Here is a 144,179-nt window from a genome sequence, read left to right on the forward strand (position 1 = left end):
AAAATGTGCAAAACATAGGAACCAACACATCACTAAAGAAGATATACAGATAGCAAATAGACCTCTGAAAAGCTGCTCATCATGGGACATGCTGGGTTCAAACAGAGCAACAGCATGCTACGTCCATTCTGACGGCTGAAATCTAAGACACTGACAATGCCAGGCACTGGGACCAGGCAGGGCGACAAGTGACCTGCACTGCTGGTTAGAATGCAAAGTGGCCCAGCTACTACAGAGGGCCATCGGGAAGATTCCCACAGAGCTGAACACAGTCTTCCCGTGTGATCCAGCCGCACCATGCTCCCACATGTTACACAGGCTGATTTGAACAGAGGCTCCCACCCAACGCCTGCCTATACCTGAATATTCGTAGCAGCTTTATTTACAATAACAACACACTGGAAGCAACCGACATGTCCTTCAGTAGGTGACTGAGACAAAGCAGAGGTAGATCCTTATGCTGAATTTATCCAGCAGTGAAAACTACGATCTCATCAAGCAGCAGTGAAGACCAGGGCCGACCCCAAGTCCTCCAGGGCACACTGCTGACCGGGGCTCATCTGAAGAGGAGGCACGGGGGCTGGTTCCAGTTCTGTGGTATTCTGGGAAAAGCAGAACCCAGAAATGGCCAGAACCGCCACAGAACAACAGGGTTCCCGGGGCAGGCAGGGGGTCCAATAGGGAAACAGGGGACTTTTCCTGAAGTTAAACTCCTCTGTAGGATCCAAGATACCCTGCTTTGGTCAAAGTGCATGGAATTTCATACCACAAAGTGCAAATCTTAATGGATGCAAATATAATAACTCATTTATGAGGTTGGGGGTCTCCAGATGGAACGCAGAGTGCGACAAAACAGATTAACTCTTGTTCCAAATTTCATCAAACAAGTTCACTGACGGGAGTGAGGGGTAAAGGTGTTGGCTCGGGTAACTTGGGGAATGATCTATGACGTGAAACCAAGACAAAAGGAACTGTGCGTGAGAACCCTAGCCTGGACACGATGCTCAGGTTTGTTTTTTGTTGTTGTTGTTGTTGTTGTTGTTTTTTGAGGGAGTGATACATGACAACTACTCTGGTACCACCAAAACTGATACTGGAATTAAACAATTCAGTAAATAGATGACAGAAGGTGGGGCCTGGTTTCTCACTATTGGAAAGGAAATTTACTGGTGAACAGGAGAGACAGGCTAAAATAACCCACATGTAACTGTCTTGTTCACAGCCTAGTTGGGCTAGGGCAGTGGTGTAGGTTACAGACAGGTCAAATAAAGTACCCGGAGACAGCATAGGAGACATGTGGTTTATTGGGGAAACTTACAGGACAGCAGAGGCTGCTCCAAGAAGAGTTCAGAGGCAACGGGATTCCAAGGAGCAACAGTCCTGGTGAACCTGCCAGAAAGTCGCTTCCTACAGATAACACTGACTCGCCCTAGGTCCTGTGTGTGTAAGAGTGTCGTCCACGATCATCTGTGTCTGGACTTTCCAGCCCAGGCTTGTTCCCACTGTGAGGTTTTAAGGGAACAGAAAAGGGGACATTTAAGGACAAGGTACCTTACTCTTCCGGTTTGGTTTAGGGACAATACAAGAATGAATTAAAGTTGGAGACATAGGTGTGAACTCATTTTCACTTACTAGAGATGCAGATGGTTACAGATGGAAATATTTTTATACATGCATGGTGCTGTGTGTGTGTGTGTTGTGTGCATGTACGCTTGTGTGCACTCCTAGTCTGTCAGCTGAGATGGCAACAAACAATATGGCAGCGGCAGCAGGCACACACAGAACCCAGACCTTGGTTGCTCGTATCACTCACCAAAGAATCCAGTTTCTGGGCTGGGCTTGTGGCTAAGTGGTAATGTGTGGGGCCCTGGGTTCAATCCTCAGCACCATATATGAATAGATAAAATAGAGACATTCTGTCTAACTACAACTAAAAAAATAATCAATGTTAATAAAAAAAAAAAGAAACCAGCTTCTTAGAAGAATGTTGGATTCTAGCACTGGGGTAAAAATGTGATAAATGAGCCTGGGACCTAGTGATCGTGCCAGAAAGAGCTGTGGCTTCAGTGTGTCCTGTCTGAACCTCAGGTGTGACCAACACCGTGGCCCTGAGAGGCGGGGCCTCAGAGGCTCCTCCCCAGGGCCGGGCCCAGGCTCTCGCAGGCTCAGTCCCTCAGTGCTTGCTTCAGCTGCTACACGCCTGTTCTCGCTTTATTACTGAGGAGGTGGGTACCTTTCTGAAGCCTCATTTTGGAACTGTCTTCTAAAGAGGTGAGAACAAGCGAGAATTTAATGGCATCCAGTAAGTGTCTCTATCAGCCATCCTCGTCAGCTCCTCCCAGATCACTGGACACTGCTGTCTGTGTCTCCAGTCCTTCTCCTGACGCCCTTGGTCACAGCTGCCTGTGGGAGAAGCACATGGAACGTCAGGTGCTGGCCTGGGGCCCAGGACACTGTGTGGAGGGCACTGCTGCCTGCCCCCTGTCAGGGGCTCCACTCGGCCACCCAGCCACGTGGTGATGGTGCAGAAGTGCCACTCCAGCTGCCGGTGTCCGCTCGCCTTGCCCCTCACAGTGGGCCCTTGTGCATGGAAGTGAATTGGATTTGGGTCCCGAGTGACACTTTGTCCAAATACCACCATTTTTCCTTGAAACTCCATGGGAACGTTCTTGCATGGTGTGGTCGCACACATTCTGCTTGCTCAATTTATTGGGGCTTAGGATATTTGAGGGTGCTACTGCCCTGAATTTATTGAATTGGGCAGCTCACTTCCCCTAGATGGTTCTCCATGTCTCGATTAGTGAAGTCCACATGTCTTTGCTTCCAGGGGCTCTTTAATTGTCCCTAGCAAACATGGTTGGATCTCTCTTCCTCCCTCCCTCCCTCCCCTCCTTCCATCTTTCCTTCCTCCCTCCTTCCCTTCCCTTCTTTCAGTACTGAGGTTGAACCCAGAGTTACTTTACCACTGAACTATGCCACCAGCTTTATTTATTTATTTTGACACAGGGTATTGCGAATTTGCTGAAGCTGGCCTTAAACTTGTGATCCTCCTGCCTCAGCCTCCTGAGTCCCTGGATTGCAGGTGTGTGCCACAGCACTCAGCTTAGATTTCTTTGTTTGGAGACATGGGGGCGGGGGCAACACTGGTTGGGTAACACTTAGGTAAAGACTACCCTTAGGACCACAACCCAGTGTTCTGTCTATGGGTTCACAAAGTTCTAAGAGTGTAGACAAGAGTTTTGGCATCAAAGATCTAGTGAAAACTGTGTATTTACAGTCATCTCCAAGCCAAGGAAGACGACTTGGTAATCAGTTTCCCCCCTCCCTCCTTCCATCCTTCCTTCCTCTCTCTTCTTCCCTCCCTCTTCCCTCCTTTCATCATAATCTAGTTTCTCAAAAGATCTTATTCATGTTTCACTGTCTATTCCTTTCAACTTTAAAAACATCAACAAAATGCCTCATATAATCTCATAATTCCAGACCCTCTTTCCACATTCCAAGTCAATGCGTGGAAATTCCCCTGGCCGTCACTTCAGATAGGCCTTCGAGAAATTTCAGAAGGGCAGTTGGGAAAAAAACACGGAATCTCGTCTTGCCATACATTTGGCCTAAATCTATTTTTCACGGCTTCGTGATTGTTATATTTTCCATAAAATTGACCCCAATGCAGTTTTATGGTGATTTCACAACAGCTAATACAATCGCCCAAATGGAGACGTTTGTCTGTCCACCTCAGTGGGAGCACGTGTGATCCGAGCAAGTGAGCAGCTCTGGGGACCACTCCAGATTTCAGTCTGATGAGGGAGTTTGGAGCTGGCACGTGCTGGAGGCGAGAATTACCTTGAGTATTCTTAATTAACAGTTGTGTTTGGTCAAGGGTCTGTAAGTTAGCAGCTGGGAGAAAGTGAGAATTGAACTCAGAGCAGACACTGCAACCGTGGAGCTTGCGGCCCTCGCCGAGAGGGGCCTGGGAAACCCAGAGCGAGCGAGGTGGGTCGCAGGCACCGGCTTGGGCTTCTCTTTCCACAGAAAGAAACCACACATTGAGCAGTGCGTCACTCCTCCTGGAATGCTTGCCGGGTCTGACCGCCTGCTGGAGATCCGATTTCTGTCTTAAATTTAGCAAGTATCTATCCTTCTCCTCCATCAGAGGCTCAAATCTGTCCATTTTTTACCTCAAACTCAACTGGACACCCTGCTCTTGCATTTGCTGGATCTGGCGAGGCTGCCCGGAGGCCCGGCCTGTTTGACTGCAGGGCTGGTGCAATGTGCTTGTTCCTCTGGGGACACCAGGCGCAGGGCCTGGGGGGCCAGGATCCCACCTGCCTGAAGGTGCACACGCCCCCTCTGTCCCCTGTGGTGCTTCTACGACTCCTACTTTTCGGGCTTGGCTCTAAGGATCTTCCACAGGAATCCCACCTTATAACCGCCCTCTCCTTGGCTTCTGGACATCTTCTCTACTCCTCACTCTCCCTGGTGACCTCTGGGTCCCTGGCAGGTGTGGCTCCCAGGCTCCTCCCCGTCTCCAGCATTGGGTTTGTTTTGGATAGCTGCCCTCTCCAGCTTCTTCCTCCTCTAGGCACTATAGATGTCTGCCCGTCTCTTCTCAAAAGTACATTTATGACCCCAGGACGCTTGGACCCCCCACTCAGAATCTCAGTTAGGTTTCCAAACTTCCAATCTGTGGGATTCGAGTTTGTTATTTCCTAAACTATTCTAGCCCACTACAATTTTGTCCTCATTAGCTCTGTTTTATAAATGATATTTGTTCAACTTTATGGGGCACATTATGGTAATTCAATACATGTGTATAATGTGTAATAATCAAATCAGGGTGATAAACATGAATCATCATTTTAAGTGTTCAAAATGTCTTCACATCTTCCCTGGGCGTTTTTAAGTATATCCCAGACTGTGTCGGCCCCTGGTTGCCCTACTGTGCTGTGGCAGAATCAGTCCTTCCCCCACTCGCAGGGTTCTGGTGCTCCTTAGTAAACTTCTTTCCGTCTGTCTCCGGCTGTCTTTCCCAGTCTCAGTGACCCAAATTCCACTCCATTCTTCTATGAAATTGACTGATTAATTTCAACAAACGAGTGGGAGCTTGAGCCCACTACTATTAACCATTCCTTGCAACGTCTAGAGCACTAAAATGCCATCCCAGATAATATGGTCTTTACTCCCATTACATATGTTTCTGTTGTTGGTTTGACTAAGCTGTAAGAACCTGCTGCACCCTGCACAGGACTTGGTGCCATATGAGAGGAACACCACTAACAGGTCCACCCCACACAGGAGAAGTTGGTGAGCAGCACCTGTCTAAGGCCACGAAACAGCAGGTGGTAGAAGTGAGGCGGCTGACTGTACGCACGGCAGGCAAAGCACATGTCCCTCACCTGGCAGGGACCCAGTACTCAGGAAGTAGTTCCTGGTTCAAAGTTAAAACTCACATCAAGAGTCTTGATAGTCATGTTCAGAAGTGCTTTATTGGGTGGATTCTACTTATTATCTGAGCTAGATTCTAAGACTCAGAGTCCGCAGTTTACTGCAGCCACTGTGGCCTGCTGGTAGAATTCTTGTCTGTCACACGTATGTGGGAGGTACAGTGCTTTACTCAGGGCCAGCATTTCATTACAGCTAACGAGCATGGCTGTCCTGCACGCTGGACCCAAGCTGACCCTCAATAATGATTGGCCTAATCAGTGGCTTGTGCTTATAAGCATCAATTTATGTTTGTTAATTTTAGGCATAAATACCACCTCATGCAAAATGGATTGTAAGAATCTCTTAAAGTCTTCAAGATTACTCACTTTGATTTACCTTAGCTATCCATTCACGTGCAGAGTTGATTATTAGTCTTAGTGGTCATCAGGTAGGTAGGTAGGTCGCTCTCTGGCCTCTGCTGTATCCTCAGATGGTGTGGAAGAGAGTGGAAGAGAGGTGAGGTGTCTTGGTGGGATAATTATTATTTCTGGACTACTTGAGCATTCTGTCCACGGTGGAGATTTGTAATGCATCTGGAGAAAGAGTAGAGGGCAGCCGGAGCAGGTATAGACACATTAAAGTTAGAAATTTACTTCTGAGCTATTTTCAAACTATTCTTAAGAATTGCATACAGCTCTTCTTCAGCATGGAGAGTTGTTGGGTTGAACCCAACCTGAACCCAGTTTCCATAGGGAGAGTCTTAAGACTTCCCATTCAACAAGTGCCTCTGTGATTCAGGCCAGTCTGGCACATGGAAGCATCATCCTGACCTGCCTTTATTTAAGGAAAACTAAGTGGAGTGGTGGCTCCTAGCGCTGACTGTATACCCGAATCACCAGGAGGGTTTAGAAGTTCTGTTGCTCAGCAGCCCCAGGGATTCAGATGTGGTCTGTCTGGGGTGGGGAACACTGGGCACCTGCAGATCCGAAGAATGTCAGGTGTCTCTGCGACACAACGGGGCTGCTATCTTCCTGAGAAGGGGTGACAGCAGAACTAGACAATTCAGAAGGTAAGCAGGCACAGTAACCTGGCACCTGCGCCTTATGTGTTGGCAAGTTCAGCCTTCTCCACAAGCCATGTGCTCCTGGGCACAGGTGTGCCTGCCTCCCTTCCTGTCCCAGAAGACTGCATGTGGTGACCCACCAGAAATGCTGAGAGAGTGAATGTCCTACCTGGTGTCCCCTCAATCACATGGCAACCACTTGTTGACTAGTGCGCAGTCTTGTCCTGAGGAGCACATCTGCGTTTCTGGGTGCATCTGAGGATACTGACTTCGCCCAAAGCAAGGCCTCCCCTACTGTGGCGGGAAGGTGGGGATGCATTTCTTAGTAAGCATTTCATTTCATGCTATGTTTTATTTTTTAAATCACATTAAATTTCAACTTCCCAGATGAAAAGTATGGGGCAAGGCTTTAGAATAATTATCTTAGAAAGAGAAAGATCATAGATCGTGTTTACATGTTTAAAAGTAGTTAGAGACAAAGCTAGATAAGGTAATAAGGTAAAAATGTGGCACTTTGTGGCTTTTTTTGTGGGGGGGGGTACCGGGGATTGAACTCAGGGGCACTCGACCACTGAGCCACATCCCATCCCCATTTTTATGTTTTATTTAGAGACAGGGCCTCACTGAGCTGCATAACACCTTGATTTTGCTAAGGCTGGCTTCGGACTCATGGTTCTCCTGCCTCAGTCTCCTGAGCCACTAGGATTGCAGGCATGTGCCATCGAGCCCAGTCTGGTAGTTTGCTTTTAGACACAAAAATTATTCAACAATTATAAAAACTAATCTATTTCAAAATCATATTTTCGCTCTCTACATACAACTTGTTTGGAGTGTGAGCTCAGCTAGTATTCAGGGTACTCTGGCACCTATGGTTTCTGTGGTAATGATAAGCATCTCGTTCCTCCCTCTCATCCACTTAAGAAAGAAACCACCCCTCTGTTCTCCGTGCACCTCTCCCATGTCTTAACCTCTTCTTGTTCTCTTGAATTTCTCAATGACAATTAAGTGAATCTAATGAGAGAGAGAAGGGCTTCTTGCTTTCTGCAATTTGTTCTGCTTTGGTTACTTTTCAATGAGCAATCTACTTGTCCCCTGTCCTGGGAAGGGAGGATTTCCAGGACTGGAGAGGAAGGGACTCATCCCACTTCCCAGCTTATCCACCAGGGCTTGGTGGCAGGCTAGCTGGCCACGATGACTGGGCTCCTTCTGTCCCGCAGGTCTGCCCAAGGCCTGCCTTAACCTGGGTGGCGTGCCTGTGGCTGTCCACCTGTGGGGCTTCTGCCCCAACAGGACAAAAGACCATATGTGGAGACACTTTGGGTGACAACATTTGGGGGTGGGGTGGGAAGCTGCCGTTGGCATCTAATAGGAAGGGCAGAGATAAGGAAAACCACCCAGGGACACCAGGGCAGCCCGAAGCAGCTGTCCGTCCGTCCACTCCAAGGCCAGCAGTGCACAGGACTGAGGAGCCAGGCCACATGCTGGGTCCTAGAGGACAGAGGCAGTGTGTCACCCAGTACATCCAGTGCTCCTTAGACAGGTCCGCACTCAGGGATTTCTGAAATTAAACCAGAGCTCTCAGCACTTTGTTCTGAGCACCTTCCTCAGGGGACCCACCATGACATTTAAGTCATTTCTTTTGCACAGCAGCTTGGAGGCCCCTGCAAAAGTGGAGATGATATTGGGAGGTAGAGCTGGGTGCCTCAAGTCGTCCTGTTGTCCGATAGTACTTTCCGCAAACCCCTGAGGTTCCCAAGGACACTGAGACGTGTCTGTGAACATCTGGGTACTGGACAGATGACCAGCCCAGCAGTGTGAGCATTCCCAGGTGGCAGCTGGGCCATCGGAGAGGACCTCCTGGGAGCCGGATCCTGCCATGCCCAGATCAGGCGGCAGCAGCAGCAGCAGCAGCAGGGCCTTCTGGACCCTGAAGGCACAGCGTGTTGGGGACTGTCAGCTCTTCATTCTGGGAAGACACACATTTCCACAAAACACGTGAGGGGCACTGGAGTGGGGGAGAAAGGCCCCTCCACACAGCTGGACCCAGCCACCCTGGTGCCGCCCCCTTCCCTGGGGCTTGGCTTCACAGGGGGTGGGTCTCACCCCATGCCTTCGTCTGACTATCAGGGAAGAAAGCGGCTGCGTGGGGGGACGGCCTGGGGGGAGTCACGCTTTCCCTGCCCTGGCTGTGTGGCTGTCCTGAAGGGACTTAATTCTTTCCATGGGGTCACCAACTCTGCCCTGGGTGCCACGAGGAAGCTGTGGCTGATGGAGTGACAGGGAAACCCAGTGACCTGAGCCCGGTCTTCTGCAGGAGCAGGCCACTTGAGGGGCAGAATGAACAAGCACGTGCTTCCGAGGCCACTGGGAGTGTGAAGAGGAGCCTTACAGAGACGAGGTGCAGGTGGTCTGTCCTGTGCTCCTTTGTGGCCTGATGGACAGTTCCAGGCCCAGCCTCAGGGTCCTGGTTCTCCCCCTGCTTCCTGTCCCCTCTCCTTCTGCCCAGGCCACCGTGAGGACCTGTGAGCTCGTGAGGGAAGCGCTCTCAGAGCCCTGCCTCCTGCACTCCACCCCGGCGCAGCCACACTGCTGTTGTCCTAGGGCACCCAGCAGGGGAAGGACGGCTCCCCATGGGTAAAGAAGAGCAGGAGTCTGCCTTTCCCGGAGGGTGATCTCATCCCCTGCTCCCAAGGGGAAACCGGGCTCTGTATGGAGGGTTTCATTCATTTATTTTCCTGGTTGTCAGTATCGGTGGATTCTACTGGCGGCTAGCGGGGGAGGCCAGGGTGGTTCTAAGCATGAAGCAATGCAGAGGTCACCCGACCACAGAACATCCTCCAGGCCCAGCATCAGCAGGGATCTGGACCGGTGGGGTGGTGTGCGACCCTCAGGTGGTGACAGTGCTGCTCTGCTGTCCTCGACTGGAACTCGGGTGGCACTTCTGACTGCGTCCACACCTGGAGCACACTCACCCCATGCCTTCGTCTGACTATCGGGGAAGAAAGCAATGCAGTCACTTTGGGGCCATAGACTGCCTTCCAGGAAAGATGCTGCCTCTTGGGAGTCTGCACCCTGCCTCTCCCTCCTCCTGTTGAGCCTGAGCCATGGGGAAAGTTCAGCCTCCTGAGAGCCACTGGGCCCCAGGAACAGCCTCCTTGGCGCCAGTCGTCAGCAGGCCAGGTCCCTGGAGTCAGCCAAGGGCCTGTGACCCATGGCAGGTCTGTTATCCAGGAAATCCTAGGCTTGCCCAGGACGCTGTCCTCTACCTGCAGAGGGTACAAAGGTTTGCCTTGAGGGTGAAGCAAAAGAAAATAAATAAACAAAAGCCAATCCCTATCTGGCATCATGGGAAGAGTCCTGTGCATCTTCCAAACCACCTCCCCCAGGAGGATACACTGCCAAGGGGAGCATGGGGCAGGAGCTGGCTGATGTTCCAGGTGTCAACACCTCTTTACGGGTGTCATTCCTCAGAAGGACTAGGAGGTGACATCCCGCTTTGAGGGCTGATAACATTAGCAGCAGTATCAAGAGCCAATGCCCACCGTGTGCCAGGATGCTGTCTAGGAGCACGTGAAGCAGTTCTCCAGGCCTGCAGCTGACGGAGGGGGACACGGAGCACCTGGTGACCTCTCAGCACTAGCTGGCCATGCGGGGCTATGCGTGAACAGCCCGGGGCAGCAGCACATTGGCAGTGAGTGTGGCCACCCCAGGGCAGCACAGCTGGGTTCAGGCCCACAGGGCACCTCTTAAAGTCCATCTGAAAAACAGTGTCCCAAAAGGAAACCTGGGTCCAGATTTTCATTGCCATCAGTTTACAAGCCGCCTGCTCTGAATGCTGACTTCGCATATTTGGGAAGTCAAATATATATAATGAGAACTTAGTGAAGAGAAGGCTAGAAAATGTGAGGAGTGCCCTGATCCTCCCAAGCGTTTAGAGCTGGAAGTCTGTGGCTCTGCTGGGCAGACTCTGATGAGGTGAAGACACTTTGTACCCAGCCCAGTGAGGGAAGCTCCGATATCCAGCGTAGATGGACGGCTGTCTTATGAAGAAGGCAAGCAACACCCTCCTCACCTGCTTTGAGACGCCAGATTCCTCATTCATGCAACATGAGCTGGTAACAGAAAACTCAAGTGAGGTCCTCAAAGCCACCATCCCTCCCTTCCAGACCACTTGCCCATCTGCAGAGCCTTCAGCCAGGGCTGCTCTTCCTTGTCCAGAGCAAAGCAACTCCCAGCACAGGGCCAGAGCACCTCAGACCAAGAGGGAAGAGACGTTCTGTGGGAGCAATTTCAGAAATTGGGACCAGGAATAGATTCCTAATGGTTGTCTCTTAAGCTGACCTCTGCTCTTGAGGGAACACTTATGGTCGAGAATAGTTCTCTATAGCCAGGAATCCATAAAATAAGAACAATGATGTCTCTCATCTGCCTTTCAGTAAAAAACATTACTTGAATTCGCAAAAATGATTTCTTTAAATTACTAAAACCCCTTAATTATGTTTTTTATTAAAAAAATCACATCAAGGTTGAGTAATAATGGTATATAAAGCATATATGTATGTTTAGTTAATACGCACCTATTTGCAAATCTGTACATGCTCAGAAAGCTGGTTGATAGCATTTTATATCTAAGAAAAATCTGTCATAATTATGTAATAAAAAGATATATAATAGAAAAGATTAAAATCATGCATCAACACAAAATTGATGTGATTACTTTATAGTTTAAATAAAATATAAATATAAAATACAAAATGCATTTATTTAATAATTTCAAATTTTCACAAAGGAAAACAAGTAAATACACAGAAACACATGAGAAGTGAGACGGGAACTTGCATTTTTGTGACTTTTCCAGGTTATCATGCACTTTCCTGAGCCTTAACTTGCTGGTGGCCTTTCAGCCTACGGGGTCGACCCCCACGTGCTGGGGTCCAGGTCGGAACATGCGACATCAGCTTCCAGGGCTCAGGGAGACTGACTCATGCAAAATCAGAGCAAGGAAGTGGTGACCTGCAGTGGCCCTGGAATCCAGCGTCACCTTCCTGCCACTGTCCGGCAGCCACAGAGGAAGGGCAAGAGTCAGTGAGGAAGACCCAGGTTTCAGGATCGATGGCATTAAAAAGGGAAAGAAAAGGAACAAGTGAATGTAAAAGTCGGAGGTCAATGGCAACTAGTAACCAGTGAGAGAGGTGGAAGTGGTCTCAGAGTGTTCAACACCTCCACTTGGTGAAGAGGAAACGAGACCGGGCCAGCCACCTTACCCTCCGTCAGGAGCTGCTGTTGCTGAACCAAGGGCGGTGGGCAGGCGCCCTCCTGCAGCTCCAAGAGCAGGAACTCAGCACACAGCACGCAGGAAGACCCTTTCCAACCAGAATGTGCCCTCAGAGAAACAGAGGGGAATATTAGTGCTAAATAGTGAAAGAGCAGTGCAAAATATTGGAATGCCCCAAATTTTAATCATCTTTGAATCTGATAATTTTTTTTTAAAAATAAGCAGCTTTCCTAAGAATAAAAAGCTAATTTTTTATAAATCTAAATTAAATGATTGTTTGAGAGCGGGGCACTGTGGTACATGCTTGTAATCTCAGCAGCTGGGGAGGCTGAGGCAAGAGGACTGCAAGTTCAAAACCAGCCTCAGCAATGTAGTGAGACCCTCAGCAACTTAGCAAAATCCTGACTCAAAATAAAACAAATACAAACACTGGAGCCATGGCCCAGGGGTTAAGTGCCCCTGGGTTCAATCCCTGATACCAATACATACACATATACATCAATCAATAAATACATATTTTTAAAATGATCATCTGAATATTTATCTAATGTGAATTTGATAAATAGTTTACAATTAAGGGCCAGATCTAGTAGTTTCTGATTTAGAGGAGAAAAACATGACTTAGTTTATGAGACAATGGATTGTCTCTCTTTAGGTCTCAGAACACTAGATGATGCACAGAGACATGCATGTATGTCATACACACAGTAATACGCAGTGGAGGGGTATGAGTACTGCCAGCAGACATGAATGAATAATAAAGCAAATCACATTCTAATTTTGCTAAATACTGGAGGCTATTATCAAGTTTGTTGGTATAAAATAATTCACATTTATATTAGAAATTTAAATAAGAGTAAAAAACAACTTAAAAATTAACTTATTTTCTCTATCTGTATATGATCATTTTAAATGGAAGCTGGGATCACAATGACTTTTGGGTTCAAGTTTCCGTTCTGTTCTTTACGTCATTAGCTGTTCCACACCTACTTCAATACCTGTCCCCCTGACCTCCCACACCACCTTCCTTCCACCCAAGATCACCCAGAGCTTGTCTCTCTCTAAGTGCTCTGCTTTCTATAAAGAGACACTGGTAATAACTCTACTAACCAACAGTAGAGTATGACATGTAGACTTTTGCAACATAAATCATTAAAATCAGGTCTTCACAAGAATATCTAAAGCAATTATTGTCTGAATGTCTAGCTCTATTCTCACTGTTTTTACATAAACCCTTCTATTGTCTATCCTTGACAATTTACCTCTGACCCTCAATCTGTTCCCTCATCCGCATGATTAAATTAATACTCATTCTTTCTTTTTTATTCAGAGATTGCCTATACAACTACATACTATAGCTAGCCTATATAGAGCACTCAATTAAAGTATCTCCAACTACAGTAAGTATAGCATTTTGCCTGCTTTGCTGTACAAATGAACTGGTAACCAGTGATACTGGTAGTTGCTACTGGTAATGGTTTTAGTTAGGTAAAGTGCACGCTTTGACTACTCCACAAAGTCTTACTTTAATCCGTCTTAAATCGGAGCACCGTGCTTCATTATCTACTTGGTCTGTTTCTGAGGAAGGATGTGCGCCTGGTAATTGTCCCTTCGTGGAGTTTGTGCTCAAGTAGCTATCCCTGGTCAGTGAATGTCCTCACTGAGTGTCTTCTCGAGAGCCTTGCACTGTGGCCTTTGGACAGGATGCTGCTCAGATTTCTTACTGAAGTCAGCAAGTGAAGCAGGCAGGATTGTTCTAAGCTCTTGGACAGGCAGGAGAGAGGCAAGGACATTACTAGTCACTTTTGGAGGACTCAGTGGTCTTGCTTCAAACCAGTTCTAATTTGCCTGAGGGTGTGCTGGAGACAGTGCCACACAGTAATCCCATGTGAAATGTGCTGCTAATCAAATCCCTCTGATGATTACATCATGTGTTAGCAGGCTCAGCCCCCTCCATCACTCATGATACTTTCTTGGACAAAACAGAATGGGTGCACAGGGACCAGGGGTGCAGCAGATGCTCCTAGGGAGGAAGGCTGCCAAGTTCTGTTTGCGTAATGTGATCCGACTACAGCCTCAGCGAGGACTCCCTGGCCCTCCCCAGTGAGCATCAGGTTCACTGAGATAATGACGCCCAGCCTTGCCACCTCCTGGCAGGGTGTCCTTGCTAGTCCAGAGTGCCCAGCAAGGGTCAGAGGGCTGGCTGCAGAGGGTGCTGACTTACTCCAGGGAGATTCTGTGATTTTGTTGTTCCTGAGCAGCAGCCACCAGGTCTCCATATAGATGATCTCAATATCATTCTAAATGGGAAAAGGCAAATGATTGCATCATCACAACCTTAATTTAAACCTCTTCTATCTCCAGAATATGGTTTTGGGTTCTTAGGGTTTTGTTGTTGCTGTTGTTGTTTTATGCGTACATGCACACCCACACCCACACCCACTTCTTGAAGTTTTAAATGTCTGTACATTTAACACAAGAAATTAAGACTTTTACTCAAAATTTCTGTAGATAACATGAGTAACAAAATTCAGTATTTACCAGATATATCCTAAAAGAATAAAAATAAAATTATAGTCATTCAAATTACCAAATTGTCAATTAAACTGGATGTCCTTCTTACAGTAGGCTTTTGGAATAAGGAAGAAAATAACATGACACAATTATCAGTTATTCACATAAAAGTCAGGAAAAGGAAGACACTTTTAAAATCCAATTCATCCTGGGGTTTTAACCTTTTAGTATGACCTACACATCCAGTATGTCCACTCTTATTCTTAGAGGAATATCCGAGTCAGGACTTCTGCTGGTCCTTAATATGTAGCCATATATTCTCACCTGGTCTAGCCAGCTGTCACACACTTTGAACATCAGCCTGGGCTCTTTCTGGTCAGCTGGTGAGTCTGCCTCACTGATTCTAAATATTTTGATGATCATTTCTGCTTCTAAGATAAAATATGCAAAAATTGTTCATAATCTATTGGCTCAGCAAGGAATAAGAATTAGTAATTTAAGTGTTATTTCTAAGAAAAACAAAAAACACTGAGGACCCAAGTCCATGTTGGAAGGCACAGAGTGGGGGAGGGAGGGTTGGGACAGCTCCTTCCCAGTGGGCCGTGTGCACAACTGCACCAGAAGCCATCTGCCCATCTGCAGATCCGCTCCCTTGGGAGATCTCCAGTGGAGACCCAGCTGCCACCCTCTGAGCAAAGCCAGGAGCACAGAATGAGCATGCACTTGTCTTTGAGGTGAGGCTGACCTGCTTTCATCTCCTGGCCCACAGTTCTCTACCTGTGTGAACTAGGAGAAGTTATTCACCCCTCTGCATCTCAGCTTCCTCTATTTGTATTACTTGGGATTAGACAGGGTCTGGTGCTATAAGAAACAGGCCTCAGAATCCTGGAAATAAGACCCAGCTCTTCTCCTTGCAATGGCTGAAATCAGCCCAATGGTTATGAGGGAACTTAAGAGAAGCCAGTCATTAGTTCAGGAAATACAGAGAATGGGATCTGGACAGTGCTAGTGACCTCACAAAGTCTCACCAGGTAAAGGCTAATGAACCGTGTTTTCAAAGCTGACGGCATAAGCCATGGCACCTAGGGTGTGTGCAAGAAGCAGTGGTCGTGATTCTGATGCAGCATTTTATTTCTATGGTTATGTCTTGAATGCAGAGGAGACTCAGCCCCCATGTACGGTGCCTACCATGACTCCACTGCCTTCCCTGGACCGTGGTGGACAGCCAGAGCCATGAGAGATTAGCACGATGCTCCCAACTGCGTCCCACTGAAGGGTCTGTGCATTAACAGACCACCTGCCCTTGGGGCTGACCAGCAAAGCCGGGAGGTGAAGCAGGCACCTCTCCTGGACCCTCTTCACTGGAACCTCTGGCTCTGACAGCTCTTCCTCTGGTGTCTTTGGGTCCTAAACTTCCCAGGGCCACCTGCTCCTCCTGACCACCTGCTGACATGCCTGTACCTAACTCCACAAGATAAGTCCAATGTACCTCCCAGTGTGACTTTCCACAAGGCCCGAAGCCACTGTGCTCACAGGAATTTAAAAGAGGAGGCGAAACAGAAGACATTGCCTACAGCAGGATGAGGTACCCGGAGGGAGAGCAATGTCAGTCAGCTCTCTAGAGGCGAGCAGGCCAGACCAGGCCTGGTCACCCACAGACCCCACAGGGCTGACACCTGACATGGAGCTGCAACAGCTGTTGCTGTTTGAGTCCTGCAGATGTGGCCCAGCTTTATCTTCCATGAGAACAGGTGTGACGCCCAGAGCCCACAGGGGACACCTGTTCACCTGCTCCCTGGCTTCCCATCACTGAGAGCCCCGCCCCCACCGCCTCCAGGAGGAGGTCAGAGGCCTCAGGCCTGCAAGTTGTCACATCAGGGCAGCAAGCCTGAACCTCCAGGCCCGTCCCCTGCTCACTCCCACTGCATGGGCACTGTGACAGGCAAAGGCAACTGCCGTGGGACATGGATCTTCACACACTCAAGACCTCAGCGAAGCCTCCACTGTTTACTGGCAAACTGTCCACACTCCTCCAAACAGTTCGGACACCAGACTCCCTGGGACTCTGCTCCCAGCACCAGGCTGTCTCTGTTCCCTCCAGTGGCGTCCCTGAGTGTTGCGTTGTCGTCTTCTCCACACGACAGTGACCAGCTCTGCTGTCCCTGTCCTTGCTCCTGCTTAGCCTGTGGGGTCCACAAGCTGTTCTGTTTATTTATTTTTATTAATCAATTTATTTATTTTGATTAGGTATAAATGACACAGCATCAATGACTAAGTTAGAGTTGGGTTCGAGGTTGACCAGTAGGCCTCCGTGAGGGCTGGCAGGAGGCGGGAGCAGGGAACCTGGCAGATCTGATGCTGTGCTCGCTGCAATTGCCAGGTGGTGGCACCCCTCGGGCTCACTGGTCCCTGCAAGCACACCCTTTGATCTTGATCCTATTGGAAGGGTAATAGAGGCGTCTTTATGGGGTAAGGATGCACAAGATGACAGTGTTTTCTAGTGTTGACGCACCTCAGCTCCAAGGCTTTGCTAATCTTCTGACTCAAGAGGAAAACACTCCCTTCCAGGCCAGCCTTCCTCCTTCTCTCAGGACAAAGCAGGGTCCACGCTTGGGGCACTCACCCCCTTCTGTCCCAGAAAGACACTCCTTTGCAACAGCTCAGAGAGGTTGAAGGCCACTCTCATCCCATGTGAGAACTCTGGCTATCTCTGCTGTCCTGGAAACCCATATGGAGGGGACCTGGAGCACCTCCCCCACACCTGTGTCCCTAGTTCAGCCCCAAAGCCAGCTCCTCAAGCACAAAGACAGTCACAATCCTACCAGGGATGAGCGTGCATCCGCCTTGGGGACAGCTGAGCACCTGGGGGAGGTGCCTCGTCCTTACAGAGGACAAAACACACACCCTAGACCAGAGCTTCGAGGAAGGAATGGGAGTTGGAAGGAACTGCACCAGGCAGGTCCAGAGGGAGCCACTCCTGCCTGACCACCCTGTGGACCCTGGAGCTCACGGGGCTGTGGCTCCTGAGCAGGTCAGAGTGGGCGTAAACAGCACTGGACCTGGGACGAGAACTGCCCCTGTCTCCAGCTGGCGCTGGCTGGTGGGAGCACGTTTTCCTTCATCCGTTCTCTAGCACCAGCTCTGTGTGTGAATTGATGGGGGAGACGGATGGACAGAGGCAGGACGGCCAGTACTGTCAATATGAGGAGAAGGCGTGTGGGTGAGGACACAGTGGGTACTCCTAGCCATCCCTGTGCTCCTTCAGACCGGAAAAAAGCCAACACAAAACCCACTCCAGCAACTCAGAGCCTGTGTATACAAAGTAACATTTCAAGTCAAGGAAAAGCTACTAGAGTGGCAAGTTTAAGTTATTTGGCGTATTTGGAAAAAGGAGAACTCTGTGCAATGCTGTTTTCAGGAATTCACTCCATTTTCTGTGTTTTGAGAAGCCATTGTGCCACCCACCAACAACATGGGTGTGTACTCTTCCCTGGGGCCAAAGCACCATCTGCTCCCTCCCAGGCTGCGGTACCTGCACACTGGGCAATCCCCAAGATTCTCAGATGCCGGAGATCTCAGGTGAAATGTTAGTTCTGATAATTAGATATCACAAATCCTAAGACTGACTACAAGACTAGTTAGATACCTGTGTTTGCCTTATAAAAATGTCCCACCCTCTGATTGAATGGATTGTCTTGTACCTGGTTTTGCTAGGTAATGGGATCCCTGCGAGTGCGAGCCTCAGACTACTCTGTAGAACCTGCTGTGGTCCAGATGTTGGAAACGCTCACACACTGTAAACTGCTCCCCAGTGTGATGGATTCCAAGGTGGGCCTTTGGGTGGTGAGCAGGTCAGGAGCGCTCTGCCTCACAGGTGGGATCAGTGACCTTGTAAGAAAGGCCTGCAGAAGCCCATTTACCCCATGCCTCCTGTGAGGACACAGAGAAGGTGCCCTCTCTGGAGAATAGGCTCTCACCAGACACCAACTCTGCACTTGGCCTTGGAATCCCAGCCTCCAGTACTAGGAGCAGCAGATTCCTGTTGTTTAGTTGACCTTAAGGTATTTTATGGGAGCAGCTGACAAGTTCTAGGGAAGCCTTTCATTCTTACTGGTTAGCCAAGGGCCATGGGGGATGTCTGGAATGTTGCACAGGCAGGCTCTTGATCACATCTAAGAACCAACTCACTCTCGTGTGTCCAAGCCCACCCTCTCATTCTAATGCATGTCCCATAGAAAGCCAGCCATGGTCCATCTAAAACAGAAAATATAGTAACATTGCTGAAGATAAAACTTCTGGTCATGTATTAAAATATCACAAAATGTCCCAAAACTTAATGTCCCAAATCAGAAACAAAACCCTTTTTTTGCACATGATCTGCTGTTTGGGAGGGCTTGCTTTAGAATATCTAGGATCCACTACCAAACATATGTCCTAATTCTGTGCATGCAAATGGACAACATTCTACAGTTCTTCAGGTATATAGTCCATGTCCTCCTGAGAAACACTTTGGCCCTGTTTCTCTGGGAACCATTGGTGCTGGTTTAGGTTAGCTCTAGTTTTCACACTGTGACAGAGGTGCTCTGGGGCACCTCGCTAAGGGAAGCATGCCTTCAGCTGGTCTGACGCCCTGGGGACCACTTGCTTGATGTCTATCACTTCTAGCATTAGATCATGCTGCAGTCTCTCTGGTGATGTCATACTGTTGTAAATTGAGCATTTGAGAAGTTGCCAGGATGAAAATCTGGGGTGTCCATTCTTGATTTCTAGGTTTGAGAAGTTGTGGCATGCACATCAGGTGCATGTGTACCCCAGTAAGTAATTGTGGTTACTTAAGAATGAAGTGAACCTATTTTTCCTTTCAGGTTATGTATGCTTTTAAAAAATGATGTGTGAAATTGGGATCAAGATACAAAATGAATAGCAAAAAAGCATTGAGGGCTAACCTCTTTCATGAATGCCACTGCTGGACACTTCTTCTGGCCTCAGGAAACTGTGGAACATTGTTGAGATGCTAAGGTAGCCAGAAATTGAGAAAACTTGAAAATTTGTGAACTAGAAACAATAAAATTTGATGAGGCTTGGGGATGACCTCCAGTGTCTCTTCCACAAGAGCATCCTCAGGTGGGAGAGAAGTCTGCTCCTCTGAGCCGAGGCAGCCCTAGAGCATTTAGGAGTTCAAGGTCCTCTTCCAGGGAGGAATTTGCTCTTATGTCCCCATCTTCAGCTTCATTTAATTCGAACTGATTAATCAATTTTTGTGGTTATTTACTCCCCCACGAACAAGACATGGTGTTTAGTTTTTCAGAAATTTCATGTCTGTGGCTGGAGGAGGTGATCGGATTTTGTAAGGAAATGATAAACTTGTTGTCCAATTTGGACTACATTGAGAATGCAAATCCAAGAGCTCATTTTCCTCCAATATCTCCAGCTTGCTTACATGCAACCAGCTAATTCCACCCACTTACTTTCACTAATGTTTGCTGTGATGGATTTGCCTTCCATAGCTACGTGTCAACAGGTGCCAACAGGTGTCACCTGACATGCCATCAGTGTCCCCTTTCAAACAGTCACTAATGGCCTATACCTAATCAATAGGCAGATAACCATTTCCAGTGTCTCATTGCTAAAATGTTGTTGCTCTAGAAACACTTTTAGTGTCAATAATGGTGTGAATGGAAACAGAGTAGAATGGTAAAATATTGTAGGTAAAATTCTTGGATCTTGTAAAAGTTTGGAAGGAACTGCAAAGTCAAGTCTGGAAGAAAAGGTGGCATTTAACAAGTCAAGGGCACCAGGCAACCCTGGAGGACAGGAGCTGCGGTCAGGTGAGAGCTGGAAGGAGGAAGGTGGACCGTCAAGGAGCCGGAGCAGGACCTGAGGGAGGAAGGTGTGAAAGTCCTCAGCACGGCACGTTGGTTCAGGATGACACTGTCTGCACCTGTGAGTTTGCAGCCAGGCAGGAGAGCTGGGCTGGCTGCTGCTCAACAGCTCCTTGCCATGACAGAGAACGGGGCATAAATGTGTGGGATCCAAGTGGCTCTGCAGGCTCCCCCGCTGCCTCTGCTGCATCTGCAGGGCAGTGAGTCCTGGGCTCACTCCCATGTCCCAGCCCACGAGGACAACTGTGAGCCAGAAACCCAGATGGAAGGAGGTGGAAGGGGTGTCCAGGAACCCCACCCCAGCATCCCAGCTAGACCGCAGGTCCTTCCACGCACATGTCACCCTTTATTGTCTGGCACCTGCCGCCTCTCTAGTTGGCGTCCTTCACCGTTTCTCCTTGTTACTCAGCTCTTCAGTTTTCAAAGGGAAACCAGTCTCTCTGCGTCCCCCGGGCCCTGTGTCCCACCCCCAGGTGCTGAACATGCTTTAGCACGATCTTGTTCTAGAACTCACAGCCACCACTAGGTGGTTATCATTACCAGCCACCACCCCAAAACACCCCCCCCCAGCTTTCCAAGTCAAGGTCAAGCCTTCTCCTCTGTGGCTGGTAGCTCTGTTACTCTTTCTGTCACACTATTTTCCTCACTATATTATACGTGTCTGTTTCTTTGTTTCCCTGGTTAAATGCAAACTCTTTTAGACGGGAGACTCTATGTAGAGTGGCTCTTGGCACAGCCAACTCTATGCCAAGGGAGGAAGGAGAGAGGGGAAAAGAAGGGAAGAATGAAAGAATAAAAGGAAGAGGGAGGAAAGGAGGGAGGAAAGGAGGGAGAGAGGGAGGGAGGGAGGAGGGAGAGAGGGAGGGAGGGAGGGAGGAGGAAGAGAGGGAGGGAGGGAGGGAGGAGGAAGAGAGGGAGGGAGGAATGGAGTCCAGGGCGGGGGACTGGTTGATGCAGTGAGCTCTTTTCCGTATTCCTCTTCAGCTGCTGCTCCTTCGGGCTCTCTTGGTCCTTGCTGCCCTAAGACACGCTGCTGGCCTCCTTTTTGCTGTACTACTTGTGTCACTGCAGAGAATTCTCTTTACAGCTGGATCCGATCTTTGACCCCATGATTATAAGAAAACAAATAAGTAAAGTTCAGTACTTCAAGATCCCAATCATCTCTTATGATGTAAAAACTCCTGAATGTCACTTAGCCTCACACAGTAGATTCTGTGTGTCAGCTTGGAGACAATGGCAGAACTGCAGGAAGGACAAAGGGCCCTGCATAAGAGGAGCCTCGGATCCAGCTGCACCTCTTCTGGGTTCTGTGATCCAGAGCAAGTCCGGAGCTCTGGGCTTCCATTTGTTGCGTCTGATGGCAGCAATGACTGCTTACTGACGGCTTCTGCCTGTCAGAGTGCATCATCTCACCTGTCTTCTCGGCATCAGGTGAGGTAGGCATCACTATACCCTTTGCACAGTCTCCACTGTGCTAACCAGGAGCACAGATCAAGCTGGGTGCAGCTCATGATTTCCCAAGTCCATCTGGTCCTGAGCTCCTGCTGGTGAGTGTCATACAAAGCAATTAGCTATTCAGAGGGAGCCACAGCTCTGCTCTGCTTCAGATGCAGGATCACATCAACTAACACAAGTGTGTGCTGTGTGTAAGCACTGGCTCTGAGCTTTAGGTTCTAGAACGCAATTTTCACTGCGGTGCAGGGCTGCCTTCTCAGGTTCGGGCTGGCCGGAATGTCTGCTGTGTCCCAAGCTTGTCAGATTCTTGATGTTGATTTGGTTTTAATATTTTTATCTTTCATTGTCAGATTGTCAGCTATATTTACTTTTTGTTCTCAGTCTTTCTATTTCTAGATGCCCTTGTTAAAACTTGCTGAACTTAATCTTCTGTGGGTGGAAAACAAGATAGTCAAAAGAAGCACTGAGTAGATTTCTTAAATATAGAAAATGAATTATGAAATATGTCTTGTTGGATTTCAATAATTATTGTGACTATAAAGAATCTTACAGTCTTACTTTTAAAAAACTTTATGTGCAGTGTCCCACTGGTTCTCTCAATAGCTGAGGTCAAGTACTTGAACTAACTACTTTGGGAGAAGTAAGATTTAATTATATGGTAAAATGCATGCCCTATCATGGCCTGGCATACTCAGGTAGATTTTATTTAAAAGTACTTTAAGTTCTGGGGAGCAGCTCAGTGATCAGGGACTTGCCCAGCCCACCCAAGTCCCTGAGTTCCATCCTCAGCACCCATGCAAATACTTTTACCTACAACATAAAAACAATCAGGACTCACCTGCACTAAAACCAGTACTTTGGATTCCCTCCTGAAAACCAAAGACAATATAAAAATTGTGGGAAGGGCTCATTTTCTCCCACTGGCAATTTATGTTTATGACAAAATGAAAAAAGAAACATGTATTATAAAGGTTAAAAAGCAGATGATTTCATGTAAGCATTTTAAAAGAAAAAGAAAACCCACACTTCAGTTTCTGTTACTCCAGTTTTATGCCCACCTTTAATTGAGGAAATCCACCACACATAGGGAGAGTTAGACTATCATTTATTGACTGTGGCTGTGATCTCCTTCACTTTGGAGAGCACAGTTGGCTTGTTTCGTCCACAATCAGTTTAGGGTCCAGCTGCCGAATCGATGAATTACAAACATAAAATGCAACTGAGAGAAGACTGTGGGCAATGCGTTCCGAAGGCCAGCTGACACAATGGTTGGGTACGGATGACCAAGAAACTCGTTTGAAAGATGGAGCTGGCTCTGGATATCGACAGAGATGAGTATTATTGAAATTGCATTTGAACACAGAATGTAGGGAAGACAGTGCCAAAAAAAAAGTGCAATTAAGAGATTTAAATGTAGATTTTCAAATGAGCCATGTTTTGAGATTTTTAAGCAGTAGAGGAGGATCGGTGGAGGAATCCAGCAAGACAGATGTAAAAAACTGTACTTGAAGTGTTTCTGTGAATGCATCCCTGGGGGACTGAGCATGCTGGAGCAGGAGCATGCTGACGTGTGGACCAGCAGCTGGAGGGCACCTCTGCCGGCTTTCAGCACCTTCAGCTGTGAACTGCAGTCTGTCAGAGAGACTTTCCCAGCAGAGGGGAGATCTGTCCCATGCAGCAGATCGGAGGAGACACCGCTGTCTGAGAAAGTCCAGAGGACTGGAGGCTTTCCACTCAGATGTGGTTGGTTGTCCCTTTGCAGTGTCTCTGGAGTTTCTGCTTGGGCTGGGTAGAAATAAGTGGAACAGAGATGACAAACAACCCACAATGTTCCATGTTCCGAGAAGGAGGGCTGGATTCGGGACTGCATACTGGAACCACTTTAGAGAAGATAAGGGCAGGGTACGTGGCACCGGCTGAGCCATGATCTCGTAGCATCAGGCGAGGTGCAAATTGCATTTTATTGGGTAGCAGCAGTTTAAGCTTGTTCTACTTTGAGACCTGTAGAGCAAAAAAAAAAAAACAGAAAAATTGCTGTTGGCCATGACCCATACCTTTCTCTCTGGGAACAGTTTTCTCTTCCTGGTGCAGATGACCCACACACACATGGTGCCCAGAAGTAAACCATGAAAGGGGTCTGTTGCTTCTCGGGGAGCAGAGTGGTGAGTCACATTCTGACCCACGTGCACAGCGAAGGGCTCATCAGTGAAGGTCACACACGAGGATGGCATCCCTGTCTCCCTCTGTCACTGTGTGCAGAGCGTGTCCATCCTTCCATCTCAACCCAACATTCAGAGCTCACTCCAGTTCACCCTCTTTCCATACTTCAGTTCATGTCTCCAGCTGTGAGAGAACCAACTCCCCTTCCTGTTCTGGAGTGGTCACCCTTATGTGGCCAGCACCCAAGACCCAGCTCGCATTGCCCTCCCGAGCAGCCTCCTCAGCCTGCACCTGGCACATGAAGTAAAGTCCTAGAGGCATCTACCTGAGGGAAAAATCAAGGCCCAGGAGAGTGCTGACCGCCAGTGGGGCAGGCTATGCTGGAGGCCAGGTCACCTGCTTCTGTCCTGAACTGCCTGGTCTCCAAAGTGGCACCTAAGCCACGCCCTCTGCACTTCCATCTGGGGTCTCACCTCCTCCTGTGCCCCCACCCCCTATTTCTGCTTTCTGGTTCTGCTGCCTCCCTGGCTGGTTTTGGAGCACGACAGGCTGGGTCCCACCTTTGGTTTGTGTGTGGCTTTTTAGGACGCCACCTCCAGGCTGCTGGCGGGGGGCACTCCTGCATTTTCCAGGTGTCCCATGGCTGTTTGAGAGGCCCCCAGGCTCTTTACTTTGCTCCATTTTCCACCTAAACCTTGTCACTGCTCAATAAATCATTATTCATTTCATCTCACTGTCGGCTTCCGTGAGGCTAGCCTACCTGATGACTCCGTTTCATTATATCTTATTTTTTTAACTATTCCATCAACCATTCTTGTACCATTGTCAAACACATAATTGATACTCAATAAATAGTGAATGACTGGGAGGTAGAACACATGGGAAGCCCGCACTCCATCCCAGGAAAGTGATCACGTCTGGGCCAGGGCCAGAAGCTGGGGGCTTAGGAGTATCTATCAGACTGTTTGCTTAAAAAGGAACAATTAGAAGCATAAAATGCAAAAGGGTTAATAGCATTTTAATATCAGCTTTGCATAAATAGATTTCTATTAAATTATTTTCTTCATTTCCTGTATCTCTGAAATGTTTTAAAATGTTTTAGCATAGGCAGAAAAAAACATTTTGGTTATGGGGTATGCTATGTTTTTGTGATATAGGTAGAGAGATTGCTATAACATAGTATTATTTCCTTTAAACTCAGTATTTTCCAACATACTTGACCATGGGATGCATTTTTTTCAATGTATCAACCATTAATAATTTCTGCAGATGAGTTCAGGGAATCCAGCTGCATGATCAGAAAACTGTTAATGTGGAACATACTTATTCTATGCACTTCCACGATTTTTTTTCTTTTTTGGAACTAGGGCTGGAACCCAAGGGCACTTTGCCACCGAGCATCATTCCCAGTCATTATTTTTATTTATTTATTTATTTTTATTTTGAGATAGGGTTTTGCTAATGTACCCAGGTTGACCCCAAAGATGTGATCCTCCTGCCTCAGCCTTGGAGTCACTGAGTCACTGGGTTTGCAGGCCTGCACCGCAGCACCCCGTATCTTCCGTGACCCTATAACGTAATTCACTGTTTCAGTTATATTTGAAGTGCTGAGATTTTTCAGAAAGAGAAGCCTAGAAAAATCACTCAGTTCCTCTCTTGCTAGCTGCAGTGATGAGAACCACTTCCGTAAATGTCTGAGTGTCACAGTTGTATTGGGGAGCTCTGGTCCTAGGGATGTTTGCAAATGTTCAGAGATACACAGGACCCAAGGGGAGGGGATGATGAGGTCCCAGCCGATCTTGCCCACCAAGCCTCAGAAGCTGGCTACTGCTTCTGCCATGGGAATGATGCAGAAGGAATCCTTCACTCTCCCTCCTGGCATCTGCCCCAGGAGAGAACATTACTTCAGAGGTGGAGGTCCAGGATCCCTGGAGTGAAGTCTCGTACTCAGCAAGGAGTTTATAGCTGACTGTGCTTTCCTTCCACGTTGGCCTGCTGGGGGCTCACAGCCAATTCTTTTTTTTTTCCAAATGATGACCTTGCATTTGTCAAGAAAATATTTTTTGATGATTTTTAAAATGTCTGTAAGATTTGTGAAAAAGCTGCAATACTTTTATTTAGTGGTTATAATATTAAAGAGTCATTCATAGTGGTAAATTTTTACTTATCTAGGAAATTCACATGCACAAAATAGTTTATTTCTACATGACATTTAAAATGTGATTTTGTCCTCTGTAATATACATATTTTAATATAGATGTAATATGAATTTCAATGCAGTTATGTAATACATAAATGTTTTACAATAAATCTAATAAGTTTTAAAAAAAGAAATTACATAGAATCTCATGACTAACTAAGGTGAGAAAAGTGGTCAAGATGAAAACAGAGAAAGCAAACAAGTCTTTTGAGGAAGAAAAGTGGCTAAAGTTTAGCCAGAACAATAAAACCTTTGGTTCTCCCTCTCCCAGTATTTGAGGAACGTGTCAAGTTTCTGTTTGATTCAAGAAAGCAAAACTAAAACTCATATCTGAAAGCTAGATCTCAATATAGGAAAGAATTTCTAATTATTAAAGGTATCCAAGATGGACTGAAATGTCTAGATGAAGTCCATATGAACATGCTTGGTGGACATGAGATGGTGACATTTTGAAGTTACTTTTCCACTCTGTGATATAAATCTGTGAATGCTGTACCTATTAGAATCCTCTTTCTAATCTGCAACTTGAGAGCTCATGCCCCCCAGAGGACCATTGCTTCATTCTCATTTAGTTTATCTCTAAAGGCTTTGACATCTATTTGCAAAAGTTTTTAGTGTTACAGAGCTCATGCCACAGTGTGCACACACACATAAATAAGTGTGCAGGCCTCGACACAGCTTGTTGAAAGCCACTGATGCGTGCTTTCTAAGGTTGTATGGCGCTCTGGGCAGGGCCACTGCGGGTCAGCCTGGAGGGCTAGGCCTGCACATCATAAATCCTCCAGAAGGCTTCCCACTGTCATGGGCAATTTTGTTTTTATTGTTACAGTTTCGTTTAACAGAACATGATAAATTGGTTCTGTCTATTGTACTTTTCTCAAATACCACTTCCTGGTTCATTACCATGATTATATGACATGTGAAAAGAAGAGGCAGGCAGAATTAACAGGAGCCAGAGAGACTGCTAACACAGTCACGGGATCTGTATTGTGACAATCATCAGGGCAGAACATCAGGACACACCAGATGTCTCTGAGCCGGGAACAAATCAAGGCAGCTTTGTTGACGCCCACATCTACCCTCACCCACAGATTCATGCATAAGACAAAAGTGTGGTCAGTTTAGTGTAAAATGTAATGAAAATAAAAGATAAAGGTACTTAATTTTCTCCTTATGAATCACCCAGTTGCTTTCCCAATAGCTTTCTCTGGCTTCCCTGTAGCCCTTTGTAATAAAGATGGTGTATGGTAAAAAACCAATTAATAACTTCACATATTAATTACAAGTGCTTCTCGAATGAACTTACCAAACATTAAATGAACTTCATTTCAAAGCACAATGGTGAATTTCAATTTCTAGTCAATTGTCTTTTTTAATCTCAGAATATGTTCAATTATATAACATAGTTTTATGTTTGATATTTAGAGAAAAACATTTGGTCATTGCAATTTCATGACTATAATTCACTAAGGAGCATTCAGAAGTGATTTCACTATGACTTAGCAGCAACAGCAGAACAGCAAAAAATAAATAAAGAAGCAAACCTTTGCTATCCATAACTATCTGTTGGGGCCCATGTGTCTTACAGCACAGTGACTGAAACCAGCAGCTGCAGACTTAGTGTGCTGTGTGCCTTCCGTGTCCTGCTGAGCACGCTGACAGGGAGCCGGGCTCTCCTGTTTTCCAGGTGACAAATTGGGAAAGGTGAAGTGGTTTGCCTGGAAGATATAACTAGGAGGCCTCAGGCTAGAATTCTGGCTTCAGAAATTGTTTTCTTTTCCTGTGACCACGCGGTCTCTGCTCCCCCAGAGCCGGCTTCTTGCCCACCCTTTGCCCCTGTGCTGGAGGCTCTAACAGAGCCGCCACTCACTCCTCACATTTTCTCATTGCTGCTTCTGTCTTAAGAAACTGCATAAGAGTCCCGAATCTGGAATCAGCTCCTCACACACCATGCTATTTAACAACTTTGCTCACCTGCTTCCCAGTGACCATCCAGTTAGGTCCAGAGGTTTGGGAGAGCATGCCAAGCATTCCCTACTGTATCTGCGTTCGTTGGCTTTTCTTCTGGAACCCAAAGACCTCACAGGAGCAACAGAGAGGAGGAAACATTTATCAGAGGCTCGGCCCATGGTCAGCCAAGTGCATTGCTCTAACCCTGAGTGAGCAGAGCATCATGGTGGAAGGGTGTGGGGGAGGAATGCGCTCAGGACGGGGCCATCGGGAAGCAGAAAGGGAACCCCCAAATCCCATCCCCAGTGACCTACCTCCTCCAGTCAGACCCTACGGGATCACAGCTACCACCCAGTTAACCCACGCTAGCCCACTGATTGGCTAAGGCTCTCATACACAATCCTCTCACCTCTGAGTTTCTCGCACTGTCTCACATGGGAGCTTTTGGGGCCCCTCCTATCTAAGCCCATCAAGGAGCCCACACAGTCCTACTGCGCTGCTTTAGAGACACTAAGTTGCCTTATGGCATGGATGTCACCCTGCTCCTTCCCTGCTGGACTCCCCAGCCTTTCCCTGTAGTTTATCAGGCACTGATACATACTGCACTGGGAGTGAAATAGTGGTCATTTCTAAAGAACAAAGTGTCTCCTGCATTTCTTAGGTATAATGTTTTATAACAAATGTAACCTCTTCTGGTATTTCATTTCCTGAATTGCAGCCCAAACTGGAAAAGCAGAATAGATGGTATTATTTATTTATTTATTTATTTTCAAACTGGGGATGAACCCAGGGGTACTTTACCCCAGCCCTTTTTTATTTTATTTTATTATATTTCAGGATAGGGTCTTGCTAAGTTGCTCAGACTGAACTTGACCTTGGATCCTCCTGCCTCAGTCTCTAGAGTCACTGAGATTACAGGTGTATGTACCTAATGTTTATCTTTTAGTTTACTTTTTAATGTTTAGAATAATGAGTGAATGTCCTAGAAACCTCCATAGTTGGTAAAAAAAAAAGTTTATTACTTTAAAAGGTCATTCCTATGAAATAATGATTATGTACATATATGTATATATGCATATATATTTGCACACATGTATGTATACATATATGTATGTACACATGTATATGATTTTTATGAATCCATTGAAGGTGTTTTCCTCTGAGCTGCTCAAATTTTCTCACTATACACCACTGGGAATCCAGTTTTCACATTGCCTCCTGTATAGAGAGCTTTGATTTAGTCTATGATAATTTCTTTGCTTCCAACATGTCCCAAGCTCATTCCACATTAGGTGAAATGTTTGAAATAGCCAGTATTCAACTTACAAAGAGGCAATTTCATTTAGTTCAAACTAATACTCTAATTCAGTCTTGGACTTGGCTTCTCTCTGAGTAGCCTGGTTTCTTACAACAGGGAGGGGTACTTAGATTGTACCATGAGTAGTTGACTGGTACTGGCTTGTAATCACTTCAACAGATATTTCATAGAAGAGGAAAATTGTGAGTTCATAATAAATTTGTAATTTATGTCAATATTGTGAAACTTGATTTTTATTTAATTTTTCTGATTTTAATTTTGCATGTCTTTTCTCTGTAATGAAAATCTTTGTTGCTAATTGAATCAACAGAAAATATATTTTATCCTATTTAAACTTCATTAGTAGATGCAATAGACTCAAAATATCAGGCGAACAATGTCAATATTGTTGATAGAATAAATATACAACCAAAGCATTTAATGTAACATGTGCACTGTAAGATTCATTTGCATTTTTATTTTGTTTTTTTGCCCTTAGATGTTTCTGGGTTCTAAAATAACTTATTAATAGTCTAAATTTGCTACCTTCTTAATATATTTTAGTTAATTTATTTGCATTTGTTTTCTATTATTAGAGATGATGTTCTTTTTTATTCCAGAAGGAATTATGTAACATTGTCGTGATTCTGTGGTAGTCATGACACCCTCTCTAACAGTTCAGTCTTTGCAGTCAGTGGGTGCACAGTGTTTGGCAATTGCATGTCTAAGCCAACTCACCCCAAGGGATCAGGAATTAGGGGAGGTCCTGATCAGGGTCTGTATACAACCAAGAACTTGGCACACAGCAAGTGGTCTAAACTAAGCATGAATCCTATGTGTGTGTGAATATCCTGTGCATGTTAATGAAATCATTATATGTAGGAAACATAGTATCTATTCCTTTAATACACGATGGCTGTGTTGATTTCAGAAAAGGTAGAAATGATCGTGTTGGTGATACCCGTGGAGGCTCTGGGTACTCTATGGTGGGGTGACAAACGTGCTGGGCCAGGCCAAGCAAGTGCCCCTCACTAGAGCGGAGATGGAAAGGTGTGTCGACAGGGTTTTGTAAGTAGGGCTGTGGTGGACAAGGCCCGTGACTCTGGAGTTAGAGCTGGAGGTAAATTCTAGCCTTCATTGAATTCTGAATAAACAAGTTATTTTTAGCAAGTTACCTACATTTTCTAAATCCAAGTTCTCTCATCTGTGAAATGGGAATAAAAACGCCTATCCTTAAAGTTTCTATAAGAAATCAACAATAGAGTAAATATAAAGATCTTACCAAGGGCTAGAACACGGGAATTAAATCACCAGCAAACCAGCTGTGACTGTCACTCTCGTCATAGCCACCTGCTCCCAGTCCCAGTTACCACTCTGATTTTTCAGATCCAAATGTACTAACTCGGGAGCTAGCTCCTCTTCACGTACAGCCAGGTGGAGTCCAACGGTGCCCCCAGGCAGTGGCTCCCCTCCTCAAGTTCCTTGAAGCCTGGTGAGGCACGCTGGGAACACTGGTACCCGGTGGCCACCCATAGGATTTTGATGCCATTGCTCTGTGAGTGGCTGAGTGCAGGGTTCTGAAGCTCCCGGGAGTCTAGCACACTGCCAGCGTTGAGGACACTCCTAAGGCCTTTGCGTTTGCAGAGATCTGGTGACACGCCGGGCATCCACATCTGACCTGTTGATTCTGTACACAGCTGTGCTGGGCAGCAGGTAAAAGGCCAGTCGGGCACCAGGTCGGATTCAGAGAGCCCTCTTTCCCACCATCCTCCATCTGCTAGGGACACACAGAGGCTGTGATTGTCAGCAAAGACTCACTTGTGGTTTGAGTTAAATCACAAGCAAATTCCACTCATGTCCTGCAAGGTAGAGAGCCTCAGTCAGTTCTCTGGCGCAGCAGCGCACAAGGTCAGAGGAGACCTTCTCTTTAGGAAAGAGATATGAGACTCGTTATCTCCTCTTGGCTGCTGTATGTCTCTCCACACTCGAGACTCATTCGGGATGAATATTTAAGAAGAAAGAGGCCCCTGCACAACATGGAGCTCAGGCTTGCGCTGAATCATCAGGTAGCGCTGTGCCTCCTGCCTCCTCTTGATGAATGTAACTCGCTGCTGCCAGACTGCAAATAAATAAAGGCCTTTGCAAACAACCCAGGCATTGTAAAGTTCCCTGTAATTACAACAGCAACATAATCACAGACAAATTCCAAGAGCATACAGTAGGGCAGTGGAAGCGTTACCATAGGGCCTCAGCTTTAAAATCGGATCCTGGCGGGTTCCGAGCTTGGATGGCTCATTAACTTCACTCGTGGTTTTCACATAACCACAGGTTTAAGTGCAGAACAGGTGCACAATGCTGCCAGCGTGGATCCAGGAGCTGTGACCACACTCACCACTGTTTACCCCCATGCCCAGCACAGGACAGCGGCGAAGGGGCGGGGCTGAAAAGGAACTCTTGAACTCTTATTCTTGAGCTCTTTTTGAAAAGCATTTAAAGTGTGTCACTTGGAAGGAAGTTTTCAGAGAGTCTGATTCCTCCCCGGGTCACTGTGTTCCCATGTCTGCTTTTTAACTGTTAGTGCATTTAGAAGCCTAACTTTTATACGGGCTTTTACAGATTCAAGGACAAGGGTAGGTCATGGCTTAGAATGGTCTGATAAAAACTGTGACTGGAATTTTACTCCCCTCCACAGACAGGATGCAGGTATAGATGCTTTTCCCCTGGAGCTCTGAAACTGTATCCAGACTCTGTGTTAAGAAAGAACTGAGTTAACCCAGCATTCAGGGAAGGCTGATTTGCTGTGGGAGCCAGCATCTGAGCAGACAGCCCAGGTGGAGCAGGAACTCGGGACTGGGTGGATTAGTGGTAGTGGGCTGTCCCCAGAAGGCCACTGACTCAGCAAGGGCAGCTGGACCCACGATATACATGGCAGAGTCAAAGGCTGGAAAGCAATGGTCATCATCCTCGGGGTTCCTGCTTCATGGCTCAGGCGGTACAGTTCTCACCGGGGCTGTGGAATTCTTGAGAAGCACACCATCACCTGAGGATAGGGACCTCCGTGGACACTGGCATGAGGCTTGATTCAGGTTTTCCTTCTCCACGGCTGCTCCCAGGACTTTAAATGGAAACTCCAGACCCCGGAGGACCCCCCTTAATGTGGGTGCACCACCCTTAAGTTCACCTTTTGCATAAGCGTTGTTGAGCTGAGGGAATCAAGCAGCAGGAGACGTGAGACAACACTCGGCCCTTCCTCTAGTCACCTAAGGTAGGATGCAGACTTGCAAGAACAGAAGCTGTTTAACCCGCCTTCCACCAGGGAGGGAAATGTTACCAGGGAAGACAGCCTGGGGCGTCTGCGTGAGCCAGCTTCTCCAGCTAGCGCCTGTCTGCCTGTGCCCCTCCGGTTTCCACTCCCACCATCTCATGCCCTTCCCTCTGCGTCTCCCTGAAGACGCTGTACAAGCTGATACCCAAAAGCCCTTCCTTGAGGATCACTCCTTCCCTCCGCACGCCCCATGTCTACATGAGGCTTACCTGCAAATACACCTCATTTGCTTTCGTTAGTCTGATCTTTGTGACAACAAAAACTCACGGACGTTGAGTTATTTTTCTTCCCCTTCTGGATGAAAATGGTTCAGTAGAGAAAGGGGAAGGAAATGGGAGCAAAGAAAAGCAGGAATCTCTCCTCGTCCCGTTTCTAGCAGACCAAGGCTTGGAAGCTCAGCACTGAATGTCACTTTGCTGGAAAATCTAATTGCACATGGAGCCACCAGCCTTCAAAGCCCCCTCATGGCTGGGGCTGGCCCCTCCATTCCCCTTATCTCTCAGATCTTTGCTTCCCCTGGTTCCTTCCCACTTTCCGGAGCTTTCCTCCAGGGCTCTTTTGGTTGGTAAGTCTCAATTCAAGTTACCTCCTGCAAGAGACATTCCCAAATCCTCCCTGTGCTCCGGGTGACACCTGGATCTTCTGGGTCTCTGACCTCTCTGCACACAGTAACATTTCTGCTCTGTGGCTCTCTCCCTCTGGAGTTTGGGCTTCTTTTTTCTTGGAATGTCCCAATGCCAAGCAAAAGGGCTGTGGGACATGTTGTATCAAAATGTGCTGAACTGAACCATGTCACAGTAGCTTTGTCACCTGCTGCCCTGTGTGGGTTACAACAGATGGTGCCAATCCCAATCACCCTTACTTTTCATGGAAGCTCAACACTGCCACCCAGATATGGCCAGGTTGGTCCTCAATGCTTACCTGAGGCTTCATGAGTCACCTTCCTGTCTGCGCTTCACTGAAGGAAAGAGGATGGAGACTGCGCGAGCACAGGACGCATCTAGCTGAGTCAGCAGCCGGAGTGTGATTTCATCTCTCAAAGCTCCTTCAATTCTCTCTCCTGCTGAATGCCATTTGCAATATGACTTCCGTTCACTGTGGTCATTTTCAAACCAAGATTGTCACCTGCCAAGACGTCCTCTAATATGCTGACTACTGCCTTCTTGCAAATGGTGACTGACAGCTTGAAGGTGCACATCACGTCTTTATCTAGACTGTTCCACAGATTCCCAGTATGCAGTGTTGGGTGTTATCTCTGAAGCCCAGAACTCTCATTTTGCACCCAGTTGGCTCTGCGAACTGAAACTCCCAGGGACCTGCGTTCTCAGGAAGGCAGGGAGACACCATCACTCTTGCCCTTAGCTCACCAGAACCCCCGGAGAAACCAGGTGAGTTTCAGTAGTCGGGCACTGTTTCTGCACGTCTTAACTGGGCAGAGGGGTAGGGAACGAATTCTTACTGTGTAAGTGTGAAAACTCACTGGTTTCTCTGTACAGTCCCCACACGTGAAATACTATTTAAAATCAAGAGGCTGCGACCATGTGGAGCGAAATCGTCTTCCTTTTCGTTTCTTTCCACAGCATCATCTCCTTCTCCACCAGCAAACTCCTCCCCTCCAGAGATGAGGCACCAAGCCTGGGCAGGAGAAAGCAAAGCGTTTCCTCCAACATCAGTGGATGTTCTTCTTGGCCAGAATCGCCCGGAACCGCAGAGCATGAGCCACTTGCTTGGGCCTCAGTCCCTCTCCATATCTGAGAAAGTAGGAACTTACGATTCTGAAGTGCAGAGTCTGTGACCCAACAGCTGATCGGTGGACCAGGGCCTCAAATGCCACCTCACTCCTCAAAGATTGGCAGAGAGACTGCTGAACTGCATCCACACTGGGACTTATCATAAAGAAAACTAGATGATAATGAGAGAATAACTTTAGGGAGAGGAGCCCCCAGTATTGAATTTGAGTGTAAAATTAGGATTCACAATAATTTAGCATGTGTTCATAGACAAGGGCATATGGGTCCTTCTGGAAATACTGCTTCATGTATATTCTAACTTCTATCCCCTGGTCGGCGGCTGGAGCATATCCATGGTCAAGCATACTAGGTAAGTGCTCAGGCTTTGGCTCTCCAGAGCCATATATAAAGACTAGCTCCATTAGAAAGTATGTATCTAAGTCAATCATTCTGAGTGGATTTTTTGTTTAACAATAAAATGTCCTTGATAACTTTCTCTCTCCTATGATCATTGAGGATAAATAAAATAATGAGCATTCAGAATGACTTAAAATGGCAACCACCACTTTTGGATAATCATATAATGAACACCCTTTCTAAGATGAATGTAAGTTGTTATTCTCATTTTGTTTTTCCCTATCCACCTGTTCGTCTGCCATATGTTTCAGTAATTGCACACATCGCATTTATCCAGAAAATTGAGAAGGTATGTTCATGTAAATACCTGGACATAAACATTCAGTTTTATTCATGATAGCCCAAAATAGGAAATAACCTAGAAGTCCTTAAAAAGGCAAATATTCCAACAAACTGCAGTACAGCTATACAATGGAATACTATTCACCAATAAAAAGATATACCCAACCACTTGGATGCATCCCTCAGGGATTGTGCTGAGCCAATATAGCCACTCCCTAAAGCATTGTAAATAATATCTGAAATGTTTGCAGAACATTATAAGTGACAAAATTTCAGAAAGAACTGCTATGGTTTAGGTGTGAACTATCTTGCACAAACTCTTGTGTGGGATGATGCAAGAAAGTTCAAAGTTGACATGATTGGGTTGTGAGAGCCATGATCTTGTTAGTGCATCGGTCCATTGGACAGATTAGTTGGGTGATAACTAAGCAGGTGGGATGTGGCTGAAGGGGTGGGTCATTGAGGGGCGTGCCTTTGGGGTTTACATTTTGCCCTTGTTGGGGAAAGAGTTCTCTCTCTCTCTCTCTCTCTCTCTCTCTCTCTCTCTCTCTCTCTCTCTCCTTCCTAGAGTGATGTCTGAGCTGATTTTCTCTTCCACACCCTTCTGCAATGATGTTCAACCCTGAGCAAAGAAGCCAGGCGTCTATGAACAGACCCCTGAAACTGGGGCCCCTAAATTAACTTCTCCTCCTTAAGAGGACCCTGTTGCTCTAAGGCTGGGCTCAGCTGCTCGCAGGTTCGCATGGTCAGTTGCAAAATGAGAGGCTTGGCTGGGCTCTCTCTTACATGTGGATTTCTGTTATCATGTGGACATATCTCCAGTCTTTCTAGCAGACTCTGGAGGAAGGGAGCAAGTAGGGAAAAATTCATGAAGAACACAGGAAGCCAACACAGGAGAAGGGGAAGATGAGCCTTGCTTGATTCTGAATTTATGGCAAGGAAGCTCTAGCTCCCTGGTCCAGAGCTGGAGGTAAGGAGGCCTAGCTTAGAGGAGTCCTGCTCCTTTCTAACCTCCCCATCCAGCAGGTGCCCAGTCCAGCCCGTTCCTGCTCCGGCACTACAGGAGCACTGTGCTGCTTGTGGCCTCTGAGGGAACCAGTGCCCAGACTCACTTGGAGAGAAGAGCCCAGGAGCTGTGTGCAGGTTCACCTTGGGGAGGCTGGCCTCAGCCCCTTCTCCACCAGGCTCAGCCACCCCAGGTTCCCAGCTCCCGCCTCACAACCCTCTGCTCTGTGGCAGTTTCTTCCTCTCATCATTTCTGATCAGGACGTTGACAGCAGGTGGATGGACGGCATCTGTTGCTCAAAAGCCCTCACAGAGGCAGGCACACACTCAAGCACACTGGGGAATATTTATTTCTAAAGACCTTATTCAGCCAGAAGGGCTCTGCCGAAAACTCAGTCGACCCATCAGGTGAGGATGCAAACACAGGAGAGTCGGAGGCAGTGCATAGCCTTCTCCCACTGGGGGGGACAGGAGCCAGCTGCTGGGTCCGCAGTAAATACACGGGGCGGGGGACAGGGCAGGTGGCTGGCTGGAGGTCTGTGGGGGCCTCACTGTGCACTCGCCATCCTCACCCCAAGGTGCTGGCATGAGGACCCGGGGCCTCAGGAGCTGCTAGGCGTGGGGACGGAGCCCTCACACAGGAAAGCCTGCCCTCTCCTCTCTGCCATGTGAGGACCCAGAAGACAGCTGTGATGACAGAGTAGCCGTTACTGGACACAGTCTGCAGGTGCCTTGGTCTTGGCCTCTGAGACTCCAGGACATTAGGAGTAAGAGTTTGCTGTTTAGACCCCTGGTCTGTGGCACGTGAACAGCTCAGTCTAACTCACACGGACATAGATGACCAGAGTAAGGCGAAGCCCAGGCTGGGACTGTGGACAAGGCTCCTCCTCCTCCCTGGCCAGGCTGCGTCCACTTCAGGGTCTTCCTGAACATCTCCAGTTCTGTCTGGTTTAAACTCTACTAAACAAGAAGTGAATGAAATCACTTGAATCTTAATTTCTCTAAATAGGATAAAAATGGATAGGTTAAAGTGATGGTAAATTATTTATGAATTATTCACACTCTGCACAGTTATTTGCTTTGTATGCATGGCAAAATCACATTTTGCATGCATAGTTACAGGTTTATAAGTGTCTTTAAGAGCTTTAAGATTCTCCTCTGAAATGTGGTTTTGTTGTTCATTATCTCTGAATTAAGAGTAAGTTTTCCACTCCCTTGTCTCATTGTTCTTCCTCTAGTAATAATGATAATAAAATAAATGGAGATTTTTTCCCCATCAAGATACTCCTCTCAGGGCAGGAAGGTTAAACACTGAGGCTCACAAATGGCTTGTGAAAAGCCTTTATGTGACAATAGTGTTTACCCTTGAGGGAAGCCACTAGTTTGGTTCCCCCCACTGTGGCTCATGCAGAGATGACAGTGTAATGACAAATGGGTGGAAAGTTAGCAAGCTGAGAACTAGGGAAGAAGTGGAAGCCTCCAGCCATGCTTCCGTTATCCCAAGCTTTGACCTCCAGCTGCCAGGGTCCCCGAGAGCTGACTGCTTTATAGATGTCCTCAGAACCGTAAGTGACTTTACGGATAAAACAAAATAGTCCTCTTCCTGCTGAGGACCAAAAGCCCTTGATAACTAGGGTACCTCGGTCCACAGCCCTCTTGTGCTTCTGCAGTGCCCGTTGGCACCTGCTGACCACCCTCCTGCGCACTCAGACCCAAGACTCTCCTCTCCACTTGTCCAGCACACTCCTCCTCTGCGTGGATCACTGGGTTCCCTCAGGGTCCACCCGCACTGCATCTCCTCTTGCAAAGGCAGCTCAGATTGTCCTTCCATCCCCGACTCCTGACTGTCACCACCACAAGACCCTGTAAGACACTGATTTTTGTGGGTTCCCTTTCTGATCTCTGCAGATTCCGTGAAAAGTCTCAGAAACAGAAGCAGCTTCTGTTCTTATTTCCCAGGCCCAAATGTCTAATGGCTGGGCAGTTACTGCACGTTGAATTTCATTTATAAGAAGCAGAATCTGAGCTTCATCCATCAGCACAGTGGAACACTCCACCCTGTGCCCTGAGTTTCTATTGGCCTTAGCCGACCTTTTCCTGCCTCCTGACTTGAATGCCTTTGGACGTAAGAAACGAACCTCTGCATCTCTAGACATTGCCCGATGCTGAGGAGTCAGGAAAGCACGGGAGAGCATTTATCTGTTTAGCCCCATGAAAACCATGAATACCAATTGGCCGCCTGAGTCCTGGGCTTGGTGTTCTTATCTAACCTATGGGTCCAGCTGGGCGACCTAATCATCCCTGAGTCTAGCTTATCTTCTAAGTCAGTCGACTCCCCCAGCACCATCAATTCACAGTGTTCAAATGATCTAGCAGGAAAGAAAATACTCCACAAACCGTTCTTTGTCGAATTCAGAAAGGGTCAGATAGGCTCTGTGAGGGAGAAGCAGGCAGATAACAGGAGGTCAGTTTCTGCCCTGTGATTAATGGGATTTTTGTTGGTGTTTTGTTGTTGACACACAAATCAGGAGGGATTTGAGTCTAGAGGATGATAAATGCAGGGGCAAACTTTCTCTGCATTTCTATCATATTATCTTATACATTCTTTTCATAAATACAAGAGGGTTTAGTCTTGAAAGGAGCCTGTGGATACAACCATTTATGTATCTTGGAGGATATTCCCAGGGGTTGTTTTTAAATGTGTTGCTCTCATTTCAAAAAGCCTTAGAAAACATATTAGAGTGTCATGAAGGAGCTTTGACCTAAGCTTAATCTCCATAAATTCCCTAAAAATGATGGAACACGTTAAATACAATTGATTATAATATAAAATTCCTTCCTTTAAAAATGGAGCAGAAAATGATATAGAAATGTCTGGGTGCAATTTCCCTAATGTGAAAAATTGCCAGTGTGTAATTTGCATTATAGTATGGTTACATGTTACACATTTAGCTGCTTCCTGTGAAGTTATTTTAAAGATAAAATAAAAGCAAACAAAACCATTGAATATGGTAAATGATTTTTTGCATTGATCGAATTTTAATTTGATAGTTACAGCAAATTACAAGGATACCTCCATTAAGCATATCTTTAATGGACAAGTTGAAAAAGAAGGATTAGAAAATAAATCATATTGATCAACTAATGAGTTAGACTAGGAGATAGGTGCTTTTACACACAGTACCTGTTGTGTATAAAGGATTCTCATTAATACAAAGGAATGTGGGTTTCTTTCTATGACTTTTTACTTATATTTTATATTTCCAATTAAGTGATGAAACTGATGTTTTCCAAACTCAATCTGCTTAATATGGAAAATAATTTCAGCTTTTAAATATTTTGCTTTAAATATTTTTACAATTATGTAAACTACCTGCAGTTCACTTTGCCTTATGCCATTTAATACTTGAGGAAATGAGAAAAAGAAGAGGATTCTAAAGAAAAGAATATTTTCCTCTTTTATAAGATATTACTCTTTAGTAATTAATTGGCAATAAAAATATATGCCAATTAATTATGCATTCTTTGCATTCACAAAATAATTTTGCATATAAAATATCTAGTACCTGATGCACTTGGACTTAGTTTCAGTAATGAGATATATGTGCATAAAACAGAAATGAATAAAAAACACAAACCTACAGAGAGAATGTCAGTCCTGTGTCCTTCTGAACTTACAGACATCCTCAGACCCTATGAACTGGTGAAATTCACTGCTGCATGATGCACAGAACTCTATTCTCTAATGTCCTTCCATCCAATAGATACTTTCTGAACATTTCCACATGCCACTATTTTTGTTCATTGCTAAAAATACAATTCCAAGACAAATATAAACACTGTTCTTTGAAAATGTATAGCATGGTCAAAGAAAGACTTCAGAATTTGGACAAGATGTACCTGAAACAGTTGTTATAAAGGAGGTGGGTCCGTATTCAGGATGGCACACAGGGAAGGCTCACTGAGAACGTAGTACTTGAACTGAGACTTAGTGAGGACTGACACCGTCGCCATTGACCACGAACACAGTCCTCAGTCTTCATTCCCATTAGGAAGCCTTCCGCAGCCTGGGCAGAAAGTATGAAGAAAACAGGGACCGGGTCCATGTAGGGGCCTCTGCTGGGCAGGCCTGGATTCCCTGCCTTTTCCTCTTCCTTCTGACCTGTTAGTCCTTCTGTACGTCAGGGTGGCCTCTGCCAGAGCTCCCACTGACCTGTGTCTCTATAGAGCCCAGATCGTTCTAGTCATTTAAACGTTGCTTCTCACTGGGGCCAGGTGTCACACCATGACAGGACCCTGAGTCAACTCTCCCCAGCATTTCCTGGGCAAGGAGGTGGTCCATCTCATCTCAGGGGCCCATGCATCAACCACTTCTTTCGTTAGACCGTTTAGCCTGGCAGCTTGAGGCCCTCCACAGTCATAGCCTAGCTCTACAATGAAGTCAACAACCCTCAGACTCAACTCCCCCTCAAGAAATAGAGTTGTGCTCACTAATGTTAAAGTAAATCAGAATGGGGACCAGGGCTGAAGAATCCCTAAACAGAGAAAACCACAGAGGATGCACAAGTAACCTTTGCAAACATTAGACAGACTTAACTTGAGCTAGTTCTTGTGAACATCTGTAAGATAAAATGGAATTTAATCTCAAACAATCAGAAGCAGCCAATGCATTTATAGTTACAACCTAGGGACTTTCCAAAGAGCCATTCCACATGGAGTAGTTGCATGAGTGTAACCAGTGACACGTTTTCCTTGACTTCTCTGTCTTTCCTGTGGAAGGCTCCCCCTGTGGGTTTCCTCCATTCTGATTTGAAGCTGCCTAATTCCTGAATTGTTGTTTGCTCAAATAGACTTTTCAAGTTTCATCACCCCTCAGTTTACTCTCTAACATAGCACACATCCTGTGGATAGTAAAGCACTAGAAAGAGAGGCCCTTCCCCTTGACCATGGAAGTTTTAGAGAAGGATATCCCTAGAATCAGACACTGTCAGTTGGTGGAGGTATTTGAAACTTCTAAAGCCAAGAAGTGAGTAAGGCAGAGCCTGACTTCTTAATGGACCTAAAGGTATGTTCCTGGTAGAGCTCTAAAAAAAGGTAGTTACTCACCTCCAAATCATGAGGTATCCTGAAGAAGATAACAGCCCTTCTGTAAGGCAGACTGTGTGGAAATAAAAACAGTGCCTGACAGACCAGGTGGCCCTGGATTCCTGGACCATGAGGCCAGACCAGGGCTCGCACCTCCTCCTCACTATGCAAGGACACTGTTCCCTATAATCCAGACACCAGAAGGACATGCTAACTTCCTCTAGCCTTACCACATTGTGCTGGCCACAGTCATTTGGAAATGTGAAATATTTTAAAAAATGATATTTGGCCTGTGCCATTTCCCATTCTCATCAGGCAGAACACTTCACCTTGAAGGTGCATTTATTTGGGATCCTTGATTCTGCCTTCTCCAGGCTCTGCCTCACTGCCTTGTTCCACAGTGACATAGGTCCCTGGTCACCCCATTTTTCCACCTTTAAGATCCCAGACTTCCCCACTCTCTTGACTCCCTCTTCAGAGGCACCAGCTACAGTGTTCTAGAGCATCTGCTGCAGTGACCCCATGTCCCTGATCCCGCGGAGCATGTGCACCCTGCAGTACCATCCCACCTTTTAACTTCTCTTCTTGCCATCACTTTATTAACAGATTTCGGAATCAGCTGGACATATCATCCATGAGTATCATCTGTCAGAAAGACGTGCTGGAGAGGCAGCTGGCTGTGTGCTGGACAAACACATCATGGTGCAGGTTTGAAAGCCCCACTCTACTACCCAGGAGCCAGTCCTGCCTGGCAGAACCTTGACGTTTATTGCCCAAAGCAAACTCACTTGGCTATCCAAACACACCTGTAACTCACAATTCCAAAAGGTAACTGCTTGTCAGAATAGCTTCTTTACCAACTCATTAATGGTTTCACCACCTACCCACTTAGCCAAATAAGAAACCTCACCCATCTTGACTCTTCCTAACAGTCCCTCCTTACCCAATCTACCACTGAACTGAACTCTTCCACCAAAGTAAGTCCTGGACATTGTCCTACCACCCAGCCTCCGTCTTCATGTCAGGTCTCCACTTTTATCTCAATCTGATCAGCTGTCAGCCAACTACATTCCCGGCTTTTAATCGTTCTCTCCCCAGTGGAGCTATATTAACAATATGAAATCAAACACACGCATGTTTTCTAAAAAAAATAAAAAATTTTAAAAGAGGTGGTTGATTCTTAGCACTGGCAGCACAAAGTCAAACCCCTAGACAGATCACAGACACTCAGTACACGACACTCAGTGGACCCGTCTCCAGCGTCCACCTGCAGCCCGGGCACTTATTTTCTTCAGCCGTCCACACTGAGCATCTCATTTTCCAGGAAAAGGGATAGCATTTACCAGGGACCACAGAGAAAGAGGTGGTCGGAGTTCCGGACAAAGAAACCCTCACTCCGCGCTCCTTAAGGTAAATGGTTCTTCACCACACCAGCTGGATTCGACCTCTCCCAAGGTCACACTCATTATCTGCACCCCTCTCAGTGCTGACCCTTAGGATGGGAATGAGAAAGGGGCTTTCTGTGCATCCTTAAGAACAGGTGGCCATTGATTCCAGGGACAGGCTCTTCATGCTTCTGGGAATGCTGTTGCCTGAGACAGCAGGACAAGCCAGGAAAGAGACCATGAGACCACCTTCCCCCAAAGGCCAGGAACCTCAGGTGCCAGGCCCAGCCAGTGAGGCCCACATGGGTCCCTGGACTCAGTCATAGTCAGCAGCTTGTTGGACCCACTGTGCTCTGGAGCACCCGGGCTGACTGGGGCCACCACTGCAGTCCCGGGGACCTGCTCACTACCCCTCCTCATCCTGAGTCTCACTGGGAGTCTGCCAGTGATGCCCAGCACAGGCCCCACCCTGGCCATCATGCCGTAGATGCCAGAAGATGACACTGTCAGGTTCTTCCCAGGAAATGTGAGCATTACTTTTTAAGGACAAACAATTGATAACAAAAACTATTTTAATTATTTGAGCAATTTTAAAATTATAAAATGGAAGGCAGATTCAGTGACATTTATCTAATAATGTTTCTACCTAATCTTGTACAAATAATTTATCTCATGTGACTCAAGATTAATCACAAGGTTTTACAAACTGAGCGATAATTCAGAATTTTTGAAGACTTAGTTTATTCTTTTAATCAATGAAAAATGAGATTCAGAGTTATAAAAATCTAGAAAAAGTTCTAAATATCAACCTTACGACTTAAAAATATTTTGTAAAATAGTTACACATCTCTTTTTCATCAGTGAATGATTAAAGACCAAACTGTGTCAGTATATAAAACAGGTATATTTTAGTGAGGAAAGAGGTTTATACTTAATGGTTTGCAACATACAAAAATTAAGTCAAATCAAATCGAATATAAAGTAATCAATAACAACCTATTCACTTAAATGATATGATAGAGAGGGAGAAATTTTTAAATTTCTAAAAATTTAATAGAAGGATGAACTTTATACTGTTATTTTCTAATACCTGTATACCTTTTAGATGAGGGATTATATATTTTCTAAAATTATATGTCTGGTCTGGTATTCTCTTTTGTTAAATTAGCAAGTAGTTTAAGTCGTGTTATCGTGCAAAATTATGTCTGTCCAGTTAACTGAAAATTCCTTCTACTAAAACAGAAGAAGAAAATTTAATAATACCTTTGATTTTGCATTCTCTAAGCACGATTTTCAAAAGCAGAAATCCTGTTGTTCTCACTGCTCTGAAAGCCTGTCCCCACACAGGGCCTGGGACCACCTGCTGGGTCTCTGAGATAGGCCCATGCTTTTGCTGCATGTCACCTGCTCAAAAAATGGAACCAGGATCAAGGCAGCAGGGACATGGAGATGAAACCTCTACTGATGCCGAGCATGGTGCCAGCTTAGCCTCTCCAGAGACTGACATTTTGCATGGATTCCCTCTCCTGTGCCGAACCTTGCTCAGAAGTGAAGGGGTATTGGTGTCCAAGATGGAGCGGCAGCTTCACAATCAGATCAACAATCTAATTTGCACCCAGCAGGAGCCTTTTTAGAGGTGCCCATAAAAGCAAAGTCTTTGCAAAATGGAGAACAAAATAAATCCAATTTTAGAAGAGACTGACCATGGTTGAAAAATTAATCCCTTGTCCTTTTTCCAAAAGAGAGAGAGGGAGTTCAATCAAAACACAACTCGGTCTCCACTACACTCTCTCTTCTTCTTCCCTAGTTCTGCCTGTTTCGTGGGTTGGCCGTGGACAGTCCTTGCACAGAGCCAGCTGTGAGTGTCCACACTGATTCCCAGGCCTCTAGGCTGTTCTTCACGTGGCCAGGTTGTGGGCAGAGCCATCCTGTACGGCTATTCCTGGGGTTGCATGCCACGTTGTTCTGCCTGGTGACGATGCTCACCTGCGTAAAACTCAAGCTCAGGAACCCAGTCAGACAGGGCATTTTTCCTCTGGGAATCCAGAAGCAGTAAATCCAGGACACCAAGAGTCAATCAAAAATTACACAGGGCTAGTGGGGGTGCTGCCCTACCAAAACGTCCGTGGTCAGTGACACACAAGTAAAGAAGGAGCAGGAGAATGAACAGCTGGAATGAAATGCAGTGAAGGAGCCCCGTGCTGTTTCTGTGGGTGTGGCAAGGTCACCTGGACGGGTCTGGCCAGTGAGTGGCACAAGGATGAGGCCACCGGCCACTACCGCCTATTGCTGAGTGGGTATGAGGCGCTCTCCCTGGAGCTCTGCGCAGAGGCCCGCGGCCTGTGCCTGTGTTGGCAGTGGTCCCTGTGCCTGGGAGAGAAGCTGGCGTGAAGACGGCAAGACCCAGGCTTGGAGCTGGGCGGTTGGGGTACAGGGCCCACTCTGCCATTTAGAGTCTCAGCGAAGTTGCTTCAACCCTCATCCCTCTGTCTCTTCACCCACAGTTTGAGTAACTAATCTTTGTTTCAAAGGCTCATCACAAGCATTGATTTGCTCCAAACAGGGTATTTACTACGTAAGGGCTCGAGAAGCGCCTCGTTCCAGTGGGGGCTGTCGTGATGAGATTATTCTATGCTTTTTTCCACCTTTAGATGGAAGTTCGAGTTCCAAACGTCCTTCCCAGTGGGGACGCCTTCTAGGCTGATAGTTTTGCATGGGTGCATTAGGAGGGGATGCATATCTTCAGCCCAAGCTCCCCGGCTCTTTAAGGCAGAAATGTGTGAATGCTAATTTGCCATGGTGAACAATTTCACAGGCTGAATTTCAACCAACACCATCTCATTTAGATAGGTAGAAATATACTGAATGGCACAATCAGTGTTATTTGAGTAAAATTCAACACAGTAGTTTCAGAAAATTGCTCATGAATCTGATTCCTTAATTCAGCATACTTTAGATATGTGGCCCTTGACCCTTTTAAATTCCGGGCTCTCTTTTTCGATTCTTAAATGAAAACAATAACATAATTTGCTTCCTAAAGTTATGGGGTTTAAAAAAATAATACATGAAGAATGTCTAATACATGTGTCACCTATTTTTATCACACCCATTTTAAAGAATCTGATGCTAAGCCAGCTTACCTAACTTGCCCCAAATTGCACACCACTGATCGGAAGCAACACTAGGGAGCTGTGGTTGTTAACAGCCACAAACTCACCAAAATGGTTATTTTCAAATTACTTGGGAAAACTCAATTTAGGTGTCTGCATTTAGAAGACAAGTTGAACAGTAAAAGTATTTCTAGTGTCAGTGTCTGAAAATGGAAGGCCACACACCCAGAAGCTGCCAAGCCCAGACTTGTCTGGAGGCCTCAGAGCTGGGCCATGCAGGAGACACTGGGTCCCTGGGATACATTCCAGAACCAAGTTAGGGATCTGGAAAACAAACTGAATCCGGATCTGGAGGTGAGAGGAGACCAGCTCAGCTTCCAGCTGCATTTCCCCTGGGTGATCTGCAGACCGAGGACCTTCCTGCTCACCTGATGGCCTCTGCATCCCTGCAGGCCTCAGCACACTCTTCTCAAGAACAAGGGATTCAGGAAGCTGTGCAGACCTGGAGGAGCCCACGAGGGGAGACTCCACATGGGTACGTACTGCAGCCGGCCAGCCGGGGCACAGGGGCAGGCAGTGAGGAGCAGCAGGGCATCTGGGGAGGCCTGAGCTCAGCCAGGAGTCAGACGTGCGGTGGCTACAGTTCAGGGTCCAAGGTGAGTGGGGAGCATCACCCACAGGTGTGCAGCTGTGAGCCAGTGAGGGCCAGGCCAGCGTGGGCATTGTGCAGCGGCTAGGCTTGGAAATCTGGGAGTTCCTGATAAAACTTACACAGGTCCTTTGAATAGCCGGTCTGCAAGGATAAACATGATCCGTGTGCTGTCGTTAGTACACAAATGTGATGTTACGAATCTACCAGTGGAACCAACTGTGCACTTTGGTGACACAGAAAGGGGAATGATACCGTGGAGGGAAGACAATGGGGAAGCTTGACAGGGAGAGTTTGTCATTAGAGTACTAACTGGTGCTTAGTGTTTCCTAAATCACACACACACACACTAAGGGATTGAGTGCACTTTAGACCTAGTGTGGGGAAAGAAATCAAGGCATGTGTCTGAGGACACAGCAGCAGGGCGGCCCAGGGGGCATTCCCACTGGAACTGTCCACTAAGATTTGGCTCCAGGAGGCCCAATAGCATCAATCAGGTTAGTGTTTCTTTGGAGCTTTATTGAAGGATAGTTAACCAATTAAAAACTGCATATATTTAAGGTGTGTGGTGTGGTGTTTTGATGTAAGGATTCTCTGTGTTTGTTCTCAGGATCAAACTAATCAGCACACCCGTGGCCTCACGCGTGTACTGAGAACACGTAAGACGCACTGTCTCAGCAAGTTTCAGGTACACGGTACTTGACAACTAGCTATAACGGCTGCGTCAACAGCATTTATTTAACAAACTTGCTATGGGTCACCTCCTGCCTGCCAGGCACTGTTCTGCACTTTAGGGAGGCACCTGTGAACAAGCAGGCAGAACTGGGGTGGCATGGGGGGCGAAGGACTGATATCGTCATCCAGCAAAGGGGTACTGCCGAGCCCTCAAGTATGGAAGCCAGATCCGAAGGGCAACTCCTGCTCTAGGCACAGAGCCTGGTCGTCTGGATCACCACGGGACGGAGGCTGGCTGGACACTCAGGTTACGCTGAGGAAGAGCCCTACCTGGTTAATCCCAGCAAGGAACCCTAAAGCACAGGAAAGGTCCAGTGAGTGTCCAGCCACTGGCAGATGAAACGACATAAAATCTCATCCTTGCATGACTTTCCCTGTGAGAGTAGGACTCGTAACTTTAGCACTAGAAAAAGGAAAACTTGATGGTTGACTAGCAGTAGATTTTAGTAAAGATAACAGGGTCCTATTGGAAAACTGAGAGCTTTCTGGAGAGTTTCCTTCAAAAGCAAAAAAACAAACAAAAAAAAATCATCAGCATTTAAATTGGAGTGTGGGACTGAACCAAGGTCTGTGTGAACGCAGTCTCTCCTGGAGGTAAGTGCCAGGCCTGGCATCTCAGGGGAACCTGCTCTTGATGACTGCATTCCAGATCTAATGACTCAGTGTTCGCCGTTAGGAATTCCGAACCCCTGTGCAGCAGACAGGGAGAAAAGGAAGAAAAAATTAAAATGTAAATGAGCTTATTTTACCCACAGCCCAAACTCTTTGATGTTAGGTCATTACAAGATCTATGGTAATCAGCACTTGCCAGGTCATCATCTGGAGGTCCCTGTCGGTGGATGCTGACCGCTTTTCACGTGTGCTCATGTGGAAAGGGCATCTTCACCCGTGAGCCGGCTGATTGACAGGAGTGACTTTTCTCATACATGTTCTGAGGATTTTATTAGGATTAGGAAAATGGCACTTTCCAAACAGATGACAGTGGGTCGGGACTCTGTCTCTTGGCTCACCTGTAATTACCTGTGATGGGAAAGGGTCCCAGAACTGGCTGTGTATGCACTCCAGCAAGGGCCCTGAGGTGAACCGATGCATCTCTGGGCATGAGGGTCTGATGGCTGATTCCATGTTACACCAGGAAATGACTGTCCTTCCCCTGGGTCAGAGCACGCGCTTTGCTGAAGGAAATGGCCATGTTCAAGCTTTGTGTGACAGAGATCATAGAAAAGACCCCCCCCCACACACACATGCTGCTGATCACAAAGGTCTGGGATGAATAACTTAATCTTTTGCAAAACTCCTTGCATCTGTGACCTGATGGATGTCCAAAGAGCACTGATGTTTCAAAGCAAATTTAAGTTAATCACAGAAAAAATCAGGAGCTGCCACCATTGGAGCAGAGATATGAAGACGGGGTCTCCCTGACAAAGACGATGCCTACCAACAGGGCTGGGCTTCCCGCTGCAGACCAGACCAACGTGGGCCTTAAGGTGGAAGACATTGAGGGGTCCAAGCACCCTGGCACGGGCCTCCCAAGGAAGCCTGGCTCAGCCCCGTGGTGCTTAACCGCTCCTGATCCTTGCAGAACTGTTCTCTCTGATGTGTTTTTATGTAAATTTTTGCACTTAACTAAAATGATGCTTCCTGTTTATTTGTTTAGTATTTCCACTGACAGACATGAACTGACACACAGCCCACACATCTGTGTTCCTCTCCCAACTCCAACACAGGGAAACTGAGGTGCAAGGTCTTGCCCAGGGAGACAACGATCCATGCCAGAGCTGGGCCTGGAGCCCAGGCCTTCTGGATTCACGGCCTGCTCTATGAGCCAGCTCCACTGCTCATGTGGAGGCCTCTGGGGGGTGAGACTGTGCCTCCCTGTGTCTCCTGTTTCCCAAAGCCTAGCACTCCTGGATGGCCATAGGCACCAAATTATTTCTGTGATAAGTAGGACCTCCTGCCCACCCTGCCTTTCCCCAGAACTGTGAGCAAAGTGTGCCAGCCTGGGTCCATTTGCTGAAGGCTCAGTCCTCAGTCTGATGCTGTTGAGGTGGTGGCTTTAGGAGGTGGGACTAAGCAGGGTGAGTAGGCCATGGGAGATGCAGCCCTTGGAAGGGGTGAGTGATGCTGTTCTCCCTGAGTGAACTCCCATGAAAGTGGCTATAAATGAGCCACCCATGCCCTTGGCCCTTCCACACTCTGCTGATTCTCTTTCCCTTTTCCACCACATTGTTCTACAGTCAAGGGCCAATGTCATGCTGTCCGGACCCTCCCGCCACCAGGAGCATGAGGCAAACATCTTTTTCTCTATAAAGTACCCAACCTCGTGTATTCTGTGACGGCAACAGAAAATGAGCTAACACACTGCCTGTGTTCCTGGTTTAGGTGTTCTCCCCACTCTCAACCTATTTTTGTCAATTTGCTTTCAGATGCTGTCTTGGGATTCTGCCAATTATTTTTCTCACTGCCAACAGGCTCTCAGTTTGGTTTTGCCAAACGTTGGTCCAAAAGTGAGGCAGGCTCAATCAGGTAAGTGCTTACCTTTCCTGCCTTTCTCCTGTCTGGTTCCTGTTCCAGTGAGTGTCCAGGGGCTGTCTTCTGCTGCCCCTGTCTGCAGCTGCGGCTGAGTGCCGTGTGTGAGCAGGGGGCCAGGCCCTTGGGCTTCACACAGATCCCCAGGGGAGCCTCCCCTCAGGTCTGGGCCAGCTCCGTGGGCTCCTCCCTCAGCCTCTGGGTCCCACTTCTTGGAGTCTCTTTCTATTCCTGCCAGTTCTGGGGAGGCAGGGAAAACTATTTCTTTCTGTTGCTGCCTTCCCATGTTGCTGTGATCTTTTAAATTAGCTACGTAATTCTTTAGGGGGGAAAAAAAAAACCTGCTTAGTTTCTCTCTATTGAAATTATAGCCTTTCTATTATATTGCATCATTTTTACTAAAATAACTGATTTGGTTTTAGTTTCCTGACTGGACCATGACTAATACCTGCTTTCTATATAGAATCTAATTTAATTTGCCCAATAACCCACGTAAAGAGGCATTATCCTTATTTTATAGGTGAGGCTTCAGACTTGCAGAAGGTGTTACTGGCTCAGAAACTCAGAACTAGTTAATGAGAAAACTGGCCCCAAACCTGGGTGACAGACTCCAGAAATCTTGCCCCTAATCACCATGATGGGGTGTCATCTGATATGGAGCTCCTGGGATTTCTGACTTACCCTGGACACGATTATTTGCTTCCCTGCCAGAACTTTCTGGAATCAATTATAGTTCTGTCATTCTGCCATGAACTCCACTGTGTGTTGGCTTCATGTAACAGTCTGAAATCTCGATTCACATTTTCTCAACCTTAGCACACGGGATGCTGAAAGTTAAGTATGAATCCTTAACCTTGAGTGCGGCTTTTTAAAATTCAGTAATGCAAGAGTCTTGACTTCTCCCTAACCCTTGTCTTTTGCAAGGTGATGAGACACTTCTCTGTGCATGTGTGGTGGTGGGAACCTCATGCGTGGATGCACAGGTGCCTTCCTTGGTGGCTGCCCTCAGGTGCACCACTATGTCCTCCTCTCCAGTGATGGCAGCTTCAGCTAACATGCCAGTTTGCTGCAACACGACCACCATCAATTTCAAACATTTTTATCAACTTAAAAGGAAACTCTGTATTTTACCTCCACTCTTCTCTGCTCGCCTCTCTCTCCACTCCTGGCCCTAAGCAATCCTGGATCCCATTTCTGTCTCTACTGACTGGCTTATTGGTGACATTTCACATAGAGGGAGGGTGTCCTGTGGTAGGTTTGTGTCACTTCATATAATCCTGTCACAGTCCACCTGTGCCACGGTGTGTGTCCACGCCTCACTCCGTCCTGTGGCTGCGTTGTGGGTCACTGCCCTTCTCTCAGTACACACATTTGGGTTGCTTCTCCCTCGTGGCTGTTGGGAACAGTGTGGGTACACTGGAGTGCAGGCTTTGGGGTGGCCTGAGTTTCACCCCACATGGGCACGTGCCAGGAGTGGAAGGGCTGGGTCTCGTGGGGATTCTCTGCTGATCACTGGAGAAGTGTCGAGTTCCTTTCCAAAGTGGCTGCCCCTTTCCCATTCGAGCCAGCAAAGCCCCAGAGGCACGGCCTCCTGTGTCCTCCCCGATACTTTTTGTTGTGTGACTTTGGTCCTGGATGCCGAGGACATGAACTGTCTTTCCTGTGGTTTTATTGTGCATTTCCCATTGGCAATTTGTATGCTGTACACTAAATGTCTATTTAGTCCTTTGTTTGTTTTTTAAATGGGTTATGTCTTTTTTTATTGTGTTGTAAGAATTCCTCATACTTTCTGAATACAAGTCTTTTGTAAGTAGATGGTTTGAAAATATTCTCTTTCATTTTTTCAGTCTGTCTTTTTACTTTCTTAATAATGTCTTTGAAATGCCAAATTTTAAATTTTGATGAAGTTAAATTTATTTATTTATTTAATGTTTTTGGTAATGTATCAAGGACTCCCTTGTTCAAGTAATGGCATGGTGACTAACCTGGATGTTTTCTTCTAGGAATTTTACATATTTTGCTATTGTATTTGGGTCTTTGATAAATTTGGGGACAATTTTTGTGTGTGGTGTTAGATAAGAATCCACTTCCAGCCACTCTCACATGGTACCCAGTCATGCCAGGGCTGTTTTCTAAAAAGACTGTGCCTTCTCCCTGGGGTGGCTTTGGCAGTCAAGACCTCTGGTGTGTGGATTAACTTCTAGACCCTCAGTTGTACTCCACTATTTTACATAATGCCCTTTATACCCTACCCTTGCCAGTTTGTTGCAATTTTGCAATCACAAAATGCACATTGGTTTTTCTTTTTAGAGACGGTTTGACCACTGGGTCCCCTGAGCTGCAACTTTAGGAATCTCTTGTGGGCTTCTGCGAAGAGCCCCGCTGGGGCCTCCTGAGAACACAGTAGGCTGGTCTGGGTGGGGTTGCCGTTGTGGCAATGGGAATGATGCCTGTGACCCACAAGTACAGAAAGATTTCCCAGTTTTATAATTTGTTTTTAATTTATTTAAACTGAGTTTGGACCAAATGTCCAGAGACATAATCCTCAACCTCACGATCCCGAATGTTGAAATCCTAAAAGAGCAAAACTCCCAAAGTACCTTTGTGAGAGAGAAAAAAAGTTTCTTTAAAAGTCATTTATTTACATGTGAAAAGGAAGTTTATTTGGACACATGTGAAAACATGACAGAACCCACAATAAAACTGTCACGACTGACATCTGTGCTTTTGCAAGCATGGCCAGTGGCCTTGCCCTGGCCTAACCTGGTTCCTGAAGAGCTGGGTGGGAGGGAACGGTGAGGGTGTACCACCTTGGATGGTCACCCTGTGCACCCGGCTTTACAGCTCATGGTCTGAAGTGCTGCAAGGGACCACCTGAGAGGAGGCAAGAGGCGTCGGAAACCGCAGTGGGTCACCATCCCAGGGGCAGTCACTAGAAGAGCCGAGATCCCCAGAAATCCACCTTCCAGAATGTGGATGTACAACAAGGACACCTTTCTACTTACTGAGGAAGTTTCAACATCTTTACACACAAGGACATATGCACTGCTTACAAACAAAGCACATTTTGATAATGTACTTTTGTGGAGTTAAATTTGCCAAAAAGAAAAAAAAAATAACTCTCTAAAAGACTTTGCACAATTTATACTTCCTGATTTTAAAAATAGTGCACAGATGAAAACAAGCATCCAGATTATTGAAGGCATTCTGACCGTGGAAATGTACAGGGAAGATTGCCCTGGTGAGCAAACTCCGAGGGTGGCGGGCATCCTGTTTCCCACCCTTAGCATGCCCTGCAATCTCTCTTCAGATGCAGTAATACAGCTAATATGTGTGCAGTGTCTAGCTGGTATGGCAATGCCCCGAGAAGCCTCTGTGTTAGAGCCTCATCAAGCCTCAACCTTGATTGCAGGCATATAGCTCCTGGGAACTTGCTTGCCTGATAACTGCGATGTTTCACCAAGCTCTAGTGCTCCTGGATCTGCCTGCCTAGCAGTAACTTCAAAAATGCACTTTCTTGAGAGCTGCACAAAGCTCCTTACTTTACATATTGTAACTATGCAACGTAACGCAGAGTAAGCAACCTTACTGATACTCTAAACAGTACTGTAGTTCTGGTACCAATGCTCGAATGTAAACTGTTATACAAATAAAGCACGGCAGCTTGGCCTCTGAGCCACTCGGCCACCTCCCTGCCTCTGCACCTTGTCTCTGTGTCTCCCCTCTATGTCATTACTCCTTACAGATTATAACAATAGATATAAAATCCTATTGCTTAAAATAGTGAGGGAAAATACAACAACAACAAAAGGGAAAAAGAAAATTCAACATATAAAAAAGTACTTCACAGGGAGGGATTGTGGACAGCTGCAGGATGCTGCCCCACATGTGGTGGCCGTGTTCTCTACCGTCACCCTGTTTGGAAGATGTATACCACCATTTCTATCAGGGCCTGTTCTCCTTAGAGACTGCTTCCCGTGTGCTTCCTGCTCGGTGCTTCTCTGTTGATAACTCCTCCGTGACGGGAAGCTCACCAGCAGGAGTGTTCCCTGTGTGATACCCCATCTTCCACTACAGGCTTCAGTTGTGTTTTGCACACAAGAAAGTTTGTTCAAGGCACACTTCATCTGTTGACCACGAGTTCTACGGGAGCAATGCTGCTTCCTGAATAGCAGCCATGGTGCACGGCGTCTTCTCCAGCACAGAACTGTTTCCAGCCAGTCAGAAACTTCACCGGCTCTGCAGGCAAATGTGGCTTGAGTATCACCTAGAAATTTACTTTGAGAAGCCTTGGTTGCACTAAAATTCAACCTGTCCTTACAGTTTGGGAAACCAGTTGGACCAGTTTCTTCTGCAAAGCCACCAAATTCTCAAATACAACTCAGGAACTTTGTTACTGTTTCCCAGTCATTAATAACTAAAGGAATTCTAGAATTTTTCACATGTGTGAGAATCTTCAGATCCATCAGGTACATGGATTGTATGTATTTGACTTCAGACAAACTAACAAACAAAAACAATAACAATAAAGAGTGGGGACAGTTCTAAAAGTATTGTCCACAAGCCAAAGTGAAGGATGCAATCGTTTTTTGTTTTGTTTTGTGTTAATTTAGACTCAGTGGTTAACATAGGAAGTCCACCTCCTTTGACAGCCAACAGTAGTGCACCTTTCAATGTGCTGGGTAGCCCTGGGGGAATTTCCACACACAGGTCAGGTTCAGAAGGTCTTGAGCTTGCCCAGTTCCTTTTATTTTCTGATGAAGGATTTTTTTTTTCCTTCTTTGTTTCATTTTGCTTTGTTTTGAGCAAGCATGGCCCTTGGAAAAGTAGCAGAAGAGGTATATGATGGAAATATCTGACAAATTGTCCATATACAACCAGAAACACACCAATCCCTTTGCCTAGTATTTGATTTTCTACCCCTCTATGTGAGCTTTATATTTTTCAATGGGAATTACAATTTAGGGGGATTTCTACATTTGGGATTTTAATCTTTCAGGATGGTGATTTTTTGAAATTTTAGTCTTTTGGGACTTTAGAGATTTGCTCTTCTGAGATTTTGACTTTTGGGATTCTGGCAGTCAATATTGTCTTCTGGGACTATCACCATCATACCTTCAATCACATTTCATAGTTTTAAGAGTATATATTTTTCATTTCTTTTGTTAAGTTACTTCTAAGTATTTTATTCCTTTTGAGCCTATTACAAGTGAAGTTGCTTTCTTAACTTTGATTCTAAATCTCTTATTGCAATTTTACAAAAATACATTCTAATTGTATACTGAGCTTGTATCCAGCATCCTTTTTGAACTCATTAATTACTTATAGCTTTTTGGTGGCCTCCATAAGATTTTCTATAAACAAACTCTGCAAACAAATAGTTTTTTGTCTTTCTTTCCCATCTAAATATCTTTTATTTCTTTACCTTGATTAATTGTCTTGGCTAGAATATCCAGTTGCATATTGAACAGAAATACCAGGAGTGTATATTCTTTTCCTATCCTAGATCTTAGGTGGAAATCACCCATCTTTAATCATCAAGTATGACATTAGCTCTGAACTTTATGGGAAATTCCCTTCTGTCATGGCTAATTTTAGGTGTTACCTTGACTAGATCAAGGAATAAACAGATAGTGGGAAGAGCACTATTTGCAGGTATGTCTGTGAGGGGGTTTAAGGCGGAGATTAGCATCTGATTCAGTGAGCCCTGCAGGGAAGATCTGCGGCCCCCAGTATGAGTGAGCACCACTCAGCTGACTGGGAATTGGGATAGAACAAACAGGCAAAGAAAAGAAAAATTCCTCTTTCTTTCTTCTTCTCTCCCTTTTCCTCTCCCTCTCTCCCTCTCTTTCTTTTTTTTTTTTTTTCCCCTTTTATAATGTTTTGAGCTGGGTTCTTCTCCTGCCCTTAACCACAGGGAATCTACATTCTCTGGCCCTTGCACTCCAGGACATGGGTAATGATCCCTGGGTTCTTACACTTTCAGCCTGGAACTGGGGATTCACGTTGGCTTCTGAATTTTGGAGAATTGGATGAGACATGTTACCAATTTTCCTGGGTCTCCAGCTTTCTGACAGCCTGTAGAGGACCTTTTCAGCCTCCCAAACTGTGAGAGCCAGTTGCCCTAGTAAGTCTCACACTGTATTTATTTCTATGTATATTCTATTGGGTCTCCCTGGAGAACCTTGACTAAGGCACTTTCCTAGTTTATTGAGTGATTTTTATTTTCATGACAGTATGTTAGATTTTTGTCAAGGACTTTTGCTGTGTCTGATAAATGTTCATGCAATTTTTGTTCTTTTGAAATGCTGTGATCTGTTGATTAAGATTAGTTAACAGAAACTAAAATTGAGAGTAAACTTTGCATTGCTGAGATAAATTCCACTTGGCCAAAAATGTAAAGTGCATACATTTGTGCATGTTGTTGGATTGAGTTCAGTACTTCTTTGTCAAGGACTTCTTTTATCTTCTCCTAAGAAATATTGGTCCATAATTTTTTCTGTGATATCTTTGTATGGTTTGGGTATGATGGCAATTTTGGTTTCATAAGATGAATGTTTGCTCTTTCTCCATCTTTTAGAAGCGTGAAAATCTTGCATTACTTCTCCTGTAAGTGTAGGATACAGTTCGGCAAGTTCTGGTCCTGAACTTTTCTCTGTGGCTACTTTTTGTTTGGTTTTGCTTTGATTATTGATCTAACCTGACACAGGTGAATTCACTTTGTTTATTTCTTCTTAATCTTTTTCCTATCAGTTTTGATTTCATCTGTTACCCAATGCAGAAGCTTACAATTTTTCATATTTATTTATGTTCCCTTTTCTTTCTGTAGAGTCAGTAGTGACCTTCCTCGCCCTACTCATTCTAATAGCTCGAGGGTGTGTGTTTTCTTGGCCATTGTAGCTACATGTTTCTCAATATTGTTGATCTTTTCTAAGAGCTGGATCGGTCTCCTTGCTTTTCTCTAGTATCGCTGTGCTTTCTATCCCATTACTTTCATCTCTGTTTCTTATTATCTCTTCTTTCTATTTACTTTAACTTTAGCCTGCTCTGCTCTGTCTGGGGTTCTAATGTGGAGTTGAGGCTGCTGATTTCAGAGCTGTCCTCCTGCCTACCAGACACCCGCCCCAGAGCATCTTCCTGAGTTCCTCATCAGCTGTGCCCACAGTTGGCGCCATGCTTTAGCTTCACTTCCAAGTGGGTTCTTATTTCCCTTCTGAGTTCTTCTTTCACTCCCTCAGTTACGTTGTAGCATGTTTTACATTTTTCAGATATGTACTACTTTCTCACATGTTTCTTGCTCTTTGCTTTTAATTGCATTCCATTTTGTTTAGATGAGCTCAGCCGTTAAACTCCACCAAGAAGTTGCCCTACTGTTTTCTATATTATCCTAGAACATACATTTCTCTTCAAATGAATCTCATCCAATTACGTCTCCTTTAATGGATTCCTTGGGAAGTCAGTGTTTGATCTGTGTTCTGAGGCCAGGAGGGGCCAACTGCTGTCGTATTCTCCTATACTCTCAAAACTAAGTTGCCTGTAGTCTTGGCTCTCACTTCATCAAATTCACAAATTCATCAAATTCACAAATTCCCTTATGATTGATCATCACCAGAACCTCTCCTGTTCTTAAGACCACCCTTAGGTTGAGCTCCTCCATGCTATGTGCAAAAATAGTCACTCCTTTTGGGAAGCACTCATGGGCTACCTGCTCTATGACCAGCTTCCCCTTCCTCCTAAGTTAAATTCTGAGTTGGGGCTCAGGGTTAATGTAAATTTCTGTCTGTACTACGCATGCTTCAAGAGCTGAGAATCTGGAGAAGAGTCAGGGGCAGTATACTAGTCCTTTTAGCTTGCCTTTCCTGGCATGGACTATCCATTCGTAGAGAAAGAAAGGTTTTGGGGGACTTCGGTATCTACTGAGATAGAGCACTACTGAATGAGAGTGGAGGCTGAGGGAGAGAAGAAAGTCCCTGTCACTCAACTGCATCTGCTCAATACTCAGCCAAGCACAAGGCAGCTGGGACCCTATTGACAGGCTGTCACATCCTACTCCTCAAGGATGCACGCCCTACCCCAATCCCTGTGTTCTTGTCCACAACAGGCCTGAGTGATCCTGCCATGTTCTGCTGGCACGGGAGGGAGGGGAAGCCTTGGATGGAGTGCTGCACGCTCTTGCTGCCTTATCAAGTTTTCGTAGATTTTCTTGAACAGATATTTCATCATTTGCCCTCTGCCCTTAAGACATTTCCAAGGCCTTGGATGGTGGGTTTCATAAAAGATAGTTTTGTCAGTTTTCCTGGGGACCAGGTTAGGGGAGCTGCTGACTCTGTTCTGCTGGAGGTTGATGTCCTGGTAAGTGTTCCTTGGAGGACCCAATGACACATGGCTCCGCCATTGTTCTTCTCCTGTGGGCTTGAGAAAGCAGCATGTGCACACATTTGCATGCAAGAGGACACACTTCAGTACTAGCTACTGTCAGTGCACCTGACTACTTGGGGTGCTTCTTAAGCAGCTGTCTGCCTTCAGAGAGAGGAGCAGCATTCATGCAGTGGCTGTTTCTCAGAGCTCTTGACAGCCCCAGGGCTCAGCCACTCTGTTTTAATACTGCTCTGAAGATAATGATCTTCATTTTGGCAGAACCTCAAAATGACCTTGATGTTTACAACAGCAGGGGAAAACAGTGAACTGGCTGACAGCATAAAAACAGCCAATTAATGGCTGTGAAAAAGGAGCTTCCTCCTTGACTAATGCACACATATTCTTTAGTAAAAGTAAAAATCCATAATCTCATGCTTAAAAAAATGTGTGCAACTTTCAGCTTCCTAACTAATTACATTTTACAGCACTGGAGAGAGTGTTTTCAGTTTGTTTTAAACATATGAATGATATTCATACTTTTGAAAACTGATGTTGAAAAATAAGGGAACATAAAAAGCATACTCTAGAAACACCGTATGGCGTGCAGAGTGCTCAGAGAGGGCACTTATGTCATGACTTCAACGTGGGGCTTTTTGTAAACCTCTTAAAGTGACATTTAAATATTAAAAAAATACTTTTTGACATTACTTTAGATTTTCTATTTACCTCTTTTATTTTACTTTTTATCTGATAAATGAGAATGCTAACACTCCCCATAGATTACCCTCTACAGGCAAAGCCACCATAAACCATGCAAATCCAGTGAGGGTTAAATCACAGTTTGCTATTTAGAGCAATCATTTGCTGTGCAATATCCAAACTTGGGCTAACATGCACTTTGACTTTTTCTGTGACATAATTTATAGAAATGTGGCCTTTTATGACTTCCATAGCTTTTATTCTTTATTTCCTATTGATTACAAGTCAGTCCATTTTGCCTTGGGACATCCAGTTACTGGTGATTCAGAGTCAAGTCGCTTGCAAATATATTTAGCTAATGTTAAAAAAAAATAGAATAGATGAGTCTTCAGAACTACTAGAAAAGCAATGGCTATCCCTAGCTAATTGTGCTTGTTTATGACATAAATGGCCTTGGTAATGATAGAAGCCATTAGCCAATGCCCACTCATCTGTGATCTCTGCATATAAGAATGTATCTCAAAGAATCTGTCACTCTTCCCATGCAGGTCATGTCCCCCAAATTTAAATTCTCCTTTAAAAACAAAATCATGGGCTGGGATATAGCTCAGTTGGTAGAGTGCTTGCCTCACATGCACAAAGTCCTGGGTTTAATCCCCAGCACAATTAAAAACAAAAATCACTTTTGTAGAAACAAAGCAACATTGGCTATGTGTCTACTTATTTATAAAATTATGAACTATCTACATTAGATTCATATAATGAATTTTTAATTCATCTAGCTCTGTAGTGTCAAAAGAGCTTGAATAATTAAAACTAACATTGGTTAGGAAACATTAAGACAGGTAAAGATGCAGAACAAATATTTAACTATATTGACATCTATGGAAAAACTTGGGGTATCAACTGCCATAAGTCTTACTGTTCTGAAGTTCAGGAGGCAGGCGAAGATTGACATCTCCTCTGACCTTTCCTTTCATGTGAATAACTATTAATTATACACTCAAATAAATACATAATAAACTCAAAATGAAAACAGTGTCTTTTATATTGCAGCCTGTAGCTTTTTGAGTGTCTTGGGTTGCTGTTGCAGGATACCACAGCTGGGTGGCTTACAGATAGACGTTGGAATGTGTTGGAAAGGGCTCTGGAGGGAGAGGTCCAGGAGGAAAGCATGGAGAGCTCTGAGGTGGTTGGATGCTGCTTCCATGTCCACAGACACTGCTTGCCTGTTGGGTCCTCAGGAGAGGGAGGCCTTGACTGAGCACCCTAGCACCTGTTTCATGAGGGCTTTGCTCTTACGACCTCATCACCAACCAAAGGCTCCATCTCTTCATGCCATCCTGTGTGGGTTAGGATCCAACATGGGAATCTAGAGGGGTCACAGACATTCAGCCACAGCATTGAGATGTCCTCATTTTAAATATTATTTTTAAAAATAGCAATAGATAAATAAACCTAAAAGAATATGTGTCCCCTTTTGATAGTTTTACTTATAAGCTATTATTCTAAAGAACAAATATAAATATATAAAATGGCATGCAAAATGCATATTTCACCTTTTTATACAGTAATGAATATTGGAAATGACCTGTGGTCATAAATGCATGAAGATAATTAAATATATCTTGATGTTTATATTCAAAGGAGTAAGGTGTGTTTTAAATTATTTATAAAGAGTTATGGTTGCAGGGTATATTTATATGGAGAATGTGTGGAAAACTGTAGGACATTCTTTAGGTAGAGTTATAACATGTGAGCTGTAAAAAGAACAAGATCAATGGCAGCAAAATGCTAGAGAAATGGTGTGAGTGGCGACCCATGGGTGACCACTGTTGTCTTGCTTTACTTTTCTACGTTTATGAAATTTAAAATGAGTATATTCCTTTTATAGTAGGGCCTTTGTAAGACATTTGTCATTTTGGTTGTAGCATAACAAAGCATTCATTCTGATCTAGAGACCTGCTTAAGGCAAGAGAAACCACGGCCACATGGTAGAGCTCTCTTCCATTCACCAGCTGTTCCTCAAGACCAGGGCAGGTGCACACAGGGGCCGTGCCCTGTGGGAACAGTAGGTGTGGCCCAAGTACATGGGAGCTGCTGCCACCTCACAGCACTGTTTAGGAGGAGGCTCCGATTAGGCAGCATTTCGGCAGATGGTGATCTCTGCAAACATGTAGTAGCAGAGAAGTTCAGCAAGAGCACAGGTTCAAATGCCTGACTTCAGAGGAAATGGGATATCTGAACACAGGGACTCCAATGAAGGAAAGGCTAAGTCTAGTTTGGGAAGAAATGAGAGTAGGTCAATTTGTACAGAAGATCAGGTTTCTGAGTAGATTTCTTTAAAATGGGACAATTTGCATAGCACAAAAATAAGAGCGGGGAAGGTTGCCCAAGCAGAGCTGGCAGCAGAGTGGCAGCCGGGAGCACGGGGCAGCCGGGAGCACAGGGCAGCCGGGAGCACGGGGCAGCTGGACACATGTGCAGCTCTGGAGTGTGGCTGGGCCCAGGGTCCAGGTAGCATGCAGAAGAAAAACGCCAGCGTCTGGGTTTTCCCAGGAACCGTAGCTCTTTCCCTGCAGGTGATGAAAAAGTACTCTAGGTCCCTGGGCCCACAGAAGGCTTTCCTGGAAAGACCACAGCGTGGACTATGCTGGAGGTCGGCTTCTGGTGGCCTGGAGAGAGCTCCTGGTCCCTCCTACAGGAACCAGCGACAGCTGTGTCACCCCGGGAGCAGGAGGAGGGTCTGACAGCCTTCATGGACACAGAACCTCCAGCTCTGGGCTGCAAACTGTAGCATGAAGGTGCGCGGGTGCAGGTGGGGGTGCTCAGGTCTGCTCTCGTTGTCTGGTCTGTATACTGGGTGGTCAGAGGATGAGGAAAGTCGATGGCTTTGCCTCTGGGCACCACCTAGGAGAGGTGGGCATCCATGCTGATGGGCAGACTGCCATGGCACGGGCAATCCTGGGCTCATGGAAGGTGCTCCTAAGCAGTATGTGTGTGGAATGTCAACACATGAATGTTAGTGCACGCACAGGAACACCTGAGGGCAGTGCACGTGGTGGTGGTGACCTCGATTCAGGGGACACATGTACATAACCAGGAGATGGCGTGCACCCAGTCAGCTCATAACACACTCAGAGCACTGCAATGGACGAGCTGGTGGAGAAAAGAACAGGCACATGGTGCAGGACTAACAGGGAAAAATAGCAAATAAATGGATGACCAAGTGAGCAAGCAACTGTACCACGGTGACTATTATTCCCTGAAGTCGGTGATCATCGACTTCATGTGCCTGGTGTCCCAAAACAAGGAAGCTGAGAGGAGGTAAGATCAACTAGAAAACATGCAGATAAGGAGATAAATCTCATCTGGGAATAAAGATTGGGCAATTATGATAAATGTTAATGAATGGAGCAATTGGAAAAATAATGCAATCATCCAAACATAAGAAGAAAAATCATTTCACGGAATTTAATTTTATTTAAAAAAAATATGCAGAAAATTCAAAATAGGAATTTTTCCTTTAACTGAACAAGTGTTCACATAGCAGCACCTACTGAAATACAGGTTCTACTTCTGCCTACAATGGCCTTTACCGAGAGTATTAAACAAGGAAAAAAGAAGTGTAAAGATTTAAGAAGAGCCACACTTGTCATTATTTGTAGTTATGTGATCATTTACCTAGAGATCTCTTAGTGTTAAAAATCCTAACCCATAACAGATTTCAGCAAAATGTTGGATACAAGGTTAACTTAAAAATAAAAAGTCAAGTTTACAAAAAATGTCAAAAAGAAAATGTTTTTCAAAACCATGATATCATCCAAAAGAGCAATAAATCCATAATTACCAAATTTTACCCTAACAGAAAACACAGAAGTCCTGAATGGTAATGAGCACTGAAGCTCCAGGTAAAAAACAAATGCTTGAATTCAAGAAGTGGAGGCTTCAACTATTTTTCAGACATTTTTTTCCTAAATTATTGTGGGTTTAATAAAATTCCAATCTGTCTCATTGGCAACAGCAGGAGCTGATGATGGGCATGGGTATTAGTTAATCGAGGAAGGGGCCTGCCCTCTGTGGATGGGTAGACCTAACCTTGATTGTCGGGCTACACAACCTCGTGATGTCAAATATGTAGCACTTGTGGGGTGCTGTGGCACAGGCCTGAAATCCCAAGCTCCAGGGGGCTGAGGCTGTAGGAGTGCAAGTTCAAGACCAGCCTCAGCCATTTAGGTAGACCCTCTCTCTAAATGAAAAATTTTAAACATAAAAAGGGCTGGGTCTACGGCTCCATGGTAGAATATCATTTTATATTTTTTATTTATATTTTCTTAGCTTTGGTTGGGTTCAGTCCCAGTACCAAAGCTAAGAAAATATAAAGTCCCAAAACTAAGAATTCTGTATCTCAAAGTCATAAACAGTGGAACACTATAGACAGTGTAGAGATAAATCCCCACTAGAAGGGAATTTGAGAAAGCTCTTTGGTAAGTATTGCAGGTCATGTATTAGCAATGCTGGGGACCAGAAGGGTCAGATTTGGACACTTTCAGATTTTGGAATATTGGAAGGCCAAACCCTCCCTGAGAAGGAAGGTCAGGAACAAACCCCCTCCAGCCACAGCACCAGAATGGGACCAAAATGGAAGTGGAATGTCATACCTACACGTTTTCCATAGAAATACAGAAACTCAAAAGAAAGAAGGAATCAGGGAAGAGTGAGACATGAAAGTCAAATCTATCTATAGAAAGAGCCGCAGTCATATTGATAATTACAAAACAAAACAAAAATCAGTGGCAGAAGCCAGACTGCAGGGGGACATCAGTGGACCTTGGGAAAACACCTCTAAACCTCCAATTCAATGACCTATTTTAACCCTAGGACAAAAATTACATGCCTTTCCAGACAGACAAAAAATTGGGAGAATTTTCCACCAGCTCATCTTCTGTGTGAGGAATGTTACACACTGTATTTCGAGTGGATGAATGTAATCCCAGGAGAAAGTCTGAGAAAGGAAAAGGGCCCAGAGAATGGTAACGGAGCAGAAGCACGTTAACAGGTTCAACGTAATGCAGATAAAATACCCAAATGCTACATAAAACCAGGGGAGGGGCAGGAGACACTCAAATATCCCAAGTCTTTCTGTCTCTGGAAGGAGGATGAACTTATTCACCAGTTTTAGACTCTGACAGACCAAGAAGTGTATGTACAGCCCCCGCTCTGAAGAACAGACACAGAGGGTCTTGCTCTCAAATTCAAATGAGGAAAAAGGTGATAAAATTGTCAATCCAAGAAAGGCAAGAAAAACGCAAAAAAGAAACACAGGACAGGTGTGCCAGGTTTGTATGAATTACGGTGGCAGGTGTAAATTCAATTCTTCATACTAAAAATAGTGGACCAAATGCAGGCTTCAAAAGATGGATTCTGATTTAGTTCTTTAAAAATGTCTAAATAATTTGAGCAAGAGAGACCTCTAAAAAGTAAAGGAAAAAAAAATTCAGCAAATTCCTCCGTCAAGGAAGGTGCATCAATTTTAGTGTTAAACAAATTACACTTCATGGAAAATAATAGTGATTTTAAAATATGCCTCCTAATTGATGCAGGGTTAAAATCAATGAAATGATGTAACAATATCAATTGTAATAGTGTCAAATGCTACACATTAAGAATGCAGTATGTGACTATCCACCTACCTGTCAATCATCTGTAGTCCGAAGAATGGCAATGAATCTAGGCATGGTTGACAACTCTACACGCAGAGACCTGTCATCGCTAAGGCCTTGCAGCTGGCTGATGTTCATAGGGCAGTACTGCGCGTGGAAAGATGGGCCAAGGAGCGCCGGGGCTCAGAGGACTTCCACACTTAAGGGGAAGGTTGTTGAGAGCCTCAGTCGGGATGGCACCTGGCGTTTTGCCAGGGGGAGTGGTTGAGAGGTGGCGCCAGCAAGTCATTAGGATGGTTAAGTTCTCGCAGAGTTCCCGTTGAGTTCCGGTGGGGGAGCTCTCGCGGAGTTCCTAGAGAATTCGCGTGGGGGGCGTTCCCCGTGGGTTAGGAAATAAAGTTTGTTCCTGCTTGAATCTACAAGTGGCTCGTGACCTCCCGGTTATTTGTGCCCAGCCAGACTGCTGCAGAAGGTGGTGAATATTTTTGTTGTTGTTGTTTGTTTGATTGATTTTTAAGTAAAATAAAATAAAAAAGACCTGGAAAAAAGAGACATCCATGAGATCAAAGGAAACCACCCCTGGGGCTCTGGAGGGGTGTCAGGAAGACACCTCAGTGCTCCGCCTTCCCAGGGCTGATTTCCATCCGGAGCCCCAGGTGCCCGTGCCTGGGCACCCGGGGCTCCCTCCCACTCCTGGTGTCTCCAGCCACACACTGGCACTGCTCCTTCTCTTGTGATGGGCTCCTGTTTGGGTTGGCTGCTCCCCGTCTTGCTCCCTCAGCCCCTGCAGAGTCGCTTGCCCCAGGACAGAGTCCTTAGCCCAGAGGTGCCGCGACCTCACAGGTAGAGAGCTCTGCAGCTGTGGCTCCAGAGCGCGAGAGTGTTTCCTAGCTCCAGGCCTGCAGGCCTTCCTGCCTGGGCCTTCGGGCTCTCGAGAGACCGGGTGCACAGGTGCGGCCCAGGGCCTTAAAGCCTGTGTGACAGGGCACTCCGCTGTGCACTCTGCCTTCCAGTCTGGGGTCCCAGTTGAGCAGCTCTGGAATCCCAGCCACAGGGGTTTCCGAGAAGCAAATAGGGTGTTGGCTGGTTTGCACTCAGAGGCCTGCACAGCTCTCCTTCCAAGGGCCCGAGATTTGTCACTGGGTTGGAACAGGTGCATTTATGAACCTTCCCTTCAGCAGCTCAGAGCCACGGGTCCCAGCCACCATCCGCCTGCTAAGCAGGTGGCTTTCTCCTCCACGGTTTTTGAATGAGAGGTTTTGAGCATGATCTCCTGCATTCTTCATTTATAAATTCAGATTCATGTTATTATACACATTTATACATAAAGATTAATTTTGAAGTGAAGTGGACTTTTTCCTGGGAAAGTTATTGACTTTCCTCAGAAGAAGGGAGGATGTCTGGATCCCACAGGGCATGGACAGTCTTCTCTGCTGCTGGACACAGTTTCCTCCTGTGCTGGAGTGTGTCCACCTCTGGGTGTAACTCTGCAGATGTTTCTCAGTTGCAAGACAGTTACACTTTCCCCCCGTAAAGAACAGTCAGGCATAGAATAGGTCCTCTCCCAGGGCCCCTGGACTGGGTAGCAACATCCTGGACCACTGGCCTCTGGCTTAGGGGCTGCCTTGGGCACAAGGAAGGGCTGGAACCTGGTCACAACCACCCAGAGCCAGTGACAAGTCCCACCAGTGTCTCCTGCCCCAGACAGTTACTGCCTTTCATAAAACAGTAACAAAAGGAAATGAGGCAAGCTGTACCTTTAAAAAAATTAAAATAAATGGCCAAGGAAGTCTTCAGGATTCGCACTTATCTTAAGAGCTGGGGGAGGGAAAGTTTGCATTTTTTTCACACTGAGGTGTCCCCATGGTAACATGAAGGATCCTTTCCACTCTGCACACCAGATTTGTGCTATCAAGACCCTCCAGGAGATGTTTGCCTGCTGCAATCTGAGGTTAAAGAAAAATAGACACATGCATACAATGCTTTGGAATGTTTACTTCTGAGAGCTTTTGCTCTAGCAAAATCAACTCTGTTATCTCTTACCCTGCAATCTCTCTCCAGGATAGATAGTGGAGCTGCTGCTCTCCAGCTCGGAGCAGGGTGATTATCAGCTGGAAGGCACAGTGTGCACGGCGCTGCAGGAGGGCTGCCACGGGGTGTGCAGCAACTGTGGATGCTCAGTGGTAGAGGCCCTTTACCCATCAAGGCCCCTGGTGTGGAGAAGGAAGGCTCCGGCTTTGGTGACACATAGAAACGACCACTGGAGCAGTGTGTGGTTGGAACTATGGGGAGGATCACTCAAAGAGATATTTGAGAAAGGCCTTATTTTATTTATTCAATGTCAACAATTCTGGCAGCCCAGGCTCATTATTTAAAAGTCCTACCAACCAGGTTGTCCCCAAATAGGTGCACATTATAAACTAACATAGTCAACACAGAAGGGCAATATAAACACTGCTTTTTGCTTATTTAATACTACAGAAACAATTCTTTATTTTCATAAACTCTATAAACCAGTAAACCCAAAATATGTTTTTTACAAACTAGATTTTGAGGAGTCTTTAAATAGGTAGTAGCACCCCTGACGACTCCGTCTTCCCAATATCTATTGGGACTGCGTGCTAAATAAGCAATAGCACAGGTTATAAAAGGAAGAGGGCAGGTGGGCCTCGGGCCCATGCTCTCTCCAGGACTCCTGGGAATAATGAGTTGAGCTTCCTCTGTGACCCTCTCGGCCTCATTTCACATTTCTGCTGTGGAGTTGTTTTGTGCACCGAGATTATGGCCACCGTGAAGACAAAGACTGTTCCTTCTGGATCTCCCCGCAGCCAGTCAGGAAAGTCATGGTGTTCCGTAGTCACAGCAGCAGCAAACACAGCAAATGCACACAGTCCCTTCCAGCAGCTTCCACGACAGGAGGGCACAGAAGGGGGAAGAAATTAGATGTGCCTGCAGCAAGGGCTCTGCAGGCGTGAGTACATGTAACCTCCAGAAGGACCCTGTGCACAAGAATCATTCCCCTTTCTATCCTGAGGGAACTGAGCTCAGAGTCTTCAGGTGACAGAGGTCCCACGAGTGGTGAGTGTGATAAAGCACAGCCTATGGGGTGAGAGAGATGGAGAACATTCCTGAATGTGCTTGTGGACAGAAGAGGAAAGCATCCTGGTTTGCAACCAGGTGAGTTTGCATCATGGCCCTTCACTAATGAATCAGTATTTCTAAAAGCTGCCCAGCTTCCATGTTCCCTAAGCTCCCCATTAAAACAGAAAGTGATATTTACCTCAAAGCATGTTTCACATACGAGATAGAAAGTATCTACTTTGTATATTGCCTCAGGCAAAAGAAGCCCTTAATCAATGTGAGGTCTAGTCATCTGCTACAAGTCATCCTTACCGTGGGAGGGTAGGGTGTCCTTTAGTCTGTAAGTTAACCAACCTATGGTGCATCCTAGCCCAGTGGCTGCCTGTACCTAATTCCTTCCTGAGAAAAGTACTGTGTGCAGTACTGTGGCTACATATTCTTTTTAATATACACCATAAAATGTATCAACATTCTAAATATAACAAAGCCTTTGCAAATCAACTTTTATCAAAGAACCTCTAGAGAGAAAATCAAATAAATGGTGTTTCTCCCTGTTTCCTAGTATGAGTGCACATTTATCAAGAGTCTGTATATTTCTGCAGGGACGTTTTACTGCCAGGGATCTTAGGAAGCATAGCAAGTAGCACTGGAGAGCCCAGTACCTGCCCAATGACCTCAAAGAATGGTTTTCTACATTACAGGGCTTGCTGTTTTGTGTCTCTGCTGGGCTTACGTCGTCGTCCTTTGCCACCCAGGTCAACTACAGTCTCCAATAATTCAACAATGATGTGGAGATAAAACCTTGCAGTTTGGGGTATGCCTGTAAGAATCTAAATTCTTCACTAATAACTAGAATAGCAGAAGGTGTTCCCAGCACCAATGTGCTCAGTGAAGTTATGGATAACACAGAACAGGGCTGGAAGGGAAGCTATCGAGTCTGTTGTAGAAAATAAGGTAACTCGGTGAGCTTAAAGGTACTGGATGAGTTCCTGCAGGAGCTGATTTCCTGGAGGACAGCTACACCCCGTATCCAAGGAGACATTCAGAAGAGGATGTTGGAGCTAGGGCACCCTCCCTCAAAGTCTGAGCAGCCCGACTGCGGGAGCTGACCACCATTGCTCGGACTCAGGCAGAGCAGGCTGAAGGCTGGTGCTTGCCCTCGCACACCTCCCTGCAGGGCTGTCCTTCCAAGTTCTCTGAAGGCCCCACCTCGGTTCTTCACTACCACTTTCACCTTTCAAAACTCAGCTTCAGTTACATCTTCAGGTGCAAGAATGTCTGGACCCTCTGGAAAAAAAGGATCACACCACCTGCATTATTTCAGTGCCCATAAACACTGTTTGGGCTGCATTTGTCACCTTATATTAACATTCATTTGTTTAGAAGTCTGTGTTGAGTACAGAGTAGACACTCGGTAATTTTTTTTTTTTTTTAACTCAGATTACAGATGTTTGTGCAATGAGAAACTTTTTGTAGAGGAATGCGTGGACATTGAGACTCAAAGATGCCTTTGAATTGTGAATATTTCTGTATTCATTAATTCAATTATCTAATTAAAAGATTGAGTTCACATCGAAATCCCTGCAGATAAAAGAATAAACAAGCTTTTCTAGTCTACTTAGAAGTTCAGTGTAGAAAAATATTCCTTTGTTATTTTTTGAGAAAGCATCAATATAAAATGTTTTTAATCAAAAACTAATTTTTATAATGTAGATTGACTGATATTTTTTAATAAATCATCCTTCAAAAGGTTGTAAATAGTTATTATTTATTTATTTTTAGTAAAACACTTCAAGGGCTCATTCATTTAAAAACATACAAAGCATATCAGGCATTTTAAAAATTAGCCTGAGGACAGAATTGGATTCCCCCTTGGTTAGCTCTGGCCTGGCCAGCTGCTGTGGCCGAGAGCCTACATTCAGGATGAGCATGTAACAGCTGCTCTTCGTGGAGGGTCCCCGGATGGAGGGCATTGTTTTCCAGCATGCACTGAACAAAAACGAGAATTTCCCTCTACTCTCTGTGGTGCTCTGGAGCTTAATAAAACCCGGCTGAGTACAAGGGGCCTTTCTGAACTTTAGTCTTCTCGTCACCAAAGCACATGGGTTGGGGGAGTTAGTTACAAGTTAGAGCCCAAGAGGGTCTTTAATCTGTGTCGTATCTACACAGGGCAGACATCAGCTTGGACGATGGAGGGGCAGTGGAGGACCGAGGGAGAACGAGAGAGGGTGCAAGTCAGGTCCCCCCCAGGCCCAGCCACTTCCACGGTGGCAGAGGGTGCAGTGCTCTTCTCCACAGAGCTGGCAGTCTTCTCTCCCTGACAGTCTGTGTTTCTCTGTGTCTAATGTCTCTATCTGCACCTCTGTGGACCCGTCCAGCAGGACGTGTTCAAACCCAACCCTGAAAGACAAGTGGTAAGAGAAGTGCCCACAGGAACAGCCTGGGCTCCGCCTCTGGCTGCTGGTACCCCCAGTCCCACAGCTGTGTGGCATGGAGGTGATTGGGGTAACCATACGGTGCCATATCAGGTGTTTGACTCTTGATTCTCAAACTTGAAAGCAAACCAAATCACCAGAGGGCTTGCCCAAACACAGCCCAAGATGTTCCGACCAGTCTCGGGCAAGCCCAAGATTTCTATCTTTCACAGATACCAGGCAGTGCTATACTTACAGTCCAGAGACCACACTCTGAGAGCCAAGGTGGGGACAGACTGGGTAAAGAATCCTGATTCTTTCCCCCTTGGTGAAAATGGACCAGGGAGACCAAATTTCCCCAGCAAATTTTTCCATGTTTTCTTTTACAACCACTGTGTGCACTTGTAGAGCACAAGCATTTGGAGGGAACATTCATCATCTCCTGTCTTACCTGCTCTTGGCTGAAGGAGGTGAGCACAGGACAGCAGAGGAACTGTGAAGACACAGATATCATAAGTACTTCCTCGTGGGTGAGCACTGCTGCCATCTGGCTTGGTGGGCACACTGTGAGTGTGCGTGGCTGTGCACCCTGAGGTCCAAAGACTTCCTCTGGAGCTTCACCATTGGTGTCTGGCTTTCACCTCATGAAGCTTGGCCGGCTTTGCTTTTAGAATTTATAGAAATCCACAAGGGTGGGGGCTGGGATTGTGGCTCATCAGCAGAGCACTCGCCTAGCACATGCGAGGCCCTGGATTTGATCCTCCGCACCACATAAAATAAATACATAAAATAAAGATATTGTTTCCATCTACAACTAAAAAATAAATATATATATAAAAAAAAGAAATCCAGAAGGGTTTCACCCTATCTCGCTAACAACGTTATAGCAGAGAGAAAATCTCAGGAACACAAATTTTCAAGTTTCTCATCCGTCTGCTTCTCTTTTTTACCTTCCTCCAACACTGTCTGGGGGGCTGTCCTCTGCAGTGCTCTTACCAATTTCTTCCCTTGTGAAAACACTGGCCACACTCTTGGAAGCTCTTCTCAGAGCTCTGGAGTTGTTTTCTTAGACTAACTTGCCAATGACATTTAAAAATGGTTATTTTAATAAAATAATATTGGTAATAGATTATTTGTTTCTTGCTCAATTATAATTACTGGAGAGTTCAAAGGTCATTCATGTTTGATTCAGTGAGAACCTGGGAGATTTGAAGTCTGGATGAAAACTGGTGGTTATGGGTAGAGGCTGAATCAGACTCTTCATGTTCCTCATCTCATGGAGGGAACAGGGCTAATTGTGCCTGGCACCTGACACTTCTGGCTCTATTTTGTGGAGGAGGAAACCGAGGCATAGAGAGGAGAAGTAGCTTAACCAGCATCACAAGACCAGAGACGACAGCTCAGAGATGCAATCTGGCAGTGTGGGTTCCTACAGCTGTACATGTGACATTCCAGAGCTATGCAGAGAAGGAGTATGCAAGGTACACAGATTTCTCTATTTTGACTTACCCAAGCTCCTACATCTCTCCTATCTAAATTTGGAGATGCTTCTATCGGGAAGTGAAAAGATGCATGACAAAGAACAGCAACACTGGCCAGTGCTGCCCAGTGTTCCTGGATGAGAATCAGGAATCCCGGCTCAGGGAGCTGCTCAGCACTGAGACTGTAATTCCACCCCTTTCCTTGTTTTGGTCGCATGATGCCCCATCACTTGTCAAGCCTGGCTATCTCCTCTGTCATAGACACACTGGAAGATTTAGACCAGGAAGATTTAGACCATTCCCTCTTTTGTTTGCATTTGATAAGAACCTTCATTGTATATCATTCTCAGTTCGGTGCTAACATGATGCAAAAGATGAGCAGTAGCATATTTCTGGTGTGCAGCAGCCTCCAGGTTACAGGAGGGTATAAAGGATTGCCTGTGATTGGCAATGATCACGTACCAGGTGTCACTGCAGACAATGGAACAGACAACACATGTAAGAGACGCAGAAGACCAGGAGGCATTAGAAGTGGAGGTTGTGGCTGGCAGGATCAGGAGCAGCTTAATGGAAGGAGATAGCATTTAAACTGCACTTTAGTGGTTTGATTTTAAATTCATGTGCACCTTTTTTCAAGATGCATAAGGTGACTTACTTTGCTCAGAAGAAAAATAATAAATTTGCAATTCTTATGATTTTTGTCTAAAATTTTAAAACAATACATTAATATTTGATTTGCCATCAGCGATGATATTTTCATCCACAAACAAGTTACAAATATGACACTTGTACCCAGAGAGGAGGTTCCATGAAACTAGGGTGGATACCTTGTCTCCACAGTTCATTTCTTGTAGTATCCACTGCAGAGGGCCTGACTATCGTGTTCATTATGCTGGAGAAATGCATGAGTGGGTGGGAAACGGTCACCTACAAGCCCTGGATTAAAGACTCACAGTTCTTATCAGTCTCATCAGTGGGAGCTTGAAGATCACATCTCTCTGTACCTTCATGAGTTCAGCTACAATCACACTGTAGAAAATGACACCCTCAAGACCAAATGCCCAGTAAGACTCTTAACGGTAGCTTTATAGCCACAACGTTTATTTATATACACCATTCTAAATAAATGTTTTGCCCTTGTGTATTAACTTAAAAATAAATATGCAAACAAAGATGCATTGGTGAATAGGTCTGAAACCTTGAAATTATGTTTTTCTGTAGAATTCAAGTGAAACAAAGACTAAGTATTAAGTGACTTAAATGCATAAAACATTTGCAAAGGGAGATATGCATTTTGAATTTTTATACATTCATCAAAGTGCATATTTGGAAATGTCAAGCCTTATGCATTTAAATTGAATTAAAAATATTAGCTCATAATAAGAATGTATATTTACCTTAAAATTAATCACACACCTACTACATAGTATGAACCAAACATATTTTTTGGCAAACAAGTCAACATGATTTAATGCTTGAGCATTACTGCCTAAAGAGATGGACAGGATTCTGCATTCTACTGATCATAGTTATGTTGCAAAAACCATTTGAAAATGGTGTGAGTCACTCCAAAAACTCCCTAAGCTTAGCATCCTCAACATTTTGTGTCACATTTAGTAAAAGAGCAATTTAGAAATTAATTGTTGAATAAATGTTAAATTAAAATACAAACCATTACATGATAAATAAGTTTATAATTTCCTTTTCAAAGAAAGGCTTCAGGAGAACAAAATCACATTTCTAGGTTGTCAGTGAAACAAAAAATGAATGACTTGTCCAAAAGGAAACAAATATTAAAGTCTTCCAGAGCATATGTATATATTTATATAAACAGCATAAAATATTGTCATTTGTTTCAACAGTTGAAATTACATGGAGCATATTTTTATCTTCTCTTTCCTTTTTTCTCATGGTGAGTATTTAACATCAGAATCATAATGTTTAAGTAATTACTTATTCTAATTACTTTAGGCAATGAAAGATATTTATACCTTTTTAACAGCAAAACCTTAATTAGCATATTAATCAAAAGATGAATAATTTACAAGTTCAGTAACATATGAATTATTCTAAATGAGACCTGGTTCATGGAGCTCAGAAAGTTTCTCAACTTTTTGAAATGTTCATGGATTTCTAGCCCAAAGTGTCATTTCCTATCTAATCAACTAGGCAGTAAGACTCTCAATGGACCAATGGTACTTCAAAAGCACCAAATGCGTTTTCTGTCCTGAGGTGCTGATCTCTCCTTCAGTTCTCTGAAAGGCCACGCAAAACCACAGATGGCCCTTGACACAGGCCCCAGCCAGACCCGTGTGACAGGCAGGCTTCTGCTCACCCTGAGGAGAGGCGACAGGGAGGAGCTGGCCTCATGTGGAGTGCTGATTGGTACTGAGCAAGGTGCCCCCAGGTGCTTGAGGACAGATGATGTGGTCGGGATTTAAACTGGGATGCTTTCCACCTGTGATTTTATGACATCAGCCTGGTTTCCCATCCCAGGATGTGCATCTCTGTGCTTAACACAGGACAGTCCAGAGGATCTACAAGTTCAGGGCCGAGGTGAATAGGCCATCGTTCTGGGAAGTAAAAAGCCAACTGCATCTTCTCCTGCTTTGACCAATCTATTTAAATTCCTGATCTGTCCCATTCTGTCCTTGCTACTAATAATTCATAATACCTGCTGTCCAGAGAGCCTGGGTTTTACAAGGCCCTGGTTACAAGCAAAAGGTTGAGACTTGTTCATCAGTATGACGCAAGGGACATGAGGTGGCACCTCCTGTGAGGGCAGCAACCCAGAAGGGCAGCAATGCGGCCCTGAGCTCTACCCTGCTGTCAGCTCACCAGCAGGCTGGCCTGGAGGTTGTGAACCTCAGCAGAGAGTTGCCAGGTCTTGAGCTTCCTCAGCCCTGGCAATGGTTCCAGAGCTGGAGTGGGGCCATCAGAGAACCAGGGAGCCATGGGGAGAAAGCTGAGAGGACCAGAGACCGGAGCCAGGTATCCGCTCCCCTTCCCAATACTTCCTTATGTCCTCTGAGTTTGGATCCCTGAATTTAAGTACTAGTCTGAATAAACAAATTCCGGCATCAGAAAGATTTCCCATGCAAAACAGTTTAACTTCTAGTAAATGTGTTTTAAAGACTTCAAGGTGATGTTAAATAAAGCGCCATGAGTATGTGTTCCAAGAAGTGATTTTTCACTATATATTTTGATGATATTTAAAATTTATTTAACCAAAAACGTTTCCCAAAGTAATGTGGAATAGCTAATGTGGAGCTGGACAAAGGGTCTGTCCTTGTTCTGACTTAGTGTGCCCAAGGCCCAGCCATGGTGCTGACGCTAGGTCCCCAGGGAGGCAGGGAGCTGCTCACCCACATCCAGCCCAGTCCCACTCAGGTTGTTCAGGTTCTCAGAATTAGACCCAGCCTGCTTCCGTGATGACTGTTAGTACAGACGTCGCCGAGAACCAGCAATCCCACTTAGCAGAAACCTTTGTGCTAAAAACATGAAGAATTCCTCTATGGCCTGTCCTGAAGTTTGTGGCACCCTGAAATCCCCAGGTGGCAGCCCTAGTCCCAAGGTGAAAGCAGCTTCAGGAGGTGCTGCTCCTGGGGAGGTGCTCCCACCATGAGCTGGAGTCCTCCCATGTGTAAGGTGCCCCTTGAAAAAGAGTCCCTGAGGGCTGCGTTGTCCCTTCCCCACTTAAGGACACAGCAAGAAGGTGCCATCTATGAATCAGAAAAACCTCACCAGATACAAAATAGGTGCCTTGATCTTGATCATCTTGGACTTCCCAGCCTCCCAAACTGTGAGAAATAGTTCTGCTGTTTATAAGCTACCTGGTCTGTGGGGTTTTTTGTTTGTTTGTTTTTATCAGCCTGTAGAGACTGAGATGGACGACCTGTGGGGTCTGGCATCCATCCATTCTGAGTTCAGCTGCACACAGTCCACAGAAGCATGCCAACCCAGCCTGTCACCTGAAGGTTCCAAGTCATGTTTCCCACACCTTAAGAAGACACATTTCAGCTCTCTAGAGGATCTGTTGAAGCCCATTTCATTACATAGAAGAGGAGACTGAAATACTTCTTACCCTTCCTTGGAGGTAAGACTTAAAATATATCAGCAACCCTTGTCAAAGAGTCTTCAAAAACTCCTCTCTGGAACTGGTTTCAGCTCTATGGGTCATTTGGGGTACTCTGTGCTCAGCTCTTCTTTACACCTCTGAGCATTCTCTGGATGGTCTATGTCACAATTCATCCTAGGAGTTTCTATCTTGGGGCCTCAGTCAAAATGGCTAATACATTAATCTGATAAACATGTAATGTGGGAGGTGTACTAGGTTCGACCAGAGGTCAGTGCCGTGATCAGAATGGCCAAACTAGCAGGTTCCGACAAGGGGCAATGGGAGATTAGAAAAAATAAAAAGTCACACACACAGATCTTGAAGATAAAGCTAGGATCAGGTGGAACGCTGCTCTCTGATGGAGAAGCAGGTCTAAAGAATTATACCACCAATCTTTACATATATATATATATATATATATATATATATATATATATATATATAGTATATATATGTATGTCTTATTGATCAGATTAAAGACTATGCAAGCAGTATTCTTTGTATTCATGAAAGTTACAGAGTTAGCAACAGTATGCAGCTATTTCCTCAGTTACGTTCTACAGTTGCAATGTGCAATGTTAAGAGTATTGTGCGGCTCTCACCCAACAGAGTCTCCCCATGGAGAGCATTGCCATAACAACCAGGCATCCTACACCTTTGCATAGAAACTTTTCCAGTCACCAAGCATGCCACAGCCCTGAAGTCATCAGATACCCCAATCTCAGACACTGGTCTCCCAATCACTGTCACCGCTCTCCACAGGCCAGAGTGAGGGTGACTGCTGGAGTTCATGGCCTGCCTCCAAAACTTTTTTCAGATTCCAGGAAAAGAAACTTCCTAACAACATTTTGAAGATGCACAACATAGCATAAGTCCATCTATATCTCCACCACCAACAACTTGCCTTTTATAGAATACTTACCAGTGTACATTATCCAGCCAAAAGCACATATGTCTTTTAGTTACTTAGAAATTGTGGTAAGTATTATGTTATACAAAGGGAAATCCATTAGATTAGTAAGATTTTAGTGCCAAGTATATTTTATTATGCTCTAAATCTCAGAACATGGATGGGCAATATAAGTCAGTGAAACTACATTTCTTTGTTCATGGAAGATGCAAAGTACAAATTAAATAAACAAATAAATAATTTAGTGCCTTGATGCAAAATATTAGTGTGTTTCTATACAGGAAAAGAATACTTTGTGACATGGGAAAGGGCTGTTTTGGTACTACTACTGAACTACAACTGTTTAACATGTATTATGTTTGGTGACAGAATAGACAAACTATAATATACAGTTATTTCACCAAACGTGTAAGGCGCAATAAATCATTGGCTTCTACCACAAAAAAACTCAAAAGAAGCCAGAAAGGGATCTGGCCAGGTATGTCTACTGCTGTTCTTAAGCAACATATTCATGAAAACATGACATTTTTGTGAAGTGTAGTTAATTCCTGTTCTGCAGCGTAGAGAAGGTAATGGTTTTGTCTTCCTCAGTGGTCTACTAAGCATGATGTCTTCATAGCTAATTTTCGACAAAGAGTAAGCTTGAAATCTGTATTCCAAAGTCCAGGAGGGGGTAAAATACATGTAATATTCTGAGCAATTTAGAAACGTTTTACCAATATATTTAAATGAAATATATTTAAATGTCTTTGCAATGTGACCAGGCTCTAGGAAGTTTCATTAATAAAACCCTGCACACCCATCCTCTCTGACCTCCTTTTCCAGGGCCAGTTAAGAGATACGATGACCCTGGCCACCTTTGTAGCTTACATCTAGAGAGTGTGTGTGCACAATGCCCTGGGCTTACTCTGCTCCAGGATGGGTCCACATGCTGGTCTCTCCTGAAAGATGGAACTGCTGGACCACAGGGCATTCTGCCCAGCCAGGAAAGACTCCTCTCAGGGTCCTGTTCTTCCAACCACTTTCCCCGCTGGCTCCCGCCAACCGTGCCTTCAACTCAGCCCTTTGTCTCCAGGTTTCCCTAAGCTCTCCAAGCTTCCTTATGTCCTACCTAGACCTTTGTAAACAGTGTCCTCATGGATTCCTCCCAGCACACCCCAACGTGAGGACGCCATTTATTCCTTACTATGAATCGGACTGAAGCTCCAGATGTGTAAGTACTGGTGTACGTATGTCAGGAAGCACATGGATGGCAATACTGTGCACTGGATTACAATCCCCTCAAAAGGGTGTCCTCCGGGCTGGGGCTGGGGCCCAGTGGTAGAGTGCTCACCTAGCACGTGTGAGGCACCGGGTTTGATCCTCAGCACCACATACAAATAAAATAAAGATACTGTGTCCACCTAAAACTGAAAAAAATAATTTTTTTAAAAATATGTCCTCGTTTCAAACTCCAGAGCCTGGGAATGTGACCTGATTTGGAAAAAAAGGGACTTTGCAGATATTAATTTCAGGATCCTGTGATGAGATAATCCTGAATTTAATGAGCCGTGTCCTTCTGAGAAATAGGATAGGGGAATTTGAGACATAGAAATGCAGAAGGAAGAAGGCCACCTGAAGATGGAGGGGAAGTTTCAGAGACGCAGGCATGAGCAGGAAGCACCTAAGTGCTAGAAGCCGGAAGAAACAGGAAGGATCGTCCCCCAGGGCTCCGGAGCAAGCTGACTTGGCTAAGGACTCATCCTCAGGACTCAGGCCTCCAGAACTGTGGGAGAAGACATTTCTGCTGTTTTAAGCCCCCAGCTCAGGTCAATTGCTTATGTAAACCTTGGGGAACTGAAACACACCTGTATCCATCTCTGCAGCCATACCTTTGTGTCAGCATAGAAAACATCTAGAAACAGTGAGGTGTCATAATATCATCACTACTGTGGAAAGAACTACTTGGGCATATGTTAGAAGAAATCAGTCAAATAACGGCAGCCTAAATCTCCCATGATGAGCCCTTCCACTGAACAGGACCTTGAGGCCTCCACACCAGAAGCCTCACGAGCATCGAGGATGCTCCCCTTCTGCACAGTGTGAGTGGAGTGGGTGGGTGTCGGAGTCACCCTCTGTTGGAAAATGCTGGGTCCTGAGTAAAGATAAGGAGTTCATGCAGCGCCGAGCTCTGAGGACTCCTGAGGGTGACACCGGCATCCTCCTGGCACCGGCCAGGACCTCCTGGCTGCACGGGCACATGGTGGATGCCATTATGATGGAAATGCATGGGAGAGGGAGAAACCACAGGGCAAGAGAGGACGCCAGAGAAAGTCCATGCTGGGCTCCCTTCGAGTAATAACCCACTCTGCTGGAAACTAGGCCTCAGGAGACCCCCATTAACCCAGCCATCCCTAATCCCCTTTCCTTAGGCCCCACTCTTAAAGGTCCACCACCTTCAAATGCCACCCACTGGAGACCAGTGAGCCTTTGTGGGGCACACTCAAACCCCATCCTACCATCAACGGACAGGAAAAGGAGCACCTGGCTTGTTTGTTTCTCACATGTAATAATAATTTCAGCACCGACCTCTGACCTTCACCAATATAGGTCAGGGAATCTGGTATAGGGTCTTCAGCAAAGAAATTGTGCAAGTCATGTTCTTAGAAATGTCTGTATTATAGGGACTGGGGTTGTGGCTCAGTGATGGAGTGTCTGCCTGGCACCTATGAGGCCCTGGGTTCAATTGTCAGCACCACATAAAATGAATAAATAAAGTTATTGTGTCCATCTACAACTTTAAAAAAATCTATACAATTTTTTTAAATGTCTATATTATAACTTATACAAAGGCCAGATTCTTTGTATCATAACATATCAAAGAACATTCATGTAAATTATTCTTCAGTAATGACATTAAACAAAATCCATGAGGTTTCCCTTCCTTATTATTGTTCCAAATTTTTATTCTAAATTAGCTCAAGAATCTGAATTATTGAAGAATCAATATTCTTTGTCTTGTGTTTCTGTAAGTATTATAGGTCTTCTGCATACACACAAAAAAAATCTTGGTGTGCAATTTTGCTACAGACTGTAATTTAGAGAGCATTAAAATGAAGTCCAATATTTATATAAAAATGAGCACTATTTTCTTCGTGGCAAATAGCTCTGGCAGAATGTAGACAGTTCAGTTTTCTTATATGTAATAGACATCCTATTCCAGGCAGAAAGAAAAGCAGTACAGGAAGAGGATTGCATAACAAGACCACTGTTCCATCCACTTACCTGAAAACCGGGCTTCCGGCTAGAGCCTCCTCACCCTCCCCAGGCATCCTAGCTTTCTCAAAACACTATTCTCCACATTTGTACCTCACATTGTTCTAAATGGAAGGCTGTATCACTTCAGTCTCCTTGGGAGCAGATTTGTGCTAATGGTGCCAGGATGATGCTCTTGGTGGGATGGGTTTGGGTGCGTGGCAGTATAGGAGAACATCCAGGAGCAGGTGCTGGTGTTAGGAAAACACAGTCCAGTTCCGCAGACTGCCCCAGGGTTGGGGGAAGAGGAAAAGAGCGACCTCTGGGTGCTGAGCTCCTCCCAGCTTGGCTGCGTGCCTCCCGTGTCTTCTCCCTGGACAGGAGGTTAGCCACTCAGCTGAACCCATGCTGGTCATCCCCAGTCCTCGTCTTCTCCTCACCTCCTGGCTAGGACTAGGCCCTCCACAGGCCCAGGGGGACTTGCAGGCACAGTACCCAGTCTTTGAAGAAAGCCTCTTGGGCTGCAGGACATGCTGCACCACACGACGCCTGTCACCTCTGTCAGCAGGCCTGGCCCTGCACTGGGACCCGAGTCCCACCTCAAGCAAATTAACCATCAGTTTTCTCTTCTTTTCCTATGAGAATACAGAGTCTTCAGCCACAGTCGCACCCAGCTGGTGATGTCAGACACTGCTGCCGCTCTTGGCCGGCTTTTCCAAGACATTTAAAATAGTTTTAGATGTACAGAAACATAGTGCAAGTAGCAGGGAGTTCCCCTCTGCCTCATTCCCAGTTTTCCTTATTAGCAATATCTTACATTAGCACCGTGCACTTGTTAATTAATAAGCCAACATCAATACTGATCGCCAGCCAAACACACAGGTAATTGGTTTTCACCCAGTGTTCTCCTCGGCTCCAGGTGCCCTGTGGGGCCCAGCAGCTGGCTGTCACCCTCCTCAGGCTCTGCGGGGCTGCTCCTGTTTTAGAAGACCTGGCAGTTTGAGAAGAACGGGTGGGGTATTCTCTGGAGCCCACAGCTTGCTCTCTTCCGACGATGTGGCCGTGTTTAGATAGGGGTGTGAGTGTTTGGAAGGCGGCCCTCAGAGGTAGCGCCATGCTCGCCTGGCCATCTAGGATGCAGGACTCGGTGGGTGCTGGCCTTCTTCACCTGGTGGAGCTGTGGACTGCCCCTCGGCGCCCTCCCAGGCTGTTCTCCTTGGCAGGAATTCACCATGTGCAACAGCTGGCTTCCATCTCAGGCCTGGAGCCTGTGTTTGGCCAACACTTCAGACTGAGCGCACACTTTCTGTCTGTAAAGTGGGATGAAATGTCCACCCTGAAGAGTCGAGGGGTGAGAAATGCTCCCTGGGCCCTGGAGCACGGCCCCAGTTGGGGGTCTGTTAGGGTTTTGATGGGGGTTTCTCCCGAAGCTTCCTGTGTAGGAGACTAGTCCTCAGCTGTGTGGGGCCTGAAGAGGGGAGGCCTACGGGAGGACCTGGGCCACTGGCAGCCCCCAGGGCACTTGAGCTCTCCCCCATCAAGCTGCTCTAGAGTGAGCCCCGCCCTGAGTCCTCTCTGGCTCCCTGTTTTATCACAAGGACTCTCTTCCCTGCACCTGTCCCTGCTTCCTGATGCTGTTGTGTCATGAGCTGCTCCTCGCAGCCAAGTTGTGAGCCTTCAGAACTGTGAGCTGAAAACCTTCTGGCTTTTGTAAACAGCCTGCCACAGGGATGGCATTACAGTAACAGAAAATAGACTGATGCACATTCCTGCAGAAGTGGCATTTCACAAACCATCGGCCTCCTGGCCCGTCTGACTGCGGTAATGTGTGCTTTGCAAATGCAGATCCAACTTCAAATATTTAGGTGTCATACTGATATGTATTTCTTGGTAAGTTGTCCTTTAATTTAATTTTTACATATTATAAAATGACACATTAGGAACAGACTACATGCTCCAGTTCACACTTTGCTCTTCACCCATGGTACATCAGGTGTTGACAGTGACCTACCTACTTCCTTAATGACTGCTGCCCATATTTGTAAAACCTATTAAGCTCCACTCATATTCTGGTGCTTGACTCATTACTGACCTTTGTTATCATCTGTTGTGGGAGCTGCTTCCATTTCCAGAAATGTGAGGAGCTGGATCTTGGCAGGAGACTCCCTGGTCAGTCTGTCTCGGCCTCCCCACGGTGGCCTGGATCCACCGCCAGCTCCTGGCACAAGCTCCGCACACACCACACAACGCGGTTCCCAGGCGGTATTGCTGATCTGTCAGTTCCTGCTCCAGTCTTCCCATCTCTGCATCTTCCCTGCAGAGGACACACAGCCCATGTGGGGAACGCACCCACCTCCGTCTGGAAAAGGCAGGCATTTCTCTGCAGAGGACAAAGTTACTTTCTCTTGTTTGCTTTGGCTTACATGAAAAAAAAAATCCCTTGGAGATGCTCTTAAAATTTATATTTTGAATGTGAGATATCACACTGAGAATAAACAGAAAACTAGCTATTCAGGTTTTGATTTTTCAGAGCAGACAGCATCGGAAGAGACCTACAGGGACTTTAGAGCTTTGCACTTAGATGACACTAAGAGTTAATGTTGAGTTTTCATCCTTCAATGATGACTCTCTTATATAATTTTTAGATATTTTATATATTTATTATATTTTTAGTATCAAGAGAATATTATTTTATACATTGAAAAGTATTTAATGAAATATATGCAATCTAATGTAAGTTGAATTTAGAAATTAATACAAATTAATGCTGCTCAAATTCAATTCACTTGATAAACACAAAAACCAATTTGATCAAACTTCTATTTTATAAATAAAACCTCATGAATGAATTAGGTTGCTGTCACGTTGCATCTGGCTCCAGTCATATTGTGTTGTAACGTGTTCTCTGGCAAGTAGATATCTCACATAAACCCTGGTTGCATATTTTATTGGACCATACATTAAGTATACTTCCATATTATCAATGACTTAGTCTGGTTTGAAAATAACCTTATGATAATTATAGGATGTACTTTGCCATATTTATTGGTAAAGAAACAATTTTAATAAAATATCACACACACAAATCTCTCTTAAATGTCAGCTGCTCTAGCCTCACAAGGGGTGGGTCACTGTGCCAGTTGATTAGCCTGTGATTCCCACTGAGAATTCTAATCAAGACTTGGGTATCAGCATGACCCGCGGCCAGCTGAGAAACCAACATCAGAAAGGCTAAGGACACACACCTCTGCACACAGAGGTCGGAGGGCAGAGCAGGGCGGAAGAACCCAAGCCCCAGGCAGCCAGGGGTGTCTGAGTGCACAGTCGGCAGGAAGGAGCAGGCCACTGGTCAGAGTTCAGCTACCCACCGGACGTCCAGGAGAAAGCAGGGACACTGCAGGTCAGAGACATTCAGAGGCAAAACCAAAAGCCACAGCGCACACACTCCACCATGCTCTTTGGCTCCGGCTCCTCTCGTGGGCCCTTGGATGCACCGTGCACATGGCTGCCCCTCCCTTTCCATGTTGAACAGTGTCCGTGGCCACACTGCACCCAGGCCGCCTGGGGCTGGCTGATGACATTGGGTGGCTGCCATGTTTCACCTAGATGAACAGTGCTGCTAGGTGTACCTCTGTCCCAGCTCTTGTGGACAGAATTCCCCCTCATTGGACCCCTAAAACGGATCAGCAGGACTGTGTTACATTTGCTTGACTTAAGAAACTTTCTGAAGTGACCACACCTTTTTACAATCCCCCAGAAATCTTCATTGCTTCTAGTTGTCCCCCCACAAACCAGTTTCTGCTAACCTGCTGCACTGTATCCACAGACTGGACAGTTCAGCTCCTGGTTCCCAGATAACCGCCACTGTTCACTGTTCATGGTCTGTCCTTGGTTTCCAGCACTTCTGGGTGCCCTGGGCTAGTATCTCCTCGGGGACCAGGACACGTGTGCTCCTGAGGAAGGCCACTCTGGAGCCACTGGCCTCTCAGAATGAGCTGGGCCAGAGTTTCCTTCTTGTATATTCTCTGAATTGGGAAGAAATGGCTTTATTTATTCTCTAAACATGGTAGAATTTTCCAGTGAAGCCACTGGATTTAAGCTTTTCTTTTCAGAAAAGACTTTTAATTACTATTTTAATTATTTTCATTTCTGAAGTTCTCTTCTAAAGTCATATTCTCCTGGAGACACTTTCATTGATTTGTATCTTGTTGGAACCTATTTCATAATGTTTTTTATTTTCCCATAATAATCCCAGATCCCAGTCATCTGTAAGGCTTGTTCTTAGTTAGTCAACTCTGTTGATCATTCCCAAGAAGCAACTTTTGGGTTTAAAATTTCTCTTTTCTATTTTATTGACTTAACTCTGTCTTCACCGTCTCTTCCCTTCCCTTCCCCTCTCAGTTTCACTCCTCCACTCCCCTCCTGCTCTCCTTCTCTTTACCCTTCTCCCTCCTCCTCTCCTTCTCTTTCTACTTTCCTGGGAGAAGTCTCTCTCAGTCCAGGTTTGCAGTCTTTCTCCTTTATTGCTATACATATTAAGGATGCAAATTTTTTCTTAACACAACTTTACCCTCATTTCAAGAATTTTGATGTGTTACTGTATCCATTCAGTTAAAATCATTCTTAAATTTCCTTTTTTATTTTTTGATAAATGGGTTATTTTGAATTGTAATGATTAATTTGGACAAAATTGGGGGATTTTGAGATTGCCTTTCATTTAAAATTAATTTCCTTGTGACAAAGGAACAAACTGTAAATTTAAATTTAGTACAGTTTCTTTTATGGTTCAGCACATAGTCTATCCTAGGGAATATTTAATACATACTTCAAAAGAACTTGTATTATGCATTTTGGGGTTGGACTTGTTATAAACATCAATTAGGCCAAGTTAGTTGAAAGTGGTATCCAAGGTCTCTATGTCTTTTCCAAGTCACTGACTACTTGCTCTATCAATTATTCAAAGTTTAAAATTAGCATCCCCAACTTTTATTGTCTTCAAATTGTCTTTCTCTTTCCTTTCCTGTTAGATTTTGCTCTGTGTAATTTGGTGCTCTGTTCCTGAATATTTGTACATGTTTAAGAATTTTATATTTTTGATGTAATGGCATTTATTCATTCAAGATTCTCTCTCTTGTTCTATAGTAATATTTGTAGTCTTATTTTTTTTTTCTCTGATGTCAGCATGGTCATTCCATACACCTATTATTTTTATTGATTAATTTTAGAAACCATTCCTCAAAACTCTCTTTAAAGCTTCAGTGTTTCTTTTATAAATACTTTTATTTATATAATCTGATAATCCCTGCCTTTTTGTTAGATGTTTAGTTAATTTATAGTTAATATGATTTGCATATTCATATAGCATGATTTAAGTCTACTGTTCATTTTCTATTTATCTTGTGTCTTTATATTTCTCTGTTCTTCTTTTAATACCTTACTTTTGTGATAAGTAAAAAAAAATAGTAAACATTTTCAATGACTCTTTTAAATCTATATATTTTGTTAGATTTAGTACTTGTCATAGGTATTGCCGCAGTCTGGCTGGGCACAAATCACGAACCACTGAAGCAGGAACAAACTTTATTTCTGAACTCTACCAGCACACTTCACACACACTCCTGGGAAATCTGCTGACCGACTCGCGGCTCCTCCACGAAACAGCAACCGCAAATATCCTCCGGAAATCCCTTCTCCTGCACTTCCCCAACCAATGGGAACTCTCCGGGAATCCCCACAAGAACTCCAAAGTAGCATGAGAACTGCAAAGTAGCGACCAAGGCGGATAGTAATGCCTCGCCTGTCAATCAATACTGTTGGCAAAATGCCAGGGGCCATTCTGACTCAGCTGTGGCTCTCAGCATCTCCCCCCTTCTGTTTAATTAAACAAGCAATGTGGCTTAGGGACCGTGCCTGGTAGGTTGTCCAATACAACATATGGTCCTTACCCGTCATCGGATGAGCTGACCTCTAGGTGTCAGCCTCCTGTCTTAGGTTGGTACCACTGCAATTGGATCATACCCGTCACTGACTACCGGTCCAGCATACAGCCATACTTGTGGATAGGCCTTTGCACCAGTGGGAGGGTGAGGTTCTTTGACTCACCTCTGTTGTCCCCCAAATTTTAGACCATCACTAGTAGAAGGGAGGAGGATACAGAAATGCCACGACACTAAGCCAATTGAGGGCTCCCTTGAAAAATTGTACCACTGGTGACACCACCAGCAAAGATACTCCAGCACTACCACAATTCACTGCACCAACAGATAGTTCACAATGTATACAAGTGATACATAGTCCAGGCAAGTTCTGCAAGCAGTTCAAAGCAGAGGAATCCATCAATATGTCCATTTACTCCCAAAGTAAATCGACTTCTTGATTGAGCATCACTTGTTGAGTTATTATTCATTGATGCATCAGTTTATACAGTTTGTTGTGATAACTATCGAAGAAGCTGTAGTTTGGTTTTATCTTTGTCTTCACCAGCACTGGGATGAAGATAGGAATTCTGGCAATGATGCTAAAAAAAATTATGTAACATTCCAACAGGTACTAAGAAAACAATTTTCTGAACAATTTACATTATCCTGAACCGAATTATTAAATATAATGAAAAGAAAAGGTGAAAGTAAACAAACAGATCTGTTAACCACCATTTTTTTCCCACATATTAAAACAATCCTCAACAGCTGTTTACCCAATTTAAATTAAACCATTTAAATCATGTGAATAAAAAACATTCGGATCCATTTTTTCATGAGTGCTCCTCATATACGATATATGGACATACGCACTCACATACATATAACACCAAACACAAGTGTGCACACAAACGTACAACACATAAGACAATAGTAAAGGCCTTGTAGCAATGTTTAAAACTCCACAGTCAAAAAATAAAACTGATCAGAAAAACATTAACCTAGGTCTGTATGAGCTCAAAAAATACAATAGAACTTTATGATGTGGGAAAAGGCAATAATAAAATAGATATTGAAAAAAGCATCCTGGTTAATCACTGTCGCAGATGTAAGAATAGCCAAGCTGGAGTTCTGGATATCAGCTGCTATGGATTTCAGTCAAATCATCTTCATTTTGGTCTGTAGAAATTGCTTTGGTTAGTCTCTCTGGAATCCCAATTGGCTGCTGTTCTCCCGGTGGAAACACACAAACAGACCCCCGACTCCAGACAATTACTGGGTCAGGACCTTTCCATTGTCCTGTTAGAATATCCTTCCAAAGTACCTTAGGCTTATGTACATTTTTTGGACATATGCCTTTCTGCAGCACTAAGCCCTGATGAATCCAAATTTAAAAAATTTAGAGTAAAAAGGGTTATTTTAAGTTTATCTTTGGGGGATATATACCACTTCCCACTTCCCTCTTTTTGCTTTAATAAGTACATTTTAATAGTTTGATGAGCTCTTTCAACTATGCCTTGTCCCTGTGGATTGTATGGGATTCCTGTTATATGAGTAATGCCAAATGATGAGCAAAATTGTTTAAAAGAGATAGAGGTATAGCCAGGACCATTATCTGTTTTTAACTGTTTTGGAATGCCCACAGTGGCAAAATTTTGTAAGCAATGAGCTATAATATCTTTAGTTTTTTCTCCGGCATGAAGGGAACCCATCAAAAATCCAGAAGAAGTATCAACTGTAACATGCAAATATTTTAATTTTCCAAATTCTGGCAAGTGTGTGACGTCCATCTGCCAAATATGGTTAGGTATCAATCCTCTAGGATTGACTCCAAGATAAACTTGTGGTAAAAAGGTCACACAATTTTGACATTGTTTTATTATTTGTCTAGCTTGTTCCTTAGTTATTTTAAAATGCTTTTGTAAAGTATTAGCATTGACATAGAACCTTTTATGAAAATTTGTAGCTTCTTCTAGTGTAGAGAAAATATGTATGTCATGTGTAGTTTTATCTGCTAAATTGTTGCCCAAACTAAGGGCTCCAGGCAATCCTGTATGTGCTCTGATATGTCCTATAAAGAATGGATCTTTTCTGTCCCAGATTAGACTTTATATAGTGGAAAAGAAAGAGAAAACAGTAGAGGAAGGGGAAATCCTACCAGCATCTTCAAGGGATACTATAGCATTAACTATATACGACTATCAGAAAATAAATTAAATACAGAATCTTTAAACATCACAAAAGCTTTTAAAACTGCATTAAGCTCTACCTTTTGAGCTGATTGTTTGGGTACTAAAAATGTAAAAGTTTGATCAGGGGTAACTACTGCTGCTGTACCATTATTTGACCCATCAGTGAATACATATGGAACATTCATGATAGGGGTTTTTCTTGTCATTTTTGGAAAAACTACAGGATGCGAAGACCAAAAAGACAACAAAGGATTAGATGGTAAGTGATTATCAAATGAAACATTAGATTTACACATGATTATTGCCCAAGTATTTAACTCATTAGCTAACTCATCAATTTGATCCATAGTATATGAGTAATAACTTTATTGGGAGAAATTCCAAACACTCCCTTTGCTGCTTTTATTCATTTGAGTATTAATTGTCCTACAGCCTCAGGATACCTAGTAAGAATAGTGTTAGGAGAATAAGATAAATGTATCCACAATAATGGACCTTCTTGCCAAAATACTCCTGTAGGAATATTTTTTGTTGGTAGTACAATAAATAATAAAGGCAAACTTATATCAATTCTATCCAAATGCATATTTTCCATATATGTTTCAATAACTTTTAATGCCTTTCTTGCTTCAGGTGTTAACATTTGGGGTGAATTTGGATCTGATGGACCTTTTAGGATATCAAATAAAGGTCCCAACTCTCCTGTTGGTATGCCTAGATAAGGCCTTATCCAATTTATGTCTCCTAATAACTTTTGAAAGTCATTAAGTGATTTGAGTTGACCTACTCGTATTTGAATTTTTGGTGGACGGACCATGGTTGAGGATAATAGAACTCCTAAATAATTAATTGGAAAATTTAATTGTACTTTATCTATTGCTATCTCTAGATTATAATTTTTTAATAAAATTGTAAGTGTGGCATAACATTCTAGCAATGTGTTTTTATCTTTATGTGCCAATAACACATCATCCATATAGTGAAATATTTGTAGTTCAGTATTTTGATTTCTAAGTGGCTGGATTGCTTTGTTAACATAAATTTGACACATAGTTGGGCTGTTAGCTATCCCTTGAGGGAGTACTTTCCATTCATATCTCTGATCAGGGCCTTCATGATTCAGTGCAGGGATAGTAAATGCAAAACGTGGACTATCCTCAGGATGAATTGGAATTGAAAAAAAAAAAACAATCTTTAATATCTATAGCTAAAACGTACCAGGTTTTTGGCAAAGCAGACAACTGAGGAATCCCTGATTGAGCAGGTCCCATAATAACCATCTCATTATTAATGGCTCTTAAATCTTGCAATAATCTCCATTTACCAGATTTCTTTTTAATGACAAAAATGGGAGTATTATAGGGAGATACGGAAGTTTGAATATGTCCCTTGGCTAATTGTTGTTTGACCAGGTCATGGGCTGCTTGTATCTTTTCTTTAGTCAGGGGTCACTGAGGAACCCATACTGGTCTTTCTGATTTCCAAGTAATTTTTATTGCCTCAGTGACCCCTTCTGAAAACCCAGTCCATGTCTATTTATTCCTTGATCTATTTGTATTGGTGCTGCTATACCTTGTTCTTGTTCTCCTAATCTTTTTCCTTTCCTGAAACCTTGTCTAGCCCTAACAGTGGGTGCATTTGGATTGATGTTATTTGTTAATGTCAAACCTAATTGATCTAGGACATCTCGTCCCCATAAATTTATAGGAAGATGATCCAATACATATGGCTGTATTGTTCCTTCACATCCTTCAGGATCCTTCCAATCTAATACCATTGCACTTCTATGGGGATTAGTTGCTACTCCTAGGCCTTGAAGCGTTTGAGTGGCTTGTTGTAACGGCCAATGTTTTGGCCATTCTTGATGAGAGATGATGCTAACGTCTGCACCTGTATCCAGTAGCCCATTAAATTCATGTCCTTGAATATTTAGTTTTAGCATGGGGCGAGAATCTAAATTTAAAGACAGCATAGCCCAATCTACACCTGTGGAGCCTAATCCCCTGGAACCTCTTTCTACAGTATGACTGGAAAATTTATCATGCAGGCTGGGTATTATTAATAACTGTGCTATTCTATCTCCTGGTGAAATTACTGATATACCCTTTGGAGAACTAGCTATAATTTTTATTTCACCTTCATAATCGGGATCAATTACCCCAGGACTTATCATAAGTCCTTTTAGAGTAGAAGAACTGCATCCTAACAATAAGCCTACTGTTCCTTGGGGAAGAGGTCCTTTTACTCCTGTGGGAATGATTTGAACTCCCATCTCTGGAGTTAGTACTGCTCTGGCGGAGGCGCAGATGTCCAACCCTGCACTCCCTCTGGTTCGTCTGATGAGAGATTTGATGGATAATGTGTCCTGGGCACTACCCTGATGGTGTTGCTGGGTTCCTCCATTGTGTTTCTGGGTTCCTCCAGTGCCCCATATATTTGTGGTCATGGGCCCCAGAGCACTGGGCCCCCCCCGTCCATTTTTTGGCAATGGAGCCCGATGCCTTTCTCCATGATATCGTGGGTAAACACCTGGTCCTTGTCTGTTTTTTGATAACGGAGTACCCTCTATGGTGGTTTGAGAACGGCATTCAGTAGCCCAATGCCTCCCTCTATGGCATTGTGGGCAAATACCTGGTATTCTACTCCTTAGATACCTAGCTTTGTTTAACCCTCCTCCTATGGGGCAACTCCTTTTAAAATGTCCTGTTTGTTCACAATTGTAGCATGTTTTTGGCCTGGCATCTAAAGCCTGTTGTACTGCTGCCAAGACTTGCCCTTGTTCATTAATGTCTCTACATAATTTAATATATGTGTTTAAATCTCCATATTTCCATGATCTAATGACCTCTCCTCACCAACGATTTGCTTGGTCATAAGCCAGTTGTTTAATTAATGTCATTGCTTGTTCTGTATCCCCAAAAACTCTGGTAGCTGTTTGAATAAGCCCATCTACAAATTCAGTGTAAGGTTCATTAGCTCCCTGTATTACCTTAGATAATTGACCTTGTAAATCTCCATGTCCTTGTAAAGTCTTCCATGCCCTAACTGCGTCTGCAGCAATTTGTGCATATATAGCAGGATCATATTCAATTTGTTGCCATTGACCCTCATAAGGTCCTTTTCCTAACATCATATCTAGATTTCTTTGAGGGTAACCGGCTTCTGCATTTCACCTAGCCGTCTCCATGCAAAATTCCTCATTGTCAACCTTCCATAACAAATATTGTCCTCCATTTAGCACAGATTTACACATGCTAGCCCAATCTGCTGGCGTCATGTCCAAGTTGGTAATGGATTCGACCATGCTTACAGTGAAGGGTGCTTGAGGACCATAGGTTGTTACAGCCTCCTTTAACTGCTTCACTGTTTTGAAATCTAAAGCACAGTGAATTCGCTGCCCTCCTGCCTGCTCAAGTACAGGGCATGCTAATCTTTGAGGTCCTATCTCAGGATCCCATCTATCACCTACGGGGGTTGAGGGCCACTCAGCTGTCTCTATAGGTGGAGCTGTTGGTTGAATTACGCCCTCTGGTGATAGAATGGAGTTAGTAGCAGCCTCCTGTTGTAGCTTTTTCCCTAATAGCTCTTTCTCCTCTAAGCTTTCTTCCTTTAAATTTTCTTCCTCTATCTGACTAGCTCGAGAGACCTTCTCTTTTACTTGATCTAAAATGTCTTTCTCCATGTTCTGAACCTCTAACAATTTACTTAACACTCTTTCGGTTTGTTTTTTACTAATTTCTAATCTAGTATAAAGATAACGCAACCCAATAAGATAAAACAAAACAAAACCGAAACAGAATGAAACAAAAACGGAACAAAAAATCATTGTATCAATTTTCCTATTTTCTTGACATGTGCATTTGTGGTCTATTTCTATCTCTTCCTCAGGGGCGAACAACTTCAAACCTTGAGCCAACCATTTTTCCCAGTTTGCCTGAGAAAGTTCTAGGAATACGCAGCTTGAAACAAACAAAACAAATCAAAACAAGAATACGTTGTTTTTTGAAATGGTCACCCATTCTCTCACCTTCCCTTAGGGGCAAGCAATTTCACTTACCCCCGAGCTTCAGGCATTCCCCACACGGGCCACCAAATGCCGCAGTCTGGCTGGGCACAATTCATGAGCCACTGAAGCAGGAACAAACTTTATTTCTGAACTCTACCAGCACACTTCACACACGCTCCTGGGAAATCTGCCGACCGACACGCGGCTCCTCCAGGAAACAGCAACCGCAAATATCCTCCGGAAATCCCTTCTCCTGCACTTCCCCAACCAATGGGAACTCTTTGGGAATCCCTGGGAATCCCCAGGAGAACTGCAAAGTAGCGTGAGAACTGCAAAGTAGCGGCCGAGGCGGATAGTAATGCCTCGCCTGTCAATCAATACTATTGGCAAAATGCCAGGGGCCATTCCAACTCAGCTGTGGCTCTCAGCAACGTATAAATATATTTACTTAAACATAACATAATACAACTCAGCCTCATCTACAGTGAGCTCTGATAAGATACAGCAAAGTTGTTAGAGGGTATCTTTTTTTTCTCCCCTTGTTTTGTGCTATAATTGTCAAATCTACTATCTTCAATTTATAAAAGTTAAAAATCCAGCAATATAATATTTTATTCATTACTTTATGTAATATTAAATCTGGGAAATGTAAATTGTGGAAAATGTAAAGATACAAATGAACTTTATATTTTATAAAAGTTAAAGACTCATAAATGTAAATATGTTTGTGTGTGTGTGTGTGAGAGAGAGAGAGAGAGACAGACAGACAGGAGGGGCAGGTAGGAGAGAGAGAGAGAGGATATGATGGTATCCCACAGTCTTTCCTATTTTCTTGTCTCCTTCTGGGTATTTGGTTCTTCGTTGTCTGGAGCCATCTTGTTTGTCTGAAGACCTTCCTTGGCTATTTTTTGTAAGGTAGAAGCACTAGCATTGAAGTAGCTCAGTCTTCATTTGTCTAGGAATGCTTTCTGTCATCTTTTTGGAGGGACAATTTTCTTGGGCATGGAATATCTGGTTTGTCACTGACTGTGTCTTTCTGTGGCCTACCTGGTTTCTGATTATGTCAGTCATTAATCACATGGTTGTTTCTCTACACGTGATAACTAATTTTTCTTTTGTTGCTTTCAGGATTTCCTCTGCATCCTTGGCCACCAACTTTGACTAAGTTGAATTTAGATAAATCTCTTGGGATTGTTTCTGCTTAATGTTTGTTGTCTGTATTGTTTTTTAAAATGGGAGGTAGTATCAAATTGGGGACATTTCAGCCGGTGGTGTGCAGCCTTTACTGTGTCATTTTCTCTCCCTCTTCTCCTCTGGAACGACTATTGCACATCTATCCCAGGGTTTCTGCTGATTCCTCTTTATTTCACTTTACTACTTCTATTCCTTCAGAATGGTTAATTTCTATTTATCTATTGTCTTCTTGAGCCCTGGAATTTTTCTGGGTTACATTCCACCTCAAACCTGTCTAAAGCTACAGAGTTTCTTTGTAAACACTTTATCTTTAGATAGTCTGGTAATCCCTGCCTTTTGTCCATTTTTAAGAAACTTTCCATTTTTGTGGTTGTGCATATCCACTACACAGCCCCACAGATACATAAAATTTGTGAGGTTTAAAAATTAGACTTGTGATTCAACAAAGCATATCCACATTTCTTGCTGCATCCTCGAGCCAGCAAAGAACACCTCTATCCAATCAATGGTTGTCCCTAGGGCGCCAGAGGTCACTCTTCACTCCTTCTTCACAAATGCTCTCTGAATTTAGTTATCAAGTGGCATTTAAATCCCCTGGCTCCCAGTTGTTCATTCGCACCCCATTGATACGTGCTGGCTCAGATCACAGTGGCCACCCACCTGGAGAACTGACATGAGTCCCTTCTTCCCTCTGCCACCTCTTCCCTAGATTTATCTCTGATCGTCCACGTCAGGCTCTCTGTTCCTGAACCCCCACCTCCACGATATAGATCCACAGTATTTCACACACTGCTTCCGGCTGGTGGTCCGGCTCTGATTGTGCGTTCTAAGTCAAGGCAGGGTTCAAGTCACTCCTGACTTACAGCCAGACATCCAGAAGCTAGCTAAGGTCTTGGGCTAGGAGCACCTGGGTAGGAATGCATGACGTATCATTCTCAGTCACACAGAGCTGGTCCCAGAGAGATCTTAAAAGACAAAAAAGTAACATAGCCATGAACTAACAGCCTGCACTAAATCCACATTTTTTTTGGCCAGAATGCGGGGTTATAAGGATATAACCATATAACCTGAGCTATGTGGGAAGAAGTGAATGGATTCACTTCTTCCCACATAGCTCAGGCTATTCCCTCCTTAAGGCACAGAAAAAAAATGAAAGTTCAAATGAGTATACAGTGGCAACAGAACATTCTAAAATACTGTGCTACAGTGATTTCTAAAAAATACATTAATATGGTTTACGAGAATTCCAATAATGTGCAGAAAAGTTTGCCAGATAAACAATTTCATTAGGGCTGTGAAATCCTTACATGTATGTACTTATAAGTGCATATTAGAAGTAATGTACATAAAAGGATGTGCAAATTATATACATTTGTAATGCTGTTACATTTGAAATATTTTAAAATGTAAAAAAATGCTTTAAAAATATATATTAAATACCTTTCATTGTACAGTCTAACATCAGAGGCTTATCCAAAAAAATGAAAATAAAATTAAAAAGTAAAAATTTTAACTTATGACATTTAAAAAAATTATAGAACTGATGATAAAAAGGAGACATGAAATCTCTGTTCTTACCAAATATGAAAGCGATATTGTGTATGAAAGGGGGAGTGTTTCCAGTAATCAAGGACCGAAGAGTTAAGGATTGCAAATTAGTTTTTCCATTTTAAATTGTACCCGGAAGCCAACAAGCAGGATGAGACACTGAGTATGCAGTTCAGCAAAATATGTTCTAAAATGCCAAGGACTTGAACAAGATCCAGAATACGTTTCCATTAAAATTGTGCCCTGAGTGAAGTTCATTTCCTTGGTGTTTCTTCCTTTACCTACTGATATTTGGTGCTTGGAAAGATGAGATTTAATTTCCTTTTGACACACATCTGTGACCTAGAAGTAGACTGTTTTACATTCATCCTACTCTTTAGAAAGTCTAATTGCTTATAAAAATCACAAGGGAAAAGAAACCGGCCCATGAAAGTAATCATTTGAAAATATAGAAAAAGGAGATAGAATATTTCCAACAGTGGAATATAGGGTTTTCTGATAGTAAATGTAAGTATTCAAATTCTCTTATGTAACTGTCTTAAAATCTATGACTTCTATTATCTGAAAGATCCACTAATTTTGGACTTTTAGGTATTAAAAGACTAACTTCTATGAAAAAGTATAACAGAATATACAGTTACAATAATATTTAACCTATTTTTCCAACCAAAATATCATCAGTATTTTACTTATCCCTTTGTCTATTCTTGATCTGTCTTAAGTGATTTGTTTGTCAGAAGTAAGTATTGTGTTGCAATATGTTTTATTTATCAAAAGAATATTTGTTTTCTTATTTTATATTTTATTTTTTGTTTGTTCTTTTTAGTTATACATGCAGGAGAATGTATTTTGACATATATACATGGAATATAAATTCCCATTTTTGTGGTTGTACATGATGTGGAGTTACACTGGTCAGGTATTCATATATGAACATAGGAAATTAATGTCCAGTTTATTCTACTGTCTTTCCTAGTTTTATCCCCACTTACCCCTCCCTTCCCATCATTCCCTTTGTCTAATTTAATGAACTTTTATTCTTCTCTTCCTCCCCCATTGTGTGTTAGCATCCACATACCAGAGAGAAGATCTGGCCTTTGGTTTTGTGGGACTGGCTTGTTTCACTTAGCATGATAATCACCAGTTCCATCCATTTACTGGCAAATGCCATAGTTTCATTCTTCATTAAGGCTGAGTAATAGTCCATTGTGTATATATACCACATTTTCTTTATACACTCATCTGTTGAAGGACACCTCAGTTGGTTCCAAAGCTTAATAACTATTGTGAATTTAGCTGCTACAAATACTGATGTGGCCACATCACTGTAATATGATGATTTTAAATACTTTGGATATGTGCTGAGCAATGGGATAATGGGGTCAAATGGTGGTTCTATTCCAAGTGTTCTGAGGAATATCCACACTGCTTTCCATAGTGGTTGCACAAATTTGCAGTCTCACCAGCAATGTATGAGGTACCTTCTCCCCATATCTTCATCAATATTTATTGTTACATGCATTCTTGATAATTGCTATTCTGACTGAAGTGAGATAAAATCTCAATGTAGTTTTAATTTTCATTTCTCTAATTGCTAGAGATATTGAACATTTCTTCATATGTTTGTTGACTGATCATATTTCCTTTTTGGTAAAATGTCTCTTCAGTTTGTTTGCCGTGTATTTATTGGGTTATTTGTTTTGGGGTATTAAGTTTTTTGAGTTCTTTGTATATCTGAGAAACTAATGCTCTATCTGAGGTGCAGGTAGTAAAAAATTTCTCCAATTTTATAGGCTCTCTCTTTATATTCTTGATTGTTTCCTGTGCTGTGAAAAGCTGTTTAGTTTGATATCATCCCATTTATTGATTCTTGATTTTACTTCTTGCACTTTAGGAGTCTTGCTGAGTAATTCACTTCCTAAACCAACATGATGGAGACTTGGACCTACTTTTTCTTCTATTAGGTGCAGGGTCTCTGGTGAATACCTAGGTTCTTGACCCATTTTGAGTTTTGTGCATGGTGAGAGATAGAGGATTAATTTAATTTTGCTACATATGGATTTTTCCCAGCACCATTTGTTGAAGACATTATCTTTTCTCAAATGCATGTTTATAGCACTTTTGTCTAACATGAAATAACTGTATTTATGCAGGTTTGACTCTATGTCTTCTATTCTGTACCACTGGTCTTGGACCACATGTGGTACTAGACTATAATTCTAGCTGAGTATTTGAATTGTGGAGAACAACAGAGCAGCCTTTGGGCTTCCTGTTAGTGGATGTAGGCTCCACTGTTTTGGGTGAGTGTTGGAATACATTGTGCCCTGCCAATGGAGGTCCACCCTTTTGATTTTGTAGGATAATTTTAACATTCACATGTTTCTGATACAGAGGCATGTTGAGAGCCACAACCAAGTCAAGATGGTGCCTGGCATTTTGCCAGAAGGAGTGGTTGAGGGGTAGCGTCAGCGAGCCATACAGAGGCACATATCTCTAAGGAATAGTAAATATATGAGCAGACTCTTTAGTAATAAGCTAATATGGTGATTACAGAACCATCTTTGGGGAAACACTAAAGAGACTGAAACAAGAGAGAGGTGAGCAGGTGAAGCCTCTGAACAGGAAGGGTCAGGTGCAGTGAGTGCCTGTCCACTCCACAGGGGGGGCCAGTGCCTCTGTGCTCTGTGTTGATTATTCGTTGAATGGTTGGCATTCAGATTATGCTGAGAACCAATTCAGGAGTTTGTTAATGATGAAGAAAAATATCTACCCCAATTGAAATATAACTCAGTACCTGGCATGGTGCTGGGTAATTTACATATCTTGTATCAATTGTAACCATTGCTTCTGAGTTAGTTAAATCACCTCCAATTCTGTCCAAAAATAATCTAAAGCACTGGCACATAATGTCCTTAAAAACTTACAATTAATAGGAGAATACATCAGGAATCTCACTCAAATTCATTTGCCTTTTCAATATCCTGTAGTTTTGCTGTACTAAACATATGCCAAGCCAAACTTCAGCTTAGAATTTGAATGACACCAGAGAATAATGTACAATTTACTAAAAACTGCATTCTCTCACACACAGGTTCTCTCTCTCTCTCTCTCTCTCTCTCTCTCTCTCTCTCTCTCTCACACACACACACACACACACACACAGAGCATGCACACATTTGCCTCTATGTGGACATCACACGGACAGGCACTCTCTCTATCCTGAGGTCTATCCTGGAGGCACCATAATCTTAGAAAAGATGTGTCAAAAATCAACTGTGTGTCAGACAATGTGAACAGCAAGAAGAGGTGAAAACAAATACCTGGATTCCAATTTCATTAATTGTCACTGTATAAAGGAAATAAGTTTCTTTGGAAAGGAAAAAAACAGAAGAGTTCCTAGTTATAATGAAAATTCTCGAGTTTTAGCTTTCCAAAATTTCATTCAGTTTAAAAAAATGAAAATGATGCAATATTTGCAATTTTATGTAATAGTTTAATCATGCTCAAAATATTAATTACATGGTACTACTCAGATAAAAAATGAGAAAATATTCCACTGATGAAAATGTGTAACTGATAAGGGGATTCTAATTCCACAGAAACAGCAGGAGAACTGGGCAACATCTACAGAGGAACATTCTAGAATTTTCATTATCCAAAAAAAGATAGAAGAAACGTAATGGACTACAGAATCTGTTTTCAGAGCTCTAGTAATGGAACACATTTCTTTATAAATGCCATCAGCTTTCTCCTTAAATCAAGATGGAAACTCTCTGTCACATCACTATTTTACCTATATTTTATTTAGAAGTATCACAACTATAAATAGTGAAGATAAAAATACACCAAAACAGTTGTTTGGCAGTGATCTTACCTCGGCATTTATGGGGTAAGTATAGCTACACGCACATATAAACTTAAATTTGGAAACATCCTGCCAGTGTAACCTAAATGCATATTAAGAAACCTCATTTGTACATTGTCGACCGAGGAACATAACTTATTAATAGTTTTAAACCTCACAGATCCCTCTTTAAAACCAATATACAGAGGGAACAAGACATTATTAAACTCATTAATTCCAAAAGTCGTCCTATCTGTGTGGACTGCTGCCCTTCAGTTCTCCAGCTCGTGCCTGAGGAAGTGCACTGGAACCAGGAGGTGACACCTGGGACCCTCCACACAAGGCTAGCAGGGCTGGTGTGACCAGACCATATCAGCCAGTATCTCCGCGACGGTGCCCATGTATGGACCGCTCTGATTCCACGTAATTTCCCCCTACATGAAATAGAAAAGCTTAGTTTTTCAATGAACCTAATATTCTCGCCAAATTAACTCCTTTCTTTACCAAATGATGCTTACTCTGCAGTTAAATTACGGGAATTCAATCTTTAACTAGCAGGGGAAAAAGAAAAAAAGAAAAAAAACCAGCCTGTGAGACTCCCTGAGTTTGGAGTTCTTGTGGCTGCAGTGTGACTCTCGGGAAGGCCCCTCCCACTGGGGCACAGCTGAAACATCCCTGTCCCCAGAGTTCGGTGGGACACAGCTGCCTCCAGAGGGTGGCTCCACTGGACCTGTCCGTCCTGGTCAGGGGCTCCTGTGCAGCTCAGCCACGGGGTGCTGCTTGCCTTCCTGCCTCTTGGCCATTTTCCTTCTCTGCAGAAACGGTCTGCGTCATTTTACTTTCGACTTTGCCGTGAGATACCCACAGTGCCAGCTGCCTGTGGCGTTAGAGCTGGCCAATGCTCCCCAACCCCAGGCTTACCGAACCAGCTCAGTGGACCTTCTTCTGTGCCAAATAGCTTCCTCGGACTGCATTAGTTCCATACACGCTCCAGTGTTTGGTTTTTGACACTGAGTCATGTTTGATATTCTATGACTGTGTCAGTGGGTTATACTGCACTGGAAAAATTTGTACTGAACTATTGAAATTCAATTTCAGGATGGGTAGCTTGGGCAGGTGGTCAGATCTTGTGTGTTTCAATCTAAGTCCTCTTGCCTGTCAAATAGGTAGGCTTCTTTGAAGCAGGTCATTCAGCCAGATAGGCTCAGTGTTCAGTATGTTAGTGAGGGGTGGCTGTGGAGGCCCATTGTGGAGGCTTAAGGCTCCAAGTCTTAAGTGCTGGTGATGAGTACCCTGTGGCAATCACACAGTGCACATTTCTGAACAATTATCAGCACCAGTTAAGCTAGTGCCCCTGGTCTCTGAAATAAGGAATATAGGAAAGTCTTGTCCATGGCTGTTTGGCTGGACATTTTGTCATGCCGATCATAGTGGGCTACATGGAAAGTGTAAGGCTGTTGACTGTTTCCCCCAAAGCAATGTCCGACTTGAAAGTGCTCCTCAACATGTATCATCCCGAGTCTTCAATAATTCTAAGGCCACCTACCTCTCGGCTATGGGGCCAAGGGAATCCCTTGCTAGGGAATCCCTCCTGCTCCTAGCCCTCAAGTTGTTTCTTCTGCAATGAAACAGGACGTTGCTGTGGGGCAGTGGGTGGATCTAAGTCCACAGGTGGCACCAGGAAGGGGACCTTCCACACCTGCCTTCGTTCTGTGGAGTCTGCAGGGCTCCTTGGTGCCAGCAGAGGAGGCAGAGCCTCAGAAACCAGCCCAGGGACAGGAGCTCCTTCCTTTGAAAGGTGATTAGTGTCCAGCTGTGTCTACACCCACCCCCACTGATGGACTTCAAGCTCGATGCCCTATCTTGACCACTGTGAACTGTGCTGGAATAAACGTGCGGGTGCGGATGTCTCTTTGGCATGCTCACCCCATTTCCTTTGCATGACTGCTCGGTCGTGGGGTTGCTCCATCATCTGGCAGTCATGCATTTTTAATTTTTTCGGAGTGTCCACACCCTGTTCTATGGTGGTGGTGTCATTCATATTCTCACCCACAGTGTACAAGGTCCCCTTTCCCCACACCCTCATGGGCAGGTGTCATCTTCTGTCTTTCTTGACAATAGCGTCCTAATGGTTGTGGTTCATTAGCAACATCGTATATGAACCTGGAGGACGTTAAGTGAAATAAGCCAGGCTCCCAACCCCAAAGCCACGTGATCTCCTTCCTAGGCAGAGTCTGAAAGACTCCAACTCAGGCAGAGAGTAGGATGGTGGGTGTCACCAGCTGAGGCTGGGGAGCAAAGAGCAGCTGGACAGGGCAGATGTTGGTCAAATGGCAAAAAGCTGTTAGCAAGACCAGCGGGAAAGGTCTGCTGTTGGACCCGGTGAGGACAGTGGTTAATAACCAGGCAGCTCATACTTGAAAGTTGCTAAGGGAATGTATTTTAAGTGTCTTTAGAACAATAGCAAAATGTGTCTGGGACGTAGTGCACGTGAGGTCCAGCTCATACTAATCAGATCCATCTACCCATGCCCCAAGCTGTGCAGGTCTTGGAACATCAGGCTGCATACCACAGGCTGACACAATTTTATTTGTCAATTAAAGATTATTTTTAAAAACTAGGAAAGCAAATTTCCATATTTTTCCCTTTAATAAAACTGGAACTATACTCTCCATGGTGTGGGCTGTGGGGGCTCCCACTGCAGCCGAAACCAAAGCAGGAGGTCAACAAATCGATGGTCTACAAATCCGACGCAGAGCATAAGAAACCAGCCCAGCAACAGGACCTCTTTCTTCTGATTTCTCATTCATTTTTGTCCTAACAGGTCCTAACAGGTCACAGGAACTAATGTCCACTCCCAGATTAAACACCTGAAATGACCAGTGAGCCCCCGTCCTCAGGAGGCCATGGCTCTGCCAGAGGCTCTCTCTGCTGTTGGGAGGTGGCTGCAGCACGCACTCTGCACTTCCAACCTTCACAGAACCCAGGGCTAGGACACCATGTCCCAAGGAGAGGACTCTGGCTTTCCCTGGGAGCTCATCTGCCTTCCTAAAGGAAACCCCAGGCACCGGGTGGGCAGGGCTTTGTGTTCACTTCCCACAGCACAACAGGAGAGCCAGCAACTGGACCTCAGGAAAGCAGCAGCACCCCAGAGTCTAGATTTCAACCAGAACCCAAGAACGCAGGGAGTTCTCCACTGGCATGACACTCCGGCAACCCACTGGCACACGTGTCCCCAAGTTTCTGAGTGTGGGTGGGTGTGTATGTGCGTGTGCCTCCACCTTGCAATCAAGAAAACACTCTGATAAATATAAGGAGAGAGACAGGAGGGCAGGGAGGAGGTGTTATTAGATTTCCTATTTCAGGAGGAGAAGTTGCGGGGGGGACGTGGGCTGGAACCCCACTGACTCTGACAGCATGTACAAGTCCAAGTCCGAAAGGAAAAGATTATACAGAAGGAGCATGGACCTTCTCTCCCACCCTAGATGAGGTCATTGTGGGTCTGAAGTGACAGAGAAAGCCCTCATTAGAGCCGCCATCAGCAGGTTGCTCCGATTTCTGCAAATCCACTGAGGAGATGCTGTTCCACGCAGTTCCCTCCAGTTGCCTCCCAGTTCCTGGAGATGCAAGCGCACCTGGTGAAGGAGCTGTGGACCCGCCTCCCGCCAGCAGCACCCCAGGCACTCAGGGTGCTGGTGCAGAGCGAGAGCAGTACCCCTGGACCTCGGAGCCACAAAGTGCTTCACAGTGTGGCCGAGAACAGAGCAGCAGGACGGGTGGAGAAATTGACACCAACATGGACTCTGCGGCACTCTCTGTTCAGGTTAGAGCATTTCATTCACCCAGTTTAAAAGAATTTGCTTATTATTTACTGCATGTAAGGCACTGTCCGTGATGCTGTTTAGGCAATTATTGTTAGTTCATAGACGCTGGATTGTATCCACTGTTCTCCAGAACATAAGGAAAACACATTCAGAGAAGCAAAAGAATTTTAGGAAAAATAATTCAATTTTGAGCAAATGAATAAAACATGAAGGTGTCAGCTAGATGCAAATCCTCAAGCGCAGCTGATATAACCTGCAATTGATCATATATATCAAGAGTGCTCAGAGAGAGTAAAGTAGAATACACAATTAACATTTGTTGGATGACTTCACTTTATATTTATGCAAGTTCCCTTTATGTCAAAATGTCACATTAAAGAAATACATTTTCCATTATGTATTAGGAATTACCATATCTTTTATTGAAATGTGACTTCTTTTAATATGTTCCTGAAGCTTAGATAAAAACAGCTTTAAACTATTGAAAATAAAATTTTACATTATTGAACAATATTTTAAAATGCTTAAACTCACCCCCTATTCATCTCCCTTGTGTCTTTGCTCCACACTGATAAGAGACCTTCTCCTCCCTGTCGCTGGAACAATTCCTCTGTAAAAGGAGCTGTTGCATACTGAAGATGGGCATTAAAAAGCCCAGTACTTAATAGTGGGTGTCAGGCACAGGAAGGACCTGAAGACATACTGGATCATGGATTTGTAGAAAATACTCACTACGTTTGGAAGATCTGACTTCCTTAAAATCAAGGAACATTGTTTACTGAACATTATTCACAATGAGCTTAGAGGCAGAAAATAAACAATAAATCTCCCTTAATGAGGTCCCCAAATGTGATATAATTCTCACATAATTAATCCGTGAGACCCCAAAATCATTTAAAGATATATTTTGGGGCTTTTAAGAATGTATTTAGCTAATAGTGCTATTATACTTTAAAAATTGGCACTTTGTGCAATCAAATATTCTAGTATATATCAGGAAAATGAAAAATAAAAGTAAAACACACCCACTACCTTTCTTCTATTATGTTCTTATATGATTAATGGAGCAATATTTTATTTCATTATCCCATGAAGATAATTTGACTTGGGAAAAATTTCCCTCATTATATCAAAAATAGCATTTTTATTTTTATTTTTCTTAAGAGATATTCTATCTAGTAGTGCCTACTGATACAATTACATAAGTTAAGTATTTCATAATTATATTTTTCTTCTTTATGGGAATAATAAAATTATAGAAAAAATGAAGAATTAACGTCATCATGTTAGAAGAGGATTATCTGCTAAAATAGAACTAATTTCCCTCAAAAGGAAAATATTCTGTCTATATTTGCCCAAAAATAAAAACACAAAAAATATAAAATATGCCATCGTTGTCACTATGAACAAAAATATCAGTTAATTTCAGGTGAATAGAGTGAATATCGGTGGCAAAACTTGCAAAGCAAGGAAGTGATTAAGGGGTCTAAGTAGTGAATGGCTCATCAGAAGAGTTTAAGGGAGGCCTGTGGGAAACTGAGGAGGGCATTGCTTGGTTCATAACGTAAGAGGCAGATTTAAGAACACAGGGCAGAAGTTAAGAAGTGATGCGGAGCTCTCAGGGTGCCAGGTTCAGTTCAGGAAGTCCTATGGACCGGCCGCATCCCCTGGGCAGTGGGGAGACAGAGTGTGCAAAGCAACTGCAGAGATGAGCAGTGGACTCCTGAAGAGGCTGCTGAGAGCCCGCACAGCACCCCTGAAAGAAGTAGGAACAAGACACCAGGACGACGCCCCTCTTCCTGCTGGGACACTCAGGCCCCCAGCCTGTCCGGCTTGAAATAGCCGCTCACACAGCACGCACCTGCCATGCCCATTTAAAGACAGTGCTGCTGTTTAACAAGTATGTATGGAATGTCCTTCCCATTCAATGTGTGGACACCATTCTGTTTTATAAAGTGCTAGGTCACTGCATTCGCTCATTCAGAGGGAAATGTCAGGATTTCCACTTTACAGAGGAGGAAACATTGGTTGAGAGACGTTAAAAACACCGGCCAAGTTCATGGTCCCAGTGGAAGTCCAGTTGGAGACTTTCTGATCTAGTCCCAGGGTGACCTTTCCCTTCATGACTCCCGTAACTCAGCACCTTTTAATGCACCATCTTAGAACACCAAGACCCAGGAACTTCACGACTGGAACTGATCCACTTGCAGTTCTGCGGACGGGAAGTCCAAGGTCGATGCTGGTGTCCACAGAAGGACATTGTGCTACATTATTGCCTGGCAGAAGGCAGAAGGAAGCCAGGACACCGCCTGTGTACCAGACCCAGTCCCACTCCTGAGGGTGCGGCCTCGGCCCAGTCACCTATTAAAGGTCCCACTTCCTGACACTGTCACAACGGCAATTAGGTCTGGATGTCAGTTTGGGGGAACAAACAGCAACCAGAGCAAGCCTTGGAAGACAGATGGAATAGCAGCACTCTGTAGTCCAAGCTCTGGCAGTGGAAGAGAGGACACTGCAGAGGCCCCACTTCACACCCCCAGTCTGTGTCCTCGTGAGAAATCCAAAGCCACAACTGCCCAGACATACCAACTCAGATTCTTACTCTGTAGAAATGTTTAAAAAAAATAGAAATTTCTGTTTAAAGCCACTAAATATGGGGATGATTTATTAGAAAGTACTAATTAACGGTAAAAAAAAAAAAATCAAGTGCATTTGTTTTTCTCTCTTTATGATAATCATGTGAGGTAGTTGAAATACAGTTATCCTCAGTTTAAAGAATCTAGAATTAGGGGAATAATGGAAGTAGCTGAGCAAAATTTTTTAAAAAATCAAATTTTCGCTTCATTCTTGCATGGACGCACTTCTGACAGTGGGTGCTATTGCTAGGATATGCCCGTCTCTCCATCTGTGTCACCAAGCACTTTATGTCAGGGAAGCAAGAGCTACTGGGAATAGGAAGGGCCTGGTGACGGGGTCTCATTAGAAGAGCAGGTGACAGAGGTTTGAATCTACCAGCTTCCTCCTCCTGCCCCCCACTCTGGGAAGAACCTCAGGCTCCAATCCCAGGGCTAACTGCACCATGAGGCTGCAACATCTTTAGACCCACACGCCCAACACAGCCTCGCTGTGGTCTTCCAGCATGTTCCCACCAGGACTAGAGCAGCAGAACCCTTCTATCTTTAGCCTTGAAGTTAAAAGTGCAGAACACGGAGGTCCCTGGCCTTGCCTCTTTCGAGGGTGGAAGAGGCTCCCCGATATCCTAAAGGATGACGAGGAGAGGAAGACTCAGGTAAAATTACCAAAATGCAAATTTTTCTGGCGAGAAGGGTTTTTCTTTACTGTCTCCTCATTCGATCCAAATGAAAACTATGCAAATTTCTACTTTTATCTAGTGATGAAAATGCCAAACAAAATATATCATAGACGCAAACACACGTGACTAAAGGGATGCAGAAACTCAACACACAGGACTCGGTTGAGCCAGGTTGCAAACCTAGCTGCCTCTGAATTGCAAGTCCATGACTTGGGCATTGTCCTAGCATCTCTGGGGGCTCAAATAGACCTACATACTTTAAATATTGGCAAAATGAAAGATGAACTGGATACTGTGGTGGAAAGACCACTTCATGAACTGTGTGTACATGGGAGTCTGTTAAAGGAGGTGTGTTGGAAACACTGGCCATGCTTTGGGTTGGACAAACGTGCAAGTTTTACAGCAAGTGCTGAGACTTCTGCAATTTACCAACCCCGGCAGCAGCACACAGAACAGACAGAAAACAGGTCCCTGATCAATGAGATCACTGGGACTCACATGTTTTGGTAAAAACAGGTGTTGCTACAACACTCATCTCTGAGCTGCCAAAGGAAGTTCTTGCTTTGGTTGTGTGACTACTTACATTTCCTTTAGTCCCAAACCTCTAAACCTACAGAAAGCAAGCAGGTGGATTTTTCCTTGATTCATTCCATTTCTCTGAGCCTCTGTAGCCTTGGGGTATAGTGAACTGCCATTTCAGAAGATGCTGGCCTGAGGACAAGATGTTGCTATTATTCCACCAGCCAGCCTACACTTGACCAGGAGGCCTCAGGAAGTTTGGGGAACAAAGTAGCCTGGTGAAGAAGTGGTCATGAAAAAGGTGACAGGGAGGGTCATCGTCCTCAGTGAATGGTGGCCAGAAGCATTTCTACCCATTTTTAGAGACATAAATAAAACTCCATGCTCTTCCTGAGGCCTGAGTGACCTTCACCCCTTCTCTCCCACAGCCCCTGTCAGGTCTCCTTTTCCTTCCTCTCCATGTCCCCTCCCCTCACTAGCCAGATGTGCCAAAATACAGCTATCATTCACTGTCACTGCATTTGTGCACGTTAACTGTTTAGCAAGTGCTGAAAAGAGCTTTCAAAGCCCACCACACATTTTATGAAACCTTTGCTCCTGTAATTTAAAAATTCATTGTATTTTGAGGAAAATGTATTGTCTGTGATTAAATTACATTTAAGCATTAAGTGGCAATTTTGTAGGACTTCATGACATGCGGAGCCCGATGTTTATTCTCCTTGAGGGTCATTTCCATCTTTCAGCGTTGCTTACCCCAGTGAAGGAGCACAACAGACTTCATGGGTGCTGTGAGAGAGGCCCATCCTGAACGCTCCTAATGAGCAGAACCTACTCCAACACTCATCACATTTATAATCACAAGGAGGAAGGATATATACCACAACGACTTAAAAAATGAGAGGTATTTTATGCCAAGTAGTTCTACTATCTAAAACTTTGCTTTAGCAGAAATAGTTTCTACTATTTTAGACTTTGCATATTATTTAGTGTCTAGACCAGTCACAGTCTTTATTTAGCCAAGATTTCAACTGGGGGTAACTTGAAAAGCTACTTGTGAGTGCACGTATGTAGCCTGAGGTAATCAACATGGTCCACAGCCACCCAGCCGGGACAATTTTCACCAGTACTCTGATAAAATGTTCTTAGCATCCAAACAAGAAAGCTCAGCAAATATTCCCTCATTCTGGTCCCTAGACAATCATGCATTGTTTGAAACTTGAACAAAAATTTCTGTTATTATTTCCTAGGATGAGCAGAGGACAACCATCACAAGTAAAGTGCAGGGAAAGATCTCTCCGTCTGCAGAAAGCAAGCAGGCAGTGCAAGTACCTGGGCGCCCAAGGGACAGCCGCCAAGAATAGATTCTGATATTGATCTTTAATTGGAGCAGCTGTGAATTCATTTTAATAAAAATAACTTAACACATAAATTCTACTCCAAAATCCAAATTGTACCAATCTAAATATTAATATAGAAAAATAAATGAACAGGGGTTGGGTGAATCCTCCGCAGCCCTGAGGCAGGAGGTCTATAGCTGACAACCATGGCTGTGGGCAGACAGAAAGCAGCAGAGTGACTTCAGAGGCCCCATTCCCTGTGCCCAGAATTGACCCAGACGCTGACTGTAGACACCCTGTCTCCAGGTTCGGCACTATCTGGACTTGCATGTGTAACTAGGTAAGGCCTAATCTAACAGAGCTGGTTATAGCAGTTTTTCCAGAACTCAAATTTTCTGACTTCAAACAATGTCTTGTCTACAACTTCACTCCAAGTCTTGATGGAGAATACCAAAATGCCAATGTAATTTAAGGCCTTCCGTGTGTGCTCACACAAAATTACCTTAGACTCTATTAGGATTTATAATTACCTTAGACTTATTAGGATTTTTTTGTTTGGGGTTTTTGTGCTGGGGATTGAACTCAGGGTGCTTTACCACCAAGCTACATCCCCAGACCTTGTTATTTTTTTTTTTTTATCTTGAGACTGAGCATTGCTAGGTTGATTAGGTCCTTGCTAAATTACTGTGGCTGGCCTTGAACTTGCAATCCTCCTGCATCAGCTTCCCCAGTCCCTGGGTCTATAGACATGTGTCACCAGGTTCAACTCTATTAGGATCTTTTACAGAGTCAAACAGCATCAGAAAGCTTTCAAAATGGACTTATTTTAAAAAGTATTGATTGAACAGCGTATTCTGAGAGAACTCCCACATCACTAGGGGTTTATAATTTCAAGCAAGTCATCTGGACTTTGAAAACTAATGGCACTGAACTAAGAAAGAGTATTTTGCCTATCAGCATTATTGTTAGGACTATTTATCTATGAGCTCTGTTGATCAAATATGGATATCACAACATTCTCCTATAATATTTAATTCCCAAAGGATTTTATTTAAAGCCATGAAGGTAGAAGAGCTGTGTTTGAAGAAATTGATGTGTTCTGGGGACAGAAGGGTGGGTGAGCCAAGATGGCACCTGGACTTCCTGTTCTCCTCTAACATAGAGGAAAATAAACGTACACCACATACATTTGTAATCATCACGATGAAAACAAAAACATTAAGTGAAGTGAATATTGGTTGCATTTAGATGGCTTTAGAAATATTGCAAATAGAATGACTACTTGCTGTTTGAAGCCCTAATTCACTGCGGGGCTTCAGTCTGTCATTGCTCATGAACAATTGTTTCTAAATTGAGGGGCACCACAGTGTCCTTTACTAAAGCCACAAGCTCAGTTTGGTTGCTCTGGGTTGAATCCTGGACCCTCTATTCACCACCTACATAGGCTGGGCTCCTATGTGACTTCTCTAAGCTTTAAATATTACTGTATGTCATGTAGAGATTGTAAAAGTGCAAACTTCTGCATTATTGGGGACTTAACACGCACAAGCCATGTGATGGTTCTAGCCAAGTCTCTCATGCAGGCTAATAGCCCTGCGCTGGATCATCTTAGTATCATTGATGTTCCCACAGGACTTGGTGTGTCCGGAAAAATGGATGGCCCACCGGATGGAGGAAAGAATGGAGGAGTGCACTGCCCACCTTCTCCTCAAGCCAGCCGGGCCCCGAAGGCTGCTGTACCGTGGAAACCATGTGCCAGGGATGGTTGTCCTCAGGAGCTGATGGAGGAGGGCAACGATTTTGAAAATAGAAGTGATTAGCCATTTACACAGGGAAATGCTACATTAAAGTACATGGGTTCCTTGAGAAAGGTGACAGTGGCTGTTGAGTTCACTGCCACATCCCTACAGAGCAGGCACACAAGGATGATTTCAAACAAACACTGCACTTACTCTTAAATCTCTCGGTAAAGGATGTTGGGTTTGATAGGCTTCGTGTGACATTAACACCAACCTACCACACGGGTCAGCCTCCTGTGAGTGCTGACACTCTGGCTCCGTGGTCAGCTGAGGCTGCCAGAACAAATATACAGCTGGGCGGCTGAATAGCAGTTCTGAGCTGAGACGCCCAAGACAAAAGTGCAGCCCTGATCTGGTTCACGGCTTGCAGATGGCCGCCTCCTCTCTCTGCCCTCAGGTGGTGGGGATAGAGAGGAAGCAAGCTTTCTGGAGTCTGTTTTGTTTTCAAGCCACTAATCCCATCAGGAGGCTCCCCCTTCATGACCTCTTGGAAACCCAATTACCTCCAACCCAACCCCCTCCTAAGGAAGTACCACAAAAGGTGGGTGTTGAGAGCCACAGCCGAAGGGGCCCCAGCAAACTTTCAGACTGCCAGCTGATGATTGGCTCACAGCGGCCCAGCAACATCTAGCTGATTGGCTCCTCTGCGGTGATGCTCATTGGGCTGTTTCCCTGCCCTTTCAGACCATGGAGCTGCTCATTGGGGGACTTTTTTGGCTCCACCCACACGACCCAGCCAATCGGCCTCAAGAGCAGGAGGATTGTGGGAGGTGGAGAGGCTTGTGGTTGAGAGAGAGGCTTGTGGGAAGCCGGTGGTGGCGGTTGGGCTCTGAGGGTTTTTCCTGAGGAGCTGTGTGGTGTGGTGTGTGTGGTTCTAAAAATAAAGTTCGTTTCTTTTGACAAGTGGCTCCTGATTGTGCCCAGCCAGACTGCGGCAGGTGGGTGGCTTTAACACCCAGAGTCTATGCTCCCACCACCCTGGAAGCTGGAAGTCCGAGATGGGGGTGGTCTCCCGAGCTCCTCTCTTTGGCTGGAGCCTGTCCCATTGCTGTGTCCTCACACGGCCTTTGCTCTGAGCTGCGTTTCCTGGTGTCTCTGCCTCTACCTAGGAGGACGTCAGTTGTCCTGGATGAGGGCTTCCCCTAACAGCCTCCTTGTCACTGAGTAGCTTCCTTAAACACCTTATCTCCAAATAGGACTACTAAGTGAACATTGGGACTTAGGAATGTAAACGTGGGGGACACAATTTTGATCAGAACAGACATCATTTAGACTTTCCTCTATTCTCTCTTCCTAAATAATATAGAAGCAGTGCTCACCACAAAATTGTATATAGATACAAGTTTTATCATTTCCATGATATTATCTATATAAATTTCCTGATCTGGGAGAATTTTTCTGTTATTCTGGAAACTTATTTCAATTCAGGGAAAATTATTTGGGGCTATCTTGATGAGTATTCCTATCCTCTGCTTTATAACACATAAATGCATTGAATTCTGAAAATGTTCAAAGACTGATCCTGGCTACTGAGTTTGTAAAATTTTTAAAAGGGAAAAAAAATATTTTTTCTAAATTATTGTGTATAATTGGTTGTTTTAAAAGGCAATTGTAAATTTCATATTTGAATCAGTTTGACACTGATTTTGAAAACCATTCCGTTTCCTTGTGTCTTTGTCATCATTAAAAGTGACCGCATCGCCTGGTGCAGACGGTCGTGAAGACATGAGGGAAGAGACTGGTGTCTGTGGGCCGCGGCTCCCTGCTCGCTCTCCTCTGCTCGGCTGGTGTGTCCTCAGGGTCAGCCCTTGGAGGTCCCACGTGTCCATCTCTCCCAGGTCTTCCCACGTCCTCCAGTGTGCTGGTTCTAAACAGTCCCTAACGGCCCTCTGTGCGTCTGGGGGCTGGTTGTGGTGTCTCCTTCCATCTCCAACTTTACCTGTTTGGGTCTTTTTTCTTGGCTTGTCTAGGTCAAGGCTCTGAGACTTTTGGCTCATCTCCAAAAGAAGCCACTTTTCATTTATTTGATGTGTCCTGTTCTAGTGTCTGCTTTCTATGCCTGTTCTGACATGTGTTTCTTTCCCTCCACTAATACTGGATTTTCTTTTCTCCACGGACTCTCAGTTGGACACACAGCTTTCCATCCCTCTCTGGCTGGGAGGGTTCTTCTGAGAAGCCTGCTGCTCTGTCTGAGCGTCTGACCTGTGTCTTGGCCTTTCTCCTGTCCGTTTTTGAAACTGTGTCGTATGTTAGTGTGCTGCCCCGTCGTCCTGGCCATGTCTACTTGGAGTCCCAGGAGCCCCCTGTACCTGGATGCCATCTTCCCCAAGATGAGGCTACTTTGTAGCTACGATTTTGTTTACTATGTTTCTTATGCCTTTTTCCTTTCCTTCCCCTTCAGCTAATTCAGAACTGTGGTTGTTTGATGGTTTAATAGTGTCCCAAAGGTTCCCAAGCCTTTCTTCTTCTTTTCTCTTCTGTCTGGGGATTCAAGATACCTGTCTGGCTTGCCTTCTCATTGATCAACCTGTTTTTGACGCTTCCTGCTGAGCTTTTTTAAATTTGAGTTCTTCATCTCCAAGGCTTCTGTTTGCTTATTTTATAAGATCTCCATCTCTTTGCTGAATTCCCATTCACATCATGACTTTCAACCTGATTTCAGTGGACTCTCCCTCTGGGTTCTCTTGACTTTTTCTGTCCCTTGTGGCCACTCTCCTGACTTCTTGGCGGCTTTCATCAGTGTTCTGTTCTGTGTGGCCCATTGCTAGTTACTGGGTCCTCTGGAAGCACCATGTCACCTTGTGTCTCCTTATCTCTAGTGACTCTGAGTTTCACTCACCTGGTGGATCTCACTGCTTTTATGGGGTGTCAGGCAGGGAATGTCTTCTCCAGCAGATGGCCTTGTGTGTCAGCTTGGTCAGTGTTAGGGTTTAGATGCCCTTTGTCCTCCCAAAACTCATGGGCCAGGCAATGCAGGAGGTTCAGAGGTGGAATGATTGGATTAGGAGAACCTGAACCCAATCAGTGCTTCAATCCCCTGATAGGGACAAACAGGGTGGCAACTGTAGGTAGGTGGGGTGTGGCTGGAGGAGGTGGGTGCCTGGGGGCGTGCCTTTGGGAATTTTATTTCCTCCTGGTTGAATGAAGCTCTCTCTTTGCTTCTTGGTGGCTAGGTCCTGACCTGCTTTCCTCCACTACACCCTTCCTCCATCACGTTCTGCCTCACCATGACCAGGAGGAATTAAGGCTGCTGTCCACTGAGACCTCTGAAATCATGAGCAACAATATACTTTTTCTCCTCTAACTGTTCTTGAGGTACATTGGTTGCAGCAGCAAAAAAAGCTGAGTAAAACCGCCAGCAATGCTGGTTCTGCTCCAGGTGGGCAGCACAGCACAGTCTCACTGTGGGTCCATGGTCTGAAGCTGAGTGTGGTGTGTGCGTTGAAGGCAGGTTCAGAGAGCCCTGTGTCTCCACTGCCCTGGGCAAGGGGTGTGCTCGTGGGCCAGCAGGTGGGTGGCCTCTTTAGCTCAGGGATGCTGCCTCCTCACTATGTCCCTGGGAAAGAAGCAAGCAAGCTCCATGAGGCCTTCTTGTTAGGGGCACTAACCCCATCCATAGCTGTCGCCCTCATGACCTATGCACCTCCCAGGCTCTCCCTCTCAGTGCCATGACGTTAGGGATCAGGTGTCCACATATGAACTTGAGAAGGAAACAAACATTTAGACCCCTGCAAAGGCATATGGGAATAAAAGGGCTGTAAGAATATGTACAATTTTCTTTTTACAGAATATTCCTGTAGACATATGGTTATAAAAGAGAATATTGGGAAATCAAAGAAGGGCTCCTAAGAGGGACATCCTTCTTCAGGACCTGGGAAAAGGCTAGCAATGAGACAATGAAGATGATGGAAAGCAGAGTGACTGATGATAACGAACAGCATAGGTTTGCTGTAAACAAGAGAGGAGGGATTCAGTGGACCTAGAAAGAGGCTCAGGAGAAAGAAAATTCTCTCATGGAATAATTAAAGAAGAATTATTTTCCACATATACAGCCACATTTACTGTTTTATAAAATCAAAGACTTCTGCATTTGACGTGCATTTTAAATTTTTGCATAGACCAAGTTATCATTTTTATTTGATGCAAACTCTGTTTATGCCTTTTCCAAGACATTTTTGCCTATGGAATGTTAAGAGGACAGTCTCTACTACTGAAGGTAGGTAGGAAGTATGGTTAATAAAAAACAGCACGAAGAGTAAGAGGGAAATATATTACAGAAAACAAAACATCACCTCCAAAGAGCTTCATTCTGACTGAATTAAGATCATCTGCACTTATTAAAGAAAACATTTTCTAAAAATGATGTCCAGGCCTCTGCCATCTCTAATGGGGACTCTATCAAAACTAATGTGAATGCCTAAGAGACAGGAGAAGAGACACTCCATAAACGTCAAAGAATTACCAGGAATTTAAAAATAGTCCTGATTAAAACACTCAAAGAGATAAATTATACGTAAATTATATATATACATAAATTATATGTGTGTATATGGACAGATAGATAGATATTTCCAAAATTTGGCAGATTCTGAAAAACTGCTGCAAACTATGAAAATGAGTAAATTTTAAAAGTTGGTGAAAGGGGAATGAAATACATGCCTGTTTCTCTGATGGAGCAGCCCTAGGAACAGTGGTGCAACCCCACAGGCGGAGGGGAACTTAATGAGAATGGGAGGAACTACAAAGTTCTGGGAAAAGTCGCTGGTGACCTGGAATTCAGAACCTGGTGGAGACAGTCTTCAGAGCTGAATGCAAGATGAAAATGGGAAGTGAGACCTGCCTTTACCAACAAACCCACGCTACAGTCAGTGGGTCAGGAAGTCTTTCTGCACAAGATACCTGTTCTCTAATGGAAGCTTAAAAAAGCATGACAGATATGGGGGTCAAAATTATATTAAATGTAAATGTACTAAATAACTTCAAAAGGCAGGGATTGGTAGACTTAAATAAAACTCTTCACTATTTTTTAATACACAACGGACAATGGCAGATAATTATTGAAGATAAGAAGGTGGAAAGGCAACACCTTGCAGTTACAAACCAAAAGAAAGATTTACAGCTGAAGCAAGAGACAAAGAGACTTCAAGACAAGAAGCAGTTTGAAATCATGAAAGAGTAATCCACAAGGAATATATAATAAAAATAAATTTATAGGTAACTAATAATATAGTTGCAAAACATGTAAAGCAATGATATAAATAATTATAATTCATGTAGACAAACCCGCAAATTTAGTAAAGACTTAGAATAATCTTTAATAATCTGGAAAATTTATCAGTTTGCAGTGGTACCTACCAGTATTTCCGGAAACTTGGAGGCAGAGACAGGAAGACTGACAGCTCAAGGCCAGCCTGGGAAATTTAGAAAACTTTTAAAAGTTTCAAAGACTGGGGTGTAGCCCTGTGGTAAAGCTCCTCTGGGCTCAGTCCCTTGTACAGCAAAAATTTAAAATAATATTAATAATGGGAAAAATTAAATAATATGATTAACAAATTTATCCAATTAGCATGAAGAGAACAATGTACAGAAAAATCTTATTAGTATTTATGCTATTAACTACTTTTAATAATTTAATACTTCTAAAACTATTAGAAAATGTAGGAACAAGTATTCATGACTTCAGATTTTGCAATTGATTATAAAATTTGACACCAAGGTATGAACAACAAAAGGGAATATAAATAAACTGGACTTCATAAGAGTTAAAAGAAATTTGTGATCAATTGATACTATCAAGAAATTAAAGACACATCAAAGAATGGGAGAAAACATTGGCAAGTCATATATATAATAATGGAATTGTACCCAGAAGCCAGAAAAAAACACATGCAACTTAATAATAAAGGTAGTCCCCTTCAAAATGGGCAAAGTATTTTAATAGCTCTTCAAAGACATGAATGGCTGATACACATTAGAGAAGATGTCAATATAATTAATCATGAAGACAATGAAAATCAAATCTACAGTCTACTTCACATAATCTGGAAATTCTATAATAAAACAGGCCTGTTGCTGAGAATGTAGAGAAACTAGGATCCTCACACCTGCTGAAGGGACAGACAATTTGGAAATGAGTGTGGTGACTCTCAGAATGGAAACAGAGTTGCCATGTGACTGCTAGATCAACAGAAGTGTAAACTCTGTCCCCATGGAAGCAGGTCAGGTGGTCATAGCATTTTCATGCATTAAGTCCAAAGTGACACAACCTAAATATCTACCAGTTAATAAAATGAGTACGAAATAATACATCTGTGCAATTAAATTATCTGATAACAGGAATGAGGTGCACATGGGTCCTACAACACAGACAAACCTCAAGTGCTAATTGCAGGAAGACAGACTCAAAACCCATGATTCACATGATTCCATTCATTTAAAGGATCCAGAATAGGCACACCTCTAGGGTCAAGCTGTAGATTATCTTTTTACTTTGGAGTATTAGAGTGGAAGTGGGAAGCGACTGCTAAAAGTATTAGGGTTTCTGAAATAATGTTTAAATTCTATTAAGTGACAGTTACATAAATCTGTATGCTAAAGTCAAATTCTAAATATGCAAAGTTTGTGATAGGTAAACTATCTCAATATTTTGAAGAACCATTTAAAAGTTTTTTTTTTTGTTTTCCTTAAAAAACGTTCCTTCAAAATATGTAAAACAGCAACAGATCAACAAAATGAAGGAATAGTTGCAAAATTCATCATGCCAAACTGAAAGTCTACAGAATGGGAGAAAATCTTTACCACCTGCACCTCAGCTAGAGCATTATTTTTATTATAGAGCATTATCCAGGATATATAAAGGTCTCAAACAACTCATCACCAAATCAATTAATGGGCAAAGGAACTGAACAGACACTTCACATAAGAAACACAAATGGTAAAAATATATTAAAAAAAAATTTCAACATCTCTAGCAAATAGAGAAAAGCAAATTAAAATTACACCAAGACTCCCTCTCACTCCAGTCAGAATGGCAATGATCAAGAATAAACAATAAATATTGACAAGGATGTGGGGAAATGTTCACTTAATACATTACTGGTGGGACTGCAAATTGGCGCAACCATTATGGAAAGCAGAGATTCCATCCAAATGATGGAATGGAACCTTCATTTTTTTAAAAAAAATTTCTTAGTTGTCAATAGATTTTTTTTTACTTTATTTATTTACTTATATGTGGTGCTGAGGATAGAACCCAGGCATCACACATGCCAGGCAAGTGCTCTACCACTGATCCACTACTCCAGCCCAACGAACCATCATTTGACACAGTTTTCCCACTCCTTAGTTTATATCCAAAGAACTTGAAGTTAGCAGACTACAGCAATGTGGCCACATCGATGTTCAGATTCACAATAGCTAAGGTATGAACCAAACTCGTTGTCCTACAACAGATGAATGGATAAAAAAACGTGCGATATATACACAATGAAATATCATTCAGACATAAAGAAGAACTAAATCATGCCAATTACTGGTAAATGAATGGAACTGGAGAATATGCTAAGTGAAACAAGTCGGCCCCAAGAAACTAAAGGTCAAATGTTCTCCCTGATATGTGAATGCTGACCCACAACAAGGGAGGGCAGAAAGCAATGTTTCACGTTTCCATTATACGAAAAAGCATTAAAAAGGCACATACAAATCGAATGATAAAACACGTTCATTCATAAAAAGACTCGACATGGAAGAGCTGTCCAGCTCATCTGGCTCTGTAGAAACAGAAGGTTTCAAGCTGCCCTGTCTCCCCTCTGCTCATAGAGAAGACAGCTGGAGGGGACAGGTGCCTGAAAGTAAGGAGTGACATGATTCTGCTCCAAGAGGCATCCGGTCAGTGAGTCAATAAAATGTACGAGAAGTAGAGTTCCTAGAAGATCTTACGGAGGATTATAGGATTGTAGCTAGAAATTAGTTGAGATATTATCTAGTAAGACACCTTCAACTTCTAGCCGAGGACACCGTCCCCAGAAGGTCATGAGGATCTGTGCGGTTTTAGAGCATTTGCTGCTGGTCACACTGGGTTTGAGTGGGATGTCTTGAATGACCGATTCAGTCCCGTGAATGAGCTTTTCACAGTGTGGCTGAGGGCTGAATGCCGCGTCGCTGCACATAGGATGGTGGCCCTATTTTCAGGGATCTACACTGAGAGAACAACTGTCACTGCATGTTTAAGGAGAACCTAGCAAAGAAGCAGCTTTGGCAGTAATTTCAGAAAAGCAAAGGTTCTGTAGCCCCTTTGAAATAAATGAAGAAACAGCAGAAGTGAACGCTGTGGTTTAGAGGTGAGGTGTCCCCCAAAAGCTCACGAGGGAGAAGTGCAAGAAGGTTCAGAGGAGAACTGACTGGTTGTGGGAGCCTTGACCCAATCAGTGACTTAATCCCCTGATGGCATTCACTGAGTGGTAACAGGAGGCAGGTGGGTGTGGCTGGAGGAGGGGCACTGGGCGTGGCTTTGGGGTGTGTATTTGTACCTGGAGAGTGGAGTCCCTCTCTGCCTCCTGATCATCGTGGGAGATGCTTCCCTCTGCCATCTCTCCTACCATGATCTTCAGCCTCATCTCGTGAGGAATGGAGCCAGCCTTCTAAGGACTAAGACCTCTGAAACCATGAGCCCTCAAATAATCCTGTCCTCCTTACCCTTGTTCTGGTCAGATCCTTGAGTCACAGCAGCTAACAAGCTGACTGATACAGTGAAGGTTTTCAGACAGGCCCATCTCTGAAGAGAGCGTGAGAGCAGGGTACATGAGAAGGCCCTCAGAGTTTGTGCAGGCCAGGGGCAGCCTTCCGCAGAGGACAGCCTGAGCCACGTGGGGACACACAGCTTCGGCTGCAGAGCTGTTCAGAGTCACAGCCCTCACCAAGGGGACAAAAGCAGTCCTCACTGGTGTTATAGGCTTTTTCCTAGATGATGTGCATTTATTTCTTTGAAAAATCTTAAACATTTTCTCAGGTTCTCAATGCACATATAGAAGCTATATTTGTGCAGAGAAAAAGAGTCATGATTAGTTTAAATGTTGATTTATTATGACACACACTTCTAAACAGAGAGATCTTCCAGGCTGTTGAAATTCTTTATAAGAAGTCTGATACATAAAGTTTATTGCTATACAACAAATGTGGGAATGGCTAAGTTATTATTAAAGCAATTTAGAAGTATAAAGTTGTTAGAATTTCTCATTATTTCTAAAATCAGGTGTGAGAGTATTCAGTCCTTACTCTGACAGTCAGGAAAGCAGGCTATTTAAGTTTCTCAGGAGGAGCTGGATCATGGTCACAGCTGTGATTTATCTCCGAGCATCATACATTAAAACAAGATCACCAGCAAGGAATGTGACTAGACTGAATTTTAAAGTATCCCATTAATTTGCAGTAATGAGATGTAATGAATATTTATGGAAAGCTTTATCTATACATATTAATTTGCCATCATGTGTCACTGATAAACTAGTCCTCTAAGCTGAAACCAATAGATGTCAAAGCGAAAACCCTATAAAAAATGTCTCACAACTCCCACTTGAGCTTCTGACACATGGTATAAAAGGTAATATACTTTTTTCAAATGAAAGTTTACTATCAGATTCACGGAATGCACCTCGGGGAACGAACTCATTTTTTTTGCACAGTTTATTACATTCAAATATCATTGCTCCTCCCTCTCCTACTTCACCAACAAGACAGAAAGACCGTGTTTCCTTCCGTAGAAAGCGACCATCTTCACTGCATCTTCGATGCTGCATTAGACGTCCTCAGCAGGATAACGGGACGCAGGCAGCGGCAGGTCTGCCCGAGGGTGGGAATGCTCTGCCTCTTGCGCAGTGTGCTGGGAGCATTGGAACTGGGGCATGGCCTCTGAGCTGTCACTGCGTCACCGCAGGGGCACACTGGGATGAATTATTTACTACACAGTTTATGACAGAAAAAGGAAATTTAAATGTGCTGGGCTCCTGCAAATGCATCTGACCGAGGAACCGTGGAGCTAGTACCTCCCCAATGCTGAGGTCTTGAACCTAGATGCCTATTAGTTTAAAAATGACGAAGATTTCAGCTCTACTTGATTTAACTGCAGCCTCTTCTGTGCTCTAACAAACAAGGTCAACATCAGAACACTTGAAAATGCGTTCGGAGAACTATAAAACTGTGGTCTCAAAGACAAAAGCTTTCTGTTGTAATAGGGGCATTTTCACATCAGTCAGGAAGATCTGAATTGATGACTGTAAAGTAGGATTACTTAAAAATAATTAACTTTGCAAATTAGGAGATGTATATGCTAATCTATTTTCCCTCTAATCAGGAAAAATATAATCAATTGGAAGAAACTTGGAGTTCCTTTTGAAATGTTAATGCAGTAAAGTTGAGGCTTTTTCAAGTGAATTTTGTAGTATAATTCCATGGTTAAAAGGTCCTTATAATATGTAATGAAAACATCAAACTATTGATTTAATTTAGACTCATATGAATATGAGTTAAGTAGGAATTTTCAAATTAGTTTAATAGGCAAAAAAATGATAGAATTTTGGCAGAGACCACAGAAACCAACAATGGAAACCACATCAGGGTGGACATCTATCATAGGGACCCAGAGAAGGTAAGACAGAAACCAGAGGAGAATCAGGGCAAAAGCAAACCTAAGGACATGAAAAGCAAAGATCTACTCAGTAATTACAGATGATGCAAGTGGACAGAGTCCTCCAATAGGAGAAGGATCTGGTGGGCAAGAAAGAGAGGAAGGGGAGGCACAAGGGCAAGCCCCTGCCCCACCCACGTGCTCTCTATAGCACAAAAACTAAATCAGGATAAGGAAAAAGTGCTTCCTAATGGTAAAAGTTTCAGTTACGAACTAAAGATAAAACAATGTAACTAGAGATAGAGCAGTCATCAGCTCGTATGCACCCACCTTATCACAGCACATAAAATAAACGGAATAAAAAGATAATTTAGAATAGCAATAAAACAATAATAAAAATACAAAAAACAGAAAAAAACTGCAGAATTCTTGTGATGAAAGCATTAATATGCCCCTGGGAAAAGATACAAAAATAAGCTAAGACAAGGGCAAGCTATCTCATACAACAAGTAGGCATGTATGTTAAAGTGATCAGTAATTGAGGTTCCAATGTCAGAGAGGAAAACAAATTCAGGTACAAAGTCAAAGATGTCAGCTTTCCCTCACTGTAGCATGTGGCTGCGGTGGTCAAACAGGACGAGGAGAGGTCTGGGAGGCTGCAGACCCGGTCCCTGCACTCTTGCTTCTGGGCCTGGGGCGAGGCAGAACATCAGGCAGGTGGACCTGGGGGAGCCAAGCAACTCACTTGATGGCCAGATGGAAAAGCAAAGCAGGAAGATGCCCGCGGCCCTCGGTCCACACCCATGACTCCTGGTGGCCTACACCCCACACTAGATCCTCCCTCTAAATGGTCCCACCACCTCCCAATAGCACCAAGCCAGTGACTGAAACTGACCTGTGCGCCTCCGGGGGACATGTAAGATCCAAACTCTGGCAGTTGTGAAATGTCTAAGTGAGCTCAAGGTCTTTTATAAAATGAAACTTTCCTCGTCCTGTCCCCTTAAAGGTTGAAGAAGTGGAGGAGGAAACAAAAAAGAACCCCAGACACCGTGGCAGCCAGTTGTGTCTACATTTGTCTCTAAACACCATTTTCTAATAAAGACACAAGAAACTCTTGGAGAAAAGGACAAGTTAGCCTCAAAGAGCTAAAGCAGGAAAGAAGGTCCCCAAGGCCAAGGAGGACATGTGCCAAGGACAGGGAAGCTGGATTGAGCAGGCCACCCGTGACCACAGATGGGATGATGACCTCATCGAAAGGAATGTGCCCTGTGTTTTACTGAAGCCCAGTGGGCCCTGAAAGCCCTGTGCTCCTGGGGGAGAGACGAGCGCGGGAGGGTGAGGAGAGAGCCCGCCTATGGCATCATTATTGGCGACAACAGACTGTGTTTCCTGGGCTTCAGGTAGAACCATAGTATTAAATTCCCATATTAACAGGAAAAATTTCCCTTTTCAGAGAAGAACTAGTCAATACATGCAGAAAGAGTTAGAAAATGCCACGTTTCAAACCCACAGAGGCGAACTGGCCAAGTGGAGGATTACCTATCATGAATGGGCATTGACATGTTCCTCGAAGTTGACCTGGCAGGGTAGTCCACATTTCCAGTGGTCACTAATTAACTAGAGGGGAAAGCAAACAAAGACAGCACCAACAGTTTAGCATGGTGGCCCACGTGTGTAGACCCAGTCCTCAAGAGGCGAAGCAGGAATGGCCAGTTCAAGGCCAGCCTGGGCCATGTACCAAGGCCATGTCTCAAAAGAGAAGTATCTGGAGATGTAGCTCAGTGGTAGAGCAATTGCCTGGAATGTGCAAATTCCTAGAACTGGGAGGAACACACACACACACACATACACATACACACACACCATTCCACTGGAGCAATGTGATCTTTACCAGGAGGTGAAACGTGGCAGGATACATAATGGGACATGATTTCCAACACATAGCATTGCCTGTCAGGCTCCTGACAGGGCACGCCAATCTATGTGGCTTGGAATGCGTCAGGAAGCAAGGTGTGAACAGGCCAGGCTTCCACCAATACCAGAATGGCAATGTGTCCTGTCTCCTGCAGGGTTGGGGTCCCCTAGCCGTCTTTCACTGCTGTCTTTACAAGGACATTTATCATAGGGACACCATTCGTATCAGGTGGGCCCCCACCTGCTTTGCATGAACTTATGTTAGGCATTATATCTATGACGACTCTATTTCCATATAATGCAATAGGCACATTTGATGGGAGCAGGACTCTAACGCCCAGTTTGGAGAGACACAGCTCACCTCTAAGACCTATGCAATGCTCTTGCCCAACCTAGGAGCCTTGATTCTATGCAGATGCTTTAACGTCCAGTCTACAGAGGACTCAGAGGCTAGAGAAATACGGGCCAGAGCAATAGATAGTTAGATAGTTGGTAAATCTGAAGTTGGTCTGGCTGCCATGTTATAATGGAATTGCTGTTAGCATTCCAGAGCTGAAGGATGGTACATGTTTACTGCAGAAGACCCTCTTGTTTGGGGCATGGATGATCATCATGTATATAATTTGCTCAGTAAACTGAGTAGAAAAAAATGTTATGTACACAGATCCAAAGAAAACAAATATGGCAAAATGTTAACAAAATTGAATCTAAGTAGTCTATAACTTTGAGTTCATTATAATCTTTCCTCTTTATTTCCCTTTGAAAACCTTCAATAAAATATTGAGATAAAAACAAACACTAAAATCTCTAATGCCTGTGCAATAGATTTATGCTATGAGCAGGAAACAAACTCCCCAACACTGGGGAGGGAGCCTTTCCTTTTTCATAGCTAGTTTTCTGGAATGTAATTCTTGGGGAAGAGAAAGTCCACAGGAGCCCTCTCCTCACTGTCCTGCCTGGCCTCTGCCCTAGGGAACCACCAGTATTTGACCTCAGGTTCAGAAATCACCATGACTAATGCAGAAAGACTTGTCTGGGAGTCTGCCTCACTTTTTTCTCTTTCAGCATTTCAAAATAATTTAAAACAAAAACCCTGTAAATGAGGTTGTATAAAAAGGGGAAAAAGACAATTTGATTTTAACCCCAGCTAGATTTCTGCAATCCTTTGTCTATTTAGTTCTGAGTCAGAATGAAGCTGGCATCTCTTTCCATGCAAGAAAAGCTTGGAACAGAACTGTCAGCTTTTCGTCACTGACCAGAACAACTCGGAGGAGGAAGAGTGTATTTTGAGCTCATGGTTTCAGAGGTTCACTCCATGGTCAGCCGATTCCATTGCTCTGGGCAGAGATAGAAAGGTGTGGGGGAGGAGGGCTGCTGAGTTTATGGGAGCAAGGAAGCCCAGGGGGAGAGAGGAGGGAAGGGAGAGGGGAAGAGGAGGGAGGGAGGGGAGGGGAGGGGCAGCAGGGCAGGGGCCCCCTTCCAGAGCACACCCCAGGGGCCCCTCCCCCAGCCACACCCCACCTGCCTGCAGTTAGCATCAAGCTGCGATGAACTGGACAGGCTGCAGCCCACAATCCACTCACTTCACCTCTAAAAACCCCTGAATCAACAGGAGCTTAGGGCTCACCTCACATCTAAACCAGAACAAGAACTTAAAACCTGGGCCACTGTTCACGTGTCTAGCAACTAATGGCAGTCACTCTGAAACCCTGGTCCACATGAGGGGACGGGCACCTCCAGCTTCTAGCAGTGGACTCCATGGACCCTCCACCAGCCTTTCTGTTCTCAGCCACATCTGCTACTGCCCTTCTTCCTCTCCTCCTGTGTCCTTCACACAACGAAGCCACTCCTCCAAGTCTTCCCCGATAGGTTTTAAGATGGGTGCCATTTGTGTGCCTTAATTTCTTGATGTGCCCTCAGACGTACCTGCACCTGAACATGCAGAAGCCATAGGAAGAGCGGGTCCCTCTGGTCGTGGAGTTGACTGAAGCTCACAGGGCACAGTGCATGCACGGGCTGATAGCCAGATGGCACGAGGAAGACTGATCCCTCTCCCACCACTGTGACACTTCTTGTGAGGTGTCTGTAGTTCAGTGACCACAGCAACGTCAGGTCAGTGGCACAGAAGGGAGAAGGCGATTCACCTGGGGTTGGGGTGTAGCCCAGTGGCCAAGCCTTGCCTAGCACGCTCGAGCCCTTGGGTTCAATCCCAGCACCACAGACAAGTAGAAAAGAAAGAAAGAAAGAGAGGGAGGGAGGGAGGGAAGACAAGAAAGGAAGAGAAAAGAAGAAGAAAGTAAGGGTGGGGCCAGGAAAGGCTCTGGAGGGAGAGGTGCTGGAGGAGGCACCTGAGCCAGCGTGGCAGGTGCAGGTGCCTGGTACTGCACTTCTGCTCCTGCAGGCCTCACCAGCTGCACAGAGCACCAGTACTGAGCACTCACAGGCCTTCCTCGCTCTTCCTCCTCAATAGGACACCTGGTGCAGCTAAGTACGTTGCACCAGGTGTTCTAACTACCTGGAGACGAGTCTGGTGTGAGGGAAAGTGCCTAGGTTACACCCAAATACTTCTGCACCTGGGTTTTGAGCACCTTGGAGTTTGGCGTATTGAGGTGACCTAGGGACCACCTCCCGTGGATGGCAAGGATGGCTGTGTATGTAGAGAAGCCGAGCAGTGGAGTACTGATCTGCTGCGGTGCTGCAGGTGAGGAGTTAAGATGTGTCCTGAAATCACATGGGGATTTGCTGCAAGTGGCTGGAGCTCCCAGGCCATGAGACAGTGAAAGTGATACGCACGTCAACAATGGCACACCTAGAACATTGGACTGGCTTGGTACATTTCCAGGGACTATAATTTTCATCAGGAGTACTGTTCCTGCCACACGTGGGCCCCGCCCTCCCATCAGGAAGCTGGAAGCCTCTTTTCACGGCTCCTGTTTGTCTATCATCATGGATACACAGATATGTAGTAGCGGATGCCATGAATCTCACTCCATCTCCCAGCATAGAAGGCCATAGACACGGAGATCCACTCATCCTGCACCCCTGGCCACAGCAACAGGCAGCAGCCTGTGCCGCAGGCAGACGGCCACGTGGTGATGGGTACAGTGAGCCGTGAGGTTACGAGTTGTCGGCCAGGGACTTCTCAAAAGAGCACTGCTCTGTCGTGGCTCAAAACAGTTAAAATGAAAGGCAGAGACGGCTTTCCAGGTGAGTAGACCTGTCGCAGGGGACGTTGGCTTGCCATTCCTTTTGTCCTCCAAGGCCATGAGTTCAGTCACCTCTTCATTTCCTGGAACATCCTAACAATAAGAAAGTCTCCCCGTGAAGCAAAGTGGAAGGTGAAGCCAGGGGACATTCACAGCAACTGGAGACACCCGACAGCTCCAGACACGTCTCACCAATGCTCTTGTATCAGCTCTATCAGGTTCCCGCATAGAGTCAGCTGCAGCAACGACAGGACTTCTTTAAAACAGTCGTGTTGAAATAGCAGCTCTGCTCCCAAGGCCTCGCAGCCCGGCAGCCATGGGGGTTGATGGTCTTGGGACTTCAAACATTGCTTTAGTGGCATTTGCACCCTTATATTTTCTGCATTTTTATACCCAATTTGAAGTTAATATTTTATGTTGTACAGCCTCTTTGCTTGCCTAAAAATATTTTTTAAAAATTAGGTGGTGAATGAATTTATATTTTTACCAAGATGAAAACACTTCAACGAGCAGATGTATTAAAATCAAAACTATTTTCCCTGAGAACCACCTGGCTTTTTCTGAATTTGACTCACATTCCACATAATATGGGACTCTATGCACACGGCCCTCTGAAGCTGTGCTAGGCTCAGTGTGGCTCAAGGACAGAATTTTCACCGGCCTTTGTGATGGGAAGGAGATGGACCAAGAGGTCTGCTGTGTTCAGTGGATCCTGTGACTTGAAGGATGATGGAAATTGTCACTTAAATGCAAATCAAACCACATGTGATGGTTGACTTAATGGGTCTGCTGACCGGAGGAGGATTTAGGACTAATTTATCATTGATAAGAAGAAACTTAGGTCATGGGACCCAGATATTTGCTCAAATATTGTTCTATATGTTTCTTAATGGTGCTTTTTAATGAGACTAATATTTAAATCAGTACATTTAAATCAACTGGCTTCCCATAATGTAAATGGACCTCGTTCAACCAGTCGAAGGCCTGGTTAGAATTAAGGGCCATCTCCCACAGGACGAGAAACTCTCAGCCAGTTGGCCTCGGATTCCAACTGAAATACCCGCCCTTCCCTGGGTCTCAGCCTGGTTGCCTACCCTTGAAGATCTCAGACTTACCAACTTCCAAGGTCACTGGAGACAGTTTCTAACAACCTTGGTTCTGTTTCTCTGGAGAACATTAATATGACTTTATATTTAAGCTAAAAGAGTGGAAAAAGTGGTGTTTTGACAAATGAGTTCAGGCAGAGGTCTTCCTGCTGGAAGTCAGGGACTGGGGCTCCATCCACCCACACAACCCAATCTTCTCCACTTCCCCAGGGCAGCCGAGGCCTGAGCTTCAGAGCACACACAAAGCCCAAGCAGGCAGTGGCTGGAGGCTGAGTCCTCCTCCAGGGAGTCTTTGAATAGGTGCGTGGTGGAGCCACCCTCCTGCCGCCCGTAGTGACCCAGAGCCTTTTTAAAGTAAAATCTCATATTCTTCCCCACTCACAGGCCTGTGAGGATAAGACAAAGAATTTTATTTACAAAACAGCTTGTCTCCCTTTCTTTATCCACAGATACCCTGCTGGACAGGCTCCACAGTCCAGGCAAGACCTGCAGCCGTCACTGACTCCACAAATTCCAGCAAGATTCTACAATCCCAGCCGGGCCAGTGGTGTATCCTGTAATCCCAGCAGCTCTGGAGGGTGAAGCAGGAGGATCATGAGTTCAAAGATAGCCTCAGCAAAGGTGAGGAGCTAAGAAACTCAGTGAGACCCTGTCTGTAAATAAAATCCAAAATAAGGCAGGGATGTGGCTCAGTGGTCCAGTGCCCCTGAGTTCAATCCCAGTACCACAAAAAAAAAAGATTGTACAATCCCATATTTCCCCACATCTGAGCCTAGGAGACCAACTCATTCATTTCAACTGAAAAAAAAAAAAAAAGCCTGCATTTGAGAGCCCATTTAAAAGCTAATTTAGAAAGCTCCACCTACTTCTCTCTTAGAAACACTTGTAGGTTATTGACGATAGGTTTAGAGAGTTGGCTCTCGAGTGGCCTGGACATGGTGGCTATAAATGGAGAGTGACCTGCATCTGACCCGGACACCCCTTCTCTGCCTCTCCACAGGGCTTGGCCAGGTTACCCCCATGGGTCTACCTGGTCAACAGCAGTCCAGGAGAGAGCAGTTGCTTGGGGTGCAGAGGCCATGAGTACAATCCCTGTCCCCACTCCTAAGCTGTGTGACCAGAGGTCAATGTTTTCAGAGGCTCTGAGTCACAGATGTTTTTTGTGAAGATTCTAATTGTGAAGTGGGACAATAACTGTGCCTCCGGGGAGGGGGGGCGCAGGTAAGAACTAAACAAGAGTGTGTGTGGCTGCATCTGACGGGTCTGGGTGGGCCAGAGTCAGAGCCTCCTGCCCCACCTGCTCATGGCCCTGGTAGACTGCATACTGGCGGTGAAGTTTCCTGTGTATCAGGGAATTTTATTTACACAGTGACCAAGAAGGAGTAGGGCTGATCTATCATCAGTCAGAAGAAACTCGGTTTTCCTAAGTGATGGAAGTCAGAAGACACCCTGTCACTGGAGTGTGGGACGTTTTGTGGAGCATCGTCGTCCTTCTTCCTTGGGTATGATTTTCTGAGATCAGGTGGTCACAAGGCACAAACTCAGAGTAGCACTGAGGCAGAGTCAGGTAGTGTTTGGGGACATTTATCTGAAGGCCAGAGTAAAGGAGACGACACTCCTTGCAAAGAGGAGTGTGCATTCAGCTGGGAACCAGAGCTCGCTGGAAGGATGGGGCTTTGCGCTTCCTAGGACGGGGTGGGTGCCTGCAGCTGCTTGGACCTTGGCCATGCCTCCATGTAGCTGCTGCCATGGGGGAGGTCACACCTGTGCCCTGTGAAGCCCAGGGCCTGTACCTGCCTACTTGGGTGGCTCTCCTGTGTATGGTTAGTGAAGGGCATATGATATTTAACCAACCTTTGGAGACGCTCAAGGTCCCGTGCATGACCTTGGGAAAATGATGTCTGCCTGTGAATCTGAGACCAGAAATGATGTGGGTGTTGAAAATCTTGTCGGAGTCCCCTTCCCCCAGAGTTGAAGATTGAACACCCAAGAAACACATGGCAAGTGCAGGAAGTTTTACTTAAAGGATGGGGGGTAGGAAGAGAGAGGGAGGGAGAGTGTGAGAGGGAGGGAAGGAGAGTGTGAGAGAGGGAAGAAGGGAGGGAGGGAGGGGGAGAGAGAAAGAGAGAAAGAGAGAGGGGGAAGGGAGAGGGAGAGGGAGAGAGAGAGAGAGAGAGAGAGAGAGAGACTCCCCCACACAGGAGTGGGTCCAAAGCAGGTACCTGAGGGAGTGGCCCCCTCCCCTCTTATCTTGTCTATATAACCAAAAGGTGGAGTAACCAGAGCAGGAAAGGAGCCCCCCTGGGGTATGGGGGTACAGGCAGGAAGGGAGCCGTCCAGGTGGTACCTCTTTAACAACTCCTTGTGGGAGGAACAATTCCCTGGAGGCAGGTAACCTTGGCAACAGGTGAGGAGGAGGGAAAGTGTCCTCAGGATATCAGCATTGTCTTTCCTTTTGAATCAGCCCCCATCTTCCTGGCCCAAGTATTCCTTACCCACGCTGACTTTCCTTTTGCCCCAGTCTTAACACCCCACTATAGGAGTGTCGGGCCTCTGTTGGAATGTGGAAGAAGATGGTGGTGCTGGGTCCTGAGTTAAGGGCTCTTATAGTTTCTCCACTCTCGTCTTTTCCCTCTCCCACTCCTGCTCATCTCTAGCTTCCTGTCTAGGCCGACAATATGCCAGGACTCCTTCTCTATGATACACTACCTTTTGTACCATTGACATTAAAAGCATTTAATATCGTATAAGGGATAAAGTAGGTATGCCAAAAGATTGGTTATTAACAACCAAGGTTTGCATAGAGCTTCCTTATAAGAACATGGAATCCACATGCATCACCCTCAAAGGACTCCCTAAACAGGCATAGCTGCTATGGATTCCTGTCTAGATGCCCTGGGTTTCTGATGCCCTTGGTTTCCTGTCCAGTGGCCCGTGAGTCTCCATTCCCAAACATCTGTCTACTGAGGCAAGGTACTTCCTGGGAGGCTGGGGCAGATCCAGCCCCCAGGGTGGATCCTGATTAGCTTCAGATGGTGCTGATCCCTCTCTCGCCTTTGGTTGCTAGGGACATGAGATCATGACACAGTTCTGACTGACAGCAAAGAGGGTTTTCCGAAAGTAGAGGGGAAGCAGTGGTTCTGGGACTGAAGGAAGGGTTGAGAAGAAGTCGCCTCCTCTGGGCTTGGCCCTGCTTTGAGGACTAGTTCCAGGAATGACCACCACCATCTTGTCCTGATGATGGGTCAAATGCAAAGCCAGACACCAGGACAGTAGGACACAGTCGTGTATTGCGCTGTGAGTCCACCCATTCTGGAATGAAACTCTATTTGGAATTATACCAATATTCTATCTTTCAAAGTCCTTTCTGGTTTCTGCCTTGGTTAATGAATGTTCTTCTATCATGTATGTTACTCAGTGTTCACTTGACAAACATGAATGAAGCACCAACCGTGTCAGATATTGTGCCAGACACCTAGAAGAACGTCTTGGGGGTTTGTTGTATTAATTTATTTTGTATTTTGGTGGAACTCCTCTGTGGCAGAGGGCATTGCAGCAGATGTTAACTGGTAAGTCTCTAACCACTGCCACCGCCACTGAACCCCCCGCCCTGTGCACTGAATCACTGAGTTAGATTCTGTCACATCGTCCACCTGGGAGTAGGGGAAAGGGGGCCTGGGATTGGGAAAGACAGTAGAATGAACTGTACATAACTTTCCTCTGTTCATACGTGAATACAGCACCAGTGCAACTCCACAGAATGGGAAGTTATACTCTGGGTGTGAGTGATATGTCAAAATGCATTCTACTGTACATATAACTAAAAAGAATAAATAAAAATAAATTATGGGAAAAACCCTTTTTTGAAGGGATTCTCACCCTGAACATGAATCAGAATTACACAGAGAGCTTGCTACAAGGATGAGTGGCTGGGCTGGGGTGTGGCTCAGTGGTAGAGTGCTTGCCTAGCATGTGTGAGGAACTGGTTTGATCCTCAGCATCATATAGAAATAAATAAATAAAATAAAGGAGGAGTGGCCTGTCTCCCGAGTCTCTGCTTCAGTAGGCCTGGGGAGCCCAAGCACCTGAGATCAGATGTCCAGGGCTGCTGCTGGTGTGAGAAACACATGCGCTGATCACTTGCCTGGAGCATGGAGTGCACATCATTTAGCAAGGCATGCTCACCCCCAGTCTGCAGGTCAAGCGTCTGCACAATTCTTCGTACTCCCCCTCTGTCTGGAGTACAGTTTCACACGTCACACAAAAACTAAACTATTTTGCACTTTGAAAGTCCCTGATAAAATGTATTATTCTTGTAGATATTTATATATGCATATTTAAAATTAATCAACAGACCCTTCTGGATATTTGCTGGTGGTATTTTGGCATAGTCTTCATATCTTACTGAATGATAAATTGTAGCTGGGATCCATCACCCAAGTTTTAGGTAATGAAGAATCTGGATTGTTTATTATATTAAAATATAGGCATTCTTCAGGATATGTACCCCCTGTAATCTATTTCTTACCTCATACTCTAGACACCACATGTGACACACAATCAAGTGTAATGTTTGTGAAAAGAATGGTGAATCCTATAGGCTAAAGACCAGCATGCATTCCTTAAATTCCACTGAAAGATGTAGGTGAATCCATAGGGTCAAGTGTAGAGATTTATTTTTAAGATCACAATGGATGACTCTTGCTGACTTCAGAGTCAAATAATTGACCAATAACCAAAAGGATTTATGGTAACTGATTTTAGAAATATTTTGTTTAATGTAAAATCTTGCTTTTACTTAATCCACAACATGCTTTCTTGCTAAGAGATTTTAGTTTTAAAGGTCACCCCAAGAATTTCGTATCTCAAGTCAGTCATTTTGCTTTATCATTCCAGCACTCTTCAATTAGAAGGTGGAATCAGGTTAGCAAGACAACATCATTTCTGTTCACACTTCTGTCGTCTTTTCCTAGAAATTAACAGTCTCCAAGGGTTAACGAGCTCCGTGAATCTTATCAACACAAATTGCTCTTGACTGCTCAATAAATATACATATAGGTTTGATTTCATTTTCAATCATTTGTTGATTTCAACTGTAGAGACAGTATTTTTTATATAAAACTTTTCTAATATTCAACATTTCCCATAATGAAGAATTACAACCGGATGCTCTCCTTTCACCAAAAAAAAAAAAAAAGGAAAGCAATGCCAATCCTAGTTTGTGTTCTCTCCAGGGTCATCTCCCACTGTGGTCCTCCAAGACTTCCCTTATGGATGGGAATTGGAAATGTTTTAACTCCCTGTGCCACAATTTTTTCAAAGTTGAAAAATAAATATATTTTATATGATAATTATGAACATTAAATGATGCAACTAAAGTAGAAATATCTGATACTAAAGATGTGTTCTTCAAAATATTGTCTGCTTACAGGGCCCCTGCAACTGTTCTCGTGATTCGCAACAGGGTAAGGAATTTCGGCCATCACCAAGCATGGTATTGAGCTCCAACTTGCTGCTTTGGGGAAGACTCCTGAGGCAGGTTGGGGGACTGGTCTCCAGTGGGCTCCTTACTCCCCAACACTTGGAGTGATACTTTTTTGAAGGAAAAACATAGAAACCAAAATTTTGAAGCAATGGTTTCATGTATGGAGTCTTTAAACAATTAAACACTTAGGCACAAATTTAATTAAATGTGAGGATATATGTGCTAACAGCAGCTTGAAGGGATCAAAGAAGCTCTAAATAAGTGGAAAGAGATACCATGTTCATGAATGAAAGTTCCAAACAATTAAGTGTCAATTTTACCCAAATTTCTCTGTAACTTTTAATTCAATTAATATAGGGAAAATACAGGATAAAATTTTCTATTAGATCAGTGATTTGCAAATATATTCTCCCAATGTGTAGCTTGTCTTTTTGATTTCTTAACAGTGGTATTTTAAAAATTGAATTTCTAAGTTTCTGCTCACACTTCTGTCTAACCTTTTGGTAAAGTCTAATTTATCTTTTTAAAAACGTTATGATTTCTATCTGAGAATGTCTATCTGAGTTGCCAAGAAGTGGAGAAATTCTAAAAGTCATTTAATTAAAGAAGGTGTAAGGATTAAAGTACATACATAGCAGAGAGGCTTCACATTATCAGCCACAGGGGGACATAAACATCAAACCTTAGTTAAGTGCCTTCCATTTGTTGCTGAACTCTCATCTTTGTTGGCCAGTTGCCTCATTTGATGATCCATTTTTGCAGAATGTCACATGGGTTCAACATTGGGAGACAAGGAAGCAACACAACCACCCACTTTTCTGTCTGTGCATGAGCTGAATTTGGTAAATGCTCTTTGGACTGAGGAGCTGACAGTGGAGCTTATACTTATGCAAATACTAACTGTTCACATAATGTATCATGGTTCTGAAAGGGATCTATGGAATAATTGGAATGTATATATAATTTCTAAACAATGAGACTGCTGTACCCATCAATGACTACTGTCATGTGTTTAAGTACCAGGGGATTCCATCCGCTGTGCCCCAAATTCACCTTGCTGCCATTTCAGGGCTTCACACTGTTATTCAAAAGAAAAAGAGGACAAGCTAACTTTTGTTTTGCTTTTTTGTAATTAGATTTCTTTTTTTTTCTTGTAAAAAATCTGTCTGTAATTTAATTATGTAAACTAGTGAAATAAATCCCCGTGCCTCATTAATTTCTCATTTAACACTAATTCATTTGTTAATTCCATTGCTATTACCATCTCTGTCCCTAATATCTCCACCAGTATGTTTCCTAACCTGGCCTGAACCCTGCCCTGAGCTTCACTTGTCACAGCTGCCCACTGCTGCTTTGTGGGTGTCCTTCCTTGGTGCATGTCTGCAGTTCCTTCACAGGTAGCTAGAAACTGGTGGAAGCTATGTGCCTGGCCCTGCATGCTGTAAATACAATAGTATATTTATAGAATTTTATGAAATTACAATTTTAATCAATTTTTTAAAACAATATAATTTGGGTGTGAGGCCCAATACTACACACAAAATAATAATATGACTTGGAATTTCATTAGAAGAAGTAATTGGCTAAGATACCTTAATGAGTCCCAGGTCTTGCATAATATCACAACCTTCCCACTAATGCTTGTGTATGCAATGCTTTGACATTTTTTAAGTATATGCTTTTCTCTAATGTTGTTTCCTAATTGAGCATTCATTCAAATGGATGCTTAGAACTATTTAAGAATATTCTAGTTTTACATGTGTCATGACCTTCCTCTCCCCAAACCAGGTCTTACCTCTTGTGGGGAAAGTGAGGTGGGTACAGTGAGACCTATTGCTCATGTTTGGTCCAAAGTTCACTTTGACCCATGGCAGGAATAAGGCAGTGGCAACTTAAGCCACTGAGATGCACTGGGACCACATTGCCATGTGCGTCTTCGGAATTCAGCAAAGGGATTAACGTGGCCCTCCCTGGCATAGGGAGGGAAGTCACTCCTGAACTCAGGCTAGACCACAGAGAAGGACCCTCACAAGGCCTCCGGGCCCCGGGATCTGCTCCTTGCCTTCACTTTCCTGGTTGGCCAATTCCCGAGGCAATTTTGGCAAATTCCTCCTAATCTGCCAGGTTGACCTGAAACTGTTTCCCTGTTCCCAAACCATGGCATTAGAACTTGCTGAATAAGCAAGATTGCCATCCCGGGAGGAGGAGAGTCTTATCATCTTGCTTTTGCTTCCTTCTCAGCCACTTCCGGCACTCCTGCGTTGGGTTTCCAGAGACAGGGAGGCTTATTTAAGATCTGTACCCAGTTTACAACACTGGCACCTGGATGCCCGCAGCACTAGGTGTGTTGGCAATCAGATGATTTAAGAAGGCAGAGAAGCAGGGAGGCAAATTCAAACCAAGTCCACTCCTGCCTTTCATCTTCCAGACACATCTGAACCTAATCATACCTCCATCTGCTTTCCCTGCATTCAGGAAGAACATGGAGATATATCTGAACCTTTTCCAGATATTCACAGGTACACATCATGGTAGAATTTTTTTAAAAAAATATGACATCTGTTGACATAACTCAAACAAGAAAACGTGATTGCACATGTTACTGAGAACAAGATATTTCAACTTTGTAACATGAGAAAAGCAGAGGTTGCTGTTTCCATCATTAAGCATTTAAAAACCAAAGAATTCTTAGTCAAAAATCCATAATTCCTTTTTATGACTTTAAAGAAGAAGCGAGGTATATTAGAGAAAATATTCATTGCAGGATGGAAGTCAAGCAATGTAGATTCTTGGGCCACTTCTTCCCATAACTCTGAGATCTGCGTGAGACCTTGTTACCCATGTGAATTTTACCTGCCATATCAGCATGACTGTCTTGCTGCTGTGGTCTGTGTTTAGTGAGGTGGGCCTGTTCCCTGCCAGGTACGAGCAGCCACCCAGGCAGCTGCACACAGGGAGGACACAGAGTGGTGGTCGTGACACCTTGGACAGGAGCAACAGTGTGCTGGAGCAGATCAGAGCAGGAAGTAGTCTCCTCTTCCAGAGACAGGGAGGGCAAGTGTTACAGGAAAGAGGTTGAGAAAGCAGAGTGTTAGATTGCTCAATCTCAGATGTTTGTTTCAACTCTAAAATGCACTTCTGTGGACTCTTAGAAAAATCTTAAATCAACACTGTCAAATAGCTGTGTGAAATGAGATACTTGGTCTTTGACTAAGAACGTCATTCTTCACAGCTCAACTGCACACACTTGCAAAGCATTTTGTCAGTTGAAAACAGAGACTGTCATCTCAAAAATATTTTCACTTGCTCACAATCCCCAAGCACAATAGGCCAAAATAATTAATTTCCATTTTCCCAAACAGTGAGAAGAGCCACACACACACACCACAGAGGCACAATGTGTTGGGGCTCAAGGGTGGTCCTGGAGTTCACTCGCACAAAGGGGTCCCTTTGCTTATTGGCTAAAGAACACAAGGAGAGACTTCATGCAATTTTACTCTTAGGGAATCTTCACCCGTGCCAGATTCTGAGAGTTCATGAAGGTTTTCTCTGCTTTCCTCATGAAGCTATAAGCTGTACTTTCACACATGCCTAATGAAAACATCTTCAACATTAGCACAGAGGAAGAAACATGACAGGGGACTCGGGATTAACTGTAACCCTCTGTGGCATATCCAACTCCAGCAGATCAGATGCTTCTAATGTTAGTTAAGTGGTGGGATGTTGGAAACGGGAAGGGCAAGCCATGGGTGGGACGAGCCACTGCGAGACCTCAGGGCAAGCTCGCCGGAGCGCTGACAGGTACAACTACCCTGCACAGCCAGTAGCTGTAAGAATCTGGTTAAACCACAGAGAGAAAATTGAAAATGCACTCTATGGAAGGATAATCGTTAATAGTATAACACCACAATGTCTTTCATTTTGACCTATGAATCTTAAAATTATTTTAATTCTTAACTACAATTCTAAGTAACCACAATTCTATGTAAGAGCGCTGTAAAAACAAACCAACAAAAAACAGTTGACTGAGTCTAACTTGTGCACCTGAAAGGGTTAAATGGAGAAGCAGCCACTCGGACTCTGAGTGCTTAGTCCACCGCCTTCAGCCCTGCTGAGCGTATGCATGAGGATATTTTCAAAAGTGGTCTTCAATGTGCCCAAGCTCTGTCCACTACTAACATTACGTGGCTTTTGCTCCGCTGGATACACCCACCGGGACCGTTCTCAGGTTCTTGTCTGGCTGTGGAGACCACCCACATGCAAGGGCTCCTGCCACCCACATCATGGCTCCTGTCACCCACCCCATGGGTTCCTGTCACCTACACCATGGACTACTGCCACCCACCCCATGGGCTCCTGCCACCTACACCATGGGCTCCTGCCACTCACCCTATGGGCTCCTGTCACCGACACTTTGGCTCCTGGCACCAGATTTATGGGCTGCTGGCTTTGCTCCAACACAAGGGCAGACTGGACAGGTCCTGAGCCGCAGTCTGGCTGGGCACATATCACGAGCCACTTGAAGATTCAAGCAGGAAGGAACTTTATTTTTTGAACTCACGCCTCATGCCGCCCACAGGAACTCTCCAGGAACTCCCGAGAGCTCCACCGGAACTTCGGGAACCTCTCCAGCACTCAACCGGAACTCAACCCAGCGAACTCTCTAGGAACTCTGCAAGAGCTCAAAAATAGCGGGCACCCGATGCAGCAGGAACCGCTCCTTCTGGCAAAATGCCAGGCACCGTCTTGTCCTGGCCGTGGCTCTCAACAGTCCTGCTGTCCTCCAGCGGCCTTGACCTCTCTTGTCTTCACTTGGGCACTGTTAAAAACTCCCTCCTGGGGAAATGTGCCTCATCCTCCTGCTAGTGCTGTGTCACAGAATCTTGTCCTGGTGACTCACGACTCCTTCCTATCTCTGCAGATTGCACAAGGGTCTGTGGGATGCTCCTTTCTCTTCTCTCACAGTTTTCTGAATTTCACTCCCATCCCTAATCCAAGATCACCATTATTTCTTTCCTGAATTGTGGCCTCCTTATGGGCATGAAACTAGAAGTTCAGAAAACCCCACACTTGTCCACGCACTGAGGGCAGGAGGGCTGCGCAGCCCCCACCTGCACCCCACTGCTCACTGCACAGACATCTCCCTGGGCATGTGCCAGGTGTCTGCGACTGGGAGCTTGCTGCACCTTTTCCTCCTAAGCCACACGTGGCCTGCTGTCCCCATTTAAGACTGGACTGTTGGGGAGACCACAGGAGACCACGCTTCCAGGGCCTCAGACTTCTGCAGAACTGAGTTGAGATAAGTTCTGAAGTTCTTCTCTAAGGCTAACCTACCATCACACTTTCAAAGGAAAAAATGAGAAACACTGTAGGAAAACAATGTCTTTATTTTCATCTAAAAGATAACTTAAAATCATAATAATAGTGTATTGGGTAACTATAGTATCTGAATAAGAAAAATGAAAAGCTACAATGTTACAAGTCACGGGAGGGTAGAGGCAGGCACACTGTTATAAACACATGACATATGAAGGTAGGTAGAAAGGGGACCCAGATTAGTGAAAAATACGTGTTGCAAATTCCAGGAAAACCAGGAGGATGTTAAAAGTGATATCATTGATATGCTAAGAGGAAGATAAAGTAGGATGATATAAAGTGCTCAAATAAAACTAAAGAAGGCTGAAAATGTGGAGTGGAGAAGAAGCAAAGAACAAAGAGAAAACAGACACCACATGATAGCTACTCGTCTAACTGATCGCCTTCACTATGAATGGTCCAGATCCACCACAAATAGCAGAGAACTTCAGATGGGTAAAAAAAAATGAGGGGGGAAAAAACAGCCTCAGAACACAGCTTTATGTTCTTTATAAGAAAAGCATTTTAAATACATGTGCTCAGAAAGGTTAGAGGGACAGAAAACAGTCACAGCACACAGCGCAGTCACACCAGTCAGAAGAGAGCTGCGTAGTGCACCTGTCTCAGATGACACAGCTCAGAACAAGGGGCATCATGTGGAAGGGAGGTGTGAGCTCACAGAAAAGGGCTGATTTTGTGTGGCAAAATCTACGTGGCAAAATGGATAGGATTTCAACAAACAGATGTGAACATTAACACCTTCAGTTAGTAATTAATACCTCAGGTAGGAGAAGAGTAACTAAGTCTGTATTTGAAGTGAACAGCACTAACAGAAAACATGACCTGATTGGTATTTATGGATCTGTATCCAATAGCAGCAGGATATTCTCAAGTTCACATGGAATCAGGCCAAAGGTTGGCCACATAACATACCTTAACAACTTTAAAAAGAGAACTCACACCAAGTGTGGTCTAAGGCCCAACTGGAATTAAACCAGAAATCAATAATGGAAAAATAGCCAGAATATTCCCAAATGTGTGTCAATCAAACAGCACATGGGTCAAGGAAGTTACAAAGTGAATTTTGGAAGAGTTTAAATTTTAAAATACAACCTCAAAAATTTAGGGAATGGAAAGAAAGTAGTGCTCAAAACACAATAACAGTCTACACATAATTATAAATGGAAAATCTAAAATCAATTATTTAAGAAACTATTTTCAAAAAATAAAAAAGCAACACAAGTATTCAGAGGAAAAAAATGATATGAAACAATCATCAGAAATCAATGAACTTTATGCAAGAGAAAAAGAATCAACGTATCCCAAAGCTGATTGCTTTTAATTCAGTGTATGGATAAACTGCTAGCTAGGTCTGCCAAGAAAAGAAGTAAGAGAAAAGGCCAATGGCCGGTATCAGAAAGGAGGAAGGCTGGTGCCGGCATCTGGTGCATGTTAAAGGGCAGATAAAGACCACAGCAGGGAAAGGAGGGGAGGAACCTGACCAATGCTACCTCAGCCAGCAGCTCCAGGACGGTCCCCAGGAAAGCCCTGCGACCTCGGAACTCTTGCTATCATCTGGTCAATTCTGGGGTCTTTCCCGTATCCTGGGCTAAGCATAAGGAGATACAAGACAAATCCCAAGAAGCCAATTTTGCAAACTACCTAATATTCTTCAAAACTATCTGCCGCAGTCCGGCTGCAGCAAAATAACCGGGGGGGGGGGGGGGGGGGGGGGGGGGGGTGACGAACGACTTGTGTAGATTGATACAGCAGGAGTGGGAGCCGTTTATTGTAGGACAGGAGGGGTATTTATACATTCCACACAGCTTATCTTAATTAACATAAAATAGATACAGCAGTCAACCAATAAGGAATCTCCACACTTAATGGCTCGCTGGCGCCACCTCATAAACCACTGCCCCTGGCAAAATGCCAGGCGCCATCCAGACTTGTTTACAGACTCTAACAACTATCAAAATCATCAAAAACGATGGAAGTTTTGAAAGTTCATCGACTGAGGAGAAGGTAGACATACGTGATCACTCTGTGTAGTGCATGCTGGATGGGACCTTAGTGCTGGGGAGGTGCCCTTGAGAGGCAGCTAGGGGAGCCTGGTCTAGTTTGGTCTTTAGTGTGTCTGCAGGTTCCCTCTCTGTTTCTAAAGCACCCGGCCACTGCACGAAGCTGATAATACTGGACACGTATTATCCAGCATTATCAGACAGGAGCAGGTTAAAGGGGAAGCTTTGTATTGCCTTCCAATTTTTCTGTAAATCTAATACTGTTCTAAAATAAAAAGTTGACCACACACACACACACACAAAAGACAATTGTAAATAAACCAACCAAATCTATGAGATCTAATGACACAGAAATGGAGGGCACAGCTACAGAGAGGTCCACAGGTGTCTGGCCACCCGCCCCACATGTCTCAGAGCACAGGGGAAGGGTCTGATGGGAATGAATGGTGCTGTGTTTACCTGCATATTCCAGAGTAAACAAAGTCACTTTGGGGGTGGGGATTTAGCTCAGTGCAGGGCGCTTGCCTAGCACAAAATAGTTCAGTTCTTGGCTCCGGAAAAAAAAAATCATCATTTTGAAGTTTACAGTCTAAATAAATGTATTTCAGTGAAATAGTTGATCTAAATAAAAAAAAATAAAACAATTCAGCTTCCAAAAAAAATAATGTAAAAAAAGCATTTAATAACCTGTGGGGAGGATTGCTCAAACAGGATACAGAAGGAAGACTCATAAAGGAAAAGACTGAGGGTGCCCAAGCGGCAGGTTGACAACTTTTAACAAAAATCATCATGCAGAGAGGGACGAGACAGTCGCAGAGTAGAGGAAGACATTAGGAATCCATACAGGCTGAATCTGGAGGACGAACAATACCAAGTGTTGACAAAGACTTGACCGACTAATTGCTGGATTTTCCCATGGCACTTCTCACTTAAAGTGTCCTTTGCAAAAATTCATTCACCAAAGGAATTTCCACTTTCACTGGTGAAAAGAACCAAGTTTTGTGTTTGTCAGTTTTCTCTCACTGTAAGAAAATACTCAAAATATATGTGATATGTCAAGATCAATGTAATGTTTTGAGCAACTAATACATTTCTGATGTTTAAAAAAAAAGAAAATACTCAAAATAATCAGCTTAAAAGCAGGAAAGGTTTATTTTGGCTCAGGATTTCAGAAGTTTCTGTGCATGCTCACCTGGTTCAGTAGCAGCTGGGCCCGTGGGGGGCAGAACATCATGGCAGGGAGCATATGCTAGAGCAGAGCTGCTGACCGCATGGTGGCCAGAAAGTGGAGGAGAGAAGAGGAGGGACAGGGTCCCAGTGTCCTCTTGAAGGACACACCTTCAGGGGCTACCCTCCTCCCCCAGGCACCTCCTCCTGGTTTCCAACTTCTCATAGCAGTGCCACAGGCTGGAGGCCAAGCCTTGTGCACTCAGGCTCTGAGGGTCACTTATCCAAGCCTTAGCATGTATCTAAGTGAAGGGAGGCCCAGGCGGCCCTCAGCTGAGTCCTGAGACGATCCCATTACAAACCCTAAACTCTGTTTTCATAGATTACAACACTGAGATGCAGACGGAAGGGCTGCAAGGAGACAGCTCACCTGGGGAGGGAACAGGCCCACAGTGAAGGCTGCACAGGACTCACATAGGAGGGAGATGGTCCTCCAGAGGGGACCCACTGACAGGAAGTCCTGCCTGAGGAGGACCAGGGTGCTCCCCAGGAAGTGAAGGTGCTCCGGGCTTGTGGGTAGAAAGCAAGGTGAGCCTGGCTCCTGGGAACTGGCAGATAGGGGGGACGGGCAGGACAGCCCTGCTGGGTCACATGGGGGTTTAGAGGGTCTCCTTCTGGTGATGCTGATGGGATGTGTGTGGTGGGGCCGTGAGGATGAGCCACAGGGCCACCGAAGAGGGAAAACACCATCTGGATGCTGCCCAGCCCCCACAGTCAAGGCAGAGGGCCATGCCACCTGCCCAGGGAGGGCCCACTGTGTTTTCCTGAGCCCCCTGATCTTCTGCTGAAGTTGCTCTTCAGAATAACTTGACACACTGAGACAAAAGATGGAACAAATTTGTTATAAGAGGAGTTTTTAAACCATATGGTAATCTTTTCTTCTCAAAGGAAAGGTGCTGGAATAACATGCTCTACAGGTTAATGAGAGCTACATTACTTTTAGGAGGAAGCATAAAAAAGGAAATGCAGCAACATTTATGTGAACTCCGCCTTAAAAAATGCATAAAATTCTGAAAATTTAACATGGAATACAATTTATTTTTATTGGGCATTGTCTCACTGACACCCTGAAATTCACAATCATGTCTATAATGTAGGAAGTGAGGCCCCAAGATATAATACAAGTCACATTTCATAAAATTACACACACAAAAAAAGTCACATTTCATAAAATTATCGCCGTCTCCCCAGTGCAGGGACGTTGTAGGCTGTGACCCCAGACTCCAGTGCCATCTCTAGGCAGGTCCTCTGGAAGCTGCCAGCTGCCTCCTGCCTCAGAAGAGCCTGAGTCCAGACCTTAGCTACCTGGCCCTGAGACTCCTGGGTCTGACAGCCAAGCCTAGCAGGCTGCAGTGTACACAGGACTGTCCCTCCACCAGCTTTGACTCTGAGTCTCCTAGACAGAGGGAAGGTCCCAGGAGACATCTGGCTTCTGCCTGAGACACCCAGGGGATGGGGTCAAGAAGCCCTGAGTAGAAGAGGGGCAGCAGATGGGCGATACTCCACGCCACGCAGAGATGGCAGGGCAGCGCAACATAGGAACCCCTCATCACCTGCTTGTTCATGACAACCTGGGCGGCACCAGCCACAGAATCAAAGGCTGGACCTGAAGGCCACACAGACCCTCAAGGCACCTCCCCCAAGGCCACAGGTGGCCTGCTGGCTTCCTCATATCCCAACCCCTCTGTGATGACTTGAGTTGTCTTTGCATTTCCAACCCAGATAATGCAACCCAAAATGAATGCTCAAAATAATTATGAAAAATAAAGTCCCAGAAAGAGGAAATGGTGGGTTCCACATATGATCTAGTTATTTTGAGGGATCTTAGAAGACAAGCCCATTAACATAACCCACATAGAGCTACCTGTCTGGTGCCTCCCAGAGGAGAGACAGGACTAGAGAACTGCAAGGAAACCCACCCAGGGCTGGCACTGTCAGCAGGAGGACGGCGTGGGGTCCAGCTACAGGCCAGGCTCTGTGGGGTCTGGAAGCTTCCATGGATAGGCACTGGAGTCTACCAAAGAGATCCTCCAAGGCTGGAGGAGGGGCTCACTGGTGGAGTGTGTTTAGCATACGCCAGGCCCTCGGGTCAAGGCCCAGCATGGGAGAGAGACAGAAGGGGTGGGGGGAGAAAGGAAAGAAAGAAGGAGGAGGGAGGGAGGAAACAGAGATGATGCAAAGATACATATGGAAATGGATGCCCAACAACCCATCTCCTCATGCCATAGGTCGATCACTAGACTGGAAATAAAGAACCAAAACATCTGTAATGACAACAGCAGGCGCCGCGACCTGTGGTCAGTGGACATTTTCCAGACATTAAGGGTATGACGTATTCTCTTCTCCCCCATCCTCTGAGGTAAGAACTGTTGTTCTCTATTCATAGAAAAGAAAACTGAGGCAAAGCGAGGCAAACATGGCCAGGTGCATAGCTGTGTTAGTCTTCTCCATAGACACAGGACAGGTATTTCTCTCTCTCCATCCTTGTCTCTGTACACACACATACACACACACACACACACACAGAGGCTGTCCTCAGTGAGCAACTGGCTCACATGCCTGTGAGCCTCCAGGTCCAGGAAAGCCCAGACATCACAGGGCAGGCCAGGAGGCCGGAGCCCAGGGACAGGCGCCCTTGTTCTTTGGGGGATCTCAGTCTTCCACTTTAAAGCCTTCAAATTCTGGGGTGAGACCACCCACATTATAACAGGTCCACTGACTCTTAATGTCAACTACATCTAGAAAATTCCTTCACTGCCACGTTGTCTAGTGTTTGTCCAAACAGCTGCAGAGCTGCTGAGTGGACACAGTAACTGTGGCCACAGAAGTGCTGCTGTCGTGTGAGCTAGCTGCCTGGAGGCCGTGGCTAGCTGCCCCATCCCTGCCTCCCAAAGCACCCGCAGCAAGGCTCCTGCTGAGAGGGTCAGCCCCGACACGCGGTGCTGTGCAGCCTTGTGGAAATTAAAACAATACTGAGAAAAGGAAGTTGGTCAAAGAAAATGATGGTCACAGAATTATAACAAACCATGATCTAAATTATGAAACAATGTGTACATTATGAAAATTCTAGAATAAAGTATTCAAAACACTGACAGTGGCTTGCTAGCTTTAAAATATTGATGTTATAGATTTTGGCAGTTTCCAAAGTTTATGTATAAGCAGATACGACTTGTGTTATCAGGCTTCACACACATGGCTGGTGCGTGAACAGGCACACAAGCACTCACCCACACTCAGACTGCTTCCTTCCTCACTGGGAGTTTTAACCATTTATTGGGATATAATTTAGAGATTACAGAAAAATGTCAAGACTAGAACAAGGAACCACTAAACTTTATGTACGTCCACCAATTTTTGCTACTTTCTCCTATGTATTCATCATTTCCTTCCTTTCTCTCTGTCTCTGTCTCTCTCCATGCACTTACACACATGCACACACACACACGTACACGTATGCTTTTTCCTGACACATCCTTTTCCACGCGTCCTCTAGGCCAGGGTCAGGGTGATTCCTGGGCCACTTCTTTCTTTCAGTCCTCCTTGCAGAGACACCTTTCAGGCACATGGAGTGTGTGTGTTTACCTAGGTCTTTCCCCTTCAAAATCACCACCTCAGAAAAACCCACCCTGGCCTCAGGGAGGCACTCTCTGTATGAAAGTGTTGTATACAAGTGGCTGACGGCCACCCTGCCGCTTTCCACGCATTCCTGAGCAGTCTTACTATTTACTATGTGTAGTGACCATGTCCTGCTGCTTTTACCAGCACCATTTCCTTCACTGTGAGCAGGACTCTGTTCAGCAGTCTTCGTGACTTCTGCTATTTTCAGAAATTGGTGCACCCTTAATAACCGACATAAAGACGTGAGCTCCTTCAAAAGCAAAAGACGTGCCTTCCAGTTAGGAAGATAACCCTCCCCCAAAGTCAGCTCAGGAGCTGTCCCCTAGGAAATAACTCCTGAGTTGTCCTTGCAGGTTCGAGCTACAATGCTGCAAGTGTATCTTAACAACCTTATTAAATCTCAGAAGAACAGATTATGAAAGATGTAACAATCAGACTATAGAAAATTGGGGATCCTTTAAAAGACTAAGGAAAATTATTATAATCCCAAGTGATGCTCAAAGTGTTGATTGACCTAACACTTTCCAGTAATAAATTCCTTAATTTTCTTTTTTAACATTTGAGATTGTTTTTCCATCTTAATTTTGCTTTATCTTCTTTTTATTGTTAAGAGATGTTCTCGTTTGTCCTATTTAGCTAGGCGTGGTGACATGTCCCGCTGCTTTTACCAGCACCGTTTCCTTCAGTTGTGAGGAGGAAGGAGTCT

This window comes from Marmota flaviventris, chromosome 14, assembly GCF_047511675.1.
Source record: "Marmota flaviventris isolate mMarFla1 chromosome 14, mMarFla1.hap1, whole genome shotgun sequence".
NCBI classification, from domain to species: domain Eukaryota; kingdom Metazoa; phylum Chordata; class Mammalia; order Rodentia; family Sciuridae; genus Marmota; species Marmota flaviventris.